The sequence below is a fragment of the Pteronotus mesoamericanus genome, unplaced genomic scaffold, assembly GCF_021234165.1.
Source record: "Pteronotus mesoamericanus isolate MK-2021 breed Mesoamerican mustached bat unplaced genomic scaffold, CSHL_Meso_final scaffold_36, whole genome shotgun sequence".
Classification (NCBI taxonomy): Eukaryota; Metazoa; Chordata; class Mammalia; order Chiroptera; family Mormoopidae; genus Pteronotus; species Pteronotus mesoamericanus.
Genome location: NW_026555313.1, coordinates 17,855,000 through 17,999,178, shown reverse-complemented (window position 1 = coordinate 17,999,178; position 144,179 = coordinate 17,855,000). Strand labels below are relative to the sequence as shown.

At 45.3% G+C, this 144,179-nt stretch overlaps 1 protein-coding gene across 1 annotated transcript; it reads left to right on the top strand.

The window, feature by feature from the left end:
- The first annotated feature begins 74,592 nt into the window (after positions 1 to 74,592).
- Positions 74,593 to 143,603, top strand: DRD2 (dopamine receptor D2). The gene is made up of 8 exons (XM_054592542.1): positions 74,593 to 74,637; positions 130,948 to 131,263; positions 136,514 to 136,623; positions 137,640 to 137,776; positions 138,986 to 139,176; positions 140,146 to 140,232; positions 141,812 to 142,139; positions 143,393 to 143,603. The coding sequence occupies exons 2-8, from the start codon at positions 130,979 to 130,981 to the stop codon at positions 143,584 to 143,586; spliced, it is 1,332 nt and encodes a 443-aa protein (XP_054448517.1). The 5' UTR covers positions 74,593 to 74,637; positions 130,948 to 130,978; the 3' UTR covers positions 143,587 to 143,603.
- The last annotated feature ends 576 nt before the right edge of the window (positions 143,604 to 144,179 follow it).

Genomic DNA, 144,179 nt, shown 5'->3' with positions numbered 1-144,179 from the left:
TGGTAGGTTCCTTATTTCTCTGTGGAGACTCTTCCTTTTTTAAGTTCCCTGCCCACGCGGTTCCACAAAGGACTTTGTTTCAGAATTAAGACAATGTGGAATAATGGGAATAACACAGGATTGGGCTTCAGTGAGATTTTGGTTCATGTTCTGTATTTGCCACTTGCCATTTACGTGATTTTGTACTAGTAATGTAAACCTTCCATACCCCGATTTCTTCATCTGTGAGGTAGAAGGAGACTGATTACAATCTCTTAAAGGAGAGTGAAAAACAGTGGTCATTTAAGAAATGTTATTTGAGTACCTGCCATATATCAGGCAACAGTAAGCAAAACAGACAGTGCCTGTGCTCTTGTGGCTCTTAGGTCCTATTGGAGGGAGGGAGACAAATAAACAAATATTCAGTATAATGATCAACACAATGAAGAAAAATAAAGCAAGGTAAAGGGATGGAGAGTAATGAAAGGGTGCTGTTTTGTTTAATAGGACAGTCATGGAAGCCCTCTTCCAGGAGGTGACATTTGATTATAGAGACCTGAAGGAAGGGAAGGAGACTCAGAAATACCTGGAGGAATGACATTTTGGGCCAAAGAGGTGACATGTGCAAAGGCCTGGTGTTCAGAGAAGAGCACACAGGCCAGGGTGGCGGGACAGAGGGACAGGCGAAGGAGGGAAGGCGTAAGACGGGAGGCTGGAGGAGCAGCCAGGACTTGGATCATTCAGGGTCTTGCAGGTCCCAGAAAGGATTGTAATCTAAAGATAGTGGGAAGCCACAGGAGGGTTTTGAGCAGTACTGTGACATGATCTGACTGATGTGTTAAAATAACTGTGGCGGTTGCACGGAGAGTAAACTGTGAACTATTTTACAAGTGCCTGTTATTATTTGGCACATAAAGGATGTACAATAAATGTTGTATACATGCTATGGCACAACCTGTCTAGAGGGAATTACTTACAGCTGTAGAAAGAGAGTGTGAGGTCATTTGGGAGAGAGGTCTGATTGCTGAAGTGAAGGGTGGCAGAGGACAGCAATCCTCTTTTGAGAAAGTGATTCCCATCTCAGCAGGCTCAGGGCTAGGAAGTGGGAGATGGCTACTCTCACTACTGGCCTGCACTTTATCTCCTGGCTGATGAAACTATCCAGTTGTCCTCCTTGTCAGCCTCAGAGGCAATCAGAAGCATTCAGACCAGGCTGGGCTATTCACCATGTTTGAAAATGGATCATAAAATGGGAGATGATTACAAGTGCTTTAGAAAGACCATCCATCATTAGCCTCTCAGATCTGCTCTCCAGAAAGCCTTCTTGGAGCCACTTGGAGGCATATAGCAGCATTGGCAGCACTTTGGGCAGGGGGCAGTTTCTTGCTGGGAAAGCTGAGGGGATGACAGAGTAGTGTGTGAGACTAAAATCATTTTGTGAGCTTAAAAAAATCAAAACCCAGGGACAAACAGGCCTGGGCCCTCAGTTATAGGGGCTGGGGTGGTGATGACTCTGGCCACAAACTCACTCCCCTATGGGTTCAGCTCTGTCAGCCGAGGTCCAGGGGGAGCCAATGCCCTACCTCTGCCCAGAGAGAATGCCTGCTTGCTCAGCCTCCCTCCTCCTGGCAGGCGTCATTTCTACATCTGACCTCAGAGCACTAGAACCTACAGGTGGGAGTTTGCTGTGCCTTCTGTCCATGCAGTTCTTGCTGTGGTGGCTGGGGAGGAATTCTAATAGGGTGACTGAAATTTCTGGTTTGTCTGGAACTGGGGGATTTTCCTGAATGTGAGAATTTCCGTGCAAAAACTGGGAAAGTCTCAGGCAAACCAGGACAAGTCGGTCACTTTAGAGGGCTGCCTAGACTAAGGGCTTATTGAGAGTGGGAGGTTGCATCCTGTGGTTGTTTTTATAATCACTTCATTGAGGTATAAAGGGCAATGGACCATTTCCAGTTCAGTGGCTTTCATCCACAGTTGTACAACCATCATTACAATCAATTTTAGAACATTTTCATCATTCCTAAAAGAAACCCATATCCATTTACAATCACTCCCCATTTCTGCCCCACTCCACCCCCTGCCCCAGCCTTGGGGCAGCATTAATCTATTTTCTGTCTATATATTTTTCTCTTCTGTATATATATAAATGGAACCATACAGTATGTGGCCTTTCGTGTCTGGCTTCTTTCACTTAACAGAACGATTTCAAGGGCCATTTATGTTGTAATACATATCAATGCTCCATTCCATTTTTAGAGCTGAATAATGTTCTGTTGTATGGATATACCACATTTATTCATCAGTTTTTGGACATTTGTATTGTTTTTACTTTTTTATCAGGAATAATGCTGCTATAAACATTCATGTCAAGTGTTTGTGGGGACTTGTATTTTCAATTTTCTTGGGTAGGTATCTAGGAGGAGGATTGCTGAGTCATGTGGTAACTCTGTTTAATCATTTGGGGAACTTCCAGACTGTTCTTCAAAGCATAAGCATCATTTTACATCCTCACAGCAGTGTATGAGGGCTCTGATTTTTCCACATTTTCACCAACATTTGCTATTATCTGTCTTTTTTTTGTATAACCATCCTAGTGTATGTGAAGTGGTATTTTACTGAGTTTTGATTTGCATTGCATTGATGGCTAATAAGAAGGGCTATGTTTTATTCATGCTTATATCTGAGCATTTGGCACATTGCCTGGGGCAAAATTAGTGCTTAATACATGATAATTGGCTACTAAGTACTAGAATTAATCACACCAGATTTCTGTTGCTAGAGGGAGCTTGTGTATACATGGAATGGGCGGGTCTTCATTGGGTTTAAGAAAGAGCCCAAGGAATATATATTGAGGGTCAAGACAGAGATGAGGGGGCCTTTCTCACTGGTATGGGACACAGTTTTGTTATCTAAAGACCATGTGTTTGATGTCAAACAGATGTGGGTTCAAATCCCTCTGCTGAGGCCTCAGTCCTCATTCTGTGTGGGAAAAGCAGCCAAACAGGAACTTTTGAAACTAGAAAGACATAAAAAGGCCAGATTATGGAGAACCTTGTGTGATAAACTCAGTTTAGGTTTTATCTTGATGGCTCTTGGGAAACACTTGAGGTCTCACAGGCAGGGAAGGGATTCAGGTGGGTTTGCATTTTAGAAAGAGCACTCTGGCAGCAGCATGGAGAGCCAGCATGAAATACGGACGGATAGCTGTTGTAAGAATGTAGGTAATAGGTGATGGAGTCTAGACAGAGGCAGTGAGAGAGGAGAGGGGGTCTGGGATGGTGGTGGATTAGACATTTCTGGAAAGTGACTCTTAACAACCTGAGGGTCATGGATCCATTTGCAAATCCAATGAAACCCAAATACCTCTTCTGCAGGAATAAAGTGCACAAGATTTAGCACGCAAGCTTCACGGTGGCAAGAGCACTGCTTAGAACCCAAGACTATCCTTACCTCGGCTTTTCCTGTCTTGTGGGTGGCTGCCTACAAATCACTTTTCCTACCCCAGCTCTGCCTTACCAGATGGTCCACAACTTCCTTACTTGTCCGGAGAGCCTTTGCCTCCTAGTAGCACTCAGGAACATTCCCTGGGGTTGGGGGGTCAGGTCTTGGAGACTTCCACCCAGGGGAGCATGCAGGGAAGTGAGTCAGTACGTGATGTGAGCCGGCTGGTGCCAGGAAACTGAATGTGAGAAACTGCGTTGTTAGGCTTGCGATTTTTATTGAATGTCTATGAAGAAAAAATGCAAAAATGTATTTCCCACCTTATAAATAATGCATCTGACAGAGGTGGTCTGGAGAATTCTTGCCTGCTGTCTGGCTTTGTGCTTGTTTATAACTTTCTCAAGAGAGAGTTTGAATTATTTCAAAACTCAGATTCAAGCATTTTACTGAAAAATTTGGTTTGGTTTATGGGCATTATATCCCTCCAAAAGTAAGTATTCTCAGCATGCTTCCTTGGTTGTCCCTGCTGCTCACTGTTACCCATACGGGGGCTGGGGTGACCGAGATTTCCCCAACATCCTGAGACGTTCATTTCTGCCAAGAGTGGAGTGGAGATACAGAGAGGTCAAATGGTAAGATGGAAACAGCATCTGGATCCCTGCTCTTGTCTGAGACTGACCAGGGTGACCTAAAATGCTTTAGGCAAAGCAATTGCCCTCTCAGAGGTAAAACCGCTGAAAAAGGTAGTAGTGGAATAGATTTTTAAAATATAAGGGGGCTTTGCTCCAGGCTGTCTTTGTTACTTATAAACAATGATTTTCCAAACTGACCAACAGTCCAAGAGAGGCTGACTGGATAATAATCTCTTGGGAGCTTATTAAAAACATAAAGTCCAGGACACACCTATTGGAGTGCAAATTGCTACACCCTTCCCTGAGGGCTATTAGACAATATGTGTCTGAGGCCTTTCACACAAGTCTACCTCTTGATCTAGCCATTCAAGGTGGAATTTATTTTAAGGCTATTCTAAAGGATGGGTACACAAAAGATATTAAAAATGTGTATATAAGAATATTTGTCACAGCTGAAAATCAAGATGGTGGAGGAGTGAATGGAAGACACACTGACCTCCTCCCAGGACCAATCTGGAATTACAACAAAATTGTGGAGAAATCACCTGCAACAAACAACTGAACAATAGCAAGAGAGGAGCCTTATAACCTCGGACAGACAGAAGAATCAGCTTTAGCACAACCTAACTGGTAAGGAGTACGCTACAGACTTGAGAAGGCAGGTGGGACACACATTGGTGGCAGCACCAGAAGGATATTTAAATGGTGAGTTGGATCCCCCTGAGAAGAGCAGGGTCTAAATCAAAGATGAGAATCTCCAGCCTACAGCACCAGAGCCCAAAAAGTACGCAGAAAACAGCCAGCTGTGAAAAGTGGCAGGGTTGTTCTCTGCCAAAGACAGGCGGCTAGAGATGCAAAGAGTCTTTTAAAGGGCCAGTGCCCTTTACATTTTTATTTGCAGCCACTTACCCTGGGATCCAGCAAAAGTTGGGGCAGAGTGGGCTAGAGACACCTGAGGAGAGACTGGAGAAGGAGGCTTTGGGGAGAGAACTGAGAGAGTAGCCAGCAGGATCACAGTGCTGACTCCTCCATATGGCTGCAGCCATCTGGCTAAGGCAGACCACTCCCCTGAGAAGCAACAGCATAAGAGAACACAATAGCCCCACCCCCTGGAGGGACTCTGCTCCACTCTGTGCTAAGCCTGACTGCTGAGTGAAGAGTGACTAAATTAACAGCTGAAGGAGACAGACACAGACATTAGATTCCTGGAAGTCTCAAACAGACTGCCTAAGGTCAGACAGGGTCAACATCTGACATCATCAGTGGCAGATCCAGAAAGAAAAAAACAGCGCTCTCCTACCATAGAAGTTTACACCACAGTCAGGAAGTCAAGACAGATCAATTTAAGAAGCAGAAGCAAAAGAAGAGTCTCACAAATAATGGGAAGACAAAGAAACACTCTCCAATTGAAGGGAAAGGAGGAATCCCCAGAAGGAGAAAGAAATGAAATAGAGGCAAATAAACTATCAGATATTGAGTTCAAAACAATGGTTCTAAGAAAGCTCAATGAGCTCAGAGAGCTCAAAGAGAATTACCCAAAACTACAAGGAAACTATGAGGAACTTACTGCAAACTATACCAGCATGAAAAAGGACATAGAAACTATCAATAAGGTACAAAAGGAAATGAAAAATACAATTTCTGAATTGAAGAACACAGTAGAAGGAATCCAAAGCAGGCTAGATGAAGCAGAGGATGGAAGATGTGAGCTAGAGGATAAGGTAGAAAAAAGCTCCCAGAAAGAGCAAGAAAATGAAAAAAGACTCAAAAAGAATGAAGAGCTGTTCTTCATTCAATGTTCTTCATTCAACAATGGCAAGATTGTCTTAAAGGTCTCATCCTTCCTAAATTGCCATGCAAATTTAAATAATGTAAATCAAAAGGACGAAGACTTATTTTCTTCCTAAGGGTTGTGAGAACGAGTGAGGAATGTCCAAATGAGGCAACTGTGTGCATTTGTCATGTCTTTTGTTTTCTGTATTCTGATGTTTCTACATCTGGGTTTTTGCTCACTCTGGAAGGACTGCTTCTCCCAGGGTTAGCCAATTCCTGGAGGTTGCATATTAGTATATCTTCCAAAGGCAAACCAACCAATCCAGTACTTACACCTTCCATCACCTCCTTTATTTGGACTCTCATTTGATTCACCAATCTCACCACTATTCCTAGTCCTGACCACCCCAGGGGCCAGTACTGGATACCTAGGGACGGCCCCTATGTCCTAGAGCCTGGTGAAATTATTTAAACTAGCCAATACTAAGCCTGCTTACCCTGCCTTGCCCAATCCTTCCCATGGAAATCACAGTGAAGGCTCTTGCCTGTAGCTCTACTTTTCTCCTTCTGCCTCTTGACTGACCCCAGTGCTTCCCTATGTGGTCCTCCGTGGTATGGCCTGACCTAGAGTCCTTGGGATCTCTGAATATAATAAAGTATCTTTCCATGACAGTTGTTTCCTTATCTGTTGGGCTTATCCATGCTTAAATAACAAAATGTGAATTAAAAGACTACGGTTGGCAGAATTCTAACAGCAGCTCCCAGTACAGATACTTGCCCCTGGTTATTCATTCAAACACTAACCTACCTTCTGCTGTGAAGGGACTTTGCAGATGTTAATAAGTCCCAAGTTAGTTGATCTTAAGACAGAGATTTATTGAGTGGCCTGACCCAATCAGGGGAGCCCTTTAAAAGAGAAGAGTTTTCTCTGGCTAGTACCAGGAGAGGAAGTCAGAGAGAGACATGCTCCTGCTGGCTTTGAGGAAGAAGCAGTCTCTGCGACACTGTGTGGAAGAAAAGGGGCCACACATTAACCTGACAAGTTCAGGGGAGGCCTGTTTGGAAGGCTTACAACCTCAGAGACTGAAAGTAGCCACATGGGATGGTCTGAAATTAAAACTTTTTAACTAAAAGGGAGTCATGGAACGTAGTCCTGTCCTAAGGTGGTATTTTTCCCTAACAAAGGTCAATCTTCACCTTAACTCTAAGCCTGTCTGTTGTCTTTTCTGTATCTAGGATGACATACCTGAAAAACATGCCTTTGCAATAACAAAGTAATTTCCTTTTTTTCCAGACCCCCTCGGAGCACAGCCACCTCTCCAGAGCAGAGATCACAAATACCCTCATAATTATTAGGATTGTGTTACTTGTTGACTGTTAACTATCTGGTACCCACCTCTGTAACAAGTATGTATCATTTTACTTTTTATCCAATCCCAGAGGTTACCCTGCTTTGCTTTCTCCCTCCTCCCTAATTGCCAGTAGATTTCATGTAACTCCCTTATACCTTCTCCTTTGATTATAATGCATAAAGACAGACACAAAACTACCATTTTTTTTTCCCAGAGGATTTTTCAATCCACTGAGATTTTGCTTTGCAGCAATTGTTCTTAGTTTGGCTCAAACTCACAAAAATTCTCTACAGGTCTGAATGTTTCTTATGTAGACATTTAGTCGGTACAGTTGGCAGGGTTCCAGAGAAGCTCCCTCAGGACCACGTGCAGACCTGGACCTGGCGCAAGGGTCCAGTAAGGGGCCTATGGAGCCCCGCCGGCTCCCTGACACATGGGGGGAACTTTGGTGAGTTGTCTCTTGGATCTAGGACCTTCCCTTGCTTGTGGTAGAGGGTCTGACTTTATTTGAGCTGTCTTTAGAAAATCCTTGAGGTGGAACTAAGGCTAAGGGTTGACAGAACCCAGGCTAAGGTGAGGCTGGAGAAAAAAACGGTTGGTTGGTTTTAATTTTGGCTTTTCAACTGAAATTATTTAACTGCAAGTCTGAACAAAGTCTTTGCTGAAATGAGAGCTTAAACTTGTTCAGCTCTGAAGATAAGGTGCACTTCTTCCTCCAGCCCAAACCTTGGGTGTTCTTACGGGACTAAGAATCTTTGTGGAGGTGTCAGGGGGCATCCCCCATGACCTGCAGGAGCCCATGGGAATTTCAGCTCAACTGTAATTAAACAGTTGACTCATCCAGGATGTGCTTATAAAAGTTGGTCATGTAATGGATGCATTAAACAGCCTGGGAGAGAACCCGAGGCACATAAGAGGGTTCGTGCAACTCGAGGAAAGCTTTGTGGAGCTCAACCCATAAGCACCACACTTTGACCCACTACACAAAATCTCTAGAAAGTTTTTTTTGGACTGCAGATATCCAAAGGACTAAAATTAAAATGGGAAAATGTGCGTCCAAGGCTGGAAACTCCCAGACCACAGCCCTCGTTAATACTCCTGGTAGGAAGCCTATACTTGCAAGTGCTTTACAGAAATGGGAAGATTTAATTAAAAATGATATCAAGTTAAAATGGCCAAAATACAATTTTCTTTTGGCACCTAAATTAATTTTTTTGCAAAATTAGAAAAACGCGGACTCTCAAACTGAATGACTGGGAAGTATATCTTGATTAGGAAATTAGAAGCTTCTGAAAGAGGCACAGAAAGTTCTTTCAAAAATAAGAAAATAAAAAATTTTAGAGACTGTCTCTGAACTAAAGAGCTTTTGAAGCTAAAGTCCATCTTTGAAATGCAAATATCTCATCTCTAAGAACTCTTATCTGAGCTATCTTCTAAAATGCAAATTTTTTGAAAGACAAGATGTTATCAAAAGGTTTGGAAAACAGCCATATCTGAGCAAATTGGTATACCTGATAAAAGTTATTGACTATCTAGATATTTTGAAATAATGTGAAACACTGAAACATTGATTGCTAGGCAAGTCTTGAGTTTTCTTGCTTTTGGCTTTTGTTGCAGAAAGGCTATAGAGTAAATTTGGAGTTGTTGATGATTGTCTTGGGCTTTGTTGGAAGTGTATTTTTTAAAGTGAGAATGTGTTTGCCAAGAGGAACCTATATACACACACACACACACACACACACACACACACACACACATACATATATATATATATGTATACATTTTTTTTAAAGACTTTATTTATTTATTTTTAGAGAGAGGGGAAGGGAGGGAGAAAAATATTAATTGGTTGCCTCTTGCGCACCCCCACTGGGGAGCCAACCCACAACCCATGTAACAGTGTCTGGGTTCTATTGCATGGTGGACATAACTGAAAGTTCTTACTTATCTGAATAAGATCTGCCCAAGTAGCCTAATTAGTTTTTTTCTAACTCAGTCAATTGGCCAGAGATCAAATAGCCAATACTTATACTGATAAGATCTATGCCTTTGGTGTAGCTCATAGCTAGAATGTTGTTGAAGTATTGAGGCTCCTAAATTTTCTCAGTGAAGCCCAAAAAGAATGGAAAGTAGATTGTAAAATTATTAGACGTCATACAGACAGCTGTAAGCTTTGACAGGGGCACACACCATGGACCCAGTGAGCTTGAAAGAGGACCCCAGCTTTCGGTGAGGGTTGCAGCTCCATCAATGCCATGATTTTAGCCTCTGAGACCTGAGCAGAGGATCCAGCTAAGCTGCACCTCTGACTCCTACTCCCTGGAACTGTGAGGTAATAAATGTGTGTTGTCCTGCCGCTGCCGAGTCCGTGGTGATCTGTATGGCAGCCTACAATGGTGGGTCAGAGGATGGCTTTGGGGCCTCTGGAGCCAGACTGGGTGCAAATATCAGCTCTGCCACTTATTGGATGTGTGACTTGGAGGAAACTGCTTATTTTTTAGTTCCCTCATTTGGAAAGTGGAGATACGTGTAGTGCCTCATAGGTTAGTTGTAAGGACTATATGAGTTAATGCATGAAAAGTGCTTAGAATATGCCTGGCACACAGTAAGTGTTCTTTAATGGTTTGCCATTTTTATGCCTCTAAATTTACATGGAGGATAATTAGTTGAACATGACTAAGAATAAAAAGTGTGAAAGATTAATAAGAGCCTAACTCTATCAGATATTTTAAAAAAACTTATAAAACTACAGCAATTAAATCAATAAGGTAATAGATTAAGACTTGACTATTGTTCAATAGAAAGAACCGATAACCAGATATACACATGTATCCATTCATTGAACAAATATTTATTGAGTGGGTGCTGTTATAAATGCTGGGGATATATCAGTAAAACAAACAAACAAACAAATGAAAAAGCCAAAGAAAGCAGATAAAGTCCTTGTTTCTCAGGGATCTTGTACCTTACTTTATAGATGGAGCCAAACAAGAAACAAATACATAATGGTATGTTGGGGATAAGCCCTACGAGGAAAACCAGTAGGGTCGTAGGGATAAGAGGCATGAAAAAGATGGAGAGTGTTATTTTAGGTAGGGTGGCTGAGGAGGCCTCTTGCTATGTGAATAAGGAGTCACTCAGTTAACAGGATGAGTGTGCAGGTAGAGGGAGAAATGAGTGCTGAGGCTCTATGGCAGGTGCAGGTGACCTGTTCAAGCCTAGTTATATTCAGAGCAGAATGAGGGCAAAAGTGAAGTCAGGAAAGGCCTTTGGTGAATTTTAACTAGAGGGTTGCCAGATAAAATACAGGACAGCAGTTATATTTTAATTTTCAAAGACACAATGAATAATATTTTAGTATAAATATGTCCCACACAGTATTTGGGAAGTACTTATACTAAGAGTTTATTTGTTGTGTCTCTGAAATTCAATTTTAAGGAGATGTCCTGAATTTTTGCTTCCTGTCTGAGGAAGATTTGTTATGACATAATAGTAAATTAAAAATCAGTGTTATGAACTGAAAGTTTATGGTGCCCCTCTCCAGATTCATGTTAAAATTCTAACCCCAAATGTGATAGTATTAGGAGGTGGGGCCTTTCAGAGATGATTAGGTCATGAATGAGATTAGTGACCTTATAGAAGAGACCCCAGAGAGCAGCCCTGCCCTTTCTGCCATGTGAAGACACAGCAAGAAGACCAGGAAAGAAGCTCTTATTAGACACCAAGTCTGCCAGCATCTTGATCATGGACTTACCAGCCACCAGAACTATGAGAGGTAAATGTTTGTTGTTTGAGGGATATCAGTCCAAATAGACTAAGACAATCATGATTCAAAATTATGTTTACAACAAGCTCTCAACCATATTAAAAATATATAGAAAAAATTTGGCAAGGAATACACTACAATGTTAACCCCCTTGCTCCTACATGATTGCCTAATGAGTAATACTTTATTTTTTTTCTTATTTATAGGTTCCTATAAATTCCATGTGCTCAATTTGTTTAAATCAGTATTCCAAGTTCCTGGCATAATGCCCTTGGTAGACACAGAATAAATGATGTTGATTGTTGAATTATTGAATGAATTGTACATGATACTTTGAAATCAGGAATCTTCAGTTAACTTTGGGGAGTGGAGCTATAGATACATTCATCCAGAAATATATGGGTGAAATATATGGCACCCAGAAAGGGGAGGGAGGAGAGAGTTTCCAGGGGGAACTGTGGGTGCTGTCTGCCATGTTAATCCCAGGAGGAAGAGTCTGGGTACTTCTGCCTGAGTCTTCCGTATAGTGAGTGCAGGTTCTGCAGGTTTGGCTGGATGGTATGATTCTGGAATCTGAGACCACAGTAAGAAACTTGAGACACTATAAAGGATTCTGAGCTGAAAGGGACCATGAGAGAGATGAATAAATGACTGTGGATCCTGTTTGGTGTTTAAGAGCCTGTAAGACTAGGGTGTCCCTTTGAGTTTGCTTGAGTAGGCTGGAGGCTGCAGGAGGCTTGCCCGGGGCTCCATGTTGCTTTGATGCTTTGAAAACAGGCTGAACTAATTTCATTCTCCCCTTGCCCTTGGTTAAGTATTTGGGAGAAATGAGACATTTCTATTCTTTCCATTAGAACATTTTAATGGATTCCAGGTTAGTCCCTGAACTAACCTGGGACTAACCTGGAATTGAATGACTCGTAAACCCCAGAGATTTAAAGTATACTATTAGCAAGCATAACACTTCTATAATTCATCCTCTTTTTGGCAACCACAAGGTTCCAGAATTCCGCACTTCAGTGTCTATGTGTTCTGGCCCATGTAAAAAACAAAAAGAACAAGGAACAAGGGTGGAAAGTGGGAGGGAAATCCGCACTGATGTCCTGCTCCAAGGCTCTAAGGGAGGCGCCCCTGACACATTTATTGATCAGCTGGACAGTGTCGATGGAGTTCTTGGGTTCTGTCTTCTGCTCTAGACTGCTCCTCATTCTTCCTCAGATTCCAGGGCCAGCCCAGTACCTGGGAACTTGCAGGTTGGGACCACACACATTTGTCGATCCCAATTGAACCCTCCAGTTCAGTCTTGGCACCATACAAGTGGGAACAAAGTGGAAAAAGTCCTCTTTTTAAAAAACAAAATCCACTGCACAATAGAGCCAATTGTCACTAGCATCAGTAGTCCAGAAGGCTCTATGCCCAGTCTGATTCTTCGGGAGTAAACTCAGACAAGATACTGAACTACTTTTCAGAGACAGGCAAAAACCTCAAGTCATTCAGTCACATCAGCCAAAGTGTGCACAGAAAACTTTGACCTCCAGGTACACCAGGAACAAAAGTCTCACCTGTCCCTCCCCGGTAAACGAAAGGCCAGAGGCATAAACTGACGTTGAACAACGGAAGCCTTTCAAAGGGGCAGGGCCCATTGTCTAGGAAGATCCAGTGCTGATGGTCCTTTACGGTAAATGGCCAAACTCGAAAGTCCTCCAGTTAAGACTTTCCCACCAGCACTTCTGTGTACCTGTTCCCCCTAAACTCTTAAACCCGTCTCCACCAACCCTGGATGGGGGAGTTCAGATTTTCCTAGCACAAGCCATCCATTCTCCATTGAGTAGGACCATACAATAAATGCCACTTTTACTGCACCCTGAGTCAGTGTAATTGACTACAAGTAGTGCCAGGTAGACGAGCTCTTTGCTTTATTGCAGGAGAAGCTGCAGGCCTTGAAGTGCCTGGGTGCCAAAGGTATCATTTTGGGGAAGAGGGTCTTGCTGGTGGTTTAAGTTGAAACTTCCCATTTTCCCATACTGGAGTTGTTGGCAGCATGCCAGAGGCACTTTTATCCTGCTAAGAGGGACTGAAATCAGCTTTATGGACCCCCACTCAGAGTTGCTCATTTTGGTCTATCCCTTTTTGCTTTAGTGATTGATCCTTGCCAGGAGGACCACATGAGTGACCTGAAGAGTTGGAGGAGGTTCTGTGTGGGAAAGCCACCAGCTGTCACTTTCATCTTCCTTGGTCCTTTTCCCACTCATTAATGCAGGCATTCTCTCGTTTATTTGCTTATTCAGCAAATGTTTATTAAGCCTGCTTACTGTGCCAAGAACTCAGCTAGGCACTGGGGAAGAGATGTGCTCTCCTAGGGTTCACCTTACCAACTGAAGCCGCCTATTTCTTCTCCCTCATTTCATATCTGTACCCTGCCCCCACGTTTACTAGGTGCCAACACACTCGCCTTCTGACTGTTCCTCCAGGACACCAAGCTTGGGCCTATATCAGGGCTTTTGCGTTTGCTGTTCCTTCTCCTTAGGGCTTCACAAGGCTGGCTTCTCTTTATGCAGTTCAAAGGTGTCTCATTACCTCCTTAAAGAGACACCTGCAACCACCTTTGGAGGGCCTTATTACTCTGAATTGTATTTATAGTATTTGTTTAGCACTGTCTTATTTGTTTGCCTCCCCCTGAATCTTAGCTCATTGAGAGCAGAGGCCCTTTCTGCTTTGCTTACAGTGGTTTCTCCCTCCCATGTGGAATGGGGCCTGGCAAGCAGTAGGTGCTCAGGAAGTATTGGCTGAACCAATTGGTAAGTGGGCTTTCATTACCTCACCTGGCCTCTAGGGGTGCTCTGCTCACCCGGAGGGACACACATTTTAACTTGAGCTTGGCCCATACATGTGAACATGGTTGGAAACAAAAATTATGAAGCAAAGAGAAAACTCGATATTTTCAAAAGCTGACTAGTTAATTAAATGTGTACCCTAAAGTAACCTAAAACCTCATGGGCACCTTCACTGACACTGATCCTGCTTCATTCTGCTGGTAGGTGTTAGACCAACTGCCCCTCATCCTGCCAGATTCGGAGGGACTTACAGGCTGTGTCTGAGCCTGTTGCCCAGCCTCCTCTGTAGGTGAGGATCCAGGACATGCTTCCTGGCTCTGGGTGGCCACATGTATCTCTTTGCAGGAGCCCTGACCTCTAGAGTGGACCCAGGCTTTTGCTGCGTGTACAGTAGCTTTACAGAAACAAGTCCTGTGCAGAACAGCAGATATGTCCACTGCTTATTCTGGAGGAGTCCCCTGCTCTGGTCCCTCTGTTCTCCCTGCATGTCTGGAGCATGTCCACTAGCTGAGCTTATGGATGCTTATTTCCTCTTTTCCTTTGGATGAAGGCTGACTTCTTTCCCTACCTGGTCTAAGCCAGCACCTAGCCTGGGTGTGCTGAGGCCTCATGGCCCTGAAATGAAAGATGTCCAATTCCTATGTGGAATCTTGGAATATTTTCTGAGTTTCACGTTACTCCTCTGTAAAATGGACATGATAACACCTGCCCCAGTAAAGTTTTATGAGGTCCAAAGAGATACTGTATAGAACCTGGCAAAAAGTGGGAAAAAGGTAGATATGGTTATTGTTTTGAAACCCCCATTCCCTTCTGCTCCTGACCTGGCTGGTAGGGGTTTCTGGACTCTCATAATAAAAGGTGTGTTTCTGTCCATCCTTAGGGGGAAGGCACTACCAGGTTCCATCCTAGGCAGGCAGCATGGTATGAAGGAAGGACATTCGACTGGGAGTCAGGACCTAGGTTTGAGCCTGGCTCTGGGTGACCTTAGCCAAGTATTCCCCTGTGTGATCAAGTGTTTCCCTTTTCAGTTCTGCTGTGCTGTATTTTGCAGTCTGTGTTTTCTGAAAACTACAGGAATCTAGAGAGCTGCTTTCAAGGAGTAAGAAAGGAGATGTCCGGCCTTGCTTAGTGAGTGAGAGCGATGCACGCATCGACCCAAAGGTGGTTTCAGCAGTGAGCAGATAGAGGGTTTACTCCACCTATGGAAACAACTTTAAGAACTCTCTGAGACTAAATCCCTAATGACACTGGCATTATCCACACTGGTTTTCAAAGCTCCTGAGAACGTGGGAGGGATTCTTTACTTTGGTTATGAAAAAAGCAGCAGCCTCAGCAGCCGTGATGCAGAGACAGCTATGGAACGTCCCATAGACGTGAGGGAGAAAGGCCTGGCTGGTCTGCTGGGGGTGGTCCAGGCTCTCCTGCCCCTCGGCTATCACGAGCAATGAGTACCCTCTTTGGCTGGTTCACACAGCTGTCCTGGTCTTCAGGGAGCAGAATGTTAGCAAGAGGGTTAAATATCAGTTAAAGCCGGTGTTGCTGGTGACAGGCTGGGGCACCTACCCTTTGAGCCCCACTCCCTTCCTCCTTCTGTGAGCTGTAGATAAGGGTGTTGTGATCATCCTTGCCTTGCCTGAATGCGGGGCAGTCAGGGCAATCAAGAAGGTAAGTTCCTAGCTCAGGGAAAAGATGTGTGACAATTTGTATAACTCCTGGCCAAATGATGCCCACATTAGTTGCATGGGGAAGGGACCTGAGAGATTCACTGACTTTGTTACTATGTATGTATGTATGTATGTATGTATGTATGTATTGCCTTTTATACTTGGTAATGCAAAAATGAATAGAACATGGCTTCTGCCCCTTACGACTCATGTTTAAGTCCCCATTTGATTAAGTCTCCTCTTAGTGTAAATCCCATTTCTCCCTACCATCCTTCATATGAAAGGCTCTGAGCCCTCTCAGCATGTGACTTGCCTTCCAATCTCCTAGACATGCTGTGCATTTTATCTCACTTAGTCCTCATAATGACACCTTCTGGAGCTGGCATTTGAGGCATCGTTATGCAAGGAGGCTCCAAGATGTCTCTGATGGGGGTGGAGCCTGTGCAAGAGTGAGGATGAGGTAGTGTACCTCCAGAGGACCTGGAAGGCTTCACAGAAGACATGACACCTGCCCAGATGTTCATGGATGAGTTGAAGGTCACTGGAGGCACAAGAGGTATGGGTATTTCAGGTAGAGGGGAAAGATTGCTCAAAAGCTTAGAAGTGGGAAACAGATCCGGTGCTATGGAATTAACATGTAGTTTTAGTTGCAGTTTAGAATAGTCAGGAGGGCCCTTCCATACCAGGTTAAGGAGCTAAGACTTCATCCTGGGGTGGTACCAAGTGTGTGTGTGTGCATGTGTGTACAGTGGGACTTACTCTGGGCAGAATCATTGATGGGTTCTGGATTTGATTGCCCCTCTGATAAGAGGCAGATGATGCAAGAGGAGGTGGGGCTGGTGGCAGACAGACCAGCTGGGAGGTTATCACAACTGTCCAGTCATGCTAACTAATGTTTATTGGACATTTATCCCATGCCAGGCACAATATTGAGCACTTGACAAGCATTCTCTCAGAAATCTTGCAACAACCACTGAGGTGGGTATTATTATTATCCCCATATTACCTATAAGGAAGCTGAAATTTTGAAAGGTTAAATAACTTGCCCAAGATCGCACAGCTATCAGCATAAATTAAGATTTGAATTCAGCTCTTTCTGACCAGATTCCAAACCCTTGGCCATTATTATATAGTATGATAAGGGCCTGCATTTGGGCAGGGCTAATAGGATTGAAAGTAAAGGAAAAGTCTGAGATACACTTCGGAGGTAAAAGCAGTTAATTTGGTGAGTGAATGGACTTAAGGAATAAGTGAGAGGGAGAAGCCTCTCGCCTAGGTGACTCTGGAGTCTGAAGAAAAGGTTTTATGGAAACAATATATATTTTGTTTGCTTGTTTGTTTGTTTGTTTTTCTCCCCAGATTCAGCTGGTGCAATGTAGCTAGACCCTGACTCTGCTCACCAACACATGAACTGCCCCACCTTGTTTCATTCATTGCTGATTGGCAACCCATCTAAGCTCTCCTTTGGTCAGTACGAACAGTGTTGACCAGCATAGGCCAAGAGGAGAGCCCTGTCTGAGGACTTCAGGGCCCCCTCCCAGGTTAGTCCAGCTGATCTGCTCTCTTTGGATATAGTCATTGCGTCAGACATGAAGCCCCTGACTGCATCATCATCCAGGTCACACTTGTCCATCTGGGACCATGAACCCAAAGATATCACATGTTTTGGCTATTCATCTAGCAACTCTATCAGAAAAGGCAATGAGGTACGTCAGGCACCTCTTTGCTCTGGTATCACAGCATCTCTTCCTGAGGGCTTGAAAGCCACCTGTATACTAAGTAGCTCTGGAGTTTTACCTGGGGTGGACCTCAGGAACACCTTTTAGCCCTTTGGGAAAAGGAAGGCATTTGGTTGTTTCTTGTTCTTTCCAACAGCAGTCAAAATTTTTTCTCTGGAGCCTTGCTGTGTATTATACCAGCATGTATTTTGCCCCTCGACTCATTCCATGGGCTTCTTCCATCAGCAAGTCCACACTCTGCGTGGTATCCTCAAACTATGGAATATAATTCTTCTGCTCAAGAGGCTTGACCTCATTTTAACAATCTGTGTGCTACCTGGAGTCATCAGTTCTCCTTATCAATGTTCATTCTAGATATTGTAGTCTGAGGAGCATTGTCCTTGAGAGGAAGATGGAAGCAATAAAAGAGCTGAAGAGTGCTGCTTTTTGTTAATTTTAAACCATTAGGACCACAGGAGGGAAGCAACAGCTAACAGTTTTTGAGTGCTAGGATTTTTGTTTGTTTGTTTGTTTTTAATGCATCATCCCATGTAATCCTCTCAACAAACCCACAGTGTAAGAAATATTCTGGTTTTAAGGACAGGAAACAGGTTCAGAGTGGTTAGGAAAATTGCATATAGGTCATATAGGCAGTACTTGAGTGGATCCAGCCCTTCTCTGTTCTTTTGCTCTGACTGGATCCAGGAAGGCCTTTTGTGTCACCATCTTTGGCTCATTCTGGCTTCAGCCTTCCTGACATTATGCATAAAGGCCTGTGTCATTCCTGTGTATTCAGCCTGTGCAACCACGCTTCTATATCAGAGTCATTTGCAGTTGTATTGTTGGAAGTTCAATTTTGAAAGTCATCCCTCCAGAGCTGTCTTTCTTGAGAGTATAAGGTCGTGGGGTTTGCCTATCTTTTCTCTGAAGGTTTTTCAATCTGGCTTTATAAAGACTAAGGTACATGTCAGACCATGCCCAGCTTTCCCCTCCATAAAGAGCATAAACTTTGAGATGACCTGGCTATTATTTGTCAGGATTTTTCTCCCCATTCCTTCTCCAAGCAGTATGTTTTGTTGGAGCAGAATTAGGTTTAAAATAGATAACTCGCCCTTTCCCCAAACTCTGCTTTCTGAAGGTAAATTGCTGAGGTGAATCACGAATGTTTTGAATGTTCACTGCTTTTACCTGAAGTGATAGTTCCTGCAATGAAAGGTATTTGTAAATAAAATTGGTTAAGTAACTTAGACTGGAAAAAAATTTCTGTGTGTGTTTTTTTAAATCTTTACCCTTGGACACACTTATTGATTTTAGAGAGAGGGGAAGGGAGGGAGAAAAAAGGGGAGAGAACTATGGATGAGAGAGAGAAACATGGATCAGTTGCCTCTTGCATGTTCCCCAAGTGAGGACCAAACTCACAACCTAGGCATATACCCTGACCAGGATCAAACCTGTAACCTTTTGGTTTGTGGGATGATGCTCCAACCAGCCTAGCCACAATGGCCAGAGCTCTGTGGGTTTAAATAGGAATTTTGATTTGTCTATATGACAGCTTTCAGGGACTTATTTGAATCTCTATCTGTATGCACTTATGCAATATTAATATGTGTTACTCTAAGAAGAGCTATATTGGCTTGTATGTGCAGTTTTGTGTGAAACAGCATAAAGTAACTTTCTATGAGGTAGACAATATAGAGGAGTGGTTAAGAGCATTTATTTTCAGAGAAGGACATAGATTTCAGTGCTTTTTCAACACTTCATTAGCTCTGAGACATGGGTAGATGTCTAACTTCTTTAAGATTTAGTTTTCTTATCTGTGAACTAATGGTGATATGATACCTACATCAATGTCATAAGGATGTGTGAAGACTAAATAAGATAATGCTTGGAAATGCTTGGCACAAAGTAAAATACTCAGTTAACGTTAGATATTATTACAAGTAACAACTTCTGTTCCTGTGGGAAATTGTTTCGGTTTGTACCAGTATGTGTGGATCCGAATGTGAAAATCTGAGTACGTGCTGCTGGAATGTTTTAGTCTTATAAGACACACTCTGGTGTGTCCTGAGGACAGGGAAGCCTTAAGAGGTAGGAGACTGGAATCCTTCTAGATCAAGTCTCAGATCAGGGGAGCATTTCAGCTGGAGAAGAGAGCTGGCCTCAGGAGTGCAGGGGGCAGAACCGGACGGAGCCATTCAGAGATGTGAAGGGCGGTTTCTCGTGTGCTTTCTTCAAGGGGCTGAACGAAGATCAGTAATAGGTGAAGGTGAAGGCAGTTTTCAATCAAGGAGAGAAAGGTCGGTGTGGCTGGGCAGCCATTCTCTTCCCAGCACCTGGCCAAGCTGAAGATCTCCCAGGTGTTTCCCTATCTGTGCTTCGTGGGAAAGAGCAGCAGCCTGCAGGTTGTATTTCCTCAACTGAAACTCCAGCTTTGATTTCCAGTGAGCACGACATTTGTTTTTAGAAAAAAAATACCCAGCCAGCTCAGAGGTGACAAGGGTGACAGGGTTGTAATTATCACCTGCTCCTCAGCACCTAATATATTGTGGGAAAGGTGCTGACAGCTCTGAACTCTTTTTGTGTGGGGAGCTGAAGCCCCCAACCTCTGCTCAGAACATTTGACACAGACAGACAGCTGTGGGACCTGTGTGGGGGCGGGGGCGGAGGGGGCTGTCACCTCCTCCGCTTCTTATGCTGAGGGTGTGGGCAGAGAAGCCCTCCACGCCCCTTTCCATGCTTGGACAGATTTTTATACTACCTAGCTAGACTTTACCTAGGAGTCTCCTCAGGGTCCAGATCTTACAAAAAAGGAAAAGAAACCAGTAAATATTGAAATTAACTGACCTTTGTAAGGGGGCGAGATGGAGGAGTGACCTCCAGAGGGCGCAAGAGTGACTCAATGTTAAGTAGCTGCTAAACAAGTCAGTGCAAACCGTGGGAAGAGGTAAGGCTTTGGAGTCACAAACTTAGGTTAAAAACCTGATTCTGTTCCTTATTTGACATGTGGACAACTCACTAGAGCTTCTACTTCCTGATTTGTAAAACTGGGTAGCAATACCTGTCTTGAAGGGTTTTTATGAAGGCTAAAATGAAGGCTAAATGAGATAACACAGAGTAAGGTTGGAGAGGGGCAAAGAATTACTGCAAACAATCTGCGTCTCCACTGGCACATTGAACCCTTGGCCATACACTGAACTTATGCATCCCACTCATACACGTTCAGCCATTTTCCCCTATGTATTCAATACATTGGTGCTGTTATAATAAATTAAATGTGAATTCAAGGAAAAGCATCCAGAATTCCTGGTAGACTTTGTGATGATGTTTCTTTCAAACAACAGGCACTAAGCACTGTACTCTCATGTGTGGGCTGTGGATGTGTTTGCCATGAGATGAGAGTCCTCAGAAGCCCCCAGGAAGGTTGGGGACCATAGAGATAATGCATGTAAAGAGCTTAATCCCCACCCCAGCTCTCTCCCACCCAACACCTTCCACGCCCAGCTGAGAGGAGAAGGATGGCCCTTCTGACCTGGGCAGGGCTCTGATTTCTCTCCTCCGAGGCTGCTGGGTCACAAAGAAGTGTACTGCACGCGCACTGACAGGCCCTGGCAGGCTTGACGGAACACCTTGAAAGTCTGGTGTTGGTTTTCCTCTTCCTTTCCTACAATACAGCTCCAAATTAGGAAAATTACTCAGGGAGGACTTCTGGTTCATCAGAAAAACACATGTCACTTGCCCTCCTATGGTTAGTATTCTTCTCCACTGCCCTGTAGTACTGGGGTGAGCAGGAGAGGCTGGGAGCTGGAAAATCATGCCCTTTGGGCAGTAATCCCTTCAGCAACTCCCCCAGGAGAAAACTACCCTCCTTCCTACCTCTACCGCCATGAAATGAAATGCCTCAGATGGTTTTTGCTGTTTCACTGTTTGGCCTCTAGGGAGGGGCCCTGGAGCTGCTGGGGTCAGGCAGCACCACCCACTAGCCAGGGGTACCCAGTCACCAAAGCAGCCTGAGCCATGGCCACACCCACTGCTCCTTCCTACTTCCAGTGACCACTCCCATGGCTGCCCAAGGCGCTCTCTGCACTCATCCCACAGCTGATGCTGTAGCCTCTGGCTCCTCAAGGAGTGCTCCCTAGGTCAGCAGCATCCAGTCACTCAAGGAGTGCTTGTTTGAAATGCAAAATCTCTTTCCTCCCCCTTCTCCAGAACTATTGAATTAGAATCTGCATATTAACAAATCCCCAGGTGATTTGTATGCACATAAGTCTGAGAAATGTGTCTAGCTCTTCTGTGAGCTCCCATCACTTGCTAGATACTTCCTGGTAAGGTTAACTCAAAGGATTAGATTAATCCTACACACCCTCTCTTCAAGGCAGGGTGTTATCTCCCTATAAGGAAGAGCAAATTGAGGACTGAAGAGGTTTGAAACTAGCTCACCATTCCACAGCTAGTGAGAAGGCTGTGTGCCAGATAGACAAGAAGAGAGAGGAAATTCTGAACAAGATACAGCTCATATAGGGTCATTGTGATGACTCCCATAATGACGGGAGACAGCATCATTGGCATCATTGTTAAGAAACCCTGTCAGCATTGTGCTGGGCTGGGTATTCGTTCATTTGTTTCTTCCTTCACTTCATAGCTCCTTAGTGAGTAACTACTATGTGCCATGCTCAGGGCAAGGTAGTTGCAATGTGGAGTAAGACAGACATAGTATCTGCTCTTGCAGATCTTTCTTTCTACTAGGGAAGAAAGATTCACTAAGTATGATTTAATTATCATTGAAATAAGAGGCACAAGGTGTAAAAAAAGGAAACTAGCTTAGTCTCGTAAGAGATAGTACTGTATATAAATCAAAAGAAATACACCCCTTCCTTTAGGGCCCCTCGAACTCTTAGGGCTCCCAGGGCTGCTCTTTTCTCTGGGTGGGCAGTTCATCTCCTTTTGCCCAGAAGCTGAAGTCATGGATTTGTGCACATGCCGGACACACAGGGATGCTAGAGAGAGGGAGCTGGATCGTGGGCTTGACCCTGCTGGAGGAAGGAGCCAGAACACTGAATTTCCCTTGGGTCTCCACATGGAGGGGGTGGTGCTAAACACGAGTTTATTTTTTCTAACATCAAAAGACCTGGGAGACTGGAGTTACCTGTGATTCCACTGCCATGAGTGTGCTTTCAAGGAAGTTGAAGAGAAAGGTTGCACCAAAGTGTGGCCTGGCCTTCCTCTCTTCTCCCTGACAAAGACTGCTCACACTCAGACACAGCTGTAGCTCTTCCTCAGGTGTTTCTATTTTATGGCTGTACTTTGATCCAGAGGCTCCAATTCCCTCACTTGTGTTTGTTGTTTCTGGCAGTCCTGGTGGCAGCAAATGACCTTGGAACGCAGAGCAGCTGCAGTGACCAGCCAGGGTTGCCAGGGAGGCTGCATTGCTGTGTCAGGTGTCAGGGACTTGGGAGTTTCCACAATGGCCTGTTCCAGTTGTTTGTGACTATGTAACAAATCACCCCAAAACTACAATAACATATAGTGGCTTAAGTGAATAGTGGCTTATTATTTCTTGCAGCTCTATGGGTTGACTGGGCTCAGCTGAGATATTCTTCTCTATTCTACAAGGTATAGCTGAAATCACTCATGAGGCTGCATTTACCTGGGATACCTGGGAGCTGGATAAGGGCTGGAACATTCCAGATGACCTGTCATTCTTCATCCACATGGTCTGTCATCATTCAATAGTCTACTCCAAGTTTCTCTACAATGCGACTGATGGCTTCCAAGAGTGTAAGTCCCAGTATTCAAGCACTTATCCAGCCTCTGTTTGCACAATGCCTGCTAATGTCTCATTGGCCAAAGCAAGTCACATGGTCAAGCCCAGAATTACTTGGGAGGGGACGACGCAGGAGCACAACTATCAGAAAATGTGGTACAGTGGAGACCACCAATCTGACAGTCTAGCACATGGCCTTTGGAAGTGCAGCTACCAATTACTGCTCAGCAAAGTAATATAGGGCTTGATGAGGCAAGGCTAGAAGATAAAAAACACCCCTGGAGGTGTACATGGCTTTAACATATTCCAGTCAATAAGTTGTTCAGTAAGTCACTCAAATTAGTACCAGGCACTGTACCAGACACTGGGCATAGCAAGATGAATAAGCTCCTCTGGAGGAGCTACCAGGTCATTGGTTACAGACAGACAAGTAGACTATACTATAGCATGGGTGTCTGTACTGGGATTTTTGCCTTCAGTCATATCCAGTCAAAGAGGAAGGGGATTTAAATCAGTCTGAGGGTCAGAGGGAGCTGCCCTAGGGAAGGAATACTTGAGCTGAGCTTTGGAACAATAATGAGAGTTGGCCGGGTGGATTTGCAGATGGACATTTCGAACACAGGAGATAGTATGTGTGAAGGCCCAGGAATGAGAAATGTCTTGAAACCACCAACAAATTGGATGTAGTTCCTGTTGCCAAACATGTCTAGAAGGAAGAGATTGTGTGGAAGATCAGCCAAAAAAGGCTGGAGCATGAAGGTTTTTGTACTTTGTCATGACCCAATCCTTTGAAACCAAGGGAGAGCATTAGAAAGGTGTGTACTTTTTACATACTGGCATGTAAATTATTTCCTATAATAAGCATATTTACTTGTGTAGAACATAATATAAATGGGAAAACATTGTTCTGGCTATCACCCACTGAATGAGAAGGCTTATGCGAAAACGTAGTTATGATTTGATAGCAGTCTGCTCTGAGTCAAAGGCAGCTGGCATGACAAAAAATGGAGGCATAGAAGAGCCTGTTAGGAGGTTACACATGTAAGATTTGGAGCAGAGGGAATATGAGGGCTGAAGAGAAGATAAAGATAATGCTGTCTCCTGCTGGCTGCTTCCCCATCCATGCACCAGTCTCCAGGGGTCTCAGAAAGTCCAGTGCCAACCATGGAAAGTGCTTGTCAGTCTGGGTGCCTGGTGGAGGTGTGCCTCTGAAAGGAAGGGCCTCTTGGAGGGGGCAGGGCTGATCCGTACTATTACACCATCCCCCTTGTAGGCACTCTGCAAATAGACATGGTTCAAGCAGTGTATCTGAATGGTGAACTGCTGGGGCTCCCATGTACCCCAGGCAGAACCACTGGAATTCAATCCTGCCTTGGTTGCTGAGTGTTTCCTAGCTCTGTGATTTTAGACAAATTACCTAAACTCTTTGTGCCTCCTTACTCTGGTCTCCTTCCTCTGTTCCAGGGATCTGCAGGTGGATTCCTACATCTTATCATAATTTTGTAGCTTTTTAAAAAATCCTCACCTGAAGATATGTTTTTATTGCTTTTAGAGAGAGAGGAAGACAGGAATTATGTGGATGGGGAGGAGAGAGAGAGAGAAGCACTGATGTGAGAGAAACATTGATTGGTTGCTTCCTGTACACTCCCTGACTGGGGGTTGAACCCACAACCTATGTATGTGCCCTGACTTGGAATTGAACCTGCAACATTTTGGTGCATGGGACAGTGCTCCAATCAATTGAGTTACCCAGCCAGGGCCAATTTTGTAGCTTTATAATAAATTTAAATATATAGAAAGACTAGTGCCTCCTCATTACTATTTTTTTAATAATATTCTGGCTATTTTGTTTGTTCATTTTTCCATATGAACTTCCAAACAGCTGGTTAGTGCTTTTTACATTAATTTTACATTAATTTATAGATTGAGGAGAATTTACATCTTTACAATGTTTAGTTATGCCTTTTCTTTTGTTAAAGTCTTACATTTTAAAGTTTTTTAATATCAATTTTGTACATATATCATTAATTTTTATTGTTTGGTATTTTGTCTTTATTTGTATGTGTATTTTTTGTTGTTGTAAATGAGGTCTTTTCTTTTAAATATGCCTTCAAATTGGCTGTTTGCAGCATAAAGGCTCCTAAGTTCTGTATACTAATGTTATAGTCAGCCAACTTAGTGAATTCTCTTGCTACTTATGATAGTTTATTTGATGGTGTTTTTCTTCTTGTTGGATTTTGGGGTTTCACAAATGAAAATAGTGATAATTTTCCCTCTTTTTTTCCCCAATGTTTATAACACTAACTTCTTTCAATGTCTAATTCCATTGGTATTTCTAGAACAGTGTTAATACTGAAGATAGCAGACATCTTTTCTACATTCTTAACATTGATGGAAATGTTTCTGATGTTTTCTTATTTAACTTTGGATTCAGAGAGATTTATTTTATCTCATTGAGAGAGTATCACACATTCTTAACTACAAGGTTTTAATAAATGAATGTGGCTAAAGATACAAACTGTATGATTCCATTTATATGAAAATTCATGAACAGACAAAAACTAATCTATGATAACAAAAGTGAGGACAGTGGTTATTTTAGTGGCAAAATTATTGACTGGGAAGGTACATGAGTGAATCTTATGGAGGGCTGGAAATATTCTATATGTGGACCTGGATGGTAGGTTGGATTTGAAATCAGTGTTATGCTTGCTTCATTTAGAAGAATTTGGAAGAATCCATTCTTTTTCTATGCTCTAAAAAAATTTAAGGGCTTTTAGAAATCACTGTTTTTCTTTTTCTTCTTTTAAAAATAAGCTTAGAAGACAAACTATGTAGTGACAGAAGATGCTTTGACTCTGGGTGGTGAGCACAAAATGCAACATAGAGATCATGTATCATGGTAAGGTATGCTCAAAACCTATATGATCCTGTTGACCAATGTCCCCCTAATAAATTTAAAAAAAAAATAGGCTTAGAAAATTACTTTGTAAAAATGCCTGGCATGTAGTATTATAGAAAGCAAGTTGCCATCCATTTCTGTTTATTCTTACATAATCAGTCAGTTTAGATTTTCTGTCATTCGTAGAGTCAGTTTAGAAAATTATATGACTTACTCAACTTTATTCCCCGGAAAATTTCAAATGAATTTCATAGAGTTGAGGAAAGTAGCATTTTACTTTCCTTTATACCTTGGTTCCCTCCTCTAGATGTCTTATTTGGTAGAGTTTTGCTTTCTCTTTTATTAATTAGATCACTTCCTTATATATTTTCCTAAAAGTCAGCTCTTAGATTTATTCTAACATTTTCCTTTTTAAATTACTATATTTATTTCTGATCTTAGCTAATAAATCCTTCCTTCTGTTTCCCTAAGCATTGTTTTTTTATTTTATAGCATCTAAAATTGAATGTTTAACTCATTTATTTTATATACTTTTGATTATGATTAGTATTTAATAAAATAAATTTCCCTCTTGATATTACTTTAGTGTATCTTACAGAATTTATATATATTGTCTTAATTATCATGTTCTAACTATTCTGCCATGTCTATTTGCATTTCTTTTTTTGACATAAGAGTTGTTTTAAAAAGGTTTTAAACATTTTTTCCAGTTGCAAGAATTTTTTAGATTTTAGTATTTATTTCTAGTTTTAGTGCAATATAGCCAGGAATGAATTTTTCCTGTGAGTGCATTTCAAATCAAGATGTTTCCTCTGTTTTAAGAATACAGAGTTTTAAATATGCAAATTAAATATACTTATTAAGCTATATTATTTTGGTCTCCTGTAGATTTAATTTTTATCCGCTTGATACTTGATAATAGAGAGTTGAATGAAATCCTTTAACTATTGATGTGTTTTTGCCTCTTTTGAATCTTCTTTTATATTTGCTTTGTATGAGTAAATATTGATGCTATCCATTTATGCAGAGGTAGTCAGAACTCTTTATTTAATGGTGAATTGTTTCATTTAGCATATCAAGTGTTTTTCTTTGTCTCAGTTAGTGCTTTTCATCCCAATTCTTCCTATATGATAGTAGATCCTGAACTGTCTATTTTTCTGTGTATGTATGTGGTCCCATTGTCCATTCTTTTATTTTCAATCTTTTAAACACATTTGTTTTAGGTGGATTTTATATGCAGCAGGATTGGTTTTGCTTGGTGATAAAGTCTAAAGTCTTTTTCTTTGAATGAGTAAATTTAGCTAATTAGCATGGATTTATATGACATATAAGTTTGGTAGTTCTGGCATTGTTTTTATGTTATGCTTCTGATTTTTTAAATTTACAAAACATTCCCTATGTGGACTCCCCCTGCTCTTTGCACTGAGTATAATTTAGAAGGTTTGTATTTTTCTGGCACTTACTTCCATAACTATAACTTTATATAATATGCTTAATTCCCTATTTTTAAAGAAAGTATCTGTTAATTTCCTGTATAATACATTCAACCTTTTATTTCTTTAGATAATAGGTAGTAATTTCTTTCACACCTTTGTTCAATGTTTTTGCTTAGCCAAGATAATTGCCTCATTACTTTCTTTTTAAAGTCATGGCGAAATATTTAGTCACAATTTATTCAGCTCTGTGGAAACATTTTCCTGTTGATTCGTCTTCATCTATTTTGTGTTTTTCCTAATTTTTTACTCATTTCCTCTTGTTTTCTTTGTATGGACCTCTGCTGGTTCCTCACTTTTGAAGGAGGGGGGTTTTTCCTGAACCAGCTATTTGCAGTTGGTTTGTGTGTGAGCTGGGCTGCATTCCATGTTACCAGAGCTTCTCGTCAGGACTCGGGGTTCTGTATACACAGCTTAGGCTTTATTTCTCTCCAGCCAGAGAGGACAGGCAGCTCTGCAGTGACTCACTGGCTCAGACTCTCCACCTTGCTGTTGCAAAGGTGGGCCATCTGTGTGACACCTGGGCTTGCTCCACCTTCTCTGCTTCCTGGAACTAGGTCCAGAGACTCTCCTAGCACCACCCCATTTACTTCATCGCTGCTTTTGAAATCATGGGCTTTAGGTTTTACATTTCAAGGAGGGTGTCTCACCTTTCAGATATGTATTTTGCAAGTTTTTTCTGAGCTCTGCTGCTGGGACTTCCTTTCTTCACTTCTTCCAGCTGAAACGTCATCATTTCTGTCAGTCTTGTGGTTCCAAGTTTCAGGTTTCTCCTACTTTACAAAGATGGAGTTTGTGTTCCTGCCTCTCATTTGCCTTGTTGCTCAGAGGTGATTTCTGAGAGGAGAAAGAAGAAATGCCAGCTTGATGCTGTTCTAGTCTCACTGGAAGTTGACTTTCCTAGTTGATATTATTATCACTGCAACTCTGCTGCCAGGCAGTGGGTCACAGTATGGAGTGGCCATGTATGGAGACAGGGGAATGGCTCCTAGGAAGCCCTGCCAGGTTTCAAGAGGGTCCAAGTCTTCAGGCTTATGGAGACAGGGGACCAGGTGAAGATGAGAATGACCTCCCTCTTCAGTGGGTCATCAGCTCCTGACAGCCACCCACAGGGGCAGGAGCTAAGGGCACAGATGCGGCTCCGCCTCCTGAGGACACAGAATCGGCTCTGGGCATGGTGGGGCTCCATGACCTTTAACAGGCTCAGTGCACACAGGAGCAAGGGCATTCATCTTGCATTTCCAAATGGGGCAATCAAGGGTTAGAGGGGAAATGGGTGTCCCAGCAGGTGAGCCTCTTGACTTCCAGCTGTGAACTCCCTCTTTTGAAAGTTCTGCCTCACAAACCATCTTAGGAGCTTTTGGTCTTAAGCATGAGCTCCTAGGAAGAGATCACCTGGAGTGACCTGAAGGCTGTCTGCATGCTCAGCCCTGGGTTCAGTTCTCTGCATGTGGACTTCTCCTTTCACCAGCTGCATTCCCATCCTCTCCCAGGCACATTCCCCTTGCATATTCCTCAGCAGTCAGCCCTCTTTGACCCTTCCCCATTCTCTCTTGCACTGATCTAATTAGGTACCTGGCCTTGAGCTTCCTTTGTATATCTTACTCCATTATATTGAAATACTGTGCTTGTTTCTTTGCCTGTACTCTTTCGTATGCAGGATCTCTCTTTCCCTTCATTTTTCATTGTTTATTCCCTCATTCTACTTAGGTTTCTGCTCAAAAGTCATCTGCTTGTGGCTGCCCCTGGCCAGCCCCAATAAAATAACACCCCCAATTACCATCTACCAAGGATGTCCAACCTGCGGCCCAGGATGGCTATGAACATGGCCCAACACAAAATTGTAAATTTACTTAAAACCTTTTTTTTGCTGATCAGTTTGTATTAGTGTTTGTGTATTCAATGTGTGGCACAAGACAGCTCTTCTTGTAGTGTGGTGCAGAGACACCAAAAGGTTGGACACTACGTGACCAATTTACTTTCATTTATAAAAAGTTATTCACAGAAGTTTTTGTTGGTTAATGATCTACCTGCAACCACTAGAATGCAAGTTTCATGAAAGCAAGGATTTTATTTGTTATATATGGCACTGTGTACTCAGCAGTTAGAAAAATGATGCTATATAATAAACATATTTTGCAGAAGGAAGGAAGGGAGGGAGGGAGGAAGGAAGGAGAGAAAAAAGAAAAGAAACAAAGGAGGAGGGATGAATGGAAGGAAGGAAGAGAGGAAGGAAGGGAGGAAGGATCACTGTCTTCACACATCACACTGAACTAGCATTTATATTTTCATTGTCTATTTCTCCCTTTACACTGCCATGCTTTTGTTACCAGAGACAAAGGCTGCTTTGCATACTAGAGGCTCAACATATGTTTTTTTGAATTGAATCAAACACAGCATCTCAGCTTCCAAACGAATCTCAGCATGAAGAAGTTTATGTTTAGAAACCATGGGGAATAGGGAAAATCTGTTCTGGCACTCCCTATGCCCCTGCTACCCATAGGCATTCTTTATTTGCAAAAGAAGCAGTTGTGGTATGGAGAATTTTTAAAATAAGCAATAGATTTCATTTGATAGAGACCAGAAATGTTTCTAGGAGGGCCAGCTAAGGCCTGCCCTTACCCCTCTGCTATAAGTGGGTGGAGATGGGTGGGGTTGGCTCCACCCATCAGCTTGTCCTCTGACTGATTACTTCTTGCTCACCCAATACACACAGGCATTTACCAGAGGAGCTGAGAAAGAGAAATGTCCAGTAATCATGAGAGCTCTGGGAGTCCATTGACAAATGGAGACAACTGAGGGAATGGACTCACTAGGGTCAGGAGTCCCTTATAGGAAATTGTTTGGTTCCTCTCTGGGCCCCTTGACTCTGTCTCAGCTCCCACTTTGAAACCATGTTTTTTCTGAGAACATTTCTGCACAGAGGATCTATCACTCGCAATCCAGCTACGATTCCTCTGGGAGACCACTGTGCTCAAAACCCTGATCGTTCAGGCTCAGATAATTAATTGTAATGTTTACTTTAAAATGCAAGAATATGAAATTGCTCAACATGCCATGCAATTTGCCAAAGAAGGGAGAGGGGCCCTCAGGGCTGGGGAACCAGGTCCCATACACACCACCCTGGCCTGTCCATGTGCTGGAGCTGGTGACATGGGACAGGGCCTCAGAGGTCGCTGGACCTGAAGGCCCTGGGAGTTGTGTTGTATGAGTGTCTCAGGTTAATAGCATTGCCACAAGGATCTCTGCAGTTTGAACTCCTTGGTGGCAGATGCCATCTACACGTCCTTGACACATCCATCTGGCCCCTGCTTGAAAACTGCCAGTGTGGTGACCTTCACAGTCTTGAACGACAGCTTGATTCGGCAGAAAGCTCTTATGGCTATTGACCTGTCTGTGGTTTCGAGCTGTCACCTTCATTTTCCCTCCTAAAGAGAGAGGCGCTGTCCTACCAGCTGCCTAGAGCAGTGGCTGTGCTCCGTTGCCACCACCACATCTGTGTAAGAGCAGCTCTTGTTTCTCTGTGGCAGCTGTGGAAAACCATGTCTGCACATCCGGACAGAAGTGTCTGGGGGTTCATGTCTCCCCAAAGGCAGCTGTAACCAATGACTGATACATGCAGGGGTCCCTCGTTCCTCAGCAGGGATAATTCTGAGGAATGCATATCGCACCATTTCCAATTTTTCTGCAGGATTCAGCTGCAGTCACCTACTGAGAAGCTGGTTTACTAACACACCCTTTATTGACTACCTTATTGGCTTCCTCCCCTGTATCACTTTTCCCTGAATTCCTGTACCTTTCAATAAACTTGGCTCTTGAACCCTTGGTTCAGAGGTTGCTTCTGGCAGAACCTGGACTAAGGAAACCTAACCACAAAGATACAAAAAAAAAAAAAATTGGAGAAAATTGTATTAGAACAAACAAGTGCAGAGATGTAACATATTCATTGATGTGACGCCTCCACATGTAAAAGGATCCTTTCTCCCCAATTCATCTTTATGTTTGGTGTGATTATAATCATGCTCTCTGCAGGACATTTCAGAAATTTGACAAAATGATTTCAAAAGTCACGTGGTGGAATCAAGAGCACAAACATCTAAACCAATCCTGAGAGAGAACAAAAAAGGGAACCTTACTTGGCCATACATCAACACAAATTCATAGGTGTAGGAATAAGACCAGCACAGCACTGCACAGAGTGGTGAAGAGACCACGGACGGAGGCTGCTGGATCCAGGAATGTGGAGTGAGGAGAGGTGGCATCGCCTTCAGGGCGAAGGGCAAGGCCGTGGCGACAGAGGGCCCACAGGTTCTTCTCCATTTCTGCAGAGACCCACCAAAGGAAATGGGCTTGACCTCCAGCTGAAGGGGGCAGTTTAGGAAAAAGCTAGAGGGTCCCGTGCAAGATCAGCGACTGAGGCAAATGGGCATTTCTCACTGGATAACTCAGAGGCCCTGTTTTGAGAACATCCAGGCATGTCCAGCTCTCTGCGTTCTGTGTAATGGTTCCTGGTCTGATGAAAATGTACCACTTGTGGGGCAGGTGGGACAGACCCTGACTGAGGGATCAACCCAGAGCGAAGTATTTTGACATAGTACTTCCCGCTTGGCGTTTCTGTGGTCTCACAAATAGGGTAATGGCAACATTTCTGGACAGTGATGTGCTCTTAGCTCTGGAAGAGTTTCAGGAAGTGTGGGCCCTGGTCAGTGCTGAGACAGTCACATGCTTCCTGTCACCAGTGTCGGGCCACATCTACTCTCTGACTCTGGACTGAGATGCAGAGTGGCATACAACTCTTACTGACAGTGAACCCCAATAAGAGAAATACAGACTTGCTGAGAGGACATTTGGTTTTTCACACTGAACTCCATGGCAGATACCTTTCCTGGTTCTGGGAGCTTGCTTGGGCGTGGGAGACACAATGCCTTCAGCCCCTCCCCAAATACCACGCATGTGCGCTTGTGCGTGCACTCACGCATACACACATTCTGCGATATGGTTGATTGTGTCAACTTGGCTGTGCCACAGGGTGCCAAAGATATTTAGTCAAACCTTCTGGGTATTTCTGTGACAGTATTTTTGGATGAGATTATCATCTAAATCAGTGGTCTTTGAGTAAAGCAGATTGCTCTCCACCGGTGTGGATGTGGGTGGCCTCATCCAATCAGTTACAGGCCTTAATAGAACAAAAAGACCAGCCTTCATTGAGCAAGAGAGAATTCTTCAGCAGACTGAAGACTTCATCTACAGCATCGACTCTTCATTGTCCTAAAGCAGACAGCTTTTGGGTTTGAACTGTAGTACTGGCTCACCGGGGCCTTTACTCTGCAGGTTCACCTTGAAGAGTTTGAACTTGCCAGTCTCCATAATCATATGAGTCAATTCCTTCTAATAAATCTTTTTATATTCTATCAGTTTCCTTTCTCTGGACAACTCTAATATATGCAAACACACATGCGTGCGCGCACACACAAATACACACACACACAGAGTTTGCCACTAAGGCCGTAGTGCAGAATGGGATCTGGCAGCATAACTCTCTGCTTCCCTCCAACCCCCGATTTCATTCCTCTGCTTCACATCTATTCACAAGTCCAAAGGATGAATAGGGATAGAGGTAAGAACTCTACATCCAACATCCCAAGAGCATCTCTGGAGCTGGCTCTGGGAAACCCATCTGGAGAAACTTGGCCCCTACTCCATACCTGGAGTTTCTTCAGCCTTATGCAGACCTCATGGATGTTCCCAGAGTGCACTGCAGAAAGACGTCTCCTGCCTGGGAACAATTGGGCCTTAACAAGCTCTGGTTCCTCTAGCTGGTCCTTTTCTCCAATCTGCCTCCCTTCCCCCTCCCTTCTTGTTTCCACTCCCCATAAACCTGGGCCATGTAATCACTGTTGTTCTCAAATCCTTAGGAAACAGATCCCTTGTCTCAGTAAGAGGAGGGAGCTGTAATAAGGGGAGCCTGGAGCAGAAGTCAGAAAACAGGTCCCTGAGGCTCACTTCACCACTTCCCACTCCAGTGACCTAGTGCCTGTCACCAAGCAATGCCATTTTCCCAGCCTGTGAGAGGAGGAAGGCAATAAGATGGTCCCCAAGGATGGGCCTTTGGGTAGCCTCCTTCATGTACTAGCTGGAGTATAGTGGAGAGTATGCTGGGTATGTCTGGCACCTGATGGGGGCCTAGTGAATACTTGCTTTACGCCACTGAATGATGGAACGAAAGAAGACCTAGATTTGAGACCCAGCGGTGTGACTTTTGCCTAATCATTAGTCTTCCTTAAATCCCAATTTCAGCAAAAACTAGTGTCTTTAAATGACCATCCTGGGAGATCATTACTGTGAAAAAAGATCATTCCCCCTCAAGGTGGTCTAATTTCCTACTTTAGATACAACCCTTCTATAAGAACTTACATATTTAGGGCCATACTTTCTCAAGAACTCCCTGACATTTTCTGAGAGTCAGGCATTGTATTAGACTCATAGTCACCACATTTGATCATCTCAGCAATTTTTTACAAAACCGTTTGTTATCAATGTTTCAGAGATATTGAAGGACTCCGGTGGTGAGGAGATCCTTTCAAAGTCACAGAACTAGAAGGTGACTGAACTGAGACCCAAAGTTTTGTTTGTTCATTCATTTGTTTATTCACAATTCCTCCCAGCACTGCGCTTGACATTAGGCATGCACACAGGCTCTTGTTCGTGTGGAGCTTAGATCTTTCAGAGTCCTGCTCAGAGCTCTTCCACTTTCCCTCATAGGGTGCTCTTTAGAACACTCCAGTCCCAGCACTCTGATTTTAGGTCCTATGATGGCTCTTGGTCTGGCACTGCTCCCTTTGCTGGAAAATTAAAGAATCAGCTCCCTAGGTGGCTTACAAGGAGCTCCAGATAACCCCTGCCCATCCTAGCAAATTCTATTCTAAACATTAGATTGTGCATCTGTTTTCAACAGTTACCAGATTCTGGGGTCTCCAGAACACAGACCTCCAGCCTTGGGACAAGTGCCTTGCACATAGTTGGTATTTAAGAAATATTTGCTGACTGAATGAATGAACAGAGTTGTGTGAACATTTCTCAGGGAGCTGAGTGTTAGCCCTGGAGGCTGGGCCCAGAGTAATATGCACCTTATTCTGGCTACCTCTTCCAGATGTTCCCCAGCTTGAGCACACAGCTTTCCTTCCACTTTCAGAGTCCATAATTAATGTGGCATCCTCAGTAATAAACATGCACCCTGTGGGCTCCAATCTTTCTCATTAAAGGCCCAGGAAGATTGCTTTTCTCCATTTTCCTAGCACTAATAAATGAGTCACGTTGCCCAGCAGGTGACCCTGTACTGTCTTGAGGTAAAGGCACTCAATCCTTTCAAGATCTGGTACTAGTATCCAACACAGAGCCTCCACATTGGACGGACATAGGCCCAGGTTCAGTGTCTCTCAGTGGAAGGTGGTCCAGTTGGTGCCCCATCCCTAATGGGCTTCAGGATAAAACCTCAACTTTCAGCATGACATGTAGGAACCTCTCAGGCTTGGTCTCAACTTGCTCCATTGGATCTTTTGTTCTCTACATCCCTCCCTGCAGTGTGTTCCTTCCTTTCCCCAGTAGTTTTATTCATGCATTTCCCCTTTGTTGATTCCTCTTCCTTATGGGCCTCTTTCTGAAGCTTAGTCATTGTGACAAAGCCCATGAAAGTGGCACCTCCTCCATGAAGCCTTCCTTGGCCAACCCTGGTACGGAATCCCCATGTCCTGCTTTCACACTCAGCATAGAATTTCTTCTAGCCTTAGCTCTGTCACAATAGGTCACTTTCCTTACCTGTGTCTCAGATTCCTTGTATTTAAAGGAAAGGAAATCCCTTCACAGACTTTTCATGAAATTTAAATGACCTTCATTTATTGAACATTTATAAACATTTATTCTGCACTTAGTTCAAAACACATAGAACTAGGTGTAGAGAACAAGAAGATGAATAAAAATACAGCTTTACTCTCAAGTACCTTGGTCAGCTTCACATTTATGCTTCCCAGAGCACATTGGGCTAAGTGCTTTATATGCAGGCAAATGTAAAGGAGATTACGATACCAAGCATTAAGGTACTTTGAAATTAGATGGAGTCTTAGGGCAATTAAAGATGATCTTATTAGTAGACTCATCTTTAGATGCTGTCTGTCTTGACTCCCCATTTAGGCTGTGAACTCTGTGAGTCAGGACAGGAATCATCCTTCTTTGTGACCTCCATGGTGCTCTCAGTGAAGTATGTCTCAATCCATGATTTGCTAATTGGTTAATCTCCTTCCAGAACCAAGGGGACAAAAGGGCTGCCTGGTCAGAAGTGAACAGCATTGGACACCCAGCCAACAGAGCCTTACAGAGCTCCCCTCTCCGAGCTTCGACCATCAGCCAAACCCAAAAGGTGAGGAGCAGCTGTCCTTCCTGAAGGGCTTCAGTATAGGAGCATCTGCTTTTCCCAGGAGGTCCTGAACTCCTCTTGACTTTTGTTCTCTGAAAATTCTTCTCTTGAAATCATTCTCTTCTCCCAGATCATGTCTCCCAAACTTCCCTAATTACAATGGTTTGTGGCCCGAGAGGAAGGCCAAGCTGAAAAAAGAGCAATGCCTTTCACATCCTTTCCAGTCAGCAGCATCACCGCCACCCCCCCCCCCCCCCGTGCCGCAACTTCCAGCCACCCCAAGTTCCACCTGGTGAGAGACCCATGCACAGTGAGTTGGTGGGAAAGCAGAGACTGGGTCAGTCTCAGTTCTGGAACTGCCCCACCTCCCAGACCCAGTTGTGCCTCTGTACTATGGAGAGTACCTCCTGTCCTCCTCACTTGCAAGGTCATTAAGAGAGTCAAATAAGACAGGTGTTAATGGTCTTTATCACCTGGCTCATCTGAAACAAAGCTGAGGGGTCATTTTTACCTGCATTTTAAAGAGAAACCTTTAGGTTTGAGTTTTAAAATGGTTTTCCTAAACCAAGGATGGATGGAGGTTCAGAACAAGCAGCCCATGGGATGGAAAGAAATATGAGGACACCAGGTTTGCCCTGGTTCCATCAAGTGACACCATACAAGTAGAGACAAGTCTGTGGTCAGTCTGTCTCCCTTCCCTGTCACTCAGGGAAGGCTCTGCAGGGTGATGGCGAAGGGCAGGGTGAAGGCTGTCATGCTGGGCAGAGAAAGGGCATGTGGGGAGATCACTGGCCAGGGCAGGATGCTCCTTGGGGCCCGGCCAGCCTCCAGGTCACTTCACAAAAGGTCACTGCATCTGCATGGAGAATTTTCCAGCTTTTAATGAAGTCACCGAGGCAGTGCGTTGGTCAAGTTCAGCCTCTAATCCCCAATTAAGGTGCTAGGCCTTAGCTGCATCCGGCATCTGGTTGCCGATGGCTACAGTAATTGTGTTTCTCACCGTCTCTCTCTCTCTCACTTTCCAGTACAATTTGCAGTGTGAGGGGATCCTTCCCTCAGGATCCTGACAGCCAGAAACTTCTCCCCAGGTGATGTCCTGGAGTGTGAGCAAGAAAACATCTGAGTTCAGCTTACCTTCCAGCTCCCCCCATGTCCCTATGCCTGTTCTGAGCCCCTCCCTTGCTCCCTCAGAGTCCCCATCCAAGTCCCTTGTGGTCTTAGGCTATTTATTAAGAACCTATTCTATGACAGGTACTTTGCACAGGTAACCATTTAATTCTCAAAGCAAGCTGTGGAGGAAGGGTGACCCTCTCCTCATCAGAGGGGGCAGTGAGGGTCTTGGAAGTTGTGACCTACCCCCAGATGGGCCTGTGTGGCCCCGGGGGCTTCACCACTCCAGCTCCCACTCCACTGTTAATGTGACACAGGCTCTGCAGGGGACTGGGCCTGAGGACAAGGATGAACGGTCACTGTAAAACAGCTTATCACAATAAAGACAGCTGCTATTTCTGAGCCTGTGGCCTGGCGTTTAATAGATGCTGAGTATACAGTTTTTACATGAAAAGAGTATGTTCAGATACTGTCTGGGCACATTACCATATATCTCATTTACTTTCACAACAATCCTGCCAGATAAATAACTTTACCCCCATTTCACAGATGAATAAACTAAGACATAAAGAGATTAAATTTATCTATAGGTTGAAATATATCAAATTTCTGCATCTCTTCGTAGAAAATGGGAAGATATCATCCGTTTCATACAGCTCAGCCTAATTATAAATAAAATAGCCAGTGTTTGAACCTAGTTCTTCCTTAATTACAAAATTCCTGCCTTCCCCCCATAGCATAGCCTTCCTTTTGCCGTTTTTTGAAACCATATGATAAAATAGAAGGGAATTGGTGCTAACCTTCTCCTTCAACTTTGGAAGGCCCCTTTCCCGCTCCAAGAAGCATTGGCCTGGTGAGACTTTACTGAACAGGGGCCACCTCTAAGGGCTGCTGGTCAGAAGCACGTGGGCTGGACTTTGGGCTTCGAACAACCATAACATAGACGAATAAACAACTCTCTACGTAGAAATGCATCAGCAGAGCCCAAGTAAATAGAGGCTCTCCCCTAGCATTGTTCCTGAGCTGAGGCAGACTGGAGACAGAGCCCCTTGATGAGTGAAAGGGAATGGGCTGGGGCCTTGCCACATGCTCACCCCAAGCTCAGCAGGGTGCATACCTTTCATCAGAGACAATTTTCTGGTTGCATACATGCAATTGGGGTTTACTTTGATTTCTAAAATTAGATAGGTGGGCCGGCCTTGGAACACCAAAAATGGTGTGCATTATTTACCAGCCACTAGAAAAGTTAGCTCAGGAGGCCAAGAACATCTTTCCACTTTAACCCTCATCAGTGTCATAGAAGCATGAAAGACATTAGAGTCTTTCAGAACCTCAAAGAGTTCCCTTCATTATGCCCTTAATTTATAGATTAAAAAGACCCTGAGGCCCAGTGTGTGCACTACCCAAGAATATATGCTCACTGAGGGTTGGGACCAGGTTTTCATGTCTAAGCTCCCAGTGCCTGGCAGGGTGCTTGAGTCATTGTAGGTGCTCAAAAAATGTTAAAAAGGAAACATGGACAAAAATGTTGACAAATGAGTAAAAATAATTGAATGGAATGAGAGGTGTCTGCTTCCGGCCTTGTCACACAGCCATCCCACTAGAAATGATGGTGTCTCCTTGAGCTCAAGAGCACTTTGCTTCGAAGCAGATATCGTGTCTTTATTGGGGCAAGGCCATTTCAAGTTCCAGTTTGTGGTCTAACCAGCTTGAACAGAGCCGGGGTTGCTTCCTCCCTCTTTGGGACAACACTGAGAACTATGTCCTTTGAACTCCACCCTGGGTCAGTCCTCTCCACCTTCTCTTCACTAATCCCTGCCCGATGAAGGAGGCTGAAGATACTTAGCTGGCTAGCATATGTGCTGTGACTGCATCTATAGGGAAGTTCTGCTGATCTCCCCAACAAGGTTAAGCGAGAACCCCCATCCTTCCAACCCATGCTTTCATAGGATTCTTTCACTCCCAAGCCAAAATATTGAAATCATGTGTAGCACTTTAAAGGTGCTGATACCTGGATCCCACCCCCAAGAGATTCTTATTTCGTTGCTCTGGAGCACTGCCTGGGCATCAGGATTTTCAAAAGTTCTCCAGGTTTTTAATGTATGTCCAAGTCCGAGAACCTCTGCATAAGTCCATCGCCTCCCCATCACCTAACACAGTCCTTGCATTCAAGGAATGTTTGTTGAATGGATGAATGAATGATGAAAGAATGAGTGAATGCAGGGCTTCCTTCCCAGAAGTGAGCAACAGCATAACCTGGGAATATTTGAGAGACATATAAGTCTGGGCCCAATGCCCCTTCCACTCTCCATGCCCCTCCACTCCCCTCCCCATTCTCCACTAACTCAGATTCCATTTGTCTGCCTATATGGGTTTATGTGCCTCTAAAAAACCCTCCAGGTGATTCAGATGTTCAGGTTTTGTTAAGAAAAATGAGAGAGTGAATGAATGAATGATTGAGATATCTGAGCTCATCGGAGGGGTTTTAGTTGGGACTAAGAAATTTCAGAAGCAAGAACAGATGAGCATTCTATATAGTTTAGAAAATTGGTGGGTTTGATCTCCCACTGGCCTTGTTTCCTTTCACTTGATTGGCAAAATAAACAACACTTGGTGGGGAAGCAAGAAGTAGCCCTTTCCTCCTTCCTTCTAAGGGAAGCCAGTAATTGCCTGGAAACATGATTCTGGCCTTTTCTTTTAGGATTTCAATTTGCAGGTTGCTGTGATTGCTGCCTTACTGTTAGTATATATATTGGATTGGAAACTAAAGTGATGGTATAGAGGAATAAACCATGAAAGGGAAAGAGGGATGAGTCAATTAGGAATTTGGTGATTAATCCCCATGCTCAGCTCAACTCAGCAAGACCTTGGAGTCTGAGGAGCTGTTCAAGCCATTTAACCTTCAGTCACCAGGGACACTGTGGAGTAACAGAGAAAGTCAGAGATGATGGTGAGTAAAGAGACCAGCAAGTCAGCTGCTGCAAGCAATGTGGTGTCTCTTCTTTCTGCTCACCTTCTGCTCTGGAAGGAAGCAGAGTGACAGTTCTCCAGGGACACCTACCCTTTCCTCCACGTGCAGGGTTTTCAGGCAGGGACAGGATGTGATGCTATCACCATGCCCAGGGATCTGCAAACTGCCCAAAGCTGGGCTGACAGAAATTTTCAGTAGAAACAGTAAGGCAAACATATAAAGAACAACAAAACTACAAAAGTGGGCCTTTTACTATCAACATCTGATGATATTTTTTGTAAGAATGAAAATGTTCTCTACTGTGCTGTCCAAGATGGCAGCCACTGGCTTATAGGTCACACTTGGAGTGTGACTAGTAGAGGGAACTGACTTTCAATTTTTTTTCATGTCAATGAATTTAAATTAAAATAGCCATGATCGTAGCTACCACATGGGATAGAGCAAGTCTGAACAGTGGAGTGAATGGAGGAGGAAGGAGCATGAACCTTGGGTGAGTAAGAAAAGGAAAACACTGCATGGCTTCACATAACAGGCAAAAATTTCAAGTCCCTGTTGTGTGGGTGGAATATTTTAATATTCTATGAAACATTTCCCTTGTAGTGAGAGCCAGGCTCTCTGAACTAGGGCTTCTTGGCATCTTGAGCTCATGCAGAGAGTTCTTGTTCTCATGACACCGCCCACAGATGGGAGGAAGGCTCTCAGTGAATCCTGTTACCTCAAGGGAGCAATGACTTTGTTCTGTTGCAACAGCTCTCATAGCCCTTCCTACAGAAGAGATTTTAAAACACAAGCCTCTCCTGCTGGGCTGAGGGGAGAGCTGAGAAAAGAGCTCAGAAATGTCCTGCTCCAGAGTGCCCAGACCCTCAGCAATATGCAGTTGTCTCTCAAATTGGGATGTAGACTTCCCTGGATTAGACCCTGTTATTAACTTACTGAGTGGTGTCGAGAAAAATCACTTACTTTCCCTGAGCCTTCTCTGTAAAATGAGAAGATTGGCAGCCTTTGAGATGCCCAAGGTTCCTGCTAGCATGAAATATGGTTTCTAAGGATTTAAAATTTCCTTGCTAGATAAAAATCGAAGTTAAATAGGCGGTGGAATGGTTTCTCTCTCACTGCAGCGAGCTTTTATTTCAACTCCAACTACTGTCAACATTAGCTGTTTCATTTATTAATACTATTAGTACTATTAGAATGGCTTCTATTTTCTGCTGCTGCTCAGTCTGGATCAGCCCCAGGAAAAACATTGTCAACTTCAGCCAGGCATGAGCAAGCAGTGGCCCTGAAACTCACACAATCTGGCCCCGAAACCGTAAAGGGGGTTCACACAGAGAGTGCTTGTTATCATCTCTGCCTTTCTCTCTCCCTCTATTCCTTCCTTGCTTGTATTGTTCTTCTCCCTCTTCTCTCTTTCCATTTCCTCTCTATCCTCCCCAGTCTTTCTTCTAGCTTCCCTTTTCTCCCCCCTTTCCTCTCTTCCATCCCTCACCCTCAGGTCTCTGCCTCCCCTTATACTCCTGCCTTCTCTTAAGTCCTGGGAGCCCTGGCTGACCTGGTTTTATGCTCTCTCCCAAGTTACAGAACTAAACCACATTTTGGTGGGTGGGAGGAGCAAGAGGGTGGCTGGAAGAGCTGGGACACAACTTCTAGTGCTTTTCAGATGAGCTTACCTATCCAAACACAATGAGAGAGAGCCTGGCTATGGGAGCCACTCCTGTTGCTAATGGGGCAGGAGTGGGGGGGGGGGAGGTGGGCAGGAAAGTAATAAATCTTCCATCCTGCTGTAGACTGAATGCTTGTGCCTTCCCCAAATTCAGCATTAAAACCCCACCATTCAATGTGTTGATATTAGAAGGTGGGGATTTGGGGAAGTAATTAGGATTAGATTAAGTAATGAGGGTAGAGCCCTCCTGAATGGGATTAGTGCCCTTGTAAGAATCAGGAGAGAACTTGCTTTTCTACATTAGGATAGAAGGAGTTGTCTGCCTAAAATCTGGAAGTAAGCTCTCACTAGAACTCAAACTTACTGGCATATGATCTTGAACACATAGCCTCTGGAGCTGTAAGGAATAAATTTCTGTTGTTGATAAGCTGCCTAGTCTATGGTATTTTGTTATAGCAGCCTGAACTAAGGCACAGCCAAAACCACCCCCAAACTCAAATGTCCCATAGGCATCAGAGGTGATGTTTGGGGGAAAAAAATAAGAAGAAGAAGTGATGTTTGGGAGTTGGGAATCAAAATACGGGAGGTCGTCCCCTGTTCTCCAGCTCCAGCTAGGTGGAGCTGCTCCCCCAAATCGGAGAGATTCATCTCACAGAGAGAGGCAGGCAAAGGATGGGGACAGTCCCAGGGGCATCCAGCAACTTCTCCAAGGAAGCCCTGCAGTTTTCCACCTGTGACTAAGGCTCCTGAGCCTGGCTGCCTCTCTGTCTGGAAGACCTCAACGGGGCAGCTGCCACTTGGGCTGGAGCCCAGTGAGCTTGCACTTCACATGTGCCTCTATTCTCCTTCCCCACACAGGGTAGTGAGAGAACAGTCCTGGCTTATAGGGACTGTGTTCTCAACAAAGTCTTGAGGATTTCTCAATAGCTCAAATCAATCATGCTTACCTTTTACTCACCCCCTGCTTCCCCAATTCTACAAGGAACCCTGCTCCACAGAAGTAAGACTCGGGACTCTGGTGGCTTCTGGGATCAGAAACCCCCTTTCAAGTTCTATTCTTATTTTTCAGAAGTAGCTGAAAAGCAGAGGAAGGGAAGGACCTTGAACTGTTTTCTCTAAGTCTGCAGGGCCAGTCTGGGGGAATGAAGTTAGTCCTAAGTCTAGATTCCTAGCCAGTGTACCACTTACTACACTTCTGTTCCTTTTAAGACTCATTTTTAAAATCTGTGAAATGGAAATGGAACATCTTGTTCATTAGGGGATCTTATGAGAATTGAAGAGATGATAGATGTCCCCCTTTCTTGGACAGTTGATGGATAGATGGTTTGGTTAGCCTGAAAGTTGGAAAAGGATAGACCCAATGATCTCTTCAAGTTACTGCCTGGCTTGGTAATCTAAAACTCTAGGGAAACTTATGTGAGTCCAGAAATGACTATGCAACTGGCAGAGGTAGGTAAGGCTTAATTGCTCATTACTTGCACAGATGCCAAAGCGACAGGCCCTTAATAATGCTGGAACAATCAAGAGAAGGTGCCAATAACGGGCATTTCTTTTGCATCTGGAGCAAGGCATCATGCATCAGTTTCCAGTGGGCTCCTGCTGATTTGGTTTTCACGGCGGTGTGGTGTGGAAAAGCTGACACTGATGTGTTGGGAGGAGGAGAACAAAGGGAGCATTGCCACATTTGAGTAATGTTGACACTCAGCCAGGAACAAAGGAGCTTGTTATGCAATAGACATAATCGAGAGGACCAACCCAGGGCAGCAGCTTTGAATTGTAGAGCTGTGGAGTGACAGTTTCTCCAAAGGAGAGAAAACCAAACCAACTTCAGCTTCCAGCTTTGGGTAATGGGAGGCAAGTGGCTAAGCCTAAAGGGCTGGCCAACGTTCAAGGAGAGGGGATGTTTTCAATGACCACTCTCCAGGGCCACTATGGCTAGTGACACAGACTTAAAGGTGATAAGTGATGACAATACCTGGCCATAACAAAAAGGCAGGTGACAGACTGGCAATAAGGTGTTCAGGAAACCAGTTGAGATTAAAGAATCAGTAAATTTTAAAGACCAAAGCTGATGAAAGACCACCACGAGAATCACAGCTCACAGCACCAGTGAACAGAGGTATGCCCCCAAACTCGAATGCTGCAGCAGAAGCTGTCTGTTCTCCCCTTCTCTTATCTTTGTGGTGTTAGTGGGTTGAGGGGTGGAGTACAGCTGGTGGACAGGACTGAGTGGCTTGCTCGTGATCAGGGCAGAGCTGTTAAGTGCCCTGTAAGGTTGGAACTTCTACATGGAAGACAGAAGAAGGGTCCTGCAGACCTGTGAGGACTGCCTTACTCAGAGAAGGGTGGCTTCCTTTTTTCTGCTCCTATGAAGGGAGGCAAGTTTAACGGAGCAGTAAAATGGCCAGTGAAATTCAGGGAAGAGTTTTCTGTCCATAAAGACTGTGAGCATGTGAGCAAAGAAGTTGGGGGATTTCTATTCTTTTGAAAGAGGCAGGATGACAAGCAGTATAGGAGGGATCTCAAGGGTCTTTAATATATAAGAGGCTTTCTTGTCTGGAATGTCTAGGGATGGCCTGTACTGTAAGATAGGAGATACAGAAATAACTGCGCTGATTCACGGGTTCTACAGTCTCCTTTGCATCCCCTCCTGCCTCAGTCATCCAACCAGATCGGCCTCTGAGATACACGTGGTTGACTTATCAGCCATACAACCTTTCAGAGCAGATCATATCCTATCTAAATGGCTCCAGGGTGGCGCTACATGTACATCAAGAATACCACTATGATTTTCATGACTAACATTTTGAATATCTTGACATTGCCTCCTTCTTCACTCTGTTCATGTGTGAAACAAGCCAGTCTTTTCTCCCTCTTATATCTTTCTCTGAGTATTTTATTATGTGCAAATTTTACATTTAAAAATCTATAAACAAATATAGAGACAATACATTTCTGTTGTTTAAACCACCTGGCCTGTGATACTTGGCTAAAGCAGCCCTGGGAAAACTAATGCAGTTGGATTGATGGGTGGTTAGAAGTTCAGATAGATTCACAGATACATGATGAAACAAGTATAGTAAAATGTTAATGATAGGTACAATCGAGGCCCTGAGTTTATACATCTTCACTGTAAAATTCTTTCAACTTTTTTGTATGTTCGAAATTTTGAAAAATGTTTTCAGGGAAAGAGAACATTACAAAATGTTCTCTTAGAACAAAGAAAAGTTAACTTCATTACAAATAGTAGCTCCATTCCTAGAAGTCCAATGACCACATAGTCCCAAAAATAAGATCAGTTGAGCAATCTCCACAGTAACAAGGGCATTTCATACACACACACACACACACACACACACACACACACACACACACACAGAGTTACACACACACACACACTGCATTCCTCCATACTGACTTGGAAATTCCTCTTTGGAGATACTTTCCTAGGAGAAAAATAAGACCAGTGTATAAATACATATTTGCTTATTTCACTATTGGTTATAATGACAGAGAGAAACAAAATGGAACACACTGGACTGTCCATTAGTAAGGGAATGGTTGACTAAATGATAATTCCTCTGTGGACTATTCTGTTGCTCTTATTTGAAAGATGTAAATCTGTATTGTTTTCTCCTATCCCTACTCTCTTTCCCATACTGTGTCTCAATAAAACCTGTATTATAAATAGTATTTTTACTTTTATAACAAAGGATTAATAAAGATATAGTTTTAAAAAGTGAAAGGAACAGGACATCCCTCTGCAGAGACTCTTACTATGGACAGGTTGCCTCACCCACCAGTCACATTGCTACACCCCTAGTAATTTAGGAAAAGGAGGGCTAGACCCCAGAGCTGGCTGAGGCTTCTTGCTCTGAGATAAGGTGGTTGAAACAAGAAAGGAGCAGGCTTCTGGTCAAGATGGTAGTATAGGTAAATGTGGTACTCTTATCCTCCCACAACCACATTAAAATTATAACTAAACTACATAACACCACCATTCAGAACTGCCTGAAATCTAGCTGAACTGAAATCCTACAACTAGGGATGTAAAGTAGAAGCAACATAAAGATGGGTAGAGAGGTTGCAGGCATGGAATAACTGGTCCCACACCCATGTGTGGCAGATAAAAGCTGGGAGGATATATCAGCTGCTGAGGTCCCCACTGAGGAGTAAGGGGTTCCATCCCCACACCAGGCTCCCCAGCCCAGGGTTCCAGTGTCAGGAAGAGAAGTACTCATAACCTCTGACTGTAAAAAACAGCAGGGATTGTGGCCAAGGGAGACAGAGGGCTTTTGGAATCCCAGCTAGTTCCCTTTAAAGGGCCCACACATGAGCTTACTTGGACTCACTCTGAGCTCCAGAGCTGGGGCAGCTACTCAAAAGGCACCAGAGACATAGTGAGAGGAACAGTGTTGTTTGACATCAGAGTGAGAGCTGGGGGAAAGCAGCTTTCTCCCTGACAGAAGTGCTGTCAGAGGCCATTGTTCCTTTGCTGAGCCCTCCCCCACAGAGCTGGCTGGTGGGCACCATATCTGAGTCTCCATCAACCTGGCTATCACTGTTTGCCCTGGCCTAGTGATTTCCCGAGATCCCACCCATCCAACCTGTGGACCCACCCAAGCCTTTTTCAGTGGCTTTTCCATACCAATTGCCTTTCTTGGCTCATGCTTCAAACTTTCTTAAAACCTTTCAGAAAAGCTGCATCTGGTATTGGCGAACTTTGTATCTCTTTGTAAAGTGGCCCCAGGCCCAAGCATAAGTGGCAGCCAGCCTTCGTTCATAACTCGGACTCTCCTTGTCACTCCCAAGCCCAGCGCAAGTAGCAGCCATCTGTAGAACACATTGTAGCTCATGCTGGGTGGCTCCCAGGCAGAACACATGTGGTGGCTGACCTTGGCCCAAACTTCCTAGGACGCCCTGGAGGCAGTGCACCGAGTGGACAGCTTCAGACCATGCTGGAGCACTATTCAACCACTTTCATGAATGACACACTTCATGAGTGATACACATGCACCAGAGCCCCATGAAGTAAGTCATGCTAGGTGAGGTGGGCCCCTACATAGGTGATCCTCTAGTACTCAGCCAGTACTTGCAGCTGATAAGCTGGGGGTAACAACAATGAAGGCTTAACTACAAGAGAAAGGTATACACTGTCCACACAGTAGGCTATAGGGGAGTCTGCAGCTCTACTTAATGCATAGAAACAGGGAGGCTGCCAAAATGAGGAGACAAACATGTCCCAAATGAAAGAATAGAACAAAACTCCAGAAAAAGAACTAAACAAAATTGAGATAAGCAATTGACCAGATGCAGAGTTCAAAACACTGGCTCTAAGAATGTTCAGTGAACTTAGAGGAAGAGTAGATGAACTTAATGAGAACTTTAACAAAGAGATAGGAAACATAAAAACAAAACTAGGAAATATTAAAAAGAACCAGTCAGAAATGACAAATACTTTAACCAAAATGAAGAATATATAAGAAGTAAACAGTGGAATAGATAAAGCAGAGGATAAAATCAGTGTTGGGGACCACTTTCTGTGGTATCAGGAATTGTAGCCCATGTGAGCCAGGCCTTGAAAGGGGCCTGTAAATCTCGACCAGAAAACTGGGAATGCTGGGAGGCAGACATGATCTGATGCTAGCACCAAGGGTTTCTGTGGGAAATCTGGCCTAAAGAATGCCTTGTATCCACTGAAGCTTGCTCTGCTTTGCACTGCCCTGATAATGAAAAACCAGGTATCTAACCTCAAGGCAGGGGAGTGAATTCCTGAATTCAGGAGCCATACCTTAATGACCATCTGACTTCAGCATGTCTTAACAGATCCTAACCTGAGGCAAATCTCTGTGTTCCTTCAGTTGTTATCTATGATCCCTATCTGTTTTCTGTAAATATAGTTTTTAGGCACAGATTGATAGGCTTTGCATGCACGCTGAATACACCTGCACTTATGGATTCCAATAAAAGCCACTTCAGGGAAGGGTTCAGCATATTCTGCACTAGAGGGAATTGCCACCCCTCTCTCCTGGCAGACCAAGTGTGTCTGGAATGACTCATTTTTTCATCCATGATGGCTATCAGGACTCTGCAGGACGGGGATTCCCACAAATCAGCAATTTGGAAGCTAACGAAGCAGAAAATACCCAATCAGAACAACAAAAAGAAAAGTGAATTAAAAAAATGAAGATAATATAAGTAGCCTCTGAGAGAACTTCAAGCATACCAACATTCACATCATAGAGGTGCCAGGAGGAGAAGAGAGACAGCAAGGAATTTAAAACCTTTGTAAAAAAAAAAAAAAAAAAAAAAAAAAGACAGAAAACTTCCTTAATAGTCCTTAACTTAGTGAAGGAAATAAACATACAAGTCCAGGAAGCACAGAGAGTCCCAAACAAGATGAACCCAAAGAGGACCACACCAAGGCACATCATAATTAAAATGCCAAACATTAAAAACAAAGAGAGAACCTTAAAAGCAGAAAGAGAAAAGCTGTTAGTTGCTTACCAGGGAGTGCCCACAAGACTGTCAGATGATTTTTCAACAGAAACTTGGCAGGCCTGAAGAGACTAGCAAGAAATACTCAAAGTGATGAAAAGTAAGGACTTACAACCAAGATTATTCTACTCAGAAAAGCTATTATTTAGAGTCAAAGGACAGATAAAGAGCTTCCTAGACAAGAAAAAGCTTAAAGAGTTCATCACCACCAAACTGTTATTGCATGAAATGTTAAAGGATCTTCTAGAAGAAGGAGAAGGAGAAGAAGAAGGAGGAGGAGGAGGAGGAGGAGGAGGAGGAAGAGGAGGAGGAGAAGGGGAAGAAGAGAAGATAAAAATATGAATAACAAAATGACAATGAATACATATTTTTCAACAACTGAATTTTAAAGAAAAACAGAATAAATGAACAAGTAGAACAGAAACAAACTCAGAGATAACAGAACATCTTGATAGTTGCCAGATGGGAGGAGTGTTGAGGGGATGGGTGAAAAAAGTGAAGGGATTAAGGGGTACAAGTTGGTAGTTACAGAATAGTCATGGGGATGTAAAATACAGCATAGGGAATATAGTCAATAATATTGTGATAACTATATATGGTGTCTGAGGGGTATGAGATTTACTGGGATGACTACTTGGTAAGTTATATAATGTCTAATCACTGGGTTGTACACCTGAAACTAATATAATCTTGCATGTCAACTATAGTCAAAAATAAAAATAATAATAATTTAAAGTAAAAAAAAAAAAAAAAAAGAAAGAAACAAGGAAGGAGCCTAGAGTCATTCAGTAAGGCAAGCCAAAGGGATGAGATGTGCTCATTAGTTTCTCTTGACAGCTGACCAATGGTGAAAATGAGAACAGAGCTGGGGTTTGGGTCTGATGAAGAAACTGGTATTCGTTCATTAAAAACCCTGATCTTAGAGGGCCAACAAGGATGTGGGTTTGGGAGTATGAAGATTTCAGTGTCAGAAAAACCTGGGCTTGGAAATTCTGGCTGTTTCACTACCTGTGAGGTTGGGCAGATGCCTCATTCTATCATGTCTTTTGTGAAATGAGAATAATGATATTTATCTCTTGGTTTGATGAATGATACGTGTACATATGCCCATTCAGAGCAGGTGCTCAACAATGGTGACCACCATCATCATAATTGCTGTGTTTTCCCAGCCTTCCCTGGAGATTAAAAGAGAGGGAGAAGCTTGCTTCTGCTCTCCTTGCTTGCTGCTCCACAACCCTGGAACCCCTTCTGTTCCCTTTTGTTTGTTTCTGCCTGCACTGAGGAATGTAGCCCTTAGACAGCTCAAATGGCAGGAAGCCGAGGGAAGAACCCATCACAACAGCATCCTGAAAATAACTGGTCTTGATTCACTTAGGCTTATGTCTCATGTGTACACTGTTCCAATGGAGATGTTAGGATTTAGAGACCAAGTTTCAGTATCTGGTCCAGGATTAGGTTGCAGTGTGAGTGTGAGAGAGAGAGAGAGAGAGAGAGAGAGAGAGAGAGTGTGTGTGTGTGTGTGTGTGTGTGTGTGTGTATGAAATGCCCTTGTTACTGTGGAGATTGCTCAACTGATCTTATTTTTGGGACTATGTGGTCATTGGACTTCTAGGAATGGAGCTACTATTTGTAATGAAGTTAACTTTTCTTTGTTCTAAGAGAACATTTTGTAATGTTCTCTTTCCCTGCAAACATTTTTCAAAATTTCGAACATACAAAAAAGTTGAAAGAATTTTACAGTGAAGATGTATAAACTCAGGGCCTCGATTGTACCTATCATTAACATTTTACTATACTTGTTTCATCATGTATCTGTGAATCTATCTGAACTTCTAACCACCCATCAATCCAACTGCATTAGTTTTCCCAGGGCTGCTTTAGCCAAGTATCACAGGCCAGGTAGCTTAAACAACAAGAATGTATTTCCTCACAGTTCTGGAGGCCAGAAGTCTGAGATCAAGGTGTGAGCAGGGTTTGCTCCTTCAGAAAGCTGTGGGGAAGAAACTGTTCCAGGCCTCCCTCTATGGCTTGTGGATGACTGTCTTCTCCCTGTGCCTGTTCAAATTGTCATCCCTCTATGTGTCTTTGTCCAAATTTCCCCTTTTTATAAGGGCACTGGCCATATTGGATTATGCCTACCCTGATAACCTGATTTTAACCGTATGACTTCTCCAGTGACACTATCTCCAAATAAGGTCACTTTGGTGGTGCGGGTGGGCAGGACTTTAACATAGGGATTTTGGTGGGATGCAATTCAATCCTTCAGCCTTACATTCTGAAGTAAATTTCAGGTATTAGCTCATATCCCCCTGGATACCCAGTGATCATATCATTAAGTAGATCTCTGGATAAGGCAGGCTGTTAGAGTTTTTACTAGTGGTGTCAAATCAACAGCTGGTGGCACACACAATAATTTCTGCTTTTTTGAAGAGAGGTGATTGAATTGGCAATTATTATCCCTCTGTTAAGGTTTGAGGAGGATATTTCCCTGTTTCTAGGTCTACCCAGAGAAGATACTTGGGGAAATTCTACCAGCGCAGATCTCAGAACTTCTGGACTTCTAGAAGTTTGAAGATCAGGTGTATCCCTTTTAAAACTACACAAAGCAGGCAGTTAGAGCCTCTCTCCAGGAGGGTTCATGGCCTGCTGGCTAAGCTCTGTCCACCACTCTGAAAACCAGAAAAGTCTCCAACTTTGCCCCAGGCCCAAGGAAATGAAAATTTGGTCCTCTGTTGCTGGAACCTTGGCTCTTGCATGGGTCTAGTGTGAATAAAGCCCATTCTCTCTCCTTGCAGTCCCTGAACTCTTACATATACCCTCCACCTGCCACCAGTTTGGGTGCCTTGGTTGTGGTATTATTGCATACTGTTTCGTGTAGCTATAGGTGTTTCATTTTCAATGCTATATAGTATTCCATTATAAATATAATTTATTATTCATTTCACTGTTGAAGGACCCTTGGGTTATTTCTAATTTGGGACTACTAAAAGCAATATTCTATAAATATTTCTATAGTCATTTGCTGATGCATGTGGGCATGCTTTTTCAACATCAGGATAGTCTGCTACTCCCAGGAGTCTCTAAGGCATTTTTAGGATTTCATGAAGTCAGAACTTTTTATAAGACAGTATTTGCTTTTTTCCATTGAGTTTACATTTGCTCTGATAGTGCAAAAGCAATGGTGGTAAAACTACTAGTGTCATAATGTGAATCCAGTGGAACTAGACTGTATTAGTAATCATTATGGTATTTACCACAATGTACCACAGTTTAAAAAATGCCAGTTCCATTTAACAACATCCTTCATTAATCAGGAAAAATTATTAATTGTATGAAGCCATGATCTTTGAGTACATATCTTTTTAATATTTTGTTTAACATAAAAAAAATCAAGTAACTAGGAAATATCTAAGATGAGCAAGATTTCTACAAGAAAAACTCTGTAATTTTACTGAATATTGAAAAGAACATTGAATAAGACAAATAGATGAAAAATATGCTGAATTCATAGATTAGAAGACTCAATATTGTAAAGATGTTAACTCTCCCAAATTTTATTTGGAGATTCAATGCACAGGGATTGCTGTACATTTACATTTTTACAAAACTCTTTAATGACTCACTTAATGCAAGAAATCTGAATTCCTAGGTATTTGATATTTTTTGATACTATTATAAAATATCTTTCATAAATTTTATTTTGTTAGTGGCTGACATAAAAAATATCATTTAAGAAACATTAGCTTTGTATCCAGCAAACCTACTAAAGACCAGACTGCCAGAAATAACCCTAGAAAGCACCTTCTCAGTGTAGAAACAGGAGAGACTGTGGAGTTGGATGTTGTTGAAGTAGGAAAGCATATGGAGACAGTGAATATTGCAGTCCATGGTAGAGTTCTACTGCAAGGTATTCAGTAAGCATCAGAAGGTAACCATTATAGATGCTACACATGTGGTAGGGGTCCTCCACGCAATTACCAGGAGAATGAACAGAACAGTGAGAATGAGGGCAAGAATGAGGAATAGGAGAGTACTCCCAAAGGCAGATCCAATAGCTCTGGCCTTACTGTAAGCCACAGTGTCAGTTTTACTAAATGTGGAGAGCCTGTGAGCATCACTACAATATTCCAGTCCTCTTGTGCAAGAAGGGATGGACAGTGCTGGCAACCAGGGTGCAGGAAAGCAAAGTAGATCATTGAGATAGAATATGTTTCAGAGTTATAGACTATCATCCTGTAGAGGCCCACCTTGCTGAAGACAACCTAGACAAGAGGCACTACAAAAGATAATGAAAATCAAGGAGAGGAGACCTAAGGCCAACAGCCACCTCAGTGTCAGCACCATTGCAGATACTCAGAAATCCCTAAACCACAAGATGGCAAAGACAAAACAACACATCCACCACCTGAGAATTGATCTTCTCCCAAGGCTAAGCAGGGTGGGACTTTGTAAATGCTGGTTTACCATCTCTACTATCATCCAATTTAGTCATCCAACAAGAAGAAATGAATATAAAACTCCAGCAATATGAAACAAACAAAAGATTAAAGTGGAAGACCTTAAGTGCTTGATTTTTGCTTATTAACCAGATAACTAGAACTGCAGTGAATGATTAACTGCAACATCTATGCAGCTTGGGATTTATATTATTTTTATCTAAAGACATCTCTTTTTGCTAATGAAAAAAAATTTTTTTTGCCCACTTTTTCTCAGTATATCCTTAAAAGTTTTAAAATAATTGATTGGGTTAGCCAAATGTTCATTCAGTTTTTCCTGTAAGATTGCTCTAGTAGTGCTTGTCTTTAACTTCATTCAAAATAATTTTGTTAGATTGCATTGTGACAACTGTCATATCAGCATGCATTAAACTTACCAAAATTGGTGAATTTTTGAGCAGCCATTTTAATATTGAAGATGGAAGAAAATATACAACATTTTTGGTATATTATGTTTTATTATTTCAAGAAAAGTATAAACACAACTGATACACAAAAAAAGATTTGTGCAGCATATAGAGAAGATGCCGTGACTGATCAAACATGTCAAAAGTGGTCTGAGAAGTTTCTTAGTACAACTGACATTTTGGCCAAATAAGTCTTTTCTGTGGGGATGGCTTATGGACTGGAAGATGTTTAGCAGCACCCCTGGCCTCTACCCACTAGAAGCTAATAGTGGGAGATATCTTACATACTCAAAATATCAACATTAATAAAGTTATTGGTGAAAATGAAAAATGTGTCTTTTATTTTAGGGAAAAAATTAAATGACCTTTTTGGCCAATCCAAAATATATGGTCAAGTTGAGACTTTTTTCCAGATTTTTATTTATTTATATTTAGAGAGAGGGGAAGGAAGGGAGAAAGACAGGGAGAGAAACATCAACATGAGGGAGAACCATTGGTCAGCTGCTTCCTATACACCCCCTGACTGGCAACGAAGCCCACAAACCAGGCACTTGCCCTGACCAGCAATGGACCTACAACCTTTTCCTTTAAGGGACAATGCCCAAGCATCTGAGCCACACCGGTCAGGGAAAGTTGAGATTTTTGAGAACTTTATTTTCAATAAGTAGTAAAATTTACAACATGATTTTTTTTAAAAAGCCAATAATTTGCAAATACCTATTAATAAAGTTCTTAAATAATAATAAAATACCTTTATTTTTGACTCAGCTAAGTGATTCTTCCTTAAAAATTATAAGTGAATGTATTTTATCAAAATATTTTTACACATCTATTGTGATTGTCATGATTTATCACCTTATCCCATTAATAAATTACCCTGACTGATTTTTCTAATGTTGACTCAGCCTTGCATTTCTGCATTAAACCCAATTTAATTATGTTATGTATCTCTCTATAAATTTAGATTTGGGTTCTAACAATTTTTGAAAAATGTTTGTATCTACATTCAGGAGTGAGATTTGCTTATAATTTTCCTATATTTTAATATTTCTGTCAGGTTTTGACATCAAGGTTATACTTAAGTTGGGAAGTGTTCTCTTACTTCTTTATTCCTCATGATAATTTGTATAAAGATGTAAGTACTTCTTCCATAAATTGCTGGTAGACTCATTGGTGAGACCCTCTGGATTTGAAGTTTTACATGCAGAAACATAGGGGTTTTTTTTTTGTTGTTGTTTCTACTAATTCAATTTCTTTAATGCTTACAAGAAATTATTCAGCTTTTCTCCATAATTTATTTAATTGGATCCTACTGATGGAAATGTTAAATGTCTTTCAGTTTCACTATTACTAAGGATGCTGCAATGAACACATTTATACAAATATTTGGCAAATTTGTGACTCTACACTTAAAAATATTTTTATAATATAAATTCTTACAAGAAAAATTGCTGGATCACAAAATATAAACATTTTTAGCTGTCTTCGTCTTGACAGCAGACCATTCGTTTCCTGAAGAAGCCCCATTGGAGAGAGAAGTGCTCTCTGTAGTCATTATTTATGGTGGGTAACAAATTACCCAAGAACCCGAAGGCTTAAACCATTATAAATACTATGATCCTCATAGATTCTTTAAGTCAGAAAGTTGGGTGGGACTTAGTTGGGTGATTCTGACTTGGAATTTCTCATGAGACGGTCCCCAAGACATCAGCCTGGCTACATCATCTGAGGGTTTGTCTGAGGGCGGAGGAGCCACTTCCAGGATGACACACTCCTATGGCTGGCAAGTGGCACTGTCCTTGATAGAAGGCTAGTTTCTCCTTCAGTGTGGACTCTGCACAGGCTGCTTATGTTTGGGCACAACATGGTGGCCGGGTTCCCCACAGCAAGCAATGAGAGAGAGAGAGGGAGAGAGAGAGGTGCATAAGCATTATGAACTAGCTCTGGAACTCACACACCATCTCTTCTGCCACATTTTATTCTTTAAAAGTAAGAAATTGTGAGGGCATTTAAAAACCATTAGAGGCCAAGTTTAAGGGGATTGATCTTCTTGGCACGTACCCTTAAAAATGTTTTTAAGGAAAAGTTCTCAGCCCACTGCAGTCACTGAGGCAAATGGGACCAGCTGGTGAGAGTGTGGAACTGTGGCTACAAGCTTTCAAGCACCTCCTGCCCTTAGTGTCCAGTGTCCTTAGTGTCCTGGCTACTATCCAGGCCCAAGATTTATGTCTTAATTAAGTAAATAGAGCGATTATGCCATCAGGGACTCTGGTAAGCTAATTGCTAAACACGAAATCAATGCTGCTGAAGTTGAGACTAATGAATCCCAAGGCTCTCAACGCTGGTTGTAATTGCAATATTGAGGATCTTATTTTCACAGACCATGTGAGAAGAGCTTGGAGGGAGAGGGCCCTTCTCACTGTGACTAATTCACTGAGATCCTGTCCAAACTTCCTTCTCTCATGGATTGTAGGAGCTGGAAACCATCTCTGTCCTGCCCCTCCACTGCACGGGCATCTCTGCACTGTCCTGATCAGCCTGTAACTGCTCAGGCTCTGGGAAGTAACCATGTGGGTTATTCCAGCCAGTGTCAGTGGGGAGGGAGGGGCTTCAGCCAGAGTATCAGCTCAATTAGACGTGACATTAGCATTTGGAGGATTGAGGGAGGTTGAGAGGGTTTTGCTGGAGTCACTTTCTCCCCAACTCTCTGCTTTTCATGACATGTCTGAATTGCCCTGACAATGGACAAGACTGGACAGAGAGGTCTCTTGACTCAAAAGACGCCTGGGGGCACAAGAATGCCTACTCTCCTCATTGTCACCCTTCGCCCTCCTCCACTCCCAAATCACAGGGCTCTGGACTCTGGCTCTCCTGTTTTATGTGGCTATTTTCCCTTTAATTTCAAATTGCCTGGTATTGCCCTCCACGTTTATCCAGTGCTGCTATAAAAAATAGCCATATGCAATCTGGTTCCACAATTATTAAAAAATGTTTTGAGGACTATATCTGGATACATCTGCAAATGTGATGGCAGGGATTAATCTGGTATCACACGATTGTGGCCAAGGTCAAAACCAAAGCAGTGGGCAAGAGGCACTAAGAAGCCCTGCATTGCACCCTGGCAACATGACCATGTGGTTTCAAAACCACAGGTTGCAGAACCAGCCTGACACCTTCAACCCACACCCCATCCTGACCCTTGTTCCCCCACTCTTTTTTATAGAAGGAGAGGACTGGGAGATGTGGAGTGATAGCACCAGAGCTGCCTACCTTACAGTGTCCGAGGTGCGCGGCAGTTCCCTTTTCTCCCCATGGGAAGACACATGTGATCCCGTTGGAGAACACAGAAGTCTACAGCCTTTCCTGTAGTTCCACCTAAAGGAACAAGTGGTGAGGAGGGTCGGGAGTTGTGGGCTGCTCTGATTGCTGCCATAACCAGTGAGGAGAGCCTCCACCCGTGGAAGGTTGGGGACCATAGCCCAGATTGAAGGGGGACTTTGCCACTTCCTCTCTGAGTGGGTCCTTATGTGAGAGGAGACCAGGCTGAGTTGAGCATTGCTCCAAAACACATCTCCACCTTCCACATGGAAACTGCTGCTTCAGCAGGGTCCACTGGTCTCACGTGGGACCAGATCGAACCAGGTCAAGACTGGGATTCCTCCTCAAGACCACAGGCCGTCAGTCATGTTGAGAGACCTCCTGCTTCCCCATCCCTCCATTCTGCCTCGAAGTCTGGAAAGCTAGACTCAGAAGAGGGAGGAGGAGGAGGAGGAGAAGGAGGAGGAGGAGGAGGAGGAGGAGCAGAATTGAAAGAAGAGAACACACTGCTCCTCCCACCTCTGGTCGCTAGAGCCATAATCCTTCTGAGGCTTCGGGGAAGGAAGAATTCTGAATTAGATACAAATATAGAGTTTTAAATTGACTGGGCTGAGATTTTTGATAACTGAAAGTGACAGGAACATTCCCTTTCTGCCCAAAATGTCATTAAGTGATGGGGAAAAGGGCTTCAACAGAACACAGCAGAAATGAGTGACTGGAAAAAATTAACTTTCATGTTTATACCCCACTGAGCTGAGACTCTTCAGTAACCCACTGCACATCATTCCAGTCAGTGCTCCCTAAATAAAGCCCTGCAGATGGAACTCTCAGAAGTTTTTGCAAGTCTATCCAGGATGTGAGGAAATGAACATGCTCACACACTATGGGAGTAGAGATAAACTGGGAAGGCCTTTGGAGGGAGCAATTTGACGATATATACAAAACCTTAAAAACCCATGCCATTGACCCATTAGTTTTTTTTTCTTAGGAGTATATTTACTTATTGTTTGATAGATTTTTATGGAGCACCAATTATGGGCTGGGCACTGTTCCAGGTACATTGGCTAAGACAGACATGATTCTAATCCTTGTGGACATTATTACTTGGTTAAGGATGGACACAGGGAAACAGAATATTACACTGCAGCCTGACTCCTGCTCGTGCAGGATGAAGAGCAGACTGCAGTGGCCACCCTGAGGCAGACAGCTGAGCCTGTCTATGGCGATAATGGTGATGGTGGGGTGCCAGCAGAGGCTCAGCTGAGGCAGTGATGTCTGAAAGATGAGTAGGGATTAGCTAGGTATGAGAGCAGGTTGAGGAAGAATGTTCCAGGCAGCAGGAAGAGTGTGTACAAAAACACAGGGGTAGAGAGAGCATGGTGCGCTTAAGGAACACAAAGAAGTGCAGTTTGGCCAGAAAGAGAGGCACGATTGAGAAGATGGTAAGGGAGGAGGCTGAAAGGAGGCTGGAAGGGGAGACAAGGGTCCCTAAGGAAATAATTCAGGATACAGAGACTCATCAAAGCATCATTGATACATATGGTATCTGAAGTCTGAAGACCACTTAGATATCAAACAGTAGGTTCCCAGTGACACCAATATAATAGAACACTGCACAGCTATGAATGATGCTGTTGAAGAATATTTATTGATAGAAAGAGATGTTCATTGTTATGTTATTAAATATAAAATCAGGGTATAAAGTAATATGTATAGTATGATATTATTTTTATTTAAAAATTTATACAAAGATCCTGGGAAAATATATACCAATAAATTAACAATACTTTTCTCTGGGTGCTAGGGCTGCAGGTAAATTTTATCCTTTGCTTTTTGCTCAGCTGTAGTTTCTACTGTTGTTTATCTATGTGCTGGATAATAAAGAAGTGAAAATTATAAAACATAAAATCTCTGAAACGTAAGCTTAAAAAATTTAGTGCCAGGAAAATCTTGGTTAAACAGGAAGGAATTATTCAAAATTGAGAAGGGGAAGTCATTGTAAATGCAACTGACATGGAATATCAATCTTAACATGCCTGGGCTTCAACAATCTCCGCGTGCTCATTCAGGCTGTCCATCACATGCAGGCTGCCAGTCCCGGCCACAGGCAAGAGTGGCTGCGCCCCAGGCAGCACCAGCTTCTCATGGGTGTCTCCAGTTCTGGTGTTTTTATAATAAAGCTATATTCCCTAGTTTCATCTCAGATATTTCTTTTTATTTTTTAACAACTTTACTGAAGTATAATTCATATACAAAAACACTGCAGATATTATATTTAATTTGCATATTATATTACATATAATTTGATGAGTTTGGACATATGAGGGACTCAAAAAAAATCAGAATTATCTTCTGGAGGGCAGGCTACTTGTAGTACAAGCTTCCCTCGCTAGATGAGTGTTCTAGGAACCTGGCTGTATCAGTGTACCAGTTGGCATTGTTATGAGAGGCTATGTTTGGCCTCAGTGAATTATTTCTGAAGACTCTTTGAATGCGTTTGCCCATTTCACAATGGGTGATTTCTGAGCACAGCTGCCCACACCATGCTGAGTATAGAGCAGTTTTGACCAAAAAAGGTTTTTGACCCCTGTGCACTACCCTCCCTATTCACCAGATCGTGCCCTGAGCAAGATCCTGAAAGGGAAACGTCTTGCCAATGTGGAGGAGATGAAACAAAAAATGGCAGAAGCACTAAAAGGCATCAAAATTGTTGAGTTCAAAAACTGTTTTGTGCAGTGGAAAAAGCATCTTGATAGGTGTATTGCATCAAATGGAGAGTACTTTGAAGGTGACTGAAATTTAAATGTGTAAGAATAAATACACAATTCTTTATAAATAAATTCCAGGTTTTTTTGGATCTCCCCTCCTATGCATATATCAATGAAACTGTCAAAGTAATGGACATAGTCATCAGCTCCAGAAGTGTTCTTGTGCCTCTTTGTGGTTTATTTGTGCGTGCATGCGTGCGTGCATGCGTGTGTGTGTTAATAACACTTAACAGGAAATCTACTCTCTTAATGAAATTTTAAGTGCACAATATAGTATTATAGGCACTATGTTTTATAGCAGATCTCTAGAACTTAACCATTCTGCATAACTGAGACTTCATACCCATCGAAGGACTTGTAAGCAAATAAGCTTATAACTTCACACTAAAGTTAATTCAAGACCATGTGAATTCCAGTGGCTCATACAACTTTGTCTAGAAAACAGTCAGCTTTTGCTGGTCCTACTTAGGGTGGCCCACTTTGGGGCTTGTGCACCTACATTTGGCATTATAAATATATACCCATGTCTTGTGGAGGCTTGTACAGTTGAGGGTAGAGTAGCTGTGATGTACTTTCTCCTCTTTGATGGCAATCTTTGGGTTAGTAATCATGGTTTCTTTTTGTCCTGGATGTGTGTCATCAGAAACCATTTGATGCTCAGATAGTAGGGTTGAAGCAGAGTTATTCAGAGTCAACACTTTGAGTTCAATTTGATCCTTGGATATGGCACTTCAGCAGCCCCTTTGTCTAAAGCACATCAATCTCTTCTTTGTCATTTTAAAGAAGCATGTTGTCCCCTTTTCCATTCCTGTGTTCATGTGGGTCCTCTCACCAAGAATTCCTTCTCTGAACCACTTTTGGTCTATTGACCTGCCCCTGCACAGCTGGAGTCTCGTCTGTGTAAAGGCCTCCCCAGTGCTATAGTTTACATGTATCTGGCCTGCATGTGTTTCATGGGGAGAGCATGGATGGACTTTGCTGCTGGAAGCCCAGACTTCCAGTTGTTACTTTATGACTCACTAGTTGAGTGATCTTGGGGAATTTCCTTAGCCTTTAAGAAATTCTTTTGTTTTTTTACTTAGATGTTGTGAGGACTAGAAGATAATATAATTTAAGTCATTTAAATTACCAAACATATGTGTATTCAACAAGCGTTCATTAAGCACCAATGATGCAATCAAGATTAAGCTAGATATTATACTAATGGTAGTTTTGTTATAGCATTCAAATACTCAATAGTAGCTCTAGGGAATTTAGCAAACTTTTGTGTTTCTTATGTTTTGCCTGTGAGTGTCTTGTTCATTCTTTTGTATTACCAACTATTTATCAAATTCCTACCATTAGCATAGTGGGAATAAAATGATGAATGATAACCTGCCCTCTCGCGGTTGCATTGACACAAAGGGGAACTTTTGAAGGCTTAAGCAAGACAGTGATTTGATGGCATTTTTGTCTTTAAAAATATCTTTTTTCCCCCAATTAGTTGAAACTTTCTTCCCTTCTTTGCCTGGCTAAGTCTTCCCATTCTTTATCTCTCAAATTTGATGTCACCTCCTCTAGAGATACTTTCCTGACCTCCAGGTCTGGGTTTTGTGCCCTCCCATGTGCACTCCTCATATCCAGTGCAGCTCTAACCATACTGGGCTGTAGTTGCCTTGACACTGGTCTGTGTGCCCCCAGACCATGAACTCCTTGCCCATCTTTTCATATTTGTACACCAATGTCCAGCCAGAGACAGAGCTGGTGCTCTGTAAGCATTTGCTGAAAAATGGTGACTTTGGCAAGAGTAGTTTCAGGAAAGGAGAGGGAAGAGAGCCAGGCCACAGGAAGATGAAGCAGGAATGAGAGGCGAGTCCTGGAGACTGTGAGAAGAGATACTTCTTGAACAATCTTACTTGAGAAGAGTATGGCTGAGAAGGGCAATAGCTAGAAGAGGACACAAGGGAAACTGAGTGTTCATTTTGTAAGATGGGAGGGACTTAAACATATTTAAATACTGAAGAGAAATATCTAAGAGACAGGGGATTAAGGTAAAGGAGCCTGCATTAGTCAAATGTGGTTGCAATAATATTGCATAAGGAGCCACCCCCAATTTCACTGGCTTACGGTAAGAACAGACATTTATTTGACTCAGTATGTGTGTGGAGGTTGGCTGTGCAACATGTTGCAGATCTGCAAATCTAGGTCTGCTCTGTGTGCCTTTCATCCTCCTTGGGCCAGTGAGCTAGCAGAGCATTGTCGTCTCATAGTGCTGGCACAGGCTGAAGAGGGAGGGTCAGAAATATGTAAGAACTCTTAAGGCCTTGGCTCAGTACAGGCACATTGTCACTTCTACCCACATTCCATTATCCAAAACAAGTCACATGGCAATCCCAATTTCAACATTAGTAGGTTAGGGAAAAAAATACTCTGCCCACAGTGACCCATGGCAAAGATGTAGAGCGAGAAAGAATTGTGAGCTAGCAATAGAGAGGTATGCACATATGCATGTGCACGGGTGCGCACACACACAGAATATGGAAATAACCGATGAGGTGGGTAACTTGAGAACTGAAGATGCCAAGAGAATAAAATATTGGCAATGGAATATTGCAAATGATAAATCATGGAGTCCAGGCTAGACAGAGAAGAATAAAAAGAAAGTGGACACTGATAGGTAAGGGAGTGCCGGGAACAAGAGGTGCTGGTGAGGCTGGAGATGAAATGGGGCACAAGTAGTTCAGTAAGAGATGGTAAGAGAAGAGATCAAAGTCAGTCCTCTGAAATTAAAATCTTTGCAGAGGAGCAGTTCAAGCTGTTGGCCAGACTCAGGCCGTGGCTGTGAGTAGCTGAAGTTGAGAGGAGGTGATGGTGACTAAAGCTAAGCTGATGGAAGCCCTGGGAGACCCAGGACTTGGAGAGGTGGTTCATGCAGGCAAGAAAATCACCCAGAGTTACAGCAGCATGGAGCAGCGGAGTGAGGGTGGATGGCTTGGGGTACCTGGAGCAGATAGGGACAAGGAGGGGGAAGGACATGAGCCTCAGGGAGGCAGGGCCTTGCATGGAATTAGAGGCAAACTTTCTGAAAGCAGTATCAGGGAGCATGGAAAAAGCCACCTCTCACTTCTAAGAGACATTTCTGGGTTGTAGAAGAAAGAGCAATTCCTAGTTGAGAAGTCTGCAGGGGAAGCACTATTTTCAGGGAAGAACCAACCAAGTTTCAGTTAGCTAGACAGAGAAGAGCTATTCAGTTGAAGAGTCTGAGGGAAAGGAAAGTTTGTTTACTGAAGAGCTGGTTCAATAGGAAACCATGGCATCTCGCGTTACGGTGGAGGGAGCCCAGGCAGGGGGAGAGGAGAAATATGCCAGAGGAAAGTCTGCATGGATGTGAGAGATGCTGAACACTTGGGGAAAGCAGGTGCCAGTTGTTTCTGGAAAGAGGGAATACGCAGCCAGGAGAGTTAGTTGCTAGGACTCTCACCATGTGTGGAAAACAATAGATGTCCTTGGAGGACAAGGCAGTCCTAACTCACCGGAAAGGTGCAAGGCCCTTAAGAAATGCTTAATAAAAAGAACTATGTCCAAAGAAAATCCTGGGTCCATGAGCCACCTTCTCCTCTGGTGCAAAGGCCTGCAGCTCTTGTTTTCTGGTCCAGGTCAGGGAAAGAGTCGGTAGCCTGCTATACCACAATAATCTGACCCCGGTTGCTTCCAAAGCTTGAGAATTACCCATCCAGAAATCTCAAAACCTTTGGTTATGAATTTTGATTTCTCATTGACCTTTATGGGACTTACCTTGATAATTAAATTACACATATTATTTACCAGGTCATCTTCTCCAATTAAGGTGGTAATTAGTTTCCATGTTCTACCAAGTATTTATTAGCACCTCTATGCAAAAGAGATTAATGAAAAAAATCCAGAAGTGCAAACACATTAACAAAGGGGAAGATTTGAGATGTGTAACAGAGGAGAGTAATGGGACTTCATGGTAAATAAGAACCAGTACTGACTGTCACAGATCTCATGGCACTTAAAGAGGGTATGAGCTACTGGGGAGACTGGGCACTTTATCCTTGGCAGGTCATAGAAACAGGAAGTTAGTGTGGGCAATAGTGCGGGCAATAGGCCTTGATAGAATGATGGCCAGCAACAACAATATTCACCGCTACTACTGTTGCCATAATTTCTGTGTATAAAGCATCATACCAGGAACTCTACAAGCATTATGCTAATTTGTATTGACTGAAACCTTATGAGGTTAAGTATTATACTCAGCTATATCCTACTGACAAAGAATTTGAAGCCCAAAGAGGTACAGTTACTTGCCTAAGGTCATATGGCTACTAAGTAGCAAAGTGAGACTTGAATCCTGGTTGAGAAGAGGCATGTTCCTCCATGTGGCAGTAAGATAGAGAGGTTCTGGCTATAATGGTGCCTCCTGCTAAGTCTGTATGGCTGCCACCAAAATGGCTTGGACCAAGGGTGGCAAATATGTGGCATACATACTGCTGGTCACTCCCTGTCTCCATGCCAGACATCTCTAATTTGCCATGATACTTTCTCCAGTTGAGCACAGGTGTACCTTCATACTCCTCACCACAGCACTGAGTCAATCTCTAAAGTCAATCAGAAATGACATGTGAGATGAACTGTCTTTGCCATCCTGGTGTAGATATTGCACGAACACATGGATGACAAAGAACTGGGCTTGGAGTTTGAGGACCCAGCTTTGAATCCTCATTCTCCCTCTTCAAGCAGTTCCTAAGCCCATTTCACCTGCAATGAAATCTGCAGGGTTGTGAGAATTAAATTAAATGTCAAGGCAAATCACAGTGCCTATAGTACAGTAAGTCCCAGGGAATTGTTTGTGCCCTTCTTTCATAAAGTGATCAACATGTTTGGACTTGGGTCAGGGGCAAGAGCAGGTTTCTCAACATCTTAGAAACTGTCATGGCAGAGAAAAGCAATGACAAAAGAGCCCAGATCCCAGGCAATGCATGAAGAGTTTCAAGGTCCAGGGGCCAGGACCTACAGTGATGGGAGTGACTGGTGTTAAAAAGCAGACTAGCCAGGTTTGGAGGGATGCCCATGGAAGAGAGGCCAGGAAGCCAATTCTGGCAGCAACCAAGAATCCTCGGATCAGGCCCAACCTGGATAAAATCCAAACCTATACCAGCCAAGGTTATCCAGCCAAAGCAACCTGAGGTGAGGTTTCAGTAGCCTGGGGATGAAGAACATATAGTAGACAAACAGAATGTATCTTTCTTGCCCATTTCATTATTTTTCATTTAGGTTGTATTGGGTTTTGGCTTTCTTCTAGTGTTCTAAAGTTGAAAAATGCCTACTTATTCTGTATTGATCTGACAGGAGAGGGGCTGCCCATACCAAAAAGGAATGTGGGGGTTCAGAGTGGCCTAGATGCCAAGAGCCTTGAGGGCAATGACAGTCTTGGGGAGAATGGAGAAGAGCCGTGGAGCTGGAGAAGCCAGAGAAGGGACAGTTCACGGGTGTGGAGGAAAGGTGACTAGGGATGTAATCAGCAGCAACTGCAAGATCTTCTCCTGCCTTTGATTTCAGTCTCTTGTTAGATTTAAGTAGATCACTGGATGCTCCTCTTGAGTCCTAGTGCCCTGTTATCTTATTTACCTTTTCCAGGTCTTGACTTTGAGTAGATGGAGGTGGGTGAGGTTTAGGAAGAACTCTAGTAATAGAGGTTAGCAAGGCAGGGATCTCAGCCTAGAGCACTGTATCTGGGAAGCAGAGTAGGGCCTGGGTTTTAGGGAGAAGGAAGGACACCATTGTTCAGAAATAAGTCTGCGTTCAGGGTGGGTGTATTAGGCTCTTCTGATGGGAAGGACTGGAGGCTTTCCTGGATCACCTCAAGTCAGTATACGCATGTGTTTTTGGTGAGGGAAGAAGTATTGTAAGGAAGAACATGGAAGTGAGGTAGTTAGAAATCTCAACCATATAGTCAGGCCTCATGGGTACCAAGCAAGGTTTAACAACCAGGCCTTGAAGAAGAGCAGGAATTGAAGTTTCACTGGATTTTGCAGGCATCAGATATGGAAGACTGGACGAAACCCAAATAGCTCTCGTGATCAAGACAGATTGTCACCCTCACCAGTTCTCATTTCACTGAAGTGTTTTCTTCTCCACACTTCTGCTTCTTTGTGTTTATTTACTTCTCAGGCTGTGGACCAACCCCCTCACTCTACTCATACCTTTGGCTTACTTAGTTTACTCATAAATGTCACTTACTCATGGTTGCTCATGGTCCTTGCCTCCCCCTGGTCTCTCCTTACATCAGTGTCTGCTCCTAATGCCAACTGGAACATTCTCTCTAAAGAGTCTCATGTTTCAGCTCTGGCTGGTGTAGCTCAATGGATTGAGTGCTGGCCTGTGAACCAAAGGGTTGCCAGTTCAATTCCCAGTCAGTGCACATGTCTGGGTTGTGGGCCAGGTCCCCAGTAGGGGTGCACAAGAGGTAACCACACACTGATATTTCTCTCCCTCTCTTTCTCCTTCCCTTCTCTCTCTAAAAATAAATAAATATAATTTTTTTAAAAAAGAATCTCATAGTTCAAATTCCTAATAGAGAAAATCTAATTAGTCCAGCTTATAATAATTGTGTCAGTTGAGAAAGGACTGATGTCAGATGACCTCATAGATTGGCTGCCCTGGGTTAGCCAACTATGAGAGCATAAGTTTCCCATTGAAGGCAGCCCATGACTATGCAACTCTGTCCCTGCTCTGCGTCCTCTCTCTGTTCAGATTGGAAGCCCCCAAAGGGCAAGGTCTGGACACGGACACTCTGTTACGCCCTCCTGTACCTATCATAGATGCTCCTGATGACTGTGTGGGAGATAAGTCTACCAGCCTCAAAGGTCAAGCACATCACTAACAAGAGTCAGTGCCAGTTATGTAGCACTTCCTATGGCCAGGCATTCTTTTTCAAAGCATTCCTATAAACAGGATCAGATTTAATCCTCACAAGAAATTTGAAAAATAAATTGTTATATCCATCTTTCAGATAAGAGAACTAAGACTTAGTCAAGCACCTTGTTTAAGGCCACAAAGTCAGGCAATAACATATGGCTTTTGGAGGCCTTCATGGTTTTGGCCATCCTAGCGCAGACCCCTGTCCCAGCTACGTGATTGAACTGGGGGAGGGGGAGTCAGATAGGAAAGCCAGTCTCCTGACTTTGTGGGGAGGTCAGGAACGTGCACAAGGACATTTCTGCCCCTGGACTTGTGTGCTCTTCTCTAGCTAAAGCCGACCAGGAACTCAGTCAGGGCTGGGTGACTGGTGGGGTAGCTCCTTTCTGCACTGTCTCATTGAGGAGAAGGGGCTTTCCTTAAAGCAAGAGTATGTAAAAGTACAGAGGAACCAGTTATGTCTGGTCTCATCACCCTCCTCCTCCTCCTTCTTCTCCCTCTCTTTCTTCTGCTTCTGCTTCTTCCTATATGCTGGTGTCTTAGTGTCAAGATATCTAACAACACCCAGCTGTTCTCTCAAAAGCCCTGAGACAGTTGGGCCCACTCATCTAGACACACTCTCTCCAGGTTCTGGACGCCAGGACCTCTCTCTTCTCCTGCCCACAACTCTCTCCCTCCCTCCCCCATCAAAACTTCTACACTCTCAGAGCCTCTCAGCTAGGAAACCAGAAATCAATGAAAATAAACCACCTCATACTAAGGTGGGTACAGACCAAACAGGCTAGTAATTGGGGAGATTTCTTTTAGTAAACATGTGTTGAGAGTCTACCCTGTGATGGAGTTTATAGTGGGGTTTGGGGAGGGGGAATGTGAGCCAGAGGATATCACTCTTTAGTCAAAAAGTAAGACAAGAATATAAATAATGAGGCCATGAATGTCACAAAGAGGTGCATGACTTCATTAAGACTGGAGAGGAGCATTATGTCTGGGTTGGTGTGGGAGATCAGGAAAGGCCTATGGAAGACAATTATTTGAGCTGGGCCTCAAAAGATCAGTGGGAATCAGACATACAGAGATGTCGGGGGCAGTGCTCAGGCATTTCAGAAAAAGGGAACAATGTGGGCATAGTCCTGGAGGTAGGTCTGGAACATGTATCCAGAGCACAATGGGCCATTCTAATGTGTGAGAAAAATGCTTCTGTGAAATTAAGGAGAGAAGGCAGTTTCTTTAAATCCCAGCCCTCAGTTTGTCCCTGCAGTGGAAGGGCCCGAGTCCTTCTCCAATTTCTTTTCCTCCCGCTTCCCATGATTCCGCACCCAATCCAGTCACTCCCTCACTGGGAGAAGGGGCCAGGTGCTGTTTTGTCCTTCTCCAGTCGTGTCTAAGGGCTCCCAGCCACCCAGCTCCCACCTGACTCTCCAAACCAGTGGGGCAGAGCCACCTGTCCTCAGACCTGTTGGAGCCCAGCTGACAGATATGGAGGCTCTCTGTGGGGCCTTGGAGCAGCACCCCAGTCTTTTCCAATGGCTCCTCTCCTTCCTCTCAAGTTGACCCCTAAATACTTGGTTTCTATAACCATAATAATAGTTCTCCCTCTGGATAACTTGCCCACTATTTATGCTTAATTACCACATGGCACAATAATGATATGAATAGCACTAAATGTGTCAGATTCATTTTGCTCATTACAACACCAAACTTGATTTATTTACATTGAGTCTTTAACCTCTTTGGCCTCAGCTCCACATATGTAAAATGAAGGGTATGGATTAGATTAGTGCTTCCCCACCTGGCTGGTGCTCAGAACCACTGCTTGGTTTTTAGAAGTAAAAACCCCTGACTCCTGCCCCTGAAACTCTGCTCTTGCAGATCTGGCTTTGGGCTCCCAAGTCTGCATTTTTTCCTTAGTTTCCAGGGTGTTTCTATTGCATCCAAGGCAAGGATTGGCATTTGGGAGACTCCGGAGTAGATCATCTCTGGGACCCTTCCCCAAACCCACTTATTCATTCATTGATTCATCCACTGCAGAAGGGACAGCAGCAGAGATGAGGCTAGAGAGAGGAAAGGGACAGATGTGGCAGACATTTAATCCATTTTAACAAGATTGGAATTTATCTCAAAAGCAACAGAAAGACTTTAGAGGGTTTTAAGCAGCAGAGATGGGATCAGATTTTGTACTAGAAACGTTCTTTTACAGTGTGGAAGCCAGGCTGGAGTTGGGAGACGAGGGAAGAGGGTCGCTAATCTGCCTGAGACGGTGACGGTGACCTGGACTGGAGCAGTGTCGGTGAGGGAGGAGAGTGGGCAGGTTGGTGGCGTTCAGAAAGTAGAATGGACAGGGCCGGATGATTTTTTTTTCTTTCAGATCTAGTTGTAGTGGATTATTGTTGTTGTTTCCCCTCACTGTGTCGTTCTTTCTTGGTTGGTTCGGTGAGAGGCAGATGCCCAGATTTTTATTCATGTGCTGGAGAGTCAGAGAAGCAGGGGCAGCAGAGTGTCCATTTTAGTGGCAGCACAACAAGCCACAACTTTCAGTTTCCAGAAGCAGCATAACAGAGGTCCGGGAGGATTCCAGAGTCTGGTGCCAGCAGTGGTGGCCTTGCCACCCGGGGCTCTGCGTTTGTCCGCAGTAAGGAAGTTTTCACTGGACTGCAGCATGGGCTTGATTTGGTTGATGTCCTAACAGCATCTAGCTCTTTTGTTCCTGCCTGTTTTACAAGCCTGCTTCTTTAATTTCCCCTGTGATTCTGTAAGCTACTGAACTACTCTCAATAAATTGCTTCTTTGCTTACGCTGTCCGGATTGTTTCTTATGTCTGTGATCCCTGACTCATACTCTGCATTGGAGGCAACAAGACTGTGAGGTGTGAGCAACAGCCTTCACCTACGGTGAACACATGCAGATGCACAGGTTGTGAGGAAAAGACCCCCAGATGCTGCCAGTTGGCCTATGAGCTCAGCTCCTGATTTGTTTGCTACCCCCCTCCACCCCCCCAAAAAGGCTTGGATTGAGCATTTTCTCACTGTTGAGAGCTTTTTCTGAACTGCACAAGTCCGTTCAAACCTGAGTGGTTGAATGGTCCCTGCATTGGCAGACTATCAGAAACCTCTTAGTTCCATTGCTTGTTTCTATCTTCTGGAAGAGGAAGCCCTCTAATAGTCTTCCCAGTGCTCTCCCAAATTAATGCTGTTCTTCGCATCCCCAGGCTATTGGAAGTAAATGAGACCACAGAGGAGAAAGGCCTTTATTATTTATAGAAAGGGCTGAAAAAATCCTAGGTAGTACATACTGATTGTACAAAGGGGGACCCAAAAAATGCGCCAGAATTTATTTATAAAAAATTGTGTATTTATTCTTACATGTTTAAACTTTAGTCACCTTCAAAGTTGTCTCCATTTAATGCAGTACACCTATTGAGACTTTTTTTTTTCCACTGCTCAAAACAGTTTTTGAACTCATTGATGTTGATACCTTTTAGTGCTTCTGCCGTTTTTTGTTTGTTTGTTTGTTTCACCTTTTCCACATTGGGGATTTTTTCCTTTGGGGACTTTTTTTCATCCAGGGGAAAAAGAAAAGTTACTCTGGGTAAGATTGGGTGAAGAGGAAGGGGACTTTTGGGGACTTTTTTTCCTTTGGGGACTTTTTTTCATCCAGGGGAAAAAGAAAAGTTACTCTGGGTAAGATTGGGTGAAGAGGAAGGGTGGGTCAAAAACTTTTTGGTCAAAAAGTGCTGAATACTCAGCATGGTGTGGGCAGGTGCACTCATAAATGATCCATCATGAAATGGGCAAATGCTTTGAAAGAGTCTTCAAAAAAAATTAACCAAAGCCAAACACAGCCTCTCACAACAATGCCAGCCGGTCCACAGATACAGGTGGGTTCCTAGAACACTTACTTGGAGGGGGAAGCCTGTATTACAAGTGGCCCGCCGTCTAGAAGATAATTTTGATTTTTTGGGGGTCCCCCCTGTACTGTCCTAAATACAACTCCAGAAGTTATATATAAATCTATTGTTTTCTAAATTCAATCACTTTTCCACCTACTTACCTAAAAATTTCCAAGATGTTTTGTTTTCACATATATAGCAACTGCAGTGGCCACTGAAACCAAAGTTTATATATTTTTGGTTGTAGTAAAATACACATAATTTACCACCGTAACCTTTTTTAAGTGTACAGTTAAGTGGCATTAAGTACATTCACATTTGTTGTACAACCATCACCACCATTCATCTTCAGGGCCTTTTCATTTTCCCAAACTAAAACTCTGTAACTTCTAAACACTAACTCCCTATTCTTCCTTCCTTCTGGCCCCTGGCAACCCCACTCCACCCCACTCTCTTGCTGCTCTGGGTACTTCATATATGTGGAGACATACAGTGTTTGTCCTTTTGTGACTGAATTATTTCACTTGGCATAATGTCTTCAAGTTCATCCATCTTGCAGCATATGACAGATTTCATTCCTTTTTAAAGATGAATAATATTCCATTGTATGTATACACCACGTTTGTTTATCCATTTATCCATCGATGGACACTTTGGGTGCTCCTACCTTTCGGCTATTGTGAATAATGCTGCTGTGAACACGGGTGTACAGAAAAAGGAAAGGTATATATTTTTTATTATCTCTTCTGATAAAGCAATTAAATAAATTCGTAAAACTGTGCTCTATCTGTTTTGTAACTCTGAGGAATTGTATAAAGAATTTCATAAAGTGGGACACACCTGCATTCTTTATTGTTCCAAGCTAGGAGAACAATAAAGAACATCTATAGGTGTCAATTTCACACTGATGTAGAAAAGCACACTATAGTCTACCAGTGAGGAAATAATTCTTTAATGGTGAATTGTAAGTGCAGATGTCAAAACTCTCAGGTGACTGTCTCCTGTCTTGGTCAGAGAGAGTGCCTGACGCTCTGTCCTTCTATTGAAAGGACCCCCTCCTTCCCAACCCCTCCTTCAGGAGGGCTGGCCTAACCTACCTTCAGCCCCTTCACTAGGTTATTCTGACATGGGGCTGTGGCTCTCTCAGCAACATCAGTGACCAGGAACTCTGCAGCTCTCTAAGTCTTTCTACACTTTGGGAGAAATAATAAAGTATAGAAGGACATGTTTATTTGCTTTTGCCCCACACCTCCTCTGGCTCAGGATTGCCACCTCAGGCATTCTCAGGGTTGTTTGCAAATGGGATAAGAACAAAATGCCAAAAGACACAGGAGGGTGAGAAAAGAAAAAATTCCTGGAGCTTGAAAATAGGGGCTCCATTTCCATCTGCAAAGCAGGTTTGGAAATTTGGAATTGGAACACCACATAGAGGGTGTCCGCATTTCCTTCAGCACTTCCAGTGATGTTTTCTGTAAGAGGGGAAAAATGCATAAAATGTCTTGGGCACCAATATGTGTTGGTTGTCATTCATGCTTAAACTTTCTGATTGCCCTGCTATCTGGGTCCCTATCCCCATTTTACAATGGAGGACACTGAGGCTCAGAGATGTTTAGAACTTTCTGCGGGTTGTGGAGTTTGGACGTGAGCAGAGCCCCGAGTGACTCTAGCAGTGCTGCTTCCCTCACCCTGCCCTGCTCCTGACCCCTCCAGTGAGGGCATGTCCCTTATATTCCGTGGAATGACTTTCAGAAGGAAGGTTGTGACAGTCTGTGCCTCTCCCTTTATGGGCGCATTAGATTTTGACAGAGATGTGAGAGGAACCCTCCTTTCCAAGCCCCAGCCATGCCTCGTCCTCCAGCTTGGAGGCAGTTCTTGGGGCACAAAAGGAAGTTCCAGAAATCGGTGTTGTCCAACCTGCAGCCCATGGGCCACATGTGGCTCTGGGTGGCTATGAATGTGACCCAACACAAAATCACAAATTTACTTAAAACTTTATGAGATTATTTTTTGCGATGACGTGTCACAATGTATTTAAAGTGTGGCCCAAGACAACTCTTCTTCTTCCAGTGTAGCCCACCCAGAAACCCCAAAAGGCTGGACACCCCTGTAAGATATTTCTTATTTTCTGTTGGCTCAGTTCTTTTTTCCCCCTCATTTCCATGGGCCAACAGAAACCCTGCCTGCCTCAACCCATCTTTTACCCCAATACCTATTACTAACCAACTGCTTAACCACCTTCAACAATAAAAAGGATAGTACTGAAAATTTAGGTTGAGCACCAGGAAGAACTTCCTGGCTCTGATACTCTGGAACATAGAGATGAGAAGCTCAAAAAGGCTCTGTGTACTCCTTTCCAGGAAAGCTACAAGGAGAAGTCTCACCCCGCCCCCCCGCCCCCCCACCAGCCTGCCTGGATCCAGTACAGCTCTGCCTGCAGGCTGGGGGAGGCACCAAATGACCTCTAGAGGGCCCTGCCAGCCCTGGAAGCAGGGCACCTCCTCTGCAGTCACCCATTGGCCACAGATGTTCCCTGTCATCAGTCAGTCAGTGCATCTGTTTGCTGTGCTGCTTGTTTAAAGAGCAAGGAGTTTGCTAATTGAAAAACTAAAAGATCTCTTCATCTCACTCACAGGCGCACGAAATCCTCTCAGCTATGCAAGATCAGGGTAAAAAAGGCAGCACAGAGCTGCAGTGGTGCAGCGGTACAGCTGGTATACCCCATGGAGGTCATGTCTTGCTCTCTCTTCTGCTCCTTGAATAAGCAAGCTACCTTCCCCACCTGGAAACAGCCAGGTTACAATTTGTCTTAACACTTTCTCATCTATGATCCTCAATGCTGCAGAGAGGAAGGTATTTTTGGACCCAATTTGAAGATGGGGAATCTAAGGCTCAGAGAGATTATACAATTTAGCCAAAGTTACACAACTGTTAGATAGCAGCGGCAGGACACCAATACAAGGGCTCTGACTAGTTTAAGAGAGGGGTGGCTTGTCTACTGGAGGGCTCTTCCCCTGGACCCATGTAGGGATGCTGCGCTAAAGGCACCAAGTCCTTCCTTAAGTAGATCAAACCTTGGAAAGAATGGCTGAAGGGTGGACGAAGAGGAACACTGGGGTTTCAACTGTATCTGTAATGTTTTATTGCTTTAAAAGTAAATATATCAAAATGTTAGGATTCCCGAATATCTCTCTATGAAGCTTGCAGGGGGATGGGGAACAGTTCAGATCCACACAATAATACCAAAGGCAAGGAGTAGAGGAAGAGGTGTGCCATGGGTACGTACCCCTTCTCCAATTGCCTCCAAAAGATGGCTGTGTTTGAGAGAAGTGATGGCCTGTGCATGGGCAGATCTGTCCAGTGCTGGATCTCTGTGGAATTTGGAAGGTCGCTCCATTTCTCTGGGCCTTGGTTTCCCATTCTAGAGCAATGAAAGTGGGGATTAGATGAATGCTAAGGTCCTTTCTGACTTTAATTTTCTATAATTGTGGATTATTGGAGGAAATACAAACTTTATCTTTGTGGTCCAGAGTGGCTTGACTCCAGCCATGATGGACAAACTCCCTGCTAGTGAAGGCCAGTCCTTTGACCATGTGTTCCCTCTGCCTGGGATGCTGTGCTGCCTTCTCCTTGTGGAACTGGGCTTTTTCATGACCAGCCTCTGTGAGGTCTCTTGTCTGTGCTTCAAAGCACCTGCTAAAGCCACAGGTGCTGTGGTACTTTACACTATTTCCTGGAGGTCTCCACTCTGGATTGTCAGGTCAAGAGCAAGGACCTGGTTTTGTTCTTCTCTGTGACCCCAGCATCTGACAGAGCCCAGCAAAGGGAAGAAAGTCAGTCACTAACTCTTAAAGAAGAAAAAAAAGGGAAGGAGAGAGGGTGGTAAGGGGAGAGAAAGATTTCTCTGCAGCCCAAAGGACCCTGGGACCCCAGCAAAGGACCCCAGCACAGCAACCCTCACCACTGCCTCCTTTCCTTCCCCCCATCTCAGTCTGGAGCCAAAGGTGAGCTGGAACCCCAGAACCTCCTTTTTGAAGTTTTATTTCAGGTCAAGTCTAAGCAGACTTTCCCCTGAAAAGAGTCAAGCAACAGAAGGGGGTTGATCACAGGGTTTCCAAGAGCAGAGGTTGGAAAACGGGCCTTGAACTTCTCTCTCCCTGTTATGAGACTCTGTGGATGGCAGTGCCTCCCCCCACTCAATCCTTGTTCTCTGACTTCTCAAAGGAGGGAACAGACAAGCAGGTGATGAAGACACTTGTCTTGGCATCCCTGCATAAAGCAAGGTGTTACTTTGAGAGTCTGGGGTGGTAGAGCGCAATGCGTCGTCGACCGCTCAACTCCTGCCTTGGCTCCGACCTGGCTCAAAGCCTGGGAAGGCGGTATACCCCCACCTCCACGCAGCTCCCTCCAAGCACAGACGCTCGGAGCCCTCACACCCGCGCACAGTGGGACAAGGCGGGGCTTGTCCCAGGGGCGGGACCGCGGCGCCCCGTGGCCAGGGCGGCCCCGCCCCCCTCCCTCGAACGCTCTGGGTGCACCGGCGCCACGGAGCTGTCCAGGCTCAGAGCCGGAGCTGGCCGCCCTCCGCGCGCACCGCGCCGCCTCCACGCCTCGTCCCAGCGACCCACGCCCATCCCGCGGCAGGACCGCCCCGCCCCGCCCCGCCGCAGCCGGTCCACTGCTCCCCGCGGGCCAAAGCCGGCCGAGCGGCTGCCCGCCGGGGCTCTGAACGGCGCGGCGGGGCCGGGAGCCAGGGGCCCGCCGAGGAAAGCGGCGGCCCAGACGGCTGCCGGAGGGGCGGCCGCGCGTGGATGCGGCGGGTGCCGGAAGCCTCGAGCAGCCCGCGCCGTCTCTGCCCCAGGGTACCCTATGGCTTGAAGGTAAGCGCCAGCAGGATGGAGCGACAGGCGGTCCAGGGCCGAGTAAGGTCGCAGGGAGAGGAGGAGGGAACTGGGAGGCTGGTGCCGCCGGACCAGAAGTTTGGCCACTCTGGCGCCGTCTGCCTCGGACCTCTTTGCCTGCGGTCTAGATCTCCACGGACTTTCCGTCGGGCCGCTTGCCCGGGGCTGGGGGTGGGGCGACCGGAATGCAGCGGCTACCATCCCCTCTCCCTCCCTCGGTGTCCTTCGCGCGGCTTGGGCGGGGATCCTCGCTACGGGCACGAGCGGGCGGGGCTGGGGCAGCCTCTCCCCGGAGCACAGAGAGCGAGCCCCGCCGAGCCGCAGCTTCAGAGGGCAGCCGCCTTTCGGCGATCTCAGGAGGGAGCTTTCTGCCTGGCAGCCGAGCCCGGGACCCCAGAGCGCGCGGTCAGAGGTCTCGACCGCCCTGGAGGAAGAAAGGTTGTGCTTGACAACTCTGCATTTGTGCGACCTGTGACTTTTCAGTTTCTAAGGACAGAAGCCAAGGATCGGGGAGAGGCCAGTTCTGGCTTTAAGCCTACTGTCTGATGTGCTGCTGTCCTTGGTACTGAATCTCCGTTCTCCTCCACCTCTCTGAGATCCAGCCCAAGAGGGAGGCTGGGGTTTACGATGGTGGAGGCAGCAGCGGAGAGTGACTCCCGACTCTGGAATGGGCCAAGGGCCCCAGTAGGGCGCGGTGCGGAGGCAAGAGGCAGCTCTAAGCGCCAGACACAGCGCGTCCCCCTCCCTGTCTGAGCCGGGCAGCCTGTGTGCGGTTCCTCTTGAAGAGCAGAGGTGAGAGGCTGTGTGTGCGCGTGTACGCAACAGGCTTCGCCATGGATACAAGCCACAGTGCGGAAGCCCTGCGGGGACGGTCTGTGCTCTCAGCCATAGGGAAGCTGTCTGACCGAGTCACCGTTGCCCCATCTGGGACCTCACTACATTTTTTTGTGCGGGGCGCGGGGGGGGGGGGGGGCTCCTGAGATCGATGAGGTACAAGAGGCTTTGTGGATCTCTTTCCAATTTCCTCTGGATCCAGTTACTTCTGGATTTTTGACCAGGCTACAAACCTTTCAGGCTAATTTTCCCCAGGGACTAGGTTTTCGGTGATTCTCCCTGATTGGGACACAAATACTCTGCGTATCCTTGATTCAACCTGCAGAGTTAGGACCACTTGAAAAGGAATCATTCTTCTTATTTTTTCCCCCCTGTTTCTGCTGTTTGATGAGAGTGGGCAGAGAGAACCAGGAGAAATGTGACTCGTTGCAAGAGAATCAGCTAGTGGCTTGCTGGGTCCTAGCCTTCTGCCATTGACTTCTTTGCTTAGTGTTCAAAATTCCTGGCATATGTGATGGGGGGTAGGGGGGTTGTGTTGCCTCTGAAATAAAACATCTGACAAGGAAGAGGTTTGAGAGGGATAGACCTCGAGCCAAGTGAGGGCAGCGATAACCCCAGCCATGTTCTCTCTCTTTTTAAAAGATTTTATTTATTTCTTTTTAAGGAGAAGGGAGGGGAGGGAGAAAGAGAGGAGGAGAAACATCGCTGTGAGAGAGAAGCATATGCCCCCTGTACATGCTTCAACCAGGGACAGAACCCACAACCCAGGCATGTGCGTTGATGGGAAGTCAAACCAGGGACCTTTTGCTTTGTGGGACAATGCCCAACCGATTGAGCCACACCGCTAAAGGCCAGCCTCATTCTCTTAAAGAACATTATGAGTTCCTTCGACCTTCCCTGCACAGCCTGGGGATGGCAGGTGCCTGTAAAATGGGGGATTCTGACTTATTGTAGAGGTCTAGGGCATTTCTCCAAGGTCATGCTTTGTTTTAATGAACTCCCTGCATCTGAATCACCTGGGCATCTGGTTAAGAGACATATTTTTGGTTCTTCCCAGAAGGATTGCTGAATGAGGGTCGCAAGCTGGGGCCCAAGGATGCACTGTATATGTTAATTATATTTCTGTGTGATTCATATGTCCACTGGGTTAAGAAATCCCCTCTTATAAAAGTTCTGACTCCTTTGCCTAGAAGAAACAAGACTAAGGCCTTTCACCCACTCCCTCCTTGCCTCCTGCAGTTATACATATTAGATTATTGAGGTGTGGGGCTGTTGTTGATGATGGGACCATTCCCCTGATTAAATTCCTTTGCAGCAATAAAGGGTGCAGCTCTCTCTCCTCTCCCCCAGGATCATCCTGGACATTTCTTCTTTCTAAAACAGATTTTTAACTTCTTTAAGAATCTCCAGTATGGTTTCAGGTTGACCTGTGTAAATACTAACTCTCCCCCTCTTGAGGGTCAACCAGTATATTCCTCTTACCTTCCCCTTCGGAGGGAATTATTGCCTTTCATTATCTATGTGCTGTGGTCTGCTAACCCAACTGCTCCTGAAATACCAAGGAATGATTAGTTCAGCTTAGTAGCATGTCATGTTCCCCAAAGCTGGTGGCCACTTGTGCCTTGCTGGCAGTGACATATTGACTATATTGATTTGGTTTTTGTACTCTGTAAGCTAGGAAGCTTGTGGGGATGAGTAAGTCTAGCAGTGATGCTTGTGGGCTAGTCAGTCTCCTATCTTCATATGCAAGGTTAAATTATTTTTGTTTAGAACATGCAATGATGCAGGCAAATCTGAACTTGAGAGAAACCCTTCTGTTTCTCCTTCTATACCAGGGAAACAGGGAGCTCAGGGACTTATGAAAAATATATGGCCTCATATATACCTGGGATTGATCTGCTGAAGTTAGACTGGTCTGAGGTCACTGTTCTATGGATAAACACACAGAAGGGGAAAGGCATGCGGACTAGGCCTGGAAACAGCTGTCTCCATCTCCCCCACAAGTGAAAGTCTCATTTTGGTGTTTAAGAAGCATAACTGTGAAGACAGCACAGGCAAGGGGAATGATGAGACTTCCTTGAGCCACCCCTCCCAGGAACTCGCATTTTCTGAACTGCCACCCTCCATTTCTGTCTCCCTTGGTGCTTACTATCTATGAATCGCCAGCAGTGAAAGTGTTTCAGCACCTAGGAAGGAAACAAGAATCAAAGTTGAGGTTTTATAATGCCAGGACCCCAAGTACCAGATTGCATATCACAGATCATAGTAACTTAAGATTTGAAGTCTTGAAAATAATAGAATGGCTGTCCAGTGAGTCACATCTCCTCTGGGACATCTTAGTTACCTTAGATTATTTAGGTTCCCCAGAGGTCACTCTAGATACCCCAGACCCCAAGCAGGAAAGCTTTTCTTTTAGTCCAGAAACATGGTGGTCTCTCTCCCATTATTATAGTTTTCCCAAAAAGGAATAGTGTAAGCTTTCTGGTTCTAGCACCAGGATTGCGCTCAGCAAACAAAGCTTCTCTGTCCTATCCGGAGAATATCATATTTGTTCAGCAAGAGAGCATTCTGCACCTAGGAAGTGTTTGGAAAGCACAACAGCAGGAAGGGCACAGTTTGGTTCAGCTTCTCAGCACACAGCATCCCCTGGATGTGGCTGCTCATTTACCTGAACCCCAGGGTGATATTTCCCTCCCCCTAACCTCAATAGGGCATTTAATGGCCCTGGGAGGACTCAACGATTTGGCTATGGGATTATGTATAAGCCCTCCAGCTCTCCAGGATATTAGCTGGAACCACTAAAAGTGTCCAAGTTGCTTATGTACCAATACTCGGTGGTGGATGGAAATGGCCAGCCTTTTAAATTACTCTGATTGTGTCGGAATACAGTATTAATACATCTTGCCTCTCACCTGTCACCATCACCAATGTAACTGAAGGTTTAAAAAAATTTAAACAATAGACTCATGCTATCTAAATGCACAGGCTCGGAAAGTAGTTTGATTATAGTGTCAGTAATGTGGGTGGAGGAGTAGAACTACAAAATTTAGTTTTTTGGTTTGTTACTCTTTTGGTCTGGAAAAAGGAGATAAAACTTATCCTTCTGGTCTGCACATACTCCCTCTTCTTTCCCCTTTCACCTCAATTTGATAAATGGGTTAAATCCACACCTTTGGCAGCTGGGATGTCTCCTGGGAGGGCCCAGCCTCCTCTTTCCCTGGGAGACCAGGGAATGTTTCTCTGCAGAGGAGCAGAGGCCCCTGCTGGCTCCAGCGTACAGGAAACAACTGGAGGTGACGCACTGGGGGTTCCCCCAGCCCCTGGATGGAAGAGGCTGTGCTGGGGCAATGTCTCAAAGTCTGAGACTTGGAGTCCACTGGGGCATCTGGGAAAGTATGGAGCAGTGTGTGGAGGCAGGAGCTGAAGAGAAGTGGCCTCAGGAGGGCCCTCAGAAAAGGCTGATGTTAGGGATGCATGTATAAGGCATTGGCTTAATATAGTTTGGGCAACTTTGTCATCATCTTATGGCATCTGGAGGGAACTTTACTTTTTCCAGAAGGAGATGGGGAATTCTTTGCTGTCTGCTGTGATGGGGAGGGGATGGAGGGAGGATCCTGGCTTTCCCTGGGGCCCTCTGAGTGATGTCAGCCTGTTCCCAGACACAGGGTGCTGAGTGAAGTCAGGCAGTGTCAGCCCCCAGGGCCCTGTCAATAGGCCCACGCCAGCCTGGCAGATGCTTCCTCTAGGGCACTGCAACTCAGTGCAACTCAGCGCAGCTCAAAGGTGCAGAACGGCAACCACATCTGCAAGGACACTCCTCTGTGTATGTCTGGGAATCAGAGTGAGTCCTGGGGCTTGTCCGTTTGTCTTTGGGCTCCTTTAGAATGTGTCTGCCCTTCCTGTCTCCTTCTCACCCCATTCTTATTGTTTGGATTCCAAGTGGCCCAGCAGGGGAAAGGCATTAGAAATCAAATTATTTTTGTTATATGCTGTATAATTATCTCCTCTTCTTCTTGTTGGCCCAGGCAACAACCTCACTTAGTAATTCCCCAGGAACCCTTGGTCTCGGAGAGTGGCTCACTCACAGACTTCCTTAGAAGGTCTGCTTTTGACAAGCGGTCCTGCTCATCATTCCCTCCATCACTAGTCTCATCCTCTCCACAGCCAACATTTGTCATGCCTTTACTGTGTGCAAGGTACTTTGCTGAGTACTCGGCATGTGTTTTTTATTTCAACTCCCAACCTGCAATGACTCTATGATGTAGGCACAGTTATTATCTCCATTTTGCACAGGAAGAAGCTTAGAGAGGTAAGGGGCTTGCACTAGGTCACAGGACTAATATGCAGGGTGAGATTTAAAGTCAGACATGCTAAAGCAATAGCTCTCTCTGACCCATGTAAGTGGCACACAGAATAAGAAAGGGAGGAGAATAGGGATAAGAAGGGACTTTCTTTGATACACTGAAGTGACAGTGAACTTTGCACATGACACCAGGAAAGGAGGAGACAGCAGAGGGGGATTCTTCTTGGGATTCTTAAAGTTGAGGACCAGCAGAGAAGTGCTGTTCTGTACCTGGATCTGGGTCCCTTTGGGTGAAATGTACTGGAAATGAACCACAGCGAGCAATGGGCCCAGGGAGGAGGGCAGGAACGGAAGGTAGGCAGGGTCAGCCAACATCAAGGACTTCTAACCTCACTATGAGTTTTACAAATGACATTTACCAGCATTTGTTCCCTTATTTAAACTGTTTAAAAACAGCACAGAATGATTGTTAAGCCTGTGGACTCTGGAGTTAGAAGACCAGAATTTGAACCCCAACTTTAATATTTACTAGTTGTATTACCTTAAACAAATTGGTTAACCTCTATCATCTTGGACTTCTCATTATGAGGTCTGTGTGGAAAAAGTCCAGCCATTGTTAATATAGCGAGGATGGTTTGTGTGACATCCATGTAGCCTGGCAGCCAAGGAGAGTGGACTGGACTGTGCATGTGTGAACAATGATGACTTCACTGCATTAGTCAGTGGGGGCAGTAGATGCCGTTGAGTGAGCATGTGCACTGTGTGGCCCTTGCATTTATAATGGCTGAGCGAGTAGAGCAATGAATCTGCATCAAATTTTGCATTAAGCTTGAACATTCATCCCCAGAAACCATTTGGATGACTCAGAAGGCTGCAGCTGTGGGCAACTGGTGACTGGCTGCTTCATCATGACAATGCACCTGCTCATGCATCACATCTTGTGCAGTTTTTTTGTGAAACATCAAATCACCCATGTAACTCAGCCCCCCACCACCCAGATTTGGCGCCCTGCGACTTCTGGCTTTTCCCCAAACTAAAATCATGTTTGAAAGGGAAGAGATTTCAGAACCTTGATGAGATTCAGGAAAATACAACAGGGCAGCTGATGGCAATTGGGAAAACTGTGTGAGGTCCCAAGGTGCCAACTTTGAAGGAGACTGAGGTGCCATTGTTCTATGTACAGTGTTTCTTGTATCTGGTATCTTCTTCAATAAATGTTCCCATTTTTCATATTACATGACTGGATACCTTCTGGATAGACCTTGTGTAAGTGGGGATGGTAATACTGACCTCATTATGTTATAGTGTTTAAGCCAGTAGATATAAGAGATTTGAAAGAGTCCTTGACAAAGCACCCCATAAATGTTAACTATGTATAATGATCATTACTGTTAAGAAACCCAAGAGGAAACATTTTAGCTGTTTTCTTTTGCACTAGTTTAGCACCTGACTTCACATCTCTGAAGTTAAGCACATTTCTAAAACTTTTACAAAATGCAAGGTTACCTTTCTTTCTCACAGTCTCCCCTTATCTGTACCACAGTTCTCTGACACTCACCTTTCAGAAGATCTTTCTCATCTTGGGTGAGAAGGGTTTGGGTTGCTTGTCATCTCTTTGGATGAGGTTCAGCTGAACTCCCAACGTACCACATGCAAGCCAGGAGAAAGCATCAGTCTCCACATTGATGGCTTTGCACAGCCTCATGTTTCTTCCTGGCTTTCCAGGCCCTTCATCTGCTTCCTCACGGTCGGAGCCTTCTTGGCTGGTCACATGGGGCGATGCACTCTGGCCCAGGCCACTGTTTATTTAAAATGAAAAACAAGGAGAACATACCTGTGCACAAAGATACCGGGACTTCTTTCCTTTCCCCCTGTTAAGAGGGCTAAAGAACCTCACACTGAGATCTTCAAAGCTGTCAGAAATACATCTTGTGGGGTCATTAAAGCAGGAATAAATGTACCCATTTTTTTGGATAAAGTATGGTCCTGCCTGAGAAAAGGATCTAACACAGTAGTTTCGAGGACTCTCCTGCCCTGAAAGCTCTTCCCTGACTTCAGCTTTTTCCTTTTTCTGTGAATCCTTCCTCAGGGAGGACTCTTTCCTAATTGAGGCAGCTACTACTGACCATTTAAAAAGGCTTACTGTTCACTGAAGAAAGAAGATTTCTGAGGGCATGGCAGGTGTTCCATTTACTGCTCCTCTTCCTCAGGTCATGCAGTCATTCCTTTCTTGGACTCTGAGCTTCCTCAACTCTTGCATTCATATATAGCAGAGTCAATAAGAGAAGTGTATTGACAAGCAGAAACTAGCATCCAGTGTCCCAAGAAAAGGATGTCAGGCCACTAAAGGAACAGAGATAACCCCTTTCCTTGGGTAATGTGTATAATGGAAGGCCCAGTCACTGTGGGTGACTAATGGAAGAGCGTCTTTTCTGGTGAAATAGAAGGAATTGGTGGGAGGTGATGACTACTTTCTATAGATCCTTGTTGCTCTCTACACATTCTGAATCCTTCCTTAGTTACATTCTGTGATAGCCAGCCTCCAAGATGGCCGTCAATAACTCCCTGCCTCCTAGTATTCATGTTTTTATGTAATCTCCTCCTACATTAAATGGGGAAGACCTGTATACCAATAGAGGTCTAATACCATCATGCCTAAATGACAGATTTTGACTTCTGAAGACAGGTCATAGATGATATCATGACTTCCACCATATTCTTTCTTGGGTCACTCATTCTGGGGGAAGCCAGCTGCCATGTCAGAGGACACTCAAGCAGCTTTATAGAAAGGTCAGCACAGTAATAACTGAGGCCTCCTGCTAACAGCCATGTGAATGGGCTATCTCAGAAGTATATCTTTCCTCCCTGGACAAGCCTTCAAATGACTGTGGTCACTGCTAAGGTTTTAACTACGGTCTTGTGAGACACCCTGAGCTAGAATCACCAAACTGAGCCACTTGAATCATTAACCCATAGAAACTGTGAGATAATACATTTTTTGTTGTTTTAAGTTGCTAGGTTTTGGAGTAATTTATTATGTAATAGTAGATAACTATTATACACTCTGAAATCATTCTTCATGAAGTTATTCAAACTTGTCTTCCACAGTGACATAGAACCTGTCCCCTGTCCCTATAGAAAGACAGATTCCTCTTACTGGACTAAAACTGCCTCTGTGAGCCTCAAAGGGTGCCCTCGATGGTAGTCATTGTGAGAGTTGAAAATGCTCCTGTTTCACACACTCTGGTCATGGGCCTCTCAGCCATCATCTTACCAGACCAGGTCACTGATTCCTGTATTCTTCCTTCCTAGACTCACTCTTCTCTGGATGTTTTATGGTAACCATTCAATACGCATTTTGCTTTTAATTATTTCATTGAATAAATCTTATTGTGCATCTGCTAAATACTAGGCATTCATCTTGGTTGCGAATACATCGGTCAACAAAACAAAGATCCTTGTTCTCTTCGAACTTATGTTCTAGTGGGAGGAGAAAAATGATAAAAATAAATATTAAAAGTAAATTACTGAGTGTATCAGTAGGCAGTAAGTATTTGGGAAAAGAAAAAAAATCTATCAGAGTTGGATGATGTGGCATGCTGAGGGGTGAAATGAGAAAGAAGTGCGCATTATGAAATAGGGTGGGCAGGATGGACCGCACTGAGAAAGTGACATTTGAGAAAAGACTTAGAGGATGTCTGAGAGTGAGCTATACAGAGATACGAGAGGGAAGAGCCCTCAAGGGAGGGGGCACCATTAGCCTGCATGCATTTTTAAGCGGTTTAACAATTTTCTTATTCCGTACAGAACAATAATAGTATTCTGCATTTGGAACTCCCTTTTAATTTTCTGAACTCATGAGGCACTAGCGATCTCTTTGATTTGCAAGTCCCTTTCACATACACTGCCCCTGTTGGTCATCACAACCCCTACGACAACCCCTATGCTGCAGGTGTGGCCACGGAGGCTCAGAGAGTTTAAGTGAAACTTGCTCAGGCTCACAGAGCTAGGAAGTACTGCAGTTACTGTCTTCTAACAACTCTGTGCTCCTTTCCTGTCTGACCATCTTAATGCTTAAAGTGACTCTTTCAATTGTGCGTGTCTTTTTCAGTAGACATACAGCCCCTTGATATAGTCTGTTTCTTACTTCTCCAGAACCTGTTATAACTTAAAAGGATGATAAGCACTTGGTAGGCACTTAGATTGTTGAGAAGATGGCTGAGTGAGCAGGAGGGTGAGTGAGGGGGTGAGTGATGGCTTAATTCTCCACAGCTGCGTGCCCTTGAAGCCCAACAACAGTGTCTGGACATGGCTGGGGCACCCTCCACAGGTCGAATGGGTCAGCAAGATGCTCCAGGCCTTCTCTTTCATCTTCAGTTAGCACTCTCTGCTTATCTACATTGTTGTTTGGCTGGAAATTCTTCACAGTTGTCAGAGGGCATGGATGTCCGGGGGATATTGAATAGTCAGAGCCTGCCTCAATCAGACACTCTCATAAAGAAGAAAGTGTTGGGAGCACTGTCACGGAAACACAAAGAGATGTGTTGGTCCAGGTCAGCCGGGGGACCTGAAGACAATTAGGATGGAACAATTGTTGAAGGTTGCCTTTGGAGCCCTGATTGGTTTGTTTTAAGTCTGGGATTAAAGCTTGGAGAACTGGGCTGATCCTTAATTTAAGAGGTGCAGATGAGCATTACTTATCTAAGACCCTTCAAAAGCAGTAACAATTTGAACCTGTCTTTCCCAAAATCACTTCTAAAAAATGTGATGCCCAGCCTCTGCCCAGATAGCTGTTCAGCATAACAAAGGCATTCTGGGGATGGACTTGAAAGCCAGACAGATGGAGGCTCGGGCCTGTGCTCTGCCAGTAACCAGCTGTGTGACCTCAATCAAGTTCCAATAACCCCTTTGATTTCAGGTCTTTTCCTTCATAAAATGGAGATAACCATGGTACTTACTTCATAGGATTTTGCATATAAAGAGTTGAGTCTAGTAACTGATACATGGTAAGCTCTAAATTAACATTCACTATCATTTTTTATTGTAATTATTGGGAGGCATAGAAATGTCTACAGAGCCTTCTCAAATTTTGTCTACACTCGTCTGGTGTTTGCCACACTGCTTGGCCTCAGATAGCTTTACCAAAATTATCCCTATTTAACCAGATCCCAAAATTATCCTCAGGCTCTTTCTTTCCATTTATTACTCAGCTATACTCTATTGCCTGGGAAACACAGATAAATACAGATAAAGCGAAGTGTAAAGTAGGACCAAGTTGGTTCTTATATGTTTTGAGGGTCTCACAGCTTTGAGTAAAGCCATCAACATTCTCATTTCTCACAAAGAAGCAGATTGTAGGAAAGCTAGCGCTCAGTATAGTAATGACATGCAAAGGCCCTTTGGATGCTGTATTATTATCACTAATAATAACATAATAAGGTGTACTGGTAACTCCTCGGTCAGGTCTGAGCATAGGGCAGCAAGGAGGGGATTGGAGAAGGGGTAGTTCTCCTGCCCTACACCGAGCACATGCTAGGCAGATGGTAGGCTGTCAATAAATACTTGCTGCATCAGTGAATGACTACTGTCCCCCTGCAGAGCAGGCTGAAATTTGCTCAAAAGCCCACATCTTAATGGATCTGGGTTCCACCACCCTGAAGGGACTGGATGGCAGGCAATCATCCTGGAGAAGCAAATGTCCATTGCCTTCTTTTCTAAGCATTTTTGTTTGGCTCCTAAATGTGATAGTACAAGTGCGTGGAGCAGAATGGCTATAAAACGGTGCAGATTCCCTGAACCTCAGGGCATCAGGAGTCTCCGGAGGGAGGGAGAGGGGAAGGGAGGAAGACCTCTCTGCAAAGCTCACAACTGTGAGCCTTAAACATTGTGGGAATAGGTAAGCATGAGGAATGTGTTAGTTTCCTAGGGCAGCTGTAACAAAGTAGCACAAACTGGGTAGCTTAACATAACAGAAACTTGTCTCTCTGTTCCGGAGGCTAGAGGTCTGAAATCAGGTGCCAGCAGGGCTGTGCTCTCTCCAAAGGCTTTAGACTCTCTCTTGCCTCTCTCAGCTTCTCATGGCTCCTAGACCTCCTTGCATGGCAGCATAATGCCAATCTCCACTTGCGTCCTCACATCGACTCCGTCTCCCTGTGTCTCTGTCTCCTCTCCTCTTCTTATAAGGATGCCAGGTATTGGATTTAGGTCCCACCCTAATCCAATGTGATTCCTTCTTGATCGTTAACTATTTAATAACTATCCTTAATTATATAATCTGCAAACACTCTATTTCCAAATAATGCTGCATTTTGACCTCCGGGGTCGACAGGAACTTGGCAAGTGGGGCAGTGCGCAATCCGCTGTGGGAGTCTTCCTGCCTTGCTGGTCCCAGTAGACATCCTTGGCCACTTCTGGGATGGAACCATTTTCCTCCCAGTCAGCTGTTCTGGGAACAGCTGCCTGCTTATCTAATTGAAGCCTCATCTCCTGAGGTAGAAGACAAATAAGGACAAGAAAGAAAGCAATTAGTATGACTGGGAGCTCAGAACTAAAGGGGATTCACTGACCTGCTGGTACCATGGTTAGGAAGAGGGAAGGAGAGGGGAATCTGGAGCAAGGGAGGGGATGGAAGGGCATCCCTTGAGTGCTCCAGAAAGGGGCCGGTGGGGGGGGGGGGCGGGGAACCTGGGTTTCTGCAGTACTTGGGCTCAGGCCCAAGGAGGCTGGGTGCTAATACAGAGTGCCTTATATAGTCGTCAGGGACTCAGGGATTTGGAGTTTTTCACTCAACATTCAATCTGCCAACATTTATTAAATGCCTCCTACGTGTCACATCCTCAGTCTAACGCTCTTGTTTCACAAATGAGAACACTGAGGCTCTAGCAGGCCAAGAGAACTATTCAAGGTCTCGCGTGGTGGGGGGCAGAGTCAGGACCAGAATCCAAATCTTCTGACTTCCAATGTATCCCCACACGGCGATGTTCTTCTCTCTGGTATTCTTCAGCCTGCCATAAGGACTTATGGTCCCACCACAGAATAGCAATAATAATAACAACTCCTGCATCTGGACAGGACTTGACTTTGCACAGGGTGTATCCCCAGAAGTCATTTACTCCTGCTCCCCGATGTGGAGGAGTGGAGGCAGAATGAGGAGGGCTTCAGGACTCCAGCCCCTGGGTGCAGCTTTGCTGGGGGTGGAGGAAGGGAGGTGTGGGGGGTCTCCTTGTAAAGAAGGGGAAGAGCTGGGACCTCACAGACAGAAGCTAGCAGGCACTAGCTCTGTCACAAACCCCAAGGGAGCCCCATCACACGTTTGCGCAGTTGGCCAGTCCTTGAGGGCACAGAAGATGCTGATGGTGCTGGGAGCCTGCTGGGCCCTTGACATGGATCACGTGCTTGCAAATGAAGAACCCACAGCCTTGCAGAGCCACCTTCCTGTGGTTCAGCAGCCAACATGGCAATACTTGGAGCTGCCTACAGCATCTCCCAGTGGGGTTGGGCTGTCAGAGCCTGCCCTCCTGGGCTTTCCAGCGTGGAGGTTGGTCTGTGATGACCTGGTCCTTAGTGGGTGCTCAGGAATCACATGTTAAATGACTTGAGTGAGCCCAGAGAGAAAAGTGTATCCCCTCACTGTAACAGGTTGGGGTGTCAGGGAAGGGGATGCAGAGGATTTCCAGGATCTGCTCTTTTAGCCCAGCTTTGGAATGTGAGGCCTTTGAGGCTTGGTCTGGGGCCTGGCTTGAGGCCTGTACCTGCTCCCTGAGCACCCAGAATGGCAGGCCTCCCAGCCTCCTATCTCTATCCCTGGGCAGTTACCTGCCTTTCACAGCATCTTCCCACTCTGTCTCCATGGTAATGGCAGAGCCTCAGGAGTCCATGGTCCTGTTAGAGGGGAAAGGAGGAAAAGGGCAAAGACAGAAGCACATGTGACCAGCAGTGTCCACGTGCATGTTCTGAGCGGTGAAGCTCAACAGGCCAGGAAGGATGCCCCCACCAAAGGCTGGCAGTGGGGACAGGGTTGGAGGGCATTGCTGAAGGCCCCTGGACATCCTCTGGTTCAGAAAAGGAACGAGGAGCTCTTGAGCAGCAGGTGGAGTCTCTGTCCTTGGGGGCTTTTGGAGGCTGCAGCTCAGGGACCTCAGGTGGGAATCACGGACAGTCGGGCCTCGGGCAGAACTCAGGTTGTCTGTGGCCCAGGGAGACCCATGCACCTGGGTATTCCCACGGCCCCCTCCATGTCCCGTCCCATCCCTGTTTTACCAGACAGTGCACCTCTCTTCTTCCATTCAAGTGTCTGCCTGTGACAATCGCGTGCCCTGTGGGGCCGAGCAAGGCCTGGAGGGGGCAGGGAGCACCAGTGCCACTTGAGTGGGTGCAGGGCCCTCAGCAAACGGTGCCGGCTGCCTCAGCCCTGGGAGTGCCTGGCTGGGTGAACTGCAGTGATAATCAAAATGGGCAGCCGGTCTGAAGACAGTCAATTTGACGGTGCCTCTAAGCACAGCCTCTGAGTTTTAGTCCCCCAGACACAGAGACCCAGGGAAATGTAAGAGAACGGATACAAGGAGTGAAGAAATAAAACAGAGAGCCAGAATCAGGATAGTTTTCCCAGACCATAGCACTGCTCCTGGGAGCCCACTGCTGTTTTCTGGGAGATGGGGCACTCTGCTATTTTACTGGGCATTTTTTTTTAATCATCAGTACCATCACTCTGTTAAAGAAAAAAAATTCTTTCATTTGTTAAAACAAACACTAAGGAAAACTTATTTAGGACTATTGAGATAGGTGTTAAGACTATTGCCATAGGGGAGAGGGATTGCCTCAACTTGGAATGTACAGAGACAACTGGGGATTTATAACCCGCGAGCAGAATGAAGGGGGCAGTGAATGGAAAGTGACTGAGAAGAGGCATCAGGGGTAAGGTGATTCTTGCTAAATGGACTTCAAAGGATTCTTGCTGAAGGCAGGCCAGTGGGATCAGGTACCAAGTGGGGGTTCTCTCTAACCTCACTGTGTGGGATTCTTGCTAAAACAGGGCCGGGCAGGTCCAAGACAAGACCTAAAGGTGGGGCCTCGTTGAAAAGAGCGCTCAGGTGAGCCTGACGAAAGTTTGTTCCACCCTGATCAGGTCGTCTAGGGACATCTAACCCCTCCTGTCCTCTGATTCCTATTTCTAAGACAATGAGTTTGGATGACATGAGGTCCCTTCTGGTGGGAACAAACTATGACCATCTGCATCTGCTTTTGTTCTACCTGCCTCCACCTGGCACTGCATTTGAAAGTCACAAATGTTGCTTTAAGACATCTCTATGAAGGGGTTAATTTGGGGTTTATAGTCAGATGCTTCCTTTCTTAGAGTAATATTCAGTGTACCCAAGCAAATATTTATATTTTAAAATACTGACTATACTATATTATAGATAATGTGTATCATCTTTAATTCTTGTGTCTGCCATAAAAGATAGGGCATCTTCCTGTTCCTGGTGTTTAGTGCATAGCAGATCCTGTACTTTGTGGAGTGAACATGTAAATTAAGGAATGTATATATCGCAAAGATTTAGAACTTGGATAAGTTGGAGACTGCTTTTAAACACTAAACATTGTCCACAGGGCTATGCACAATATTGGGCACTCAATAAATGCGAATTCACGCATGCGTGCTTTTGCATGCACACACACACAAATAAGTAACCAGTGCTTGTTTATGGTGGTGTTGCACACAATACATGTTGTCATGGAGCAGTTCTTTTTTTCCAGATCATAAGGATACGTGTCCTTTCAAATACATTAGTGTGTCAATCTTGGCTGATGTACTTGGAGGAAGCAGGAGGCCGGTGCAGGGGTGATTCCTGTGGCCTCTTCATCAGAAACCATAAAAGGCTGTGTTTCCACATTAGAAATGTTGACACAACATTTTTTCCTATTTTCTCCTGGTGATATGGGTGGGCCTACAGGTGGCATTCTGTGTTGCTGTTGTGGACCAGAGATTACAAATGCAGGAAGGAGAGCCTAGCCATGGAAATAGGAAATTAGGGAGAGAAGAATTTATCAAAATACAGGGCCTGGAAAATCATTCTCTAATTAAATAAATAATACAATGAGTATATTACAGACATATGTGTGTTTATGTATAAAAATTGCTAAATATCCAGGTTAGACACCATTTAACCTGCTAAGTTATGGCCTCAGGCTGTTGTTTTTCTAATTGCAGATCTTGGCTGTGTCACCAGCTAGCTGGGACCCCCAAAGGTTGCCAAGAAAATTCTGCCTTTTGCTTTGCTCTTTTAATCCCCTTTATATGGTCTTGCATCTCCACCAGCCACTCACCAGGGCCCAGGATGGCACAGGTCTTTGGTGTTCCTCCCCAGCCCGGGCTGGTCCTAGCCTGCCCCACTCTGGGAGCCAGAGGCTGCTGTTGGGAACCAGGGCTGGCGCGGTAATTGGCCTTGGCTTTAATGAGCAGGGCCAAGGTGACAAAGCCCATTAGGCACTTGGAACAGCTACCTGCGGAGGAACCAGGACCAGCATCAAACCAGTAGCCTGGAGAGCTGCCCCTTGGACAGCATGTAATTTCCAAATTAGATATTTCTGAGGCCTGGATTTTGCAGTGCAGACAGAGGTCAGAGGCAGCTCTTGCAGAAGATGCAGAAAGCAGACAAATGGAAATCTTACAGGGAACCAGATTTCATTCACAGTCAATTGGCTCCTGGGCTTCCCCCTCCCCCTTTTCATTTAGATGCAGATACAGATTTTGTTCCAGGGAAGTCCCACTGCTGTGGACCTGGATCTGGGGGAGGTGCCGATGATGGGGGGTTCCAGCTGCTCCTGCCTTGGGGGAGTCTGTTGTAGCAGAGCCTGGGGGAGGGGCAGGAAGTGTTTGAGCCAATGAAGCTAGAAGTGCTAAGAGCCAGTTCAGCTATGCTTTCTTTTTCTTTTTATTGAATTTATGGGGTGACATTGATTAACAAAGTTATACAGATTTCAGGTGCACGATTCTGCAACACGTCATCTGTACACTCTATTGTGTGCTCACCACCCCAACTCAAGTCGCCGGTCCATCACCATTTACCCCCCCCATACCCTCTTCTACCTCCTTTCACCCCTCATGCCCCCCACCCCCCCACCTCAGCCCCCCCCCCTGCAATCACCACACTGTTGTCCCGTGTTCATGAGTTTTCTCCTCTTTTTTTCTTTTTTGCTCAGGCCCTCCACCACCCCCAGTCAGTCCCCACCCCTCAGACAGCTGTCAGTCTGCTGTCCATCTAGGAGCCTGCCACTATTTTACTTGTTAGTCCATTTTGTTTATTAGATTCCACATATGAATGAAATCATATGGTATTTGTCTTTCCCTGATTGGCTTATTTTACTTAGCATGATGCTCTTTAGGTTTGTTCACGCTGTAGCAAAGGGTAAGATTTCCTTTTTTTTTTTTTTTTTTTAATGGCCGAGTCGTATTCCATTGTGTAAATGGGCCATGACTTTTTCATCCACTCATCTACTGATGGGCACTTGGGCTGCTTCCAAATCTTGGCTATTGTAGATAATGCTGCAGTGAATATAGGGGTGCTTATATTCTTTTGAATTAGTGTTTTGATTTCCTTCAGATAAATTCCCAGAAGTTGAATTTCTGGGTCATAAAGGAGTTTCTTTTTTAATATTTTGAGGGAACTTCATACTGCTTTCCACATAGGCTGCACCAGTCTGCTTTCCCACCAATGGCACACGAGGGTTCCCATTTCTCCACATCTTCACCCACACTTGTTGTTTGTCAGTTTATTTATGATGCCCATTCTGACAGGCGTGAGGTGATATCTCATTGTGGTTTTAATTTGGATTTCTCAGATGATTAGTGACAGTGAGCATCTTTTCACATGTCTATTAGTCATCTGTATGTCCTCTTTGGAGAAGGCATTTTTGCCCATTTTTTAAATTGGATTGTTTGGGGGCTTTTTTTGGTGTTGAGTTTACAAGTTCTTTATAAATTTTGGATATTAACCTCTATCAAGTGTATCATTGAATATGTTCTTCCATTTAGTGGGTTGTCTTTTCATTTTGTTGATGGTGTGCTTTGCTGTGCAAAAACTTTTTAGTTTGATGTAGTCTCATTTGTTTATTTTTTCTTTTGTTTCCCTTGCCTGAGGAGGTATATCAGAAAAATAAAATCATGCTACCTGACCATGAAACTATAGGAAAAAATCATAATAATCAAAACAGCATAGTACTGGCACAAAAACTAACATTATAGATTAATAGACTGGAATTGAGAGCCTAGAAATAAACCCATACATTTATAGTCAATTGATATTTGACAAAGGAGGCAAAAACACCCAGTGGAGTAAAGGTAGTCTATGCAGTAAATACTGTTGGTAACATTGGAGAGATCTGTGCAAAGAAATGGAATTAGACCACCTTCTAACACTATACACAAGAAAAAACTCAAGATGGATTAAAGACTTACATGTTAGACTCAAAACCATAAAATAGAAGATAACATAGGCAGTAAAATCTCAAACATTTCTTTTTTTAAAAAAAAAAGAATTTATGTATTTATATTTTAGATAGAGGGGAAGGGAGGGAGAAAGAGAGAGAGAGAAACATTGATGCGAGAGAGAAACATCGATGTGAGAGAGAAACATCATTTGGTTGCTTCTTGTAGTGCACCGCACCTACAACCCAGGCATGTGCCCTGACTGGGAATCAAACCAGCAACCTTTTGCTCTGAGGGACAGTGCCCAACCAGCTGAGCCACACCGATCAGAGCAAAATCTCAGATATTTCTATTGTATTTTTTCAGCTCGGTGAAACCAGAAGAACTATCAACCCTGCAGATTAAACCTCAAGTTCCCAACCTAGAAATAGTTAGAAACATCCAGTCCAAGAAGTGCTGTACAAGAGAGCAGGGTCATTGTTTTTATTGCTGAGAATTCCCTTTCTTTCTGTTGACCTGTAGCTTTCTATGATTGAATGAATATATGAATGTTCATTTAATAAAGTCACTCACCTTACTAGGCATATATTCTTTACTCACTGAGGAAAGAGATACCAACTTTATTTTATGGATGTGGTCACTGAGCCTGACAGAAGAGGAGTGATGGGTTCAAGGAAGGGGCACAGCTGGGATTCAAAGGCAGCTCCATCTGACCTTTCCAGCAGCTCCTGTGTACTCATCTGCCTTCCCGCACTGCCATTCATGTATGAGCTTTGATAAGGAATGTGTGTTATCTTTATACCACTCCATGAGGCCTAGCAATGAGCAATGTGCACACAGTGGGTACAGATGCATATTTGTTAAATAAATGCATTCATTTTAAGAATTCTTATAAAATTACTTGGCCCTCTCCTAATTAGCCATGGAGGCTTGGGCAAGTGACTGATATTTTGTGTGTCTCAGTTTTCTTCATGGGAGAATCTTAGATGGCAGTCATCTCTGGGGCTGGGCGAGTCCTTTGAGGTTAGTCTCCTGGCCCAGCGGCTTCAGTGGAGATGGCTGCCTCACACAGGTGCACAGTGACCTCTGTGGTTCAGTTGTTCTTTCCGGGGAGAATGAGAAGCAAGAAGGTGAATTCCATTTGGAACCACCATTCATGTCTTTTTCTTTCTTTTTTTACTCACCATCTAAATTAACCCTTTCGGAGCATGCAGTTCAATAGTGCTAATTGTATTCACATTGTTGCGTGGCAGCTCTCCAGAACCCTCTCATTTTGTAGCACTGAAACTCCGTACCCATCAAATACTAATGGCCTATTTTCTCCCCATCCCCCAGTCCCTAGCAACCACCACTCCACTTCCTGTTTCTCTGAGTTTGAATACTTGAGATACCTCGGTAAGTTCATCATCTCATATTTGTCTTTTTGTCACTGGCTTATTTCACTTAATATAATGTTTTTAAGGTTCATCCATGTTGTAGCATGTGAGAATTTTCTGCCTTCTTAAGGTCGAATAATATTCTGTTATATATATATACACACACATACTGCATTTTGTTTATCCATTCATCCATCGATGGAAACTTGGGTTGCTTTTACCTTTTGGTAATAATGAATACTGAATGTGTAAATATCTCTTTGAGATCTGCTCTCAGTTCCTTTGGATGTATAACCAGCAGTAGGATTGCTGGATCAGATGGTAAATGTATTTTTAATTTTTTTGAGGCAACTCCATACTGTTTTCTATAGGGGGTCCACCATTTTACATTCCCACCAACGGCGCACAAAAGTTCCAGTTTCTCCAAATGCTACCAGCACTTGTTATTTTCTGTCTTTTAAAGGTGACCATCATATAAATTTATATTCTTACCTCATGCCTTACACAAAAATTAAGTCAAAATCGATCATAGACCTAAGTGTAAGAGCTAAAACTGTAAAATTCTTACAAGAAGACACAGGGGTTAATCTTGGTGACTTTGGGTTAAGTAATGGTTTCTTAGATATGACACCGAACACACAAGCAACAAAAGGAAAAATAGATAAATTAGATTTCATCAAAATTTAAAATGCTTGTGCTTTAAAGGACACCCGCAGAAAGTGAAGAGATTGATAAGGGACTAGTATCCAGAATATGTAAAGAACTTTTACAACTCAGTAATAAGAGGAATAGCCAAATTATAAAATGGGCAAAAGATTTGACCAGATATTCCTCCAAAGAAATTTTTTAAATAAATAAATAATAACTAGCGGCCGTCCTAATGGTGTAAACTGATATCTCATTGTAGTTTTGATTTGCATTTTTTCTTCATGACTAGTGATGTTGAATCTCTTTCCATAGGTTCATTCATTGTTGATAGAACTGAACAAGGATTCTCAATGAGGATAATACAGTGGGTAGATATTATGGGATTCCTACAGATTTTGGACTGGGCCTAGGGAGCCCTTATGCCTAAAGAGACTAAGTACAATAGAAGATGAAGATTTTCTGCTTTCCCCTTCAGCCAGAGTAAGACCCAGAGAATGCACTAATCTGTTGCTGATCAAGCCCACTGGCCTCTGAGGAAGAAGGGTCGTAAGTTACAGTGGAAAAGACCAGGGCCTTAGAGTGAGGGAGACAAGTTCTAATCCTAAATCTGCTTTCTATGATTGTGTGACTTGGAGAAAATTACTTAACCTGTCTGAACCTTAGTTTTCTCACTTGGATAATAAATTACCAATTTGTAGCATTTGCCAATTTCATTGTGTAAATACTCCAACTGGGGCGGATAGGAAGCTGCCAACTTGATGTGGTTATGATGTTGCTGAGTGCAGAACTGGGAAGATCTACACAACTAGCTCCAAGCACATCACTGTAAAATGCCTTTCCTAGTATTTGGGATGTGCCAGGTTCTCCATTAATTTTTATTCCCTTTCTCTCCCTCCCCCACCAAAGGGACTCTGGGTGACCTAGGTAATAAGAAAGGTTCCTTAATTCTTAGTGTTTATTCAACAAATATATATTGAGCTTCTGTTAGGTCCAAGACCCTGTCTTAGGAGCGGAGTACAGGGCATGAAGACCAAGGAGTGTTTTTTTTTAAACCTGTGACCTATAACATTGCCTTCAGAGATTTCAGCTTGGTTAGGTGACCCTCCCACATGCAGCCATCTCTATCATGTCACATTTTAATCACTTTTGCACTTGTCTTTTTCACTGAGCTGTGATCTTGAAGACAATGACTGTGTCTTACTTATTTTGGTAGCCACATTGCCTAGCACTTTGAAAATATTCAATAAATATTTGTTAAAAGGTTTTGGCTTCTGGTCCAGGTGGAGGCATAGGTAGACACATTTCACCTCCCTGAGCAACCATAAGAAGAACCTAAAAACAAAACACACCCAGAACTGCTAGAAAAGTGAACTAGGTAGTCCAACAACCACGGATTTAAAGAAGCCATATTCATCTAGATGGGTAGGGGAGTGGAGACAGGGAGCCAGGGCAGAGAGGTCACAGTGTGGCACGGAGAGGCAGCAGGGGCGGCAGTGGCGATGGCAGTGGCAGTGGCAAGGGTAGGTCCACATTCTCTCATGGTGGATAAAAATTGGGAGGGAGGCCTTGGGAGTGAGTGATCCCAGTCCCAGGCCAGACAGTGCAGCCTAGGGTTCCAGTGCCGGGAAGATAAAGCCTCACAACTTCCAGCTGTAAAACACAGCGGTGGTTGGGGTGGTGGAAGAAGCTGCTAGTTCTTCAGGAAAATCTACTGAAAGGGTCTGCGTGAACTTAGAAGTACACAAACCCACCCACTCTGGGAATCACCACCAGGGCAACAGCTAGAGGGGTACCAGTCTCATATAGGAAGGGGGTGAAGTGACTGGAAACTGGCTGAGTGCTGGGCAAGCCTCTAGAAGCCAGGCAGCAGCATTGTCCCTTCTCTGACCTGTCCTCCCCACACAGTGCCACAAAGTGGTGAAGTGGGTAGCCCCACCCTGGCAATTACCTAAAGCTCTGCCTCATAAAGCTTAACAGGTGCGCTGAGACAGGGAGTCAAAGCAGCTCTAACTAATACACAGAAACAAACACAGGGAGGCTGTCAAATTGAGGAGACAAAGAAGTATGGCTCAAATAAAAGAATAGAACAAAACCCCCCAAAAAGGACGAAATGAAATGGAGATAGCAAACCTATCAGATGCAGAGTTCAAAACATTGGTGATCAGGATGCACGGAGAACTCATTGATGGCAAAAACATAAGGGAAGAAATGAAGGCTATGCTAAGTGAAATAAAGAAAAATCCACAGGGAACTAACAGTGAAGGAAAGGAAGCTGGGATTCAAATCAATGATTTGGAACACAAGGAAGAAATAAACATTCAACATAAACAGAGTGAAGAAATAAGAATTCAAAAAAAAGACAAGGAAAGTATAAGACAACTCTGGACATCTCCAAAAGTGCCAATATACAAATCATAAGGATGCCAGAAGGAGAAGAGGAAGAGCAAGATATTGAAAACTTATTTGAAAAAATAATGAAAGAAAACTTCCTTATTTTGGTGAAGGAAATAGACATATAAGTCCAGGAAGCACAGAGTCCCAAACAAGCTGGACCTAAAGAGGACCACACCAAAATACATTATAATTAAAATGTCAAGGGTTAAAAATAAAGAGAGAACCTTAAAAGGAGCAAGGGAAAAGCAGACAGTTACCATCAAAGGTGTTCCTATAAGACTGTCAGCTGATTTCTCAAAAGAAACCTTACAGGCAAGAAGGGGCTGGAAAGAAGTATTCAAAGTGATGAAAAGCAAGGACCTACAACCAAGATTTCTCTATCCCACACAGCTATCATTTAAAATGGAAGGGCAGATAAAGTGCTTCCCAGACAAGGTAAAGCTAAAGGATTTCATCATCACCAAGCCATTATTACATGAAATGGTAAAGGGACTTATTTAAGAAAAGGAAGATCAAAACTATGAACGTTAAAATGACAACGAACTCACAGCTATCAACAACTGAATCTAAAAAAAACAAGAACAAACAGAAACTAAGCAAAAACTAGAACAGGAACAGAATCATAGATATGGAGATCATTTGGAGGGATATCAGCTGGGAGGGGGAAGGGAAAGAAAGCAGGAAGAGTTACAGGGATTAAGAAGCATAATTGGTAGGTACAAAATAGATGCGGGGTGGGGGGGTTAAGAACAGTGTAGGAAATGGAGAAGCCAAAGAACTTATATGCATGACCCATGGACATGAACTAAGGAGGAGATTGTTGGAGGAAAGTGGGATACTGGGCGGGGGGGGGGGCAGATTGGGAGAAATTGGGACCACTGTAATAGCATAATCAATAAAATATACTTAAAAAAGAAAAAAATAATTAAAAGAAAGTTTTCATAATCTTGAAATCTGCCTGAGGAAGCACAGCTAACACAACTGAAACATTTAGGGAACAATACAAGATAATGGTCAATCATACAAAACTTCTCATTTGATAAGAATCCTATAGCTTCAAGCATTTTCAGTTGAAATACTTAATACTTTTGAATGCCAGCCATCAATATAATCACTCAACACATTATCTTATTTAATTTCTGCAACAACCCAGTGGAGGAAGTACTGTAATTATCATCATCCCCATTTCATATATGAATAAAATGAGAAACAGCAGTTCAGTAGATTTCCCAAATTTTTATTGTTGATATGGTTATGTATACAGCCACGATGTGAACCTTAGACTTGATTCTTACTGCCCCAAAAAGTAGAGAAAGGTGTTGCTATTCTCATTTTATAGGTGAGAACACTGGCTTCAAGAGGGAGAAAGAGATTAAGTGACTTGCTCAAAATCACACAGGTAACAGAATACAGAACCAAGATTGAGACCTAGGTCTTCTAACGGCCTAATAAAGTATAACATAAGGTGCTATATACAACAAAGTCCCTTTCAGAGAACGACAGCACCACTGGGTGTTGCATGGTCATGGAAGTCTTTTAGAAAATGTAGGGTTTGAGTTGTCTCCTGGGGAGCTGGGGTAGACCTGGATTAGCAGATGTCATCCCTGTGTTCTCAACACACACACACACACACACACACACACACACACACACACACACACACACCAGTGATCCTGCCTCCTGATTCCCAGAGTGAGGGATAACTTTTGGACAAGCTCACCCCACCTCATGGTGACCAAGGAGAAGTGCTTGGCAGCTGTTACTTCTCCTCCTGTGTGTTTATTTGTTATTTACTTAAAGGGTCCACTGGCCTCTAGGTTGCCCAGGTGGCATTGGCCTTTCTCATGGTCTTCATCTTGGACTCCTGGAGAGGTTGTCATGTTTCCAATTACTTGGAAAGCACCTGCCTCCCACAGATAACCTGGAGTCAGCCACCTCATACTTTGAGGGCTGTGGTGTAACAACAATGGCTAAGCCTGAAGCCATGAATTACCATTAGATGAAGTGTGTAGCTTGTCCCGCAGGCAGGCTCGCGTAAGCTGAGTGCGCTGGGCTGACTGGGAGCCAGAGAGGGGAGAAATGGGGCAGTGGAGTTCATTTGGGTTCTCGACCTATCCCGGCTGCTGAATTCTCCTGGGAGTAGTTATTTTTTGACTCATATAAACTGGAAAGGTAATAATTTTTAAAAGGTTAAAAATGTATTTCTTAAACAATTACATGTCAAAGATTTATTTAATTTGTTCATGAGAGAACCAGCGAGATGACAAAGCTAGGTTCAAAAGAGGATACTGTATGTACCAGTGGAAGACAGGAAGAAAGCTAGAATAAGATTGCTAAACTAGATACAAAATTTATTAATCTCTTACAGGGCAATAAAGTCATAAAGTCTGGGATTATCTTCTCTACTGGACAGAAGTCATTCACAGCATAGTATGAATTCTCTCCCTGTTACCATCTCTCTTACGGGTGGTCCCCTTTCGGACAGTAGACAGTAAATAAACCAAGTGTCCTCCCCTGGAGAGTCAGGTGGGCCTTAGTTGGCCTTTCCTCACTTTTAGATTTTGGGTACATTTTCTTAACAGCTCAAAGGAATCTAGCTAGTCCTGTGCTCTGGGAGATTCTGCCAGTTGCTGATATGTCTAGTCTAATTATGCATTCGAGAACTGAGGAAATAACCACAGGATGGGTTCAGGGACCCAGTGGACCCATTATGAGAAAGACCGAGCTCAAAACCCCACTGGTACCTACCTCTGTGAGCCACTCCCAGGACCGTTGGAGTACAGTAATATTTCGGGTCCCCTGGAATTAGTGCCAGTTCAGAGGCAGCATACAGTTATTCCTGAAAAATCAGTTTCTTTCTTTTTCTCCAGTGCACAGTCACCCTGGTAAAAGGCTGTAGATCCCTTTGGGGAAGTCTGGGAGAAATATTAGCAGTATACATTTTTGGCAGGGTAGTAAGTTCTTCCCTAGGGGGACCTGGGCTCCCCTTTATTCAAGGGATTCTGGCTCTGTAAATTGGCTCAAGTCTGGGACTTTATTCACGGGTATGACTCTCTCTTTCGGTGAATCAAGTCAGACCTCTGTTTACTTCACCTAAAACTCTTCTACTTTGCATATCAAGTAAGATCAATGAGCTGGTGCCATAGGTCTCCGGGTCAGACTACTCAGACTTCCGCTTTGACTCAGCTGCTCGTTAGGGCCTGGAGACGATGTGGGTTTGGGAAGGAGCCTGTGAGCAGGAGTGTTGAGATGTGAGTTCGGATCCCGCCTTTGCTACTAATTAGCTGAGTGACCCTGGGCAAATCAATAAGCCTCTTGGGCCACCTTTCTCACCTCTTAGAGAGTGAGTAATAACCCTGCCCTGCTTGGTCAGAGGGCTGTTGTGAAGCCTTTGAAGAACACAATATCTTTAACTGTGGCTTTTGTTTAGCTTTGGTGTTTTAGATGCAAGCTGGGTCTGCCTCACACAAGTGTGTTGGCTCAAACAGTGTGAGAAGTAGTTGCCAGCATTTTAAAATAAGTGTATTTCAAACAAACGTCCAGATTTCGGTCTTCTGAAACCCTGGAAGCTGGCCCATTCTCATATGGCAACAGTAGACTGAAGGGCCTCTTTAAATGTGCTATGTTCCCCCGTTTACCAGCTCACCCACCACCTCACTCGTGAATTTGTGTTTATTGAGGGTGCCTGCAGGTGCCAGGTGCTGGGGATAAATGCATATAAAATGCGAACCATTAACCTTGCAGCCGGCAAGTGCAGCAAACAGGGCTGGCACCAGTGTAAGCAGTAGCTCAGGGAGCAGTCGGTCTCCCCGACTGGGATGCGCCTCGGCCCCCAGACTCCTCCCTAGGCCTTCGGCCATCTCACTCTGACTTTGGGGTGACTTTTTACTTCTCTTGTGGTCTCTCTGGCTCCCGTTCTTGGATGACCCATCTGGTCTGTTTGAGTGCATTCACTTGCCAGATGTGAAGGCTAGCTCTGCTCTTTCCTCAACTATTACTCCAGCTTCAAATCTTATTTTTTTCATTGACACAATTGCAGATGCCCCTATCACCGCCCCTTTACCCACCTGCACCCAGCCCCACCCTCCTTCCCTCTGGCTGTCACCACCCAGTTGTCTGTGTCTATGAGTTAAGCATATTTGTTCTTAAAATCTGGACCTAGCCTCCCAGCAGTTGCTCTGGGCAGACACCATTTTGGTGGGAACAGCTGTCACTCACTCAGCAGATTTTGTGGGTGTGTGCTCAGTGGCAGAAGCATGGTGCTTTCCAAGACCCGCCCTTGGCCCACTGTGATCTGTGCCTGTTGGAAGGACACCTGCAGCGCACGGCTCATTTGCATAGCTCAGGTGCTCGCCATGCCTACACCTAACTGAGTGCTAAGCCTATTCTCTCTCATCTGCCCACCTTCCCAGGTAATCTCAGGTGCTCTTTGTCCCCAGGGATCTGGGATGCTCCTCAGCTTTATAATGAGAATGAGTTATGCATGTCAGAGGGAAGAGGGGCCGATGAGCTCGGGCAGTTGGGGAAGGTCTCTTCTAGGAGAATCCCTAAAGGTGAATCCTCCAAGGTGAGTAGGATTTGGACAGTTGGGAATGGAGGTAGGTGGAGAAGTGACGATGTTCACAGTAGAGAGAGTGGGGAGGAGGAGGCAAAGTAAGGAGATAGGAAAAGCCACAGACTAGATCAGCTCCAACTAGAGTATGGCCTTGCCACAGGAGAGCAACAGGCATAATTTTGGAAGGTCAAAGTGAGAGCAGAAAGCTTAGACTTTGCCCTTCAGGGAAGTTGTTGAAGTTATTTTGAGCAAGGCGATGATGTGTGCCTAGAGCTGTGGCTTTGGGAGGTGGACTTGGTGGCTCATGTGGGGATGGTTAGGAAGTGAGGGTATGGGTAGAAGGGGAGGAGAGGCTGCGGGTCCCAGTCCCCCTGGCTCCTTACATCTGTGCCGTCCAGGCTTCTGGCCTGCAGGCCTGGTCTTACCATGGAAACCAAGGAGGAGCTACCCTGCTCCTTGTCAACCCTCCTTACCTCAGGAGAACCTGAATGAATTCTGAGCCCAGGTGTCTCTGGGAAGTGAGACCAGCTTAAAGAAGGAACAGGGCACACTGCTTTGCCCTTGCTGTCAGGTGAGCACGGTCGACATCACCAGGTCTCTCTGCTTCTGCCTTCCACACTCCCTTCTCTCGTGGCCGTGCCAGGACTGGGGGAGGTGATTCCTGCTGCTGTAACTATTGAGACCCAGCTCCTTCAGAGGGAAAATATTGCGGCAGGGACTCCTGGGCTAATCAGAGTGGGGACCAGCTCTGAGAGGAGTCCCTGTGTTTCTAGGAATAGCCAGGAAGTTCCCCAGAGCAGGAGTGTGGTTCCCAGCCACAGCTCACCAGGCCTGGGGGGAGGTGCTGGAAACACAGTTACTAGGTGGTGGCCCCCAAGCCTGGGCCATCCAGGTTGAAGCTGGACCCCTACCCATTGCTCTGGGTCCAGGTTGAAGCCGGACCCCTACCCATTGCTCTGGGTTACCCTTCAGGTTTGTGTGCTTCACGGGCCTCAGGACCAGAGATCTCAGCAGGATGTGACAAGGGTGTCAGAAAATGTTTGAGTCCTCCTTTCTTGAAGCTCCTTATCCCTGGTGGCTCACCCACCAACTCCCTGTCTTCTGGTTCCGTCTCAGAGAGCCATGAAGACTCACTTCTCAGCCTGAAGGTTCTCTGAGCATGTTTTCTGCTGCTAGGCCCCATCTTCAGAAACCCCTCGGGGTCCGTTTGTGGTGGCTTATCCTCACCACAACCACAGCTATCTGCACACCTGGGCAGTAACCGTGGCAAATGACTGTTCCCAGGCGGAGACAGAGAATGCCCTGGGCACTCTGAGCACCTTCCTTCCTGCCTGTCCTGAGGGGTCACAGCATGGCAGGGTGGGAGGATGTGGGAGGATAAAGGCTTGAGGTCCTCTAGTAGCCACACATATTTGTTAGAAAAGGAGGCTCAGAGGAGGAAGCAACTTGCTGACGGCAAAGAGCTGGAAGTGTTGGAAAGAGCTGAGATAGCCCTTGGGAGCTGACCACTGGTCCAGAGCTCTTTCCCTATGCACCTTGTGTCTGTCCTTCCTTTCTCCTGTGCACACAGCCCCAGAGCTCTGCCTTCGTTCTCTGCTGCTCTGTTCCCTGCTTGTTCTTGCTTGTTCACAAGGTGGACAGTGGCTACACTGGCTGACTCGAGAGCTATGTGAGTGCCAGAATAAGTAGAACCTTCTTTTCTTTCTCTCTTCTTTATTATTTTTTTCTTCAGAGGGTGATATGAAAGCATTAAAAATTGGTAAAATTTTCTTTTTCTTCTTCTCTCAGCTGCTTCCATCCACCCATGCCATGCATTCTGTGTAACAGGGATGTGCCAGAAATCTCAAATTCAATAGGAAACCTGAGTGAGCAGGCCAGGAAAGGTGCAGGAGTGGGAGAAGATTTTATGATTTTAAAAAACATCACGGAGGCTGTGCAGCTGCCCATGCAGCGACCCTGGGGACAGCCATGGGTGCGGTGAAATGCAATGTGGCTGACAAGGCAGTGGTCTCCTGACCTCACCCTGAGCCTCCTTCAGTCCAGACCCAGGGCAGGTGGAGGCTGCTATCTTTGGGGCTTAGAGCAAAATTGGGGCAAGTTTGGACTTTCAAGGGCTGTGATATGCTCCTGGATCTGTCCCCAAGTGCTCTGGGGACTTCGACACAGATCTGTACCTGCTCGGTATTTGTGCAGCACCCTCCTCAGCCCGTTTCTAGCCCTGCTTGAGTCAAGGCTGCGGACGAGATCAGAGGTGGCACATCAGAGTCTGTTGCACCAGCCTGTCAGCACTTGTGGCAGGTGGGCAGGCAGATGGGAAAGTGTGGCTGGTTCTGTGCAAACTCCTCCCACTTTGAGAACGGAGAATATGACTTACTGTAGGTGAAACATTATCTTCACTTATCACAGACACCTGGTTCCTAAATGGTGCCAGTACAACTTCATGTCTGGATAGGACTTCTTTCTGTTCCATTGTACATTACCAGGAGGCTGAGGCCAGTGAACCTGGTTTTGATGATGGCAGCAAGAACTTGGGTTTTGGAGAGCCAGAGGGGTCTGGGTTAGCTCTCCAGATCTGCCACTGACTAGCTGTGTGGGCACAAAATTTCTCAGTGGAAATGCAGGTGGGAACAAGCACCTTATTCCACAAAAGACAGCATATATCTTCATACTGGCATGATAAACACTACAAGTTTCTTTTTCTTGTTTTCACAATTACTTGCATCAACCTATATTGTAAAATAGGGTCATTGTGCTGACAGTAGACTGAGTAGACTGTGTGAGGCTTAGCAGTGATGGGATAAAATATCCAAGACAGTGTCTTACATTCTTGGCACATTAGCAGGGACCTCCCAGCCCAGTGGAAAGAGGGTTCTGCAACTGGACACATCCAGGCCTCAGTCCTCCCCTGCACTTACAGCTGGACTGGGTTATAAACTGCCTTAGCCTCACCCGCTTCATCTGTAGTAAAAAGATTAATAATATTTACCTTTTGTAAGGCTTCGATTTTTAAACCTTTATTGAAGGCTTATTTTAAGAATTAGAAGAAAAGTATTTACAGTATACAACAGTGTCCCATACAGAGCAAACGGCCAATAAACAGTAGCTACTATTACTAATACTGTTGTGCGGCTAAGAGTCAGTTTTCTCTAGCGCTGGCAGTGGCCCTGTGTCTGACTTGATGGTGGGGGATAGAAACTGGTCTTCTCAGCTGTAAAGCTGTAAATGACTGTAAAGAAAAATTGGATGCCTGGGTAATTAGGAGTGAGACCCGTGGACCCCGGGCTCAGGAAGCAGCTCTGCTTTCATGCTCCAGGGAGCACCCCTGGAAAGGGGTGGGTCAGCAGGTGGAGCCCAGAACCTCCATCTGCTTCACATGCATGAATTATGGTCCATGTTCCCAGCAGGAGTGATGCAGGCCCCCACGGTCTGACAGGAAACCACAGGAGGAGGAGCATACATGGGTCAGAGAGAGAGAAATTTTCTGGACAGGGATAGTGAACAGCTTACTGGAACCCTCAAATTCTGCCTGGAAATGCACCACAACCATGGCTGGGAAGAGCTTCCCAGCCCAGGCCACTCCCAGCATCTCTGTATCCAGCACTGGCTTTGGGGATAGGCTGCCCTTGGTTAGAACCCTGTTTCTGCCACCTACCCCCTGGAACTGTAGATACATAACTGAACCTCTCTGGTCTCAGTCACCTGAAAACTGGGGGCATTGTGTGAATTAAAAGAGAATACCTTTGTAAGGAATGCCATTGTGCCCGGAGTATAGTAGGTGATTAAAATGGCCAGTTTTAAAAATTGATCAATTGATAAATATTAATTTCCCCCTTTCTCCTCTGCCTTCTGCCCCTTGCACCAGAAGCTTGACTCACAACTGACACTCTATCTACCTATGGATGAGTGGGCAGGAAAACGTCTTCTTGTTCTAGGAGGAGTTTTAGCTTCCTTGCCTGAAGGTGGGAGCTGGGGCCCAGCCCCTTCACACAGACACCTGGGTGTCGGAGGTGCCTCCCACCTGACTATTCAGTGCACCACAGTGGGATGCCTATTTTCTGTTTGAGATAATTTTAGACTTACAGAAGAATTGCAAAAGTAGTACAAAGAGTTCCCATATACCCTTCACCTAGCTTCCCCTAATGTTCAGTCTTACCTATGGTGCAATTATCAAAACTAAGAAAGCAAAGTGTGTTCAGTACTGTTAACTAAATGATAGGTTTTACTTGGAGTTCCCCAGTTCTTCCATTAATGTCCTTTTCTGGTTCAGGAGCTAATCCAGGTTTCCACATTGTGTTTAGTTGTCATGTTTCCTTAGTCTCCTCCAATATGTGGCAGTTCCTTACTCTTTCCCTGTCTTTCACGACCTTGAGACTTTTAAACTAATTTTTTAATCCTCACCTGAGGATATATATTTATTGATTTTAGAGAGGAAGGGAGAAGGGGGGTGGGGGGGAGAGAGAGAGAAACATTGATCAGTTGCCTCTCATGCATGTCCTGACCAGGGATCAAACCTGCAAGTTTTTGATGTATGGAACAACACTCCAACCAACTGAGCTATACCGGCCAGGGCAAGACTTTTGAAGAGTACTGGCAAGGTATTTGCAGATTGTGGGACAACTCTTTAAACGTCTGTGATGAAGCAGGCAGCACGGGGTTGCTGTAGCCTTGCTCTCGTACTTTTTACTTGTACTTCTCTAGATTCCCAGGGCCTTTGCTTCTGCCAAAAATCTGCCCAGTAGAGTGAAAGATCCCATTCAGATACTAAGTGGTGAAAAGTTAGCCTGTTTAGGGTGCCACATTAGCCTGCCATCTTGCCGCCGTAAAGGTGTATTCTCTCTGACTCACACTGTCCAGCTGTGCTCACTTCTGAGCTCTAGCTGGGGAGCCGGTCACTCTGTCTAAACTGTAGATGCCAGGAGAACAGGGGCCCGCCTCTTGTTCAGTGCTGTATCCCTAGTTCATAGTCAGTGCTTGATATAACACGTGCTCAGCAAACATGCTGAATAAATGAGCACTCGTCATTACCATCGAGTATCCTTTACAGATGGCCCACGGAGTGCAAAGGGCAGGTATGCAGGTTATAGAAGCGTGAGGCATGTTATTTTTCTCAAGGGACATAGAGCCCTGGGGAGATCAAAAACATACCAAAAAGGCTAACATACTAGCCAGACAATAGGATGGAAGCCCTCTTGGCCAGTATGGTTGACAGGTGAGTAGAAAAAGTTTACTACAGAGAGGATTAATTAAAAAATGATACTTCACACATTTCATTTTCTTTTAGGACTTTCATTTAACAAATTTTTTTCTTTCTCTTTGTATATCTTGAGCCTTTTCTTTGAGTATGAAAAGAAAACCTTGGAGTTTTGCCTCATCTTGTTTGCATTTGTTTCCAGAATGTGTATACAATTTCAAGCATTTTTACTTTTGGTTTTTAAAGCAGAGCAAAGATTTGAACTTATTAAATAGTACAAATGTAGGTTCCTAGATTATCAGAATCTTTAGAGTTATCTCCCTCATATACAACTAGTCAGGATTTTTGTTTCTGGTGATTTTTTTAATCAAAAAATTTCCTCAAAGTATTCAACTTAGTTTTTATGAAGCTCATATTCCAATTTGGTATTCATATTTTTGTTGTTCACGAAATCATGAACTAGATTCACGACAATGACAAGGGCCATTGCGAATAGGTTTGGGGGAGGATCTCGCTGACTGGTGAGCACACATCTCTCCAGGAGTCCTGGGGAGCGGGCAGGGCACAGCGTCCCAGGGCGAGCCTGCCGTGTGCCCTGGGCATCAGTCACCACCCCTTCCTGAGAGAATGATCGGAGAGCAGTGACTAAACCAACGTGCCAACAAACCTGAGGGCACTGAAGTGCTTTTAAAGTATGTGATCTTTCATCTCAGTTTAGTTGTCATTTGCTGAGCCACTTTCTGCCTAGCAGGTACCAGATGCTGGAAGAGCAAAAGACGAACAAGATGCCGACCTTGCCAGAAAACAGCACAGGAGATGGGAAGAGACACACTTACAGGTCTTGATACCACGAGCACCGAGGACAAATAGTGTGCTGTGAGACTGAAGAGAAGAAGCAAGTGCTTCTCCCTGGAGGAGATCACAGAAGGCTTCTGGGAAGAGGTGACAATAGCAACCATAGGTGAGAAAGGAATTTGTAAGAGCCAGAGGCCACTGAGTATCATCCTCTCAAAAAAAGTCAAGATGTTGGTTTTATCTGAAATAGAAACAGGAGGTACCAGCAGCAGCTGGGTCCACCTGTTTACTGTCATCGCCGTCCATCCCACTGGGGACAGGATTCTTGGGCTTCTTCTCCAGCAAGAACACCCTGGTGTATTTATCAGAATTACAGACAATTACAGATAAGGAAGATGGGAGGGGACAGGAGGCCCAGCCTCCCGCAGGGACCCCAGGCACTGCGCAGAGGATGGAGGCCGTGAAGATGATCAGTGGAGCACCGCTCCCAGACCAGAGCAGCCCCGCCTCTCAGGCCAGTGCGTGCAGTGACCTCCAGACCGGTGTTCGTCTCCTGCCACGAAGATGGAATGTTTTGCCTCAACCTGCGGTACACACCCCAGCTGCTGAAGAGATTACTACTTCCTGAGCCACCAATGTAATTAGATGATCAGTCATAGGAAATGTAAAGCAAAGGCAACTTTTGGGGGGAGAGATTTGTTTTTACTGTGTCACTTTGACTATCAGCTGGGCATGAAAGGCTGCAAGGGAGCCTCAGCTTCAGAAACTGTAGGACAGGGGCCTCCAGAGAGGGGACCGAGGTCTCCAGGCAGGGCAGGGGAGTGGTAGAAAAACCTCTTCTCTGCCCCAAAGACATGTGTGCTTCCTAAAGCCTCCTCTGCCTGAGGGTGCCATCTTCCTGCCACCACCAGCCTTGATGGGAGATTAGGTAGGAGGGTTCTGGGGCCTCATTCAGGCACAGCCTCGGCAGTTCAGGAACATATTAGCAACTCTGTTACCCCTGGCCCTGTTATAAAACAGGGGACTCAAGCTTAGAAATATTCTGAGGTCTGGCAGTAAATGTAATTTGAGTGAAACCTGCTGGGTGTAAGACTATAAGGATTAGTGGTAACTGTGGTAAACCTGGGGGCACTGCGCCCCAACTAGCTGAGGCTGGGTGGGTGACAGGAGGACAAGGACTTTGCCAAGGCCTTGGAGCTTTACTCTTTTCAAACTGAGGCTTCTGGGGAGAACATAAATGTTGGGGAATACGGGGTAGAGCTGTAACTCCATCTTCCTCTTCTCCCTCCTTGGAGTACGGACACAGCCTCTTCCTCATAAGCTGGGCCCTCCTCGGGTCAGGGAGGGCCTCTGCCTTCTTTAAGCACTTTGTTCCCACGTAAAGAGGGCTGCCTTGACTTGACCCCAGCTTGTTGTGGCCTTACAAGAATATTGACCCAGTGTTTCCAAAACCTTGTGGTTTTTTTCATAAGAGAAGATAGAGATCTGCATTTTAATGTAAAATCTTCAAATTTTAGATACTGACAATAAATTATAACTTTTCGGTAATGCTATGTGAACCCAACAAAATGTAACTGCAAGATAACTATGGCCCATAGGCTCCCAGTTTGCAACCTCTGTATGGAAGGGATTAGCTACCCAGCGCTGAGTCTCCATGGCTGGGGTGGTGAGGACTGTGCCAAAGCAGCGGGCAGCCTTGCAAATAACAAGAATTTTACCAGCCTGCCACTGCCAGCTTCCATTTTCCCATGCAGTAAAATGGATCGATTCTATGTTCTGGCCTGCCCAAAGTTGCTACTGCCTTGGGGCCTAAGGCATGTGCCTAGTTACAGGAAAATAGCAAGCTGTTTGTCAGGGACACATTGGTTTAAGCTTCTTGGATGGTGACTGTGTGTGGGAGGGCATGCACTGCAGGTGAAAGCCAAGGAGCGTTGGCATCGCATCGGAGGGTTCTTTGCACAGGCTTGGCAGCTCCACCCGATCCCGGGGAAGAGCTTCCCCTCCCTCCTGCCACAGCCGTCAAAGCTCTCCGTCAGCCTGTGCCTCAGGCAGCTGTCACAGCCTCATTACTGCTAATTCATCTTCACTTAGTGCATCAAAGGCTGATTTATCAAACTGGGTGGGCGCAGAGGAAGTTTGATTAGCGACATTATGTTGTTTGCAATGACGGGCTCAGAAAACTTAGCTCATCTGTGTCCCAGGAGTCCCAAGATACGACCGAAGTGTTTATGTTCTGCCTCTCAGGATTGGAAGCCAGTGTGGCAGCTCCGGCCAGAGAGGCTTCCCTAGTGATGTTCCGAAGGACGCCTGTTTCCCTCCTTCCCTTCCTGGCCCTCTCCCTGCACTCCACAGGTGGGTGAGGCAGAGGTTGCAGTTATCAAAAGGGGCCTGGGGTGCGCAGGCTCCCTGGTCCCATCCCCCATCCTCTGTGGCTGAGCAGCTCTCCTGCCTGGAAATTCCCTGCCACCTTTGCATGTGATGAAGCCCTCCCAGATTTGGATTATTTGCCTCTGCTGCTGTCTTCGTGACTGACTATGCCAGGCTGCTGAATGGCACATCTGGGGGTTCAGCCCTTCCATTAGTCTCCTGGGGAAGAATGGGACAGAAAAGCTCCTGAAGAAATGATCTCAAGAAGCAAAATTCCATAAAGAAATTCACCAGACCTGTGGCCCTGGGCTACTCCCTGAACGACTGGCCTGCGTCCAGGAGCACACAACTTGTGGTGTGCATGGCTTCACCAGTATCTGGAGGGAGGTGGGAGAAGAGTCAGGGGAGACTCTGATCCCACTGAGCGAGAGAAGAGCTGCTTGTGAAGCAGCTCTTAAGAAGAGGGGGTTAACAACAAAGGGTTATAGGCAGGAAGAGAACAGGCTGGATGGGGATTGTGTACCAGCAGGTTCTGAATGCCAGCTGTTGCCCATCTCTGGATGGACAGGAACTAGGGAGATGAGTGTATGCAAGAAGTTGGATGAATTTAGGTTAGACTCAGGAGGGATACCCATGGAGCCTCCAGAATCATTCTCCTTCAGCCGACATAATATGTTTGAAAATGCAGATGATGATAATAATGATAGTGACCATACTGGGTGCTAATACCTGCCATTTACTGAGTCCTTTCTATGAGCCAGAAGAGAGACATATAAGATAAAGCAGGGGACCCATCCAGAGACCTTAACTGCAATTCTGGTAGCAATAGGCTCTGTGAACTTGGGTAAGTCTTTTTACTTTTCTGGGTCTTACTTAGTATTTAATTGTAAAGTAAAGAAGTTAGATGAAACCTTCCCTAAGCTTTCTTCCCAGAATAAAATGGAATAGTCTCCATTTTTCCAGGTTAGGATTCAGGAGACTATGAACAACTGAGTGCATCCTCTGGGCCAGCGTTTAAGCTAAGGGCTTGATATATTTTGTTAACCTTCAAAGTAACTCCATGAGGAAGGCAGTCTCACCTGCTTCAGAGCTATGCAAAGTGGCACTATTGCAATCAGTGTCCACCGACACCACCAACACTCAGTAACATTTGTCAAACTAGTAACCTTCCCAGTAGATGCTAAGGATATACAACAGGTTTTAGACAACCTCTGCCCATAAGATATCAGAGAGGTGGGCCAGACACAGGAACAGTAAGTAAAAGAGAACACGTCCAAATGTGTTCGACTGCTACTGTTCACAGCAGTCGAACAGTACCAACCACCTTGGCTGGCTAATGGCTCCTGTAGGTATAATCAATTTAGAGATGCCCAAAGGAAGATCTAAAGTTCTAACATTTTTATCAGACTTCAGAGTTCACAAGTACTTTGAAATATATCATTTTATGTGATTCTCCCTCCACTCTCTGAAATTTGGTATGACTGCTTTCATTATTAACTTGTTACTAATTATTCATTATCAAATTGATAATTAGAGAAAGTGGCTCATCGTAGGGAACTGGATTATCCTCCTGCATGTCAGACATCCACTGGCAAGCACTGGATTATTAGGTGAAACAATCCAGCACTGACACTCACTCTACCCTTCAGAGAGGCCTCCAGGTCTAATGTGTGCCCAGCCTACCTCTGCCTTCGAAAGTAGAGACTCTCATAGCTGTTGTATCATTAGAATTTACCAGGAAGGCTACAGGCCAAGCAGGGCTTCTTTTTCGTGAAGATTTAGAGAGGAAAGTCAAGGCTGCTACAAATCTGCATGGAGACTTTAACCAAAGGTCACCTGCCGGGTGCCCCCAACATCTCAGGGCTTGAGCTCAGGGCTGGTTGGTGGGAACTACCTAACTGTTCGGCATGGCTCAGGCTCTCTGGAGTGTGCAGAGGATGGGGGCCACCAGAAAATAATGGGCCTCTTTCTCTCAGGGCCCCTCACACAGCTCAGCTCCATCTCTCTGGGAGTGGTGGCATCCCGCTTGATGACATTAGCTGACATTTACTGAGCATCTACCGTGTCCTGGCTCTTTCATTTGCATTTTCTAAGTTAACTCTATAACTTAGTTCACTGAGTTAAGTTAACTTAACTCAGTGAAGAGGGAGTTGCTGTCTCCATTTTATAGATGAGAAGACCAAGGCCCATGGTGATCATACTGCCAAGGCCACACTGCTCGCAAGCGATGGAAGTGACTGAAATCCAGGGCTGGCTGTCTGATTGAAAAGAAAAAAAACCAACCACCAAAAAACAGACTAGGCCATATTGACTTCTCTTGTTCAGTTCCCATGATAGAAGGAAGGTGCTTCTCTTTATATTCTGGGAATTGCTGCTTAGAAAAACCCCAAATGTTGTGGACAGGGCTATAGAGGGGCAAGAGTGCCATCCCAGTGGGCACACAGCTATTGGGACTCTGCCCATCGCTGTGGTTGCCCTTCTGACCTACTGACATGTAGGAGAGGAAGTCAGGGGCTCTGTCCCTACCCCCAGCCTGTCCTGGGGCAGGGAAGTGGCCTCCCTCTCCTTGCTGTTGCTATGCCCATGTTGCTCCTCTTCTGAGTGAGGTACCAGAGCTCAGGCAGGCAAGATGCCCAGGCCCATAGTGCCACCCCTGCTGGTGGGTCCACACTCCAAGGAAATAACGGAGCAGCAGGAAGAAGTTAGACTGAACTGGTCTGAAGGGATGAGCCCACAGGCAGCTCCTGGGCTCAGACAGGGTGAGGTGGGACCCCAGTTCTTGCTCACACTCCTCCACTCTGCCCCAAATGCAGCATGTTCTGTCCTCAGAGCTCACGTCACCCGAGCAGCTTGATGCCCTGGAGACTCCAAGAATGTCATTTTTTACAAAACATCCTGTTGCTCAATGGTACTCAGGACTCTGAGGAAATTTGGGTGTGCCCTGGACTCCAATTTCCCTCTTTGTAAGTCTGTGAAGGGTTCTGTTGTGTACATCAGTCTGAGACCTAACAGCCTGGTAGGCTGAGACCTTTGAAGGCACCATGTTTGTAGTTAAGATAAAGACAACTGTTCAGCAGATGCACTGCATACCCGGAATCTGAAGATCTTATTGCTTCCTACTCCCAGATCCTTGCTAGACCCATACTCAACTGCTGGTGTAAGGAACAGAGTCTAGATTCTGGAGGCAGATGGACTTGTGTTCATAACCCACTGCACTTGGGTGAACTTGGGCAAACTTGGGCAAGTTACTCACCCTCTCTGTTCCTATTTCTTCATCTTTAACATGGAAATAATATCTCATAATGCTATTGTGCAGATTAAATGAAGTAATATTGCACAGTGCTTCACACAATGACTGGGATAGAACAGAAACTCAGTAGCTGTTATTTTTGTCATTAGAGTAGGTGTCTACCCCCCATCTTCTGTCTCTACCAGCTGAGCCACCATCCTTTGGGAAAGAGGGGAGATGGTCCATTAGACCAAAGCTGTCATGTATTCGAGAAAGGGTCCTGGAACTGCAGCTCCTGTATAGAGAAGCAAAGTGGTGGTGGGGACAGAGGGAGAGTCTGTCAGGCCCGATGGGCAAGAGAGGAAGCCAACATTTATAATAAGGCAACAGGGTCCGGAAGACAGCCCAAAGTCTAGTTTGCACCCGTATTTGGGGAGGGAGGCTGTGAACGTTAAATAGCAGATCAGACGTTTTTTTTTTTAACTATTTGTTATAGAAAATTTCAAGTATATACATTAAAAAGAATGATACAGTGAACCTCAGTGTGTCATCACCCAGCTTCAACCACAATCAACTTATGGCCAATTTTGTTTCATTTATATGTTCCTAGGTAGTCTTTCAAAATAAATCACAGAAATCATGTAACTGTATCCATAAATATTTCCTATGTATGTCTTAAAAATGATTCTTAAAAAATTAACCTGAATGTCACTGCCACATTCAAACATAATCAATAATTCCTTAATATTAAAAATCTACTCTTCCAATTTTCAATGGTCTCATGAATGTTAAGGATCTTTAAAACCTGGTTTCTTTGAATCAGGATTCAAGTAAGGTCCACATGTTGCAATTGACTGATAAGGCTTTTAAGTTGCTTTTATTATAAAATCCTCCCCCTCCATTTCTTTTTTTGTTTCCGTGCAATTTATTTTTGGAAGAAACCAGGTCATTTGTCTTGAAGCCTTTTCCATAATCTGGATTTTGCTGATTGCATTCCTGTGACTTTTTACCTTCACTTTGTCTTTGAGGCACTGCACCAAACAGTTATTAGTGTGCATCCAGGTAAATGTTGTCCCTACCTTTCACCTTTGTGGAAAACTACATCCCCGGTGCCAGCTTGGTGGGGAGAGGGCTCCCAGTAGCAGCATGTTGGTTATTATTTGGACTGGACCTGCTTTTTATGAACAGGACTGTGTTTTCATAAAGCTGGGCAATTTTCTGCCAAATAGTGAGGATTGTTTTTCCTTCTTCTAGAGCAATAAGGTTCAGGATTTATCTCCCTCTTGACTTTCAAGAGCATGTTTTCTCAGTTCTTTCCTGAAATTAAAGTAAAGGTCAAGGAGGCTGGTCTGAGACCCAGCCCTCCCTCCTCTCCTGGCTCCTGCTGGCAGTGTAGTCTAGTCGGGCAGCTCAGTGAGCCAGCCTCCCAGGCTCCTGTGATGGGGCCTGGCCCTAGGGCAAAACCAGCTCAACACCCCAGTTCTTTAATTCCTGGGGGGAAATTGAGGAGGGAAGGTAAAAGAGAAAAAGGATAAAAGAAAACAGTGCCAGCCTGTTGGCTCCAATCTGAATTTAGATCCCCTGAGCAATTTCTAGATGCTTCCTTCTCCCCACTGTGTTCCATTCCTCTGGGAGGGGGCCCTAGGCCCCACCCCCTCCGTGCTGCATCCCAGTAGCCAAGTTTCTGCTCTGCATGCACGTGAGCTGCCCCAGTGATCTGATCCTTCCCTCACACAGTGTTGAGAAGCAAGGATTTTTAATCAAAAGGCAGAGCACGCAGAGAACAGTACCGCTACCACCCAGTGGTTCTCCCCCACCCTCTCCCCACTGAGTCACTCTAGCTAACAGTTAATTAATTTGTGACATTTTGACAGTTTGCAAGGAGACATTTTTACGGAGCCACCAAAATCCACAGAGATGGGACTGTCAGGCAGATACCCCTTCTTGCATTCACTGTGTCCCCAGACCCTACCTCACCCCACGGTAGACCCTGGCCCAGAAATGAGAACATAAAGTTCTGAAGTCCTTGACAGTCCACATTTCCAGGGACACCTGGTGACATTTGGGAGAAGCAGAAACAGCAGGCATGTGGGATGAGAGCATCAGAGATGAGGAGGTCCCCGTCACTCTCACCTCTGGTCTCTCCCCCGCCCCCTTTCCACAACTGGATGAGGAATTGTGTGTGTTCCTGCCTGTCCCTGGGAGACCCCCACCTTACCCTGCAGCCCATTCGATGAGTTGTGAGTCTCAGCAGCACTCAGTGTGCTCACCGTGCATGCTTTATAGCTATAGATTAGAGCTGTGTGAGAAGGGGGCTCCAGGCTACTGTGGCCTGCGTGCACCTTTACACCCACAGTGGATGCTGCTAATCTAGATGCTGTGCAACGCGTTCCCCCAGGCTTCCCAGGAGCTCAGAACTATCCCCATCAGACCCATGCTTCCCTTCCCACAGAACTCTGGTTATCTGCCCACCTCCACACACACCTATACACCCCTTCACACACGAGCATTTTCTTTCTCCTCCGATGCCTGTAATCTTGTGTGCCCCAGTGAGGGCCCACCAGGATTGACCCCGACCAGCGGGGCATTCAACCCCAGCTATCACCATGACTGGGACCTCACGGTCCACATGCAGACCTTGGAGGAGGCTACTGGTGCCCCTTGAGAAGGATCCAGGGGGAGAAACAACAACCAGAGTGGAAAGAGACCCTGGGAATGGCTCCTTGACACTTCGGGGAAGATGTTAGCGCCCAGGAATGCCTCTCATTGATTGAGCACCTACCACTTCCAGGAGCAGTGCTGAGAAGTGAGAAGATCATAATAAGGCAAGATAATTATGATTCTTTTCTTAAAAACTGGGCTGACATTGGTTTTAAAATTATATAGGTTTCAAGTATACAGTTCTATAATACATCCTCTACATACTGTATTGTGTGTTTAGCAGTCAAAGTCAAGTCTCCTTCTGTCACCATTTATCCTCTGTTTACCCTCTTCTCTTTCCCCCACCCCTGCCTTTCCCTCTGGTAATCACCATCCTGTTGTCTATATCTATGAGTTTGTTGGGGTTTTTTTGCTCAATTCCTTCACCTTTTTCACCCATCCTGCCCCAAACCCCTCCCTTCTAACAATTGTCAGTCTGTTCTCTATCTATGAGTCTGTTTCTATTTTGTTTGTTAGTTTATGTTTTCATTAAGTTTCATGTATGGGTGAAATCATATGGCATTTGTCTTTCTCTTACTGGCTTAATTCACTTAGCATAATGTTCTCCAGGTCCATCCATGTTGTCACAAAAGGTAAGATTTCCTTCTTTTTTATGGCCAAGTGTATTCCATTGTGTAAATGTACCACGGCGTTTTTATCCATTCATATAATGATGAGCACATGGGCTGCTTCCAAGTCTTGGTGATTGTGAATGCAATGAACATAAGGGTGCATATATTCTTTTGAATTAGTATTTTAGTTTTCTTTGGATATAGTCCCAGAAGTGGAATCACTGCTTCATAAGGGAGTTTCATGTTTAATTTTTTGAGGTAACTCCATATTGCTTTCCACTGTGGCTGTACCAATTGGCATTCCCACCATTGGTACACAAGGGTTACCTATTTTCCACACCCTCACCAGCACTTGTTGTTCGTTGATTTATTGATGATAGCCATTCTGACATGTGTGAGATGGTATCTCACTGTAGTTTTAATTTGCATTTCTCTGACAATTAATGACGTAGAGCATATTTTCATATGTCTGTAGACCATTTGTCTGTCCTCTTTGGATAAGTGTCTATTCAGGTCTTCTGACCATTTTTAAAATTGTATTGTTTGTTTTTCTAGTGTTGAGTTTCATAAGTTCTTTATAAATTTTGGGCATTAACTCCTTATCAGATATATCATTGGTAAATATTTTCTCTCATTCAGTAAATTATCTTTTCATTTTGTTGATGGTTTCCTTTGGTATGCAAAAACTTCTTAGTTTAATGTAGTCCCATTTATTTATTTTTCTTTTTCTTCTCTTGTCTAAGGAGATATACCAGGAAAAATATTGCTATGAGAAATGTCTGAGATTGATTACCTATGTTTTCTTTTATTTTTAATTTTTATTTTATTTATTTATTTTTAGAGAGGGGGAAAGGAGGGAAACAGAGGAGGAGAGAAACATCAACATGAGAGAGAAACATCGATAGGTTACCTCTCACACCCCTCCAGCCAGGCACCTGGACCAAAACCCAGGCATGTGCACTGACCAGAAATCGAACTGTGGATCTTTCAGTTTGTGTGGTGATGTCCAACTTCCTGAGCCACACCTGTCAGGGCCCTATGTTTTCTTCTAGGATATTTATGGTTTTAAATCTTACATTTAAGTCTTTAATCCATTTTGAGTTTTTTCTTGTGTATGGTGTTAGAAGGTGGTGTAGTTTCATTTTTTACATGTATCTGTCCAATTTTCCCAACACCATTTATTGAGTAGACTGTCTTTATCCCATCATATGTTCTTGACTTCTTTGTCAAATTTTAATTGACCATAAAAGCATGGATTTATTTCTGGGCTCTCTATTTGGTTCCATTGATCTATTTGACTGTTTTTATGCCAGTACCATGCTGTTTTGATTACTATGGCCTTGTAGTATCATTTGCTATCTGATAGCGTGATTTCTCCAACTTTGTTCTTCTTTCTCAAGATTGCTATGACTATTTGAAGTCTTTCTGATTCCAAATAAATTTTTGAAATATTTGTTCTAGTTCTGTGAATTATGTAGTTGGTATCTTGATAGGAATTGCCTTGAATCTGTAGGGAGGTATGGACATTTTAATAATGTAAATTCTTCTTATCCAGGTACATGATATATGCATCCAGTTATTTGTATCTTTAATTTTTTTTCAGTGTCTTATAATTCTCCAAGGTCTTTTACATCCTTGGTTAAATTTATTTCTAGGTACTTTATTTTATTATTTGATGCAATTGAAAAATGGATTGTTTTCTTAGTTTCTCTTTGTGATAGTTCATTATTGGTATATATAAATGCAACTGATTTTTTTGATATTTATATTTTATCCTGCTACTTTACTGACTTCATTTATCAGTTCTTGTACTTTCTTGGTGAAGTCTTTAGGGTTCTCTATATACAGTGTCATGTCATCTGCAAATAATGACAGTTTTACTTCTTTCTTTCCAATGTGGACTCCTTTTATTTCTTCTTTTTGCCTGATTGTTGTGACTTGGGCTTCCAGTACTGTGATGAGTAAGAGTGGTAAAAGTGGACATCATTGTCTTGTTCCCAGTCTTAAGGAAAACACTTTTAGTTTTTGCCCATTGAGTACTGTGTGGGCTGTGGGTTTGTCATAAATGTCTTTTATTATGTTGATGTGCGTTCCCTCAATTCCCACTTTGCTGAGCATTTTTATCATAAATGAGAACTGGATTTTATTAAATGCTTTTTCTGTATCTATTGATATGATCATGTGATTTTTATCCTTCATTTTGTTTATGTAGTGTATCATATTTATTGATTATGGATGTTGTACCAATCTTGCATCCCTGGAATAAATCCCACTTGATCATAGTGCATGATCTTTTTCATGTATTGCTTCATCTGGCTTGCTAGTATTTTGTTGAAGATTTTAGCATCTATGTTCATCAGGGATATTGACCTAAAATTTCCTTTCTTCATAGAGTCTTTATCTGGTTTTGGAATTTAGATAATGCTGCTATCATAAAATGAGTTTGGGAGTCCTCCCTCCTGTTGAATTTTTTTGGAGTAGTTTGCTAGTTCTTTGAATGTTTGGTAAAATTAACCTGTGAAGCCATCCAGTCCAAGAATTTTGTTTGTTGGGAGTTTTTGGATTACTGCTTCAGTTACACTACTTATCTCTTAATATAGCCTTAGTTTTAAGGTCTATTTTGTCAGATATAAGTATTGATACCCCAGTTATTTTAGATTTCCATTTGCATGAAATTTCTCCATCCCTTTATTTTTAGTCTGTGTGTATCTTTTGTTCCAAGGCGGGTCTCTTAGAGGAAGCATATGTATAGGTCTTGATTTCCTATCCATTCAGCTACCCCATGTCTTTTGATAGGAGCATTTAAGCTATTTACATTTAAAGTGATTATTAATAGGTATGTACTTATTGCCATTTTACTCTTTATAGCTATGTTTCTCTGTTTTTTCTCCCTTCTTCTTCTTAAAGAAGACCTTTTAAAATTTCTTGTAATACTGGTTTGGTGTTCATTAACTTTTTCTTTTCTGGGAAGCCCTTTATTTCTCCTTCAATTTTAAATGATAGCCTTTCTGGGTGAAATAGTCTTAGTTCTAGGTCCTTGCTTCTCATCATTTTGAATATTTCATGCCAATCCCTTCTGGCCTGAAATGTTCCTGTTAAGAAATCAGCTGACAGTCTTATGGGAATTCCCTTGTAGATAACTAACTGTCTTTCTCATGATGTTTTTAAGATTCCCTTTGTTTTTAACCTTTGCCATTTTAATTTTAATGTGTCTCGGTGTAGGCCACTTTGAATCCATGTTGTTTGGGACTCTCTCTGCTTCCTGGACTTGTGTGTCCTTTTTCTTCACCAGGTTAGGGAAGCTTTCCTCCATTATTTCTTCAAATATGTTCCCAAGTTCTTAATCCCTTCCTCTCTCTTTTCTACTTCTGGTACGGCCATGATGCTGATGTTGTTGTGCTTCATGTTGTCCCAAAGGTCCCTTAAACTAGCCTTATTTATTTATTTATTTGTTTGTTTATTTATTTATTTATTTATTTTTGCTGCTCTGATTGGGTGTTTTCTTCTACCTTGCCTTCCAAATTGCTGATACAATGCTCTTGTTCATCCAACCTACTGTTTATGCCTTCTAGTGTATTCTTCGTTTCAGATATTGTGTCCGTTCTTTCTGAATGGTTCTTTTTCATGGTTTCTATGTCCTTTTTCATGCTGTTAAAATTCTCACTAAGTTTCTTGAGTTTCTCAGTAAGTTCTTCGAACATCCTTATAATCATTTTTTTGAACTCTATATCTAGTAAATTACTTGCTTCCATTTCATTTAGCTCTTTTTTTGGAGATATTTCATGTTCTTATATTTGGGGCATGTTTCTTTGCTCCCCTATTTTGTCTGCCTTTTTGAGTTTGGTTCTATGTATTAGGTAGAGCTGCTATTTTTTCCCAGTCTTGGTAGGGTGGCCTTGTGTAGTAGGTGGGACCCAGTGGTGTAGTGTCCTTGATCACCTGAGCTGTATACTCTAGTAACAACCCTTGTGTTGGTTATGTAAGCCCTTCTGTTGTAATTGAGTCATGATTGCTATTAGTCTGTTCATACGTGGGGTTGGCCCTTAGGCTGGCTGACTGGGAAAGTCAACCCTGACGACTGTATATGAGCTGCTGTGCAGGTGCTGACCACACGAAGTAGAATTTGCCTCAACAGGGTTGGGTGCCTGCCAAGATCTCCCTTTAGATATGCCACTTGTGAAGGCAATTGGATCCTGCTCTGATGTTGTCTAAAGTGGGCCACTGGGTGTGCTGGTTTTTGGGGCCTCTTGTGAGGGACTCTGGTTCATGTCAATGTCAGATGCTGCTTGTGACTAGCCCTGGACAACCTATTTGGAACTACAAGGCAATTCACAATTTGTGACTGTCTCTGCTGAGCCTAGATGTACAAGGATCAAGCTGTACACCAAGGCCAGCTTTCATTAATACTGAGCCCAAGGGCAAGTCTCCAAAAGTCTCAAGGCACCTGGGATCCACCTCCACTTCCCTCTACCTGCCAGCTGCTTGTTAGGCTCAGTCGCTGAAAGAGCCTCTGGCTGTACTCAAGTTGCATGAAGTAGGTTCTCAGTGAGTCACCAGGTAAGGACATGTGGTGCTCACCAGACTGATACAGGTTCAAACTCAGTGCCAGTGCTGGGTCTGAGCCACTCAGCAATAGTCCCAGAGTATATACCAAGCCAAGCTGCCCCCTGCAGGGTGTCCACAGACTTTGTGGTAAGGCAGGGTCTTGGGGAGTCATCAGTGTAAGGCCAGCATTGTTTATCAGGCCCAAACAGACCCAGATTTGGGCATGTGAAGGGAGGGCACTCCACTGGTCGGGCTTGTGAGAGAAAAATAGCCCCTATCGTAGAGCCACACCACTCAGTCTGCGGGTATGATTCTTATGCTGGTGTAGTTTGCAGTTTGGCAAAAGAACAGACCCTATAGAAATAATTAAACAAATAATGACCTAGTCACACTCGTGATGAATGCCACCAAGGAGCACATGTGCTGTGCAAGCATCGAGAGAGAGGGCAGCTCTGAGCCAGAGTATCAGGAAGGCTTCTCTGAAGAAAGGGCTGACCTGAAGGGTAAGGAGGAGGAAGGCACCAGCTGGGACTGAATCCTGAGCCCTGGTGGAGTGACAGGGCCTGGTCTGGAGCTGGGACACTGGGACCCAAGGGGAGGGAGCAGGAGTCCTCGTGGTGGTAGGTTTGTGGCCTTTGTGACAGGAAGTTGAAAGAGCATGCAAGGCGAGCTTCTCTTGGCCCTGAGGTGGGAGGCAAGGCTGGGACTGCCTGACTACGTTCAACTTCAGCGAATGTGTGTGGGGGGCTTTGAGCAGGTGACTGGGTTATGAACCTCAGGCTGGGCCACTGAGAGCCCTCAAGACTATGCCCACCCTCCTGGCTCCAGCTGGGTGGGGTCAGACACAGCCAGAGAGCAAGAATGGGAGATTCTTCCAAGCTGGTCCACATTTTCTGAGGAAATCGAGACAATTTCTCTACAAATAACAGCTCTGCTGCTGCTTGGCTGCCCTGCAGAACTCCAGGTTGGACCACAGAGGCTCACCATGCCTGGAGGGGGCACAAAGAGGGGATGGTGTCAGTGGGTGGCATTCCTTCCCAGCCCTCCTACTCCCCTGCCCAGGCCACTGGAGAACAGGTTTCCCCACTAGCCTAGGTCTAGTTCACACCTGTCCCCAACCAGCAGCAAGAGAATGAGTTGCCCCCACCATTCCCCTGATCTCTTGGAGCCAAGGAATTTCTGGGAGTGGACCTTGCCTGTGCCAGGGAGAGGAGGGTGTCTCCTCTCCTTAAGTAGGGACCTCTAGTGTGAATATTGGTGCCTGAGCCAGACCCCCAGCCTCACCACGTTACTCCCCTACATGTCTGGCTTGGGACTCTGGGAAAGACGTTCAGGGCGAGGAGTAGGAGGGGGCATCCTGGAAGTGGCAGCATCCATCGCCCCACCCTCACTCTTGTAACCAAACTGCGGGTCTGCTGCCTGCGCTACGGAAACCTCTATTCAAGGGGCAGGTGCGGATGTAAAGGAAAGTGGTTTATTTGCAGGTGTCAGACACCTGAAAAATGGGAGACTCAGGTCTCAAAGCCCATCTCCTGGAAGATGGGGGACTTATGTCATAAAGCCCATCTCCACCTCTCAGTGCAGGCAGAGGTTTTTATAAGGAGGGAGAGGGGAACAGAACAAAGAGATCTAGGGGTGAAAAGTTCTCTACATGCAGATGAGCACGGTCCATTTTGATAAGGCAAGTGACAGTCCCGTGTGTGTCATCCTGATTTAGTCATCCTGGCTGCACAGTTGAAGGTCAGCAAATCTTCCTGACCTAGGATGCCTGGAAGTTGGAGTCTGTATCTTTTGAAGTTAGTTCCTAGGATTCTCATACAAATATGCTGTTCACCTATAAGCTACAAATTAGAGTCAGCACTTACAGAAACAATGCCAAAAGAATGGTGAGGTAGGTTACAATATCCCAGTGTTACAATTTTCCACTGTTACACTCAGACTTCCCTATTCTCCACTCCAACATTCCTGCTCCTCCACCCCCACCCTCAGACCCTTTCCCACCATCCTTCCCATCCCCAGCCCCAGGACTCGGAGGCCTTTCCACAGAGATAAGATGGAACTACGCCTTCCATCCACTCAAGCGCCTTCCCAAGTTCTGGGCCCAGAAGGTGCTCTCTGTGACTGCCTGGCCTAGGGCTGTGGGAGGGCCCTGGCTCCTGGGCTCCTGGTTCCTCTCTCCCATGCTGAAGCAGCCCCCCTGTGCAGTAAGTAAGGTGTTATTCAGTGACTCTTCTCCTTTCCCCTCTGGAGCAGGAAGGAATGCAGATGCTTCCTTCCCTTCCTTTTCCCCTTCTACTCTTTCTTTTTGAAGCTGCAGAGGGAGCTGAGGAAGGGCCCACACCCAAGTCACAGCCTGGATCTTCGATTGGAGGAGGAGGGGTGGCTTGAATTGTGGGGTCTGAGGAGGGACCCTTACCCACTCACTCCCAATTCCCATCCAGCTGAAGTCCCTCCAACAAGCTGCTTTTGAAATGCAAATATGAAGTGCTCCCCCTCCTTTTTCAGTGTAAGGCTTCAAGTCTTAGAAAAGAGGAAAAAAATGATATGTTGAGGAGAGCTACTGTCTCACCCGCCATGAGCCTGATAAGGGATTGTTAAATTTTAATTAGACAATTTGATTCCTTCAAATGCCAAACTTTCAGAGGAGGCGGTATATGGGAACCAACTGGGTTGCTTGAGTTCAGACTGAGCCAAGGGTTTCGCAGCCCCACCCCTGGGCCCTGTGCCTCAGAGTTTTGCTGGAGGCTGGAATCAAATCAGAATCAGAGAAAAGGAGTTTTCTCCTCTCTCCTCTGGGAGCAGCCAGCTTTTCTCCAGTGCTCCAGGCTGCCCGAACGGATTGGCCCTTTTGGCCCCACCCCAGCAAGCTGGTGACCAAGGATGACAATTGCCTCCAAGTTTTTCCTGAGAGAAACCGTCAGTGTTAGGGGACAGGCTCAAGCTGTGGAACTTTAAAGGTCCCCCTCCCCCGCCGCCCCCCCATACTTGTGAGAAGCCGTTTCCGTTTGCAGGCTGGATGTGAGCCTACCTCCTCACCACAATGCCTACTCCCCTGTTGTCCCCTCTCCCTCTCCCTACCCCAGAACTAGCAAGTTTTCAAATTAGGGCGCACACAGAGAATTGTACCATGTGTAAGGCACAAAGTATGAATGGCAGAGGAGCTTGAGGCCGGAAAGAGGAGCTCCCCATTCCCCTGGCCCAGGTAACCCGCACACCTCAATTCATACCATATGTCTTCTTGGAAAGCCACTGTATATAGCTCTGAAGGCAATAATTGCAGCAGACTGTGGTGGCCTGGATGCTGGGAAAACTTGATGGATGATTCTGGAAGATCTTTCAGTAGACCTTTGGCTGTCCGAGCTGGGGCAGGACAAAGAGTGCTGGAGGCAGATGAGGGCCAGGTGATTTCTGGCATGTGACAGTTGAGGCTTGCAGGCCACCTGCAGATGGAATTTCCCCTAGTCCTGGCTGGCTCCCTCCTCTTTCCCACATACCAGGGAAGCTGAGAAAGAAAAGCCTGAAGCCCGTCTGAGGAAGGCAGGGTGGGGAGCAGCAATGCACCACTTTGCTGCACAGGGAAGATGAAGATGGTACTTTGGGGGAGAGACAGCCCCCTGCTTGAGTGAGGCCTGGCATCTGGCGGCATCTTTGTCAGCTCAGGCTGCTGTAACAAAACATCATAGGCTCGGTGGCTTAAACGACAGAAGTTTGTGTTCTAACAGTTAAGAGACTGGGATCTGAGGGCGGGGTGCCAGCCGGTCAGGTCCTGGTGAGGCCTTCGGCTGCCTCTCGCTGTGAGCTCGCAGGGCAGGGGAGAGGGTGAGAGGGCGAGAGCGAGCTCCCTGGTGTCACTTCTTACAGGGACACTCATCTTATCACGAGGGTCCCACCCCCATCACCTCATCTAGACCTAGCCACCTCCAAATAACATCATGTTGGAAGGGAGGAGGGCAGAACTTCAAAATATGAATTTTGAAGGCATCTCGGCTGCAAGGTTAGATCATCCATTTCTCTCCCAGGAGATAGGACTATGTAGCTAAACCAATAAATGCGAAGAAATGGCCGTGACCATGTATGTATTTGGTGCTCACTAAGAGCTCAATGACTGGGGACTGTGATTTGGAGCTTTTACATCTGAAGCAGGAGCCACGTGAGAGGAAGATGAAGGTGAGTCACATATAAAGGTTGGTAAGGAAGTTGATTGTATTTTCATAACTCCAAATCAAAATGCTTACTCTGGCAACAGGAAAAAAATGTAAAATAATGTGATCTTATACATCTGAAAAGTCTTATAACTGTTATGAATAACTCACCTTGGGTTATACATTTGTTAATCTCCATTTAAGAATGAAAAAAAAAAACAAAAAAACACAAGAAGCTTAGGCCATCCTGGCAAATCCAGGGTGCTGGCTGCTGTGTGGGCTTGGCGTCCTCCACTCACCCCAGAGAGGGCATTGACTTCATATGGCTTTTCTGGAGCCAGGCCCAGGCCAGGTGACCTGGTGCTCTCCCCTCCTCACAGGCAAAGTTCACCTGGATGGAGAAGCTTGGGGGGTAGGGACCCAAGGGGTCTTCCAGGTGCCCCCCGAGTGAGACAGACCACAGCCTGGCCTCTCCCTGCTCTGTCTTCTCATGAACGCCCCTTGGAGGGGTAGAAGGGAAAGAGGAAGGGGTAGTGCTGCTGCAGGATCAGGGGCCACCTGGGGACTGGCCGGCCTCCTGAGAAAACACAGCAGGGAAATGTCAGGAGGGCACTGTGTTGTATTCATCCTAAGTTGACACACACCCCACCAACATTTTAACGTCTCTGAAATCAGAATTCATTTTACAATTAACCCCGTCTTAGAGCTTATTGGGGTTTGATGGCATTTTTTTCCTAGTGGTACATGACACAGTGGGGCATCTCACACTGAATGCTGTCTCAGAGCCTCGGAAATATAACAACTGTTCTAACGGTCACTGACTATACAGCAGGTGGGTTGGGAGAGCTGGATCTGCCAGGCCAGGGGCACTCCCAGCCCAGGGGTCGCTCATGTGTATCCAGCAACCATGGCTCAGGAACAGACATTGTTTTTTTTCTCTCCCCCCCCCCCCCCCCCCCAGTATTTTGCTTGGTTTGGTTTTTAAAGTTAACACTCCTTCAGGGTTTACTTGTGCTGGTCACATATGCATCATCTTACTTAATCCTCACAACATAATTGCTATCTCCATTTTGTAGATGAGAAAACTAGGGCTCAGGAAAGCCAAATAACTGAGATCCCAGAGCTAGTAAGGGAGTGTTGGGATTTGAACCCAAGTTGTTTGGTTCTTCAGCCCCTATATTATACCAGTGCCTTTCATGCTACTGCGTCTTACCTGTAGGGGCAGATTTGCTCAGCTTGGTACAGCATGAGAACTAGCCAGGCAGCCCCTGCTGATAAGAAATGTCAGCCTTGAGTAGGAAGGGTGCTGAGGGCACAGAAGACAACCCTGTACCAAGATGTTAATAGGGACTATGGGCATTTAGGCATTTTCCATGATTTCCCATTGTTTCTATAATGTGAACACATTACATTTGTTTCAGCAAAAAGCAACAAGAATGATTGAGAATAAATACTAATTAGAAAATTGAGTGCAAGAATGAATTCTTTTCCAGCCTTGGGTGAAGGGACTCACTGTTTCCCTGAGGAATGAGTGTTCACCCATAGCCACTCCTTGATCTGCAATGTTCATATTTACCACCTAAATTGTATCCACAATTTCAAGTCCCAGTTTAAGTGCACCCCCTCCAGGAAGCCTTCCATGAACACTTCAGCCATACCCATGTGCAGGCATATCCTCTCTGATTTCTGAACATCCATTGTAGTGCGTGCTATAATGTGTCACCCAGATCCCCTGTACAACTAATGCCCTCCTTCCTCAGCTACTGGGGGTGTCGACAACTGACAATTTACAGCTGGGTCCTCCTTCTTGGTGATTGCCCACTGCTGAAGAGAGATGACTCTCTCAAGGTCACACCCTTTCTCTGGGACAGCCCATGATCTATGAGAGGGAACAAAGGCCTGACCCTGGTGCCCTAATTCAGGCAACCAGGCAACTCTGCAAGGCTCCTTGAGGGCGCGACACCTGAGGTCTGTGGTGTGACAACTACAAAGCAACTTAACTTCTCCTATGCGCAGTCCTACTTCCTTCACTTCCCTGCAAGTCTTGAGCCTGCAGGCATCCCTGAAAAATTTTCTGCATGCTCATTTCCTCCTCAGCCTGCTTCCTGGAGATTTGACATGCAACACCCATGATACTCGGGCTGCATTACTTTTTGTTGCTTGTTCATCAGGTGGACTATGTTAATAGCTACTTTCAAGCATGTGTGTGAGGTTCTTCCCAGGTGCACTCACAGAGACTTTGATTCAGTTCAGCAAATCTCTGTGGATCATTACTGCCTGCAAATCACAGCGTTAGGAGTTGGATGGAAGAATGAGCTCGTAAGCTCTTTTGATTATTCCACGAAGAAGATGAGGCATAAGTAACACACAGTGTAATCTTGAGATGTTTACACCTCAGTGAAAGCAACAGACTCACAAAGGGGGTATGTTCCAGAACAAAACCATGAAGCAATGCTGTAGAAGTCTCAAGGAGGGAGGAAGGAGATCCAGTGAGGTAGGCTTGGGACAGATCCTAGGGCAGGAGGATTCTGAGCAAGCTTGCTGTGAAGGATATGTAGAGACTGGGTGAATAGAGAAAAAGGAAATGAAGTTTTCCAGACACTTTTCTTATTTGTATAGTGGGATAATAATTAGAAGCTTCAGAGATTGTTTTGAGGATAAATGAGATAGTATATTAAAAATAGAAAAGAACTTGGCAAACTGTCAGATCTTCTGCAAGTAGATGGAGCCATCCTCATGGGCAGGCTCAGGATGGCACTGCAGGAATGTAAGCCTGGTTGGGTGTAGAGAATGGGTGGGGTGGGGAAGACAGAGACCTGAGAGGCCCCATCAGATGCCACTGGCCCTCCCCAAAGAGGGACTGAGAGAGTGGGAGGAAGGGCAGAGAGGGACCGTCAGGGTGCCAGGTAAGTGCTTGTGCTTCCAGGTCTCCAAGCCGCCAACACTCCTTGGCTCCTTGCTTTCTTCCCAGCAGGATCAATGGATGCTGCCTGAGTGAATGAATGGCAGCAGTAGCCCCTGTTGCCTGGTCAATACATACATACAGGTCTCCTGCTGTGTGCTCCAAGTGGGAAGAGGGCCCACTTGGCTTGCAGAAGACAGCATCATAGGACACAGTGCTTCCCTACCTTGAGTTGGAAGACTTGTTGCGGGGCTGGCATTCCCTGTCGTCCCACATGGAATTAGGCATTTTGCTTTCCCCAGAGAATCCAAAGTGGTGGTGCTGGGTACGATATCATTCACACTTCTCTGCTGAGAGCTGGCAGAGCAAATATGTCAGAGAGGGATGAGGTGGGCAGACCCTTCTCCCAGGTCACAGATGGGGGTCCTCTCTGACCTGTTGTGGCTGATGTGCCCTCTGCGCTGATTTGGATGCACGTTCATCCAGAATGGCATAAATCGGTGTGTTTCAAATCCACTTGGGTACCGTAGCACCTGGAAATAATGGTGCTTTTGTGCAGAATGCCTTGAAAACTAATAAATTTAATTCCAGTGTGTGAAATAGGAACACTTTTGTTAGCAGGAAAGCCAACTCTATTATATATGCATTATGTTTCAATCACAACCAAAATACAGGCTGTCAAGCTCATCAATGCCTTTCGAGCCTGCCTCTGAGCACCCTGCTCCCTTTTCTCAGTGAGCAGCACTACTAGCCTCCCAGAACCCAGTGCAGAAATGCAGAATTGTCCTCTACAACTTCTCTCCCTGTTTGCCCTCAATGCTCTTCCCACCTCCCATCTATCCAATGACCAGATTCCATGAAATTGACTTCCAGGTTTGCTACTGACTCTGAACACTTCTCTGAATTCTCATCCCCACTACTTCCATCTGGCAACTTGTTGGGAGCAATGTGCATGGCTCCTGGATCTGAGGGTCACTGTCCAAGGGCCAGCTGAGGAGGGAGAGGGGCTCTGATTCCCACAGAGCCCATCCCAGGGTTGTCATGAATGGGGGGAAATAATATGAGTCATCACAAACACGTCTCTGTTTACCAGGAGATGGGGCATGACTCTTCCCTTTAGTGGTGAAAGCATCCTAGCCCCTTCTTCCAAAGGCCTTTAATTGAAAGGGTTATCAATGTGGCTAGGTAATAGGAATGTACAGATGATCTCATTACAGCAGTATGTTAATGTTTACAGAGAATAGATGATGCTTTGAAGAAAACAAATCACAGGAACACACTGATTTACATGGGTCTGTGAGGAGACGAGTAAACATGAGAGCGTAGTAAACATAAGGGTGCCAAAGAGTTTAGGGTTAGGGTCTGCAAATAACGCAAATTTCCTTCCCAGTGTGAGCTGGCTATCATAGCTTTTGAGGGAGAAACAAAGCATGCTTTGAAAGAATTTATTTTTAGGCCTGATTTCCCCTGGGAACCGCCAGATCCAGTTTAGGCCTGTCTCCAGTATTGTTTTGAGCCAGGCCGGGGGAGGGAACCACCAAGAGACAAGGAGACTTCTTTCGGATAGAATGAGGATCCCGGCCATGTTCAAGGCGAGCCGAGGGGTGCGGGTATTTTTGCCCTTTCTCTGTGTCCCCCAAGTTTTTGTCTCTGATGCCCAATTTGGCTGTGCCTGGCTTAGGTTGTCCCTTCCATCAAGGGCTCTTACCCGTCATTGACTACCAGCCATCTCAGGGCCAAGCAGGGTGATGTGAGGGACACAGGGGCTGTCAGGGAGACAAGTTTCATCTCCTCAGTGGCCTGTTTTCCCAAGGCCTCCTTGATTAGTTCCACCCTTGGAGCCCTCTCGCCTGTTGGTGGGGCTTTAGTTCCTGAAGCCAGACATGGCATTTCCTAACAGCAACCACCATCTGTTACCTGAGTTACAGCTACCCCTCACTTCCTTCCAAAGTCCCCTCTACACTGTAGCAGCCAGTGACCTCTCTAAAACACCAATCTAATGGAGTCAGTCCTGTGCACCCAAACTTTCAGGAGCTCCCAAACTTCCAAGTCCTATCTGGCCCATGAATGGCCCTCCAGTTTAATTTTCCCCTGTGTCACCATCATGCCCTACAATTTTTGCCTAACAGAAGTATTTTCTCTTTGGGATTGTGTTGTGTTCTCTCTGGTTGGAACATCTCCCCTTATCCCTCGGTTGCCTGGCTAACTCCTCCTCCTACTTCATCTCAAATAACACCTCTTTTGGGACGTTTTTTACCCATGGGATGGGGTGCCCATTCCTCAGGCCTCTCAGTGCACATGTGCAGACCTGATCATTCCTCTCTGGGGTTCTTGCAGTAGCCTCCCAGTTGGTGTGCTGTGACCTTGCTTGGCCCCATCCTTCCGTTCTCTACATAACAGTCATAATTTTCTCTCTGAGAGGCAAATCCAATTGCGGTGTTTCCACTGTCATTAGGCTCAAGTCTAAACTGCTGGTATGCCTTGTAAGGCCCCCCTGTGATCATCTATGATCACAGCTATTGCATCCTCCCCAGTTTAAGTCGTTCGAAGTCCCTCCATGCTTCAGCTGGCCCGAACCTCTTTCTGCCTCCACCATAGCGCCTGCTCTCTGGTTCTGACTTTGCGTGTGCTGATTCCCATGTCTAGACCCTCCCTTGGCTCCCAGCTCTTTACCTGGCTAATTCCAACACATCCTTAAGGTGTCTGCTGAACATCACTTTCTCTGGAAAGCCTTCTTTAAATGTCTAGGTTATGTGTCTCTCTCCCCATTCCATTTCCTAGTGCCTACGACCCACAGATTTAATTGCTTAATTGACTATTGTTGATTTTAGATTGTGAGTTGGAGAATCATGTATATTTTGTTCCTGCCTGTGTTTCTAGCACTACAAGAACAATGCTCAATAAATATTTATGGAAGCAAGAATAAGTGAATGCATATTTCTATTCCTACCTTTAGAGGCTGGGCCTCCTCATGAACTTGTGTGTGGTGAATGTGATGTGCTTATTATGTGTTTATTGAATAAATGAATGAATGAATGAATGGTCATCTCTTCTCAAGCTCATTTACTTTATTAAACTTTTTAAAAAATTATATTTGTTCATTTGTTCTACCATCTGCAAGGACTTCCTAATAAAATAGTGGCAGCAGGCCTCAATGTTTTAAGAAAATTTTTGGATGCAAAAGTTCACATTCTGAGACTGAAGAATGCTCTCTTTTAATTTCTAGTGGCTGGTTAGCTCCAGAATCCTCCACGGGAGGCATGCTTTGGGAGGTCCTCCTGCTCACTCCCTGTGTCCTTTTCTCCTGGCCAGAGCCTGGCCACCCAGTGGCCCCGCTACCCCAATGGATCCACTGAACCTGTCCTGGTACGATGATGATCTGGAGAGCCAGAACTGGAGCCGGCCCTTCAATGGGTCTGAAGGGAAGGCTGACAAGCCCCACTACAACTACTATGCCATGCTGCTCACCCTGCTCATCTTCATCATCGTCTTCGGCAACGTGCTGGTGTGCATGGCTGTGTCCCGCGAGAAGGCACTGCAGACCACCACCAACTACCTGATCGTCAGCCTCGCTGTCGCTGACCTCCTTGTAGCCACGCTTGTCATGCCCTGGGTTGTCTACTTGGAGGTAGGTCCAGGCCCTGCCTTACTCAGCACCTTCTCTGGAGGACACAGTGCTGGAGCCTCGAGTCCAGGCTACTCACTTCTTTCCACCCACAAGTTGCCTGGTGCTTTCTCAGATGGCCTCTTCCTCCACTGTGGGCTCAGTTTTTCTCCTTATAGAATGGGTAGGTTGTCTCCTTAACAATCCCAACTCCCAGTGATAGAGTCCTCACTAGGTGCCATGGCTTGTGTTGAGTCCTTTATATGCAGCATTTTTCCCAACGAGTCCTCATAGCAGCCCTGAGAAACTGATGCTGTTATTACCATTTCACGAAAGTTACGTGACCCCTCCAGCAGCACATAGCTGCTAGGTGTAAGCTGGTGCTATGTCTAGCCCCTGAGTCAGTTCATTATATCTTGCTGGAAATGGGAGTAATTGATGAGGACCCCCAAGGATGGGAGATGTTCCTGCTTCTAGGCCTCAGTTCTTCATTCCTCCTTCCCCACTTCAAAATGCAGGCTGCTGCTCTGTGCTCTCCTTCTCCCTATCCTCTTCCCCAGTTTGTTCTAGCGCCTGTGTTTGGGACCTCCAGTTAGAGGCCTCTGTGAGTTGTGTTGCAGCCCCTTCCTTAGGAAGGACCAGAGTGTCACTGTTGCCTGGCCCAGGAAAGAACCCAACTCTGTGCCTCAGAATAGTGAATAGGCAACCCCTTCTATGGCCCTGGCGTGGTGCCAGACATTTTTCAGACACAGACTCAGCAATTGCTTATGCTAATCCTAAGAGTTAATACCACTCTTCTCACTTTACAGAAGAGGAAACCGAAGATTTGAGACGTTGCCTGTTTCTACCCAGGTCACATAGCAAAGGGAGAAGCTGCTGATAGAAGTCCTTAAGTGGACCCACCTCCAGGTGGACACTTTTCAAAGTTGCAAGGCAGATTTGGAAAGGCCCAGGGGATGTGAGTGAGCACAGGCTGGATCCTGCTCCTTTCTCTGCCCAGGATTCTAGGCTGGTGTCTGGTTGCACAGGAATCTGACCGGGTGTTCAGGGAAGAGCCAGAAGTGTTAAGGTCATCAAGAGCACTAGGCTGTTTCCTTCCCACCCTGGGCTAGAGAGGAGTTTACCAGTGCCATGGTGGCAAGCCCTTCTTTAAAAGGAAATAAGAAGCCTTTGTAGGTTGATGCAGAGAAGTCCGCAAGGAGAATCTGAGGTGTGGAGGGAGGCTGGTCGGAAGTGGGCCTTCTCCCTCTCTCCTCTCTCCATGGGCACCACTGTGCTTCCTGTTGCTACCACCACACTGGCCCACAGAAGCTCTGGACCATCACTCTGTGGTTTCCTTTAGCACAGCCTAAACAGGCTGGAACTTCCAAAATGACCTGACTGAATGTTAAGGAAGAACCAAAAGGAAACAAACAGGAGTTCAAGGCCACAGCCAGGGGTTCAAGTCCCCAGTGAAGCCAATATCTACAAGGCCCCTAGACTCTGCTGTCTGAGGCCTCTCCCTGAGGAGCCCTTCCTAATTTGTGGCCTCCTCCTACTTGCTTTCCAAGGAGATACCCAGGCCTGAGACCATCAGTGAAAAAGACCTCTCTGTGTGTCCGTTTTCTTATCTATCTCATAGCATGGTTTGAAAATTGAATGAATGACTACATAAACATGCATGGAATGGAACCAGGCACATAATAAGAAGTATGTAAACGTCAGCCATGACAACAGTATTCAAGATGAAATGACCACAGATATGCTGCACCTGTCCACATAGAGAACTCCCCCATACCCAGGCAAAGAAGCACCCTCTTCCCAGAGTGAGGTGTGCTCTGCTCAGGCCTATGGGCATGGGCTCTGGGGCTTTCAGACCTACTGCCTTTACCCAGGCTCTCTAGGGTAGGGCCAAATCTGTTCATGGGCTATGCTGGGCCTTTTACCAATCTCTAAGTCCTTTGAACAGACATTTTAAACATACCTGTTCACCATTATTTTAGAGGAAAAGCTCAGTGTTCCAAGGGCAGGGTGGAGAATGGCATCTCAGAGGCCGATGCTCAAACTTCCCCATAGTGTCCCAACCGAACAAGAGCTGGACACTGTGCCCTACTCCCAGGACATAGTTTTGGCTATTTATGGTCCCTAGAGAAAGTCCCAAGTGGAGTCTCACTCTATCTCAACGTCCTGTCAAAGTGTTCTTGCAACCATGTGCTGTGTCTAGAATCTTCCGTTTTGTTCCATTTCCAGTGATACTAAATGCCTCCAATAGCCTGCTATATCAGTGCATGTATAATGTGGAACTGGATGTGCATTACTTGTATTTATTCCACTCAGTATCTGGACAACACACTGCTTTTGAAGTGGGAGGCTGGGGTTCAATTCCCAACTCTACCACTTTCCATCTGGAGAAGCTCCCCAAGAAGAGAGCCGTGAGCCACTTGTTTGCAGGTACCACGCCACTTCAGCCTCACAGGCCTTTGAGGGATGGGTTTACTGTGTGCATTTTCCACGTGAGCAGATGAAATTGAAATGTGAACAAACTAAAGTCTCAGGGTTGTAAGTATTCGCTCATTTGACATGTATTAAGCAATTCTATGGCCTGCTTCAATGAGACTACTGATGAAAGTGACAGTGGATCAGTCCCCGCAGAAGATGTGGGAACACAGGGGGCATGGAACTTGGCATGTGGGGACAAGGAGGTCGTGCAGGAAGAAGTGATATTTTCAGAAGAATTATCCAGGGGAGGGAGCCAAGGCACCTGCACCCCAGGCAGAGAAACAAAGTGTGCGAAGCTGCGGAGCAGGGAGGGTAAAGCTTGAGGTTTTGAGGTGAGGCATCCATGTTATTAGCTTCAGAAGTTTGCTGTCACATTCCATAGAGATGAGGGTGAGTGTTTAGAACAGTGCCTAACATATAATAAGTGCTTAATATGTGCTAGTTACTATTAAGATTTAACCAGCTAACTCAAGGCCCATCCTGCAGTTCTCAGCTTCATGTGAGCAAGAATGTGAATGTGCCCTGATAGGTGTGGCTCAGTTGGTTGGAGCATTGTCCTGTAAACCAAAAGGTTGAGGGTTCAATTCAGGTTGGGGCACATACTTAGGTTGTGGGTTTTGTTCCCAGTCAGGGTACAAATGAGAGGCAACTGGTTGTTGTTTCTTTCTCACATCAGTGTTTCTTTCCCGTTCTTTTTCCCCTCCTTTCTCCTCTCTCTAAAATCAATAAGCATGTCCTTGGGTAAGGATGGAAAAAAAGAAAAAGAAAAAATATGTCAAAGTATGGTGTCAAAAGGTGCAGAGAAAAACCTGGGGTCTGGCTCTTTCTCTGCTACTAAATCATCAGGTGATCTTGGACAAGTCCATTTTCCAATTTGACCCCAAGTTTGTCCACCCTAGCAATTATAATCTTTCCTTTCACATTTCATTTATTTAGTACCTTTTACATAATTATTTCCTTTTTAACAAGCCTGGTAGACCTTCCCAAGACAGTTTAGAAGAGAGTATAAGTTGTGCTGCCCAGAACTTGCTTCTGATTCCAGCCCTGCCACACCCTAGCTGGGTGCACTCTCTGAGCTCAGTCCCTGCTACATGACCAGACATAAACAGTCCCCTTTGTATAAGCTTTAAGAAGAACAAGTGAGATAAGTACCTGCATACAGTAGGTGTTCTAGAAACTGGCTACCAGCACATTCTCTTGAGTTGTTCAGTCAGCTCCCCAACTGTGTGCTACAAGAGCTGGTCCTGAAACCGCAGAGGAAAGCTGCCCTCGTTCTCACTCCAGAAAAACCTCTGGGAAAGGAGACTGAGAGCTTCCAGAGGCAGGAGCTTGTCGGTCCTGCTCATCCCTGTACTCCGGAGTCTAGACAGAGCCTGGCACATAAGAAGTGTCTACAGGAAAGAAGGAAAGCAGGGAGAATAGGGAAGATCTCAGACCTAGGTTCCCAGGGACAGGAAAGCAGCTCTGAAATTCTAGTCTAGGAGAGGCCTCAAGTGGAGAGTGGACCAGGTGGGCCCAGAACTCTCCCAGTGGTGCCAAAAGGTAGACTTTGTTTATGCCAGGAAAGCCCCTCCATCCCCCCCCCACCCCCTAGGACATTCAGCTGCTGCCCACATGGTCAGCCCTGTACTGAGGCACAGGGACCCTTGTGTTGCGACTTGGGAGGGGCCCGGAGAAGGCAGCGCTGAGAGAGGCTCGCTGTCTCCCAGGAGGAGCTGCTGTTTCCTCCACGCTCCACAGTCAGAGCAGCAATGCCTGTCACTGAGCTTAAATGCCAATATTTGGTTTCATGCCTCAGAGCAGAAAAGAAGGCAGTGCTGAGAATGAGCAGGGTTGTACGCAGGCCTGCTGCTGTGCTGCAACAGCAGCACGGGTCCTGCCCTGCTCTGTTCAGCTCCTCTTTTCTCCTGTTGGCAGAGGCCCGAGGTGCATCTCCCTGTCCTGACTCTGAGCAAGGGTGGGGCTGCCCCAGACTTCCAAAGTCGCCAGGGCCAGCCTGCTGTGTGAGTGTGAGTACCTATGTGTAAATGGAGGTGTGCGGTGGGTACAGCGGTGTGCGTGCATGTGTGAGCAGGTAGGAGTGTGTGTGGTGAGAGTGGGGAAGGGATGTAAAATGCTTGTACCAGGAGTTGGACGTCTCGTACCCCATCGTACCATGGCTGTGTTGTTACAGCCCCCTCCCCAGCCCATTCTGGTGTTCCTACAGCCCTAGGCCAGACTTTCCTTCTTTCATTCTCCAGGAATAACAAGGAGCAGAAATGTCTTCCCTGTGTTATAGGGTCATTGTCTTCACCCTTGTTCTTAACAGACACTTACGGGGCCTCTGTCCTGCGCCATGCACCATGCTGGGCACTGATGAAGCTGCCTGGTTCCCCCAGAAACCTGGGCCAGCCAGGACCAGACACTGAGCTGAATGGCTGGGCGAGGCACTGCATTTTTCTGAGGCTTCGTTTCCTCATTGGTAAAATGGGGATCTTAAGGTGATCACACAAATATTTTCCAGATAAAAAAAGTTGAAGTACTCAGTATAAGTTGGTCATCTTTCTTCTAGCACAGTTCTTGGCACAAGGTGGCCTATGTGCCTAGGAGGTGAGAGGCTGGGACAAGGGCCTCAGGCATCACGGTTATGACCCCCCATTGCTGCCCCTCTTCTCCCCCAGACCCCAGGAAGAGACCCACAAGACCCTCACCGGTGCCTTCTGAGCCCGTGGTCTGATCTCCCCCAGGAGAGCCCCGCTATCAGGCCGTAGCTAATCTCCCTTTTACATTCCATGTATTATGTTGCTTTGTCCCCAGGTGGTGGGCGAGTGGAAATTCAGCAGGATTCACTGTGACATCTTTGTCACTCTGGACGTCATGATGTGCACAGCAAGCATCCTAAACCTGTGTGCCATCAGCATTGACAGGTGAGCCCAGCCAGGGTGGGAGTGGCGACCCTGGCTATTTACCTTTCAGGCTGCCCCACCTCTCCTTCAGGCCAAGCTCTGTCTATACTATGTGGCTGGCTTTGTGCCTATAAGTCCATGTGTTTATGTGCATTATGTGTGTATATGTATGTGTGCACATGCACATGTGTGTAGGTACATGAGTGTCTAGCTGGGAAAGTACCATCCTACTGGCGGTGATGCTATCAAGCGTACCCAGACTGGTATAGAGAAAAAGCACTTGATTCTGACTGGTGCCTTGGTTGTATCGCTTTCTACTTAGGTGACCTTGGGCAGATTATGGAAGTTCTCAGAACCCTAGTTTCATTGTCTAGAAACCAAAGATGATGGCCACTGCCCATTTGGAGTTACAGTGCCTGGTTATATAGTTTGTATCCAGCACAGGACACATGGCTGAGGGAGCCTGGCTGTGCTCACCTTGCTAAGATATATCCTTAGAGCCTTTCGCTAATTTGTATATACAGATCACATGGGCTCCCAGAGGCCCTGGCCATACTCTCCTTGTAGGGTTCTTGGAAGACAAAATGAGCGAATGTATGAGGAGTGGCGGGTAGAAGAATGGGAGGGTTTACACACAACTATCATTGTTATTTTTTTCCTGCTGAATGGGGCTTAACCCTTGCTCTGAGGGCCCCAGCTACCAATCCATCGACAAACACTTCCATGTTCAGTGACTCAGCTCAGGTGTTGTAGGAATAGTTTCCAAGGCACAGGGACCTCACAAAGCCTTATATCCAAGCGGGGAGACTGGAGTACAGGATATGGTCCAGGATTAATGGTAGTCAGTTAGTCCTTAAGCAGTTAATTGGGCAGTACTAACTGTCCTTATTATCTGAGTCGGGGACAGGAAGAAGGGTTGATTTAGAGTAGACAGGTGAGCTTCATGGAGATGGACCAACTGTCCACCTCCAAAGAGTGGGGTGTCTCCGGTTATGCGTGTTGTGGAGTGAGGAGTCCCCCGCCCCATGTCCTTGCAGGTACACGGCTGTGGCCATGCCCATGCTCTACAACACACGCTACAGCTCCAAGCGTCGGGTCACCGTCATGATCGCCATTGTCTGGGTCCTGTCCTTCACCATTTCCTGCCCGATGCTCTTTGGACTCAACAACACAGGTGAGCCTTGCCCCTGTCTGCTGAAGGCTCAGCCGGCCTCTGTGCAGGGTCTAGGGGGAGCTGAGCCTTGGTGTGAACACGTTGCAGACCCATCGCGGTCCTGATCGCCACCTGGACTGAGGCCAGGGGGTTCTACTGGGCCAAGCCCAGCTCTGTGTTGTACCTGGTTGGGCCAGAAAGGAACAATGACCTGGGGCACAGTGGAGTTGGGTGAAGGGTGGGGATTATGATTCAGGAAGTCTGGCCATTTTCAACCTTGTTTATTAAACAGAAGCAGGCCAAATAACCTCACACACAGCATGTGTGTGCCTGTTGTGTGTGTGCATACACACATGGGGGAGGCTACTGGGCCTCCATCACCTCTGGCAATGGCATTTGTGTAATGAGACTGCAGCCCCAGGGCCAGCTGGGCTCAGACCAGGCCTCAACCACCTGGAACACAAAAGCTAGAAACAAGTAGGAGGCTAGTGCACCATGCCCTACCCTTTGCGAGGCAGTTGGAGTGTCTCAGACAGAAGAGGCATCACATCCACCTGCTGGTGTGGCATCAAGCTTACTCTAGAGGGAGGCAAGAGCAATGCAGGTATGCTTCTGGAGCCTATTCCAGGACTATAGTACACAGGGAAGCCATGAAAGTGTGTGGTACCAAATCTAACTGTTGTGGGAATTGCAAAAAAGTTGAAATAGGCCTAAATATGCTCAGATTAGCCTGGGGAAGCCCTGAAATAGAGCCCAGACATCTACTAGACCTGGAAGGGAGCTTGGAAACACAATAGAACAGAGGTGAGTTCAGCAAACAGGACCCGGTTATCTTGTCCCTAAAATTAAAAAGTGGCAGACCTCCCCCCAGTATATAGGAAAGACTAAAATAATGCTTATGCTCTTAAAATAATTTTCTTAAGGCATGTTGTTTGAACACCCTGGCTCTGCTTGTGTGCTCATAGATGATAGAACTAATGATGGTTAATGAGAACATATTAATGGAAAAATTTGAGAGCAGTCGATCACAGCTTTTTGTTCATGGTTGCGTTTTTAATGCTCTGATTTACTCTGTGCATTTATTTGCATCTAACCCTTTCAAGCAACCTTAGGCATCTAATAGTCCCTGTAACCTTGTCCTTACTTGTACGGTGGAGGAGATAAGGCCTCTCTGCATGCTGTGGGCCCTGGGCCAGCAGACCCACCCACCTGACACTCTCCCTCCTCCAGAACAGAGTGAGTGCATCATTGCCAACCCCGCCTTCGTGGTTTACTCCTCTGTCGTCTCCTTCTATGTGCCCTTTATCGTCACCCTGCTGGTCTACATCAAGATCTACATTGTCCTCCGGAGGCGCCGAAAGCGTGTCAACACGAAGCGCAGCAGCCGGGCTTTCAGGGCCAACCTGAAGGCCCCACTCAAGGTCCCACGATGCCCCTCCCCTCCAGCATCCCTACTTAACCAACCATCACTGAGTTGAATTGGGTCATCCAGTGGTCAGTGGGGGCCTAGGACACTGCAGCAGGAGCGGGTGCATGCTAGGGGAGCTCCAAGCAGCTGGGCAGGGCAGGTGTCATTCGAAGGTGTGAGCCACAGTGGAGGAATTTGTATCTCCAGGAGTGGGAGGTGGGGAGGGTGGTGGGGGCAACATGGGAAGAAAAGCCTTTGCTAGATTTCTTTCTGCATGCAGCAGCCCTTGGCACCCTCCTGGGGTCCTCTCCTTCTCTTTTCTTCACTTCTCCTTTCCTGTCTCTGATCCCTCCACCTCCCTTTCCCTCCTGCTGAGGCCTCTGTCCCATCTCCTTTACCTTCACACTCTCCATCCTCTCCTCTGTGCACACCTCCTCCCTCCTCTCCTGCTCTTTCGTACTTCTTTATTCCATCCCTCTTTTGTTCACCCCCCTTAGGTCTTGTGAATTCTCCCTTCTGCTTAACCCTCCCTCAGGAATACAGTATGTGGGCCTGGAAGGAACGAGAGCTTTGGGGTTAGATACATCAGGTTCAAATCCTAGCACTGCCACTTTTTTGCTGAGTGACCTTGGGGAACTTGCTTAACTTTTCTGAGCCTCAGTTTCCTCATCTGTTAATAGGAATCATAATACTGACCACACGTTGGTCTTCAAGATTCAACATGAGGGGAGTGTGAGCCTGCCTAGCATGGTGCCAGACCTTCAGCTGGCACTCCATAAGTCAGAGCTCATTTGTCCCCCATCCTGCCCACCTCTCGTTATCACAGCACTGACCTTCCCCCTTACCTCAATTCCTCCTCGGGCCCCTACCCTGCTGTTCCCTGCCCTCCTCAGAGCCCCTATATCCAGTCTGACTACTCAGCATTGGGTTTCTGCCCCCTTCCTCCTCCCCGTCATGACCAGCATGCTGGCTCACTCCACAGGGCAGCTGCACTCACCCTGAGGACATGAAACTCTGCACCGTTATCATGAAGTCTAATGGCAGTTTCCCTGTGAACAGGCGGAGAATGGTAAGTGTTTAGGTCAGGGACCCACAGCCATGTCTTATTGCCCCTAGGTAAACCCACCTGCCATGATTCTCAGAAGCCTCACCAACTGGCCAAAGGGTGAGGCACTTCTTGGACCCTCCACTTTTGCCTCTGCTGAGACCCAACTTACCATGCATGCCTCACTATAGATGTGGAGCAAGAGCTCAGTTCTGCAAGGCACAGTGAGGTACCCCTACCACAAGAAAATGGTTGAGGGAAAGGACTTTGCCTTAGTAACATGATAGAAATAATAAGAATAGCTATACCATTAACTGAACACCTGCCATGTTCCTATTATCTCATCAAATCCTCACAGCAACTCTGGGAGGTAAGTCTTATTTTTAATATCCATCTTCATTTTACAGAGGAGGACACAGAAGCTTAGAGAAGTAAGGTAACTCACCCAAGGCTGAATAGTTAGTGAGAGAACACATCTTTGAGCCCAGACTTAGGCGTCTCTGAAACCCATGCCCCTGCTGTTTTCTCTACTTGCATGTACCAGCTTACTGCAGGCAGGTTCTGGGGCTGCAGGCTGGGCGCTGGGGAGATGGGAGTAGGGCAGCCTCTAAGTAGAGCCCAGAAGGGCATCAGCACAGCAGACCCCAGGCTTAGCCCAGTGGGAATAGCAGCAGGGTCCAAGCAGCAGCTGTCCCGTTCTGCGGGTTGGCCGGGAACCCACTGTGGGCCACACATGAAGTCCAGGTCAGGTGTCCTCAGGAAGCAGGGCCCCTGCCATTCACCTGCATAGCAAGAGCAGGACCCAAAGGAGCCAGTTAGGAGACAGATCCCAAAACAGGGATTCAGAATGGGGCCAAGGTAGCATTCCAGTTCTACCACCCGGGCATATGGTGAGGGTGGATTTCAGCAGCTCAGACAGAGACCCTGAGGCCTGGAACAAGGGAACCTGAGGGAGAACCTGGGAGGCCATGGGTGAATCCATGGCAGAGCCCTCCAGGCCAGCCCAGCAGGGAGGGTGGGGACCCAGGAGCCTTGCCCTTTGGCAGCTGGATCCGTCTAGTGGGAGAAATGGATCCCGTATGTGAGTGCTACTGCGGGTGCCCTGGGCCAGCCTGGCAGGAGAACAAGAGTGCCCTCTGTGCAGCTTGAGCAGGCTCCTAAAGGCGGGCACTGAACATCAATCAGTAATTTATCCCTGGCAGCCAGCTTGGCATCTGGCACTTAACTGGCACTTAGTAAGGGTTGCTCAGTTAATAAAAGAGAAGTGCATGAGTATTAAGCTCCCACAAAAATGGTGTGGGCTTACTGAGGATGCATAAGGATTGCTCTGGGAAGGGAGCCCGGTGACCCTGCAGGAAGGGCCCGCCATGAGTCTCGGGTCTTGTACCCACACAGTCCCTGCCTCCGAGTGCTCATCCTCCTTGCCTCTCTGACAGAGTGAGCTGTGGCATTTGCAGGAGTCTGAAGAGGGAGATAGGAAAGAGCCAGGTGGGTCCCTGGGAGGCCAGATGTGGCCAGATAGGCTAGGTGCAGTCAGGTGAGTCTGGGTGGCTACTGCCCGAAAACTTGCCTGCTTTGACCCAGAGCTCTCTGCCTCGTACAGGAGGCTGCCCGCCGAGCCCAGGAGCTGGAAATGGAGATGCTTTCCAGCACCAGCCCACCTGAGAGGACCCGGTACAGCCCCATCCCGCCCAGCCACCACCAGCTGACCCTCCCTGACCCGTCCCACCACGGCCTCCATAGCACTCCTGACAGCCCTGCCAAACCCGAGAAGAATGGGCATGCCAAAGACCACCCCAAGATTGCCAAGATCTTTGAGATCCAGTCCATGCCCAATGGCAAAACGCGGACTTCGCTTAAGACCCTGAGCCGCAGGAAGCTCTCGCAGCAGAAGGAGAAGAAAGCCACCCAGATGCTCGCCATCGTCCTTGGTGAGTCAGCCCTGGCTCTGGCCACGGCCCAGCTCTGCCCAACTCTGGCCAAGGGAAGGGCGCCTCACTGCCAGTTCCACTACCTGCCACCCTCTTCCTAACAATGGTTGGTGGGCCATGGGATTGGCACTTTCTCAGGCCTACGCCAAGTCTATTGATGCACCCTCTGAGGTAGATTCTATAATTATGTTCAGTTTACAGTTGGGCCAACTGAGGTTTGGGTTGTCCTATAGCTTGACCAAGGAAGACCCATAATTTAACTTAGGTAGTCTGCCTTGAGAATATGTGCACTTGACCAGTCTACCATAGTGACCCCCAGAACCTCATGACCCCGGGTGAGTCACTTTCTCTCTCTAGTCCCATTAGTAGAGTAGATTATGTCTCGAGGTTGTTGTGGTCATCAAATAATAGACGGTGGTGGAAGCATTTTATGAACTGCTAAACAGTGCACATAGGTGTTGTCATTATGGGCTTTGTTAATATTGTTATTGCTAAGGAATTGGGAAAATCAGCTTCCCTGAGCTTAACCAAGCCCCTGTACAGCCAGAACTGCAAACAAGTTTTTCAAAGGGCTGTGAGAGAGCCTGATCTAAATGAGGGCATGGCCCTGTCAGCAGAGTCCTGTCAGTGAGGCAAGGATTTCAAATAAAGTCCCCTAGAAAACCAGATAATGAAGGTCAAAATCAAGGGCTGGACTGATAGGGGTGTTTGGGAACAGGAAGGTCTGATGTGAGCCTGTCTTCCTTGTAGTACCCAGGGTGGTGTGTGACACCCTCCACATCCACCATCTCCTTTGATCTCCCGACAGCCCTATGATATGAGTGGGGCAGGTGTAATTATCCTCATTTTACAAATGAGAGCACACGGTCACAGCAGGTTAAGGGACCAACTGTTGATCATAACACTGGGAGTGACAGAGCAGGGTTCAAACCAGACCCTCTCCTGCAGTCCACAGGGTCTCTGCTCTGCAGCTCTGCCCTTCCCAGGTGCCTCTCCATCCGCAGGGACTCCCAGCTGCCTGTGGAGCATTCTATGCACGTGATACCTTGACACCAGGGGTCCCACCCAAGCAGGTGATACTGAGTTTGGCACAGTGAGTGGGTGGAATGGACATAAGTCCCGGTGAAGGTGGAGTTTCCAAGGCCTGGGCTGGGGCCTGCAGCACACAATCCAGCTGCCCACCGAGTGTGGGCCCTCCCAGCCCAACTCCTCCCTGGCCCTGGGGCCAGCCTGACCACTGCCCTCTCCCCCAGGCGTGTTCATCATCTGCTGGCTGCCCTTCTTCATCACACACATCCTGAACATTCACTGTGATTGCAACATCCCACCTGTCCTGTACAGCGCCTTCACGTGGCTGGGCTATGTCAACAGTGCCGTGAACCCCATCATCTACACGACCTTCAACATTGAGTTCCGCAAGGCCTTCATGAAGATTCTCCACTGCTGACCCTGCTGCCCATCTGAACAGCAGCCCGCCGCCCACCTCCCTGCCCGGGCTGGCCTGGCCTCAGTCCCTGGGAGCCATGGGCAGGAGGGTGTGTGGTGGACCTCTCTTTGCCTGGCTGGCCCTGCAGTGTTAGCTTAGCACCACGCCCCTCACTACCCAAACACCCTCGCTCTGCCAGGGTGGTGTAGAGAGCCAGGCATGGTGCCAGCCCTTGGGCTGGACCCTGTGGCTCAAGGGCAGCTCACAAAGCCCCTTTCTCACTTCCAGACACCTTGTCCTTGGCACCAAAGACACAAGCCACCTTCTCTGACCTTCCTCTGGAGCTCTGGTGTTGCTGGGGCCAGAGTCAGGGCCCAGAGGCTGTGCCCTCTGTTGGGCAAGCTCAGCCTGGCCTCCACAGGTTTGTGCCAGAGTGGGTGGTAGGGAGGGGTGGACAGTTCACAGCACCCAAGGTCCACGCCAGGAAAGCCAGAGCTCTTGCCAAGGCCGCGGGTCACTTCAGTCTGGGGAGACCCATGTACATACCAGACCAGAGAATGAACCCCAAGAAAGCCCAAGCCAAAAATCTTTACTCCCTTTCCTGCCCAATAGGA

Coding starts and splice junctions, on each gene's coding strand:
- DRD2 (XM_054592542.1), top strand. CDS start 130,979: ATGGATCCACTGAACCTGTCCTGGTACGATGATGATCTGGAGAGCCAG. Junction 131,264..136,513: donor CCTGGGTTGTCTACTTGGAG/GTAGGTCCAGGC, acceptor CTTTGTCCCCAG/GTGGTGGGCGAGTGGAAATT. Junction 140,233..141,811: donor CTGTGAACAGGCGGAGAATG/GTAAGTGTTTAG, acceptor TGCCTCGTACAG/GAGGCTGCCCGCCGAGCCCA.